The 121,896-nt window shown below is 38.2% G+C and overlaps 3 protein-coding genes across 3 annotated transcripts; 2 read left to right on the top strand and 1 right to left on the bottom strand.

Annotated features, from left to right (window-relative positions):
- Window positions 1-19,660: 19,660 nt before the first annotated feature.
- On the top strand, window positions 19,661-42,724 carry PLS1 (plastin 1; the record flags this gene model as incomplete). The annotated part of the gene is made up of 15 exons (XM_080623305.1): window positions 19,661-19,730; window positions 23,088-23,251; window positions 23,751-23,880; window positions 25,422-25,554; window positions 26,515-26,596; window positions 27,772-27,937; window positions 28,031-28,173; window positions 29,636-29,731; window positions 31,397-31,592; window positions 36,674-36,752; window positions 37,894-38,008; window positions 38,767-38,900; window positions 39,817-39,940; window positions 42,004-42,128; window positions 42,589-42,724. 15 exons carry the CDS (start codon window positions 19,661-19,663, stop codon window positions 42,722-42,724), a joined length of 1,893 nt encoding a protein of 630 aa, XP_080479431.1.
- A 1,922-nt stretch (window positions 42,725-44,646) lies between these two features.
- Window positions 44,647-70,786, top strand: TRPC1 (transient receptor potential cation channel subfamily C member 1; the record flags this gene model as incomplete). Its single annotated transcript, XM_080622973.1, has 13 exons — window positions 44,647-44,782; window positions 46,525-46,679; window positions 49,301-49,402; window positions 50,253-50,455; window positions 53,332-53,463; window positions 54,664-54,859; window positions 56,498-56,834; window positions 59,027-59,166; window positions 61,355-61,498; window positions 66,172-66,347; window positions 66,487-66,688; window positions 67,230-67,424; window positions 70,559-70,786. The coding sequence occupies 13 exons, from the start codon at window positions 44,647-44,649 to the stop codon at window positions 70,784-70,786; spliced, it is 2,346 nt and encodes a 781-aa protein (XP_080479099.1).
- A 4,955-nt stretch (window positions 70,787-75,741) lies between these two features.
- Window positions 75,742-102,245, bottom strand: PCOLCE2 (procollagen C-endopeptidase enhancer 2; the record flags this gene model as incomplete). Its single annotated transcript, XM_080623109.1, has 9 exons — window positions 75,742-75,872; window positions 77,403-77,570; window positions 79,558-79,641; window positions 83,337-83,491; window positions 87,969-88,105; window positions 91,399-91,523; window positions 93,056-93,311; window positions 101,109-101,217; window positions 102,157-102,245. 9 exons carry the CDS (start codon window positions 102,243-102,245, stop codon window positions 75,742-75,744), a joined length of 1,254 nt encoding a protein of 417 aa, XP_080479235.1.
- Between the last annotated feature and the right edge of the window lie 19,651 nt (window positions 102,246-121,896).

The following is a 121,896-nucleotide window of genomic DNA, read 5'->3' as shown; positions in this document are numbered from 1 at the left end:
GTGGTGGTAAGGAGGGCAAGCTGGAAACATAAAAGCAGATTCATGTACATCCACCTACTAATCCAAAACTATCAGGTAAAGGAGGAAAAAAAAGTGAGGGAAGAAAACATACAACAATACAGTCTGCTTTTCTCATGTCTTAGTTCTGTAGGTAATCCAGAAGTTCTGCAAGCATTTATCCACGATTTCTATATGCATAAATGTGCTTATATAATTAAAAGTATTGATGAAGTGGAATTAAAACAGTTCTATAATTTGAAGAGACACCTTGTTAAAATGTAATTTCTTTTGGAACCTGTTGTGACTATTCTTATCTGCAACTACTACTACTATTAAAAATAATTGCCTGTATGTTTTGTTTGTTTAATTGTTTCTTGCTTTCCAGTATTTTTTGTTTTCTAGTATTGACAGTGAGGCTAGTAGCTGTGCAGGAAATGTATTTGCCAGTGTTACAATGTCAAGTCTTTTTGAGTTGAGAACTTTTCAATTAAAGTTAGGATGCCTGAAATCCAATTCCCTAAGGCCAAATTTGCAGAATCTTCAATGCTGATTTTAAAAATTAAATAATAATAAAAAAACTCCTAAAGAATGTAACTGTCATAATGATTTAATGGGAAAAACTTTTCCATTGTTTAATTGATCCTGGAAATTACTTACTTTTTTAAAAAAAAAAAAAAACAAAACCAACCCACAACTTTTTAGCAACTGATGCTTAAAAATCCCTTACTAGCAGAACTGTATACTACTCATGTTAGGAGAAAATTGTGTAGTGTATGATTTGAAATGTTGTTTAAGTTACAGTTGAAAATTCTGGCTGTTGAAAAAAGGTTTGTCTTTGGTTAAAATATTTCTTCAATGAAAATCTAAATAACTGCACTAGCTACAGTTTTCATAGTGGTGAGTTGTTTTCTGAGAGAAATTTAATGTTAGGAGAAAAAATTTTCCACCTGTTTCTGTGTTCCATGCTGCTTAAGACTAGAAAGAAGTTTATGCAAGGGAATATTTATAAAAGTTCTGCTAAATGTCAACTTTCTCCATTGGCTGGTTTACTATAGAAACCAATGCAATGAGTAAAGAGAAAGGGGATTCATGGGGTTTGTCCTTTAACCCCTTCCCCCCCTTTTTTTTTTATCCTCAAATAATTTAAACGTCTATACGTTGGAACAGTGTTCATTGCACTTCGGAAGAGCATATGTTCCTTGGTGAATATTTTCCCAGTACTTGAAGCTTTCACAATTCTGTGAGGATTATGTCAATGAAATAGACATCAGCTTAACAGCATGTCATGAGAAAATAAATAAACTAGAAAGATTGTACCCTTACATTTAATGCTTCCCATAAAGTTTGTGGGTAATGGTTAGATGCCAGAAAATCTCTCAAAATCTCTGTGTCTGCGTAATAGGTTTAAACAGGAGCACCAGCAAGTAAAAGGATCTGATCCTAGCAAACAGAATTATTACTGGAGAAGGCTCCACTGTACTGTGTGAAACAGTAAGGAAACAATAAATTTAAAATGTAGTGCTGGGAAAACATTCCTAGCTAGGCAACTGCAAATGCTTTTCAGTCTAAATTTAGGGTTTAAGATCTGTGTTAGATGATGTCTCACTAGCTCATTTAAGCTCATTTGATGTTCACTATGCTAACAGTTGACTAGTGGTCATGTGATATGCAAAGGGCTATTAACAGTGAAAACTCTCTTTAGCCAGATCAATATGGATCCTGAGTTCCAGGGTACGGTAGAACCAGTTCTGTGTTACAGTCATACAATTCCACTTTAATAAGAGGTTTTTAAGCATCATATTTGCTACACCTTTAAAAAGGGGCTGCAAAATGAAACACTGACTTCTCTATTCTGCAGTGTATTATGTGAGAAAATTGCTAATTACATTATTTCAGTTAGTCACTTGCAAGGAAGTACTAAATATCAGTCATGGTTTAATTATATACATAGTTATTTGGTTTGGTACTTCTGAATTTAACTTACTTGGTGAATGTCTAGGTTTTTATGTGGAGGTGTGTACTTAGTTACTGCTATTACACACTGGCATCCAGAGAGAATAAAGGTAGTACGTCACAATAGCTCATCAGCAAGACTGGTATTGCTAAGCTTCTGAAATAAATTATGCATAAAGCAGTTGTGTGCTTCTGCGTGCGTGCTTTTGGTGGGAAAAGAATTATCAACCCACTTTCAGGGCTCTCTTGCAGATGGCTTCTTAACAATAATAGGCACTAGCAAAAAGAATGCTGGGTCTAGTATTACCCACTTTAATTCACTTAATGTATTCATCCTTTCATCTTGTTAATAATCATTGATAGAATGGACTGATTAAAAACATTGACATGTAGAAAAGCTGAAATATTAGGCTGATGTTATCAGCAAGATTCCATTTACTTGAATGCTAATTTGAAGGATTTGTCTTGGTGCGAGCTTCAAAGCTAGCTGTTTCTTCTCAAACCAGATGGTCCCTGAGAATTTTTTCTTTTCCAAAATCTGTATAGTTTGGAATGTTTTTGTCTTGCTGATTTACCAAGCTCTTCTTCCTGCTCCATGTCTTCCTTTCTCCCATTTTGTTTCCACAAGTCCTACGATTTCTCTTTGCACTAATTTATGCCCTTATGACAAAAGGAACCTAGGTTCTGTTCTTTCATATCCTAAAGGTAGGTCAGTATAAAGTAGTATGAAATTCTCCTTTTCCATTGAGCTGAGTATTTCATTTCTGCTGTGTTTCTAGTCCTCTAAGTTTGATTTATAGAATTAAGATATATTTAATTGAATCTAGTGTGGATTTCGCCAATGATATGGCTGGCATCAGGACTTGACTCTGATTCTGTTTCCCCCATACCCACCCTCCCTTAAGTAACATGATGTATTGAGTGAGAAAACAATTAATTACTAACTATAAAGTTCATTTTGCTTGATTTGTTATCACCTATATTAGCCCCTCAATTGTGTGGGGTAGAATATTTTTCACATCCTAAAGTAGTAAAATGTTATAGCACATAAATTCCACTCTTATTGATAATTCCATTGATTTAAAAGGGTTACCATGTGCTTAGAGTTGTATTCACAAATAACTACTTCTCTAGTTCAAGGCCTATTGGACAAATTCTTCTAAAAGCTGTTGTCTTGTTCATTATTGATATCTGTATAACTTTGATCTTTCATGATTCTGCTACTACTGTGTGTTTCCAGATATATATTGCTAAACATAGATGGAAAATATCTACCCTCGGTAGGATACAATTTTGAATAAAATATAATACAATTCTATCAGCATTAACTAAAATGTATATGTGGGTACACCATTGCAAAATGGAAGTTTCTGTTGTGTATATTGGAATTACTCCAACTTTTTTTTTTGTCATTCTAATGAAGTTAAGCTTAGCAAAATTTCAGTTGCATGTTGCAGTTTGGTAATGCTATATGTGTCAGAGTGATTGAGCTTTTGCATACGGATGGTATAAAAAAGGAGCACAACTTTTTTTTTTTTTAATAGATTTTTAAAGTTTAAAATATACACTCCTCAGAATTTCCAACATCCTTGAGACTATCCATTCTGCCTCAAACTCAACTTCCTGATTGGCTGCTTCAGTATGGGCAAGGTGATTTGGCCACACTCTACCAAAGCTGCGCCCCAGAGAGGCCTAATAGCAACACGAGACAAGTTGTTTGTCATGCCAGAGCAAATCCCTACTTCTGGCGTTCCATTATTTTGCTTTTCATCAGGTGGCTTGCACTCTAAAATGGCAGCCTCCTGTTGTGATGAAACACAGCTACTAGGTTGGCTATGCTGGGCATTTTAATAAATTTCTGTGATTGACTGACTGCCTTGGGGAAAGTAGACATGTATAGTAAATAGAAGCACATATTTCTGTTGCATTTCAAGATTTCTGCGTGTTTGCCCTCCTAAAATAATTTTTGTGGTCATCAATCTATGGAACAAACTCTTTTGCCATATAGTTTATTTCTTAAGCCACCATTCAGCTTTTTACTAAGCAAGTTAAGATCAAGGCATTTAAACTCAATAGGATTAATCCAAATCTGTCCTTCGCAACCAAAGAAGCGTATGCTGGGTGAGTAATTGGGTGCTACTATAGTCTCTGTGCTACCTAAGAAGTGCTTCATTTCAGTTGTATTGCTTTCAGCTAGAATCTGCAACCGGGGTGAGATAAACCAGTAACAGTGGGAAAGCTTGTCCCTCATATTTGAATCAAAGTATGGAAGGTAAGCATAATGTTGGATTGCTAATTGATAGTAGTAGCACAATAAATACTGCTGTGGTATGTTTAGATATTTAAAAATGGGTTTAAATATATAGTACTGTTTAATGCTCAAGAGCATTAATTTTTGAGAGTTGGAAATATGAGTTATTTTTCATGAATTGTCACTATGTAAAGTGACAGTAAACAACATGTTATTGCGAAGGTTAGTGGGAGAAGGGTGAACTTAATGGCACAGACTCATTCCTAACTTAATAGGCAAACATTTTGGTTTTTAAAATATTAGGTGAAATAAAGCGTGCATCTTGTAAGATCTTGTAACATCTTGTAAGATCTCCAGGGACATGTTTTGCCCTTGTAAAAGAACTGGTTTGTCAACAAGCTGATTTATCTGATACTTGATCACAGTTGACCATTTTGTCATTAAAGGAAGTTTATAGCTACATATTTCATTTGCTGAACATGTGGAAATTTGCTTTCAAACTCCTAACAAGTGTTATAACTTTAAAACAATATAAGAAATAGTAAGAATTTACTTCAAAAATGTCAGTTTGTAAGGAATTTGGACTGTTATCTGGCAATTTTGGAAGACTGTAGCCTTTACTGCATGCTATGAGAGCAAAAAAAAATTGGCACACTGTGGGACATTTTAAAATGGCTAATGCAAACCAAATGAAAATACATGCTGCTAAATTTAATAATACTAAGAATTCGTGTTTAACTAGGCAAAAAGACTCCTTACAATGGCAATCTGCATGATGAGCTAACAGGATTTTCTGTGTACTAAGTATTGTGCCCTGTAGTTACCAGACTGTAGGTAAATGTAAAGCATATCTTTTCCATTTATAGGACTGAAGTCCTATAAATGATACCAACAAGTATCTTTTTATATATAATATAAATGTATATTATATTTTTTTATAAATATATATATTATTTTTATATATAAAAGATACCAACAAGTATCTTTTTAAACTGTAATTTTTGGGTTTGTAAGACTTATTACTAGTGTAGCACTGTTTTGTAAGTTGAATGGTTTTACGTTATTGAAAAAAGGAAACAAAATGTTTAGTTCATAAAATCATGCACATCTTTACATATTGTTTTGCAGCAGAATAATAACTTATTAATTTAGTAGAAGCACCTGGCTAGATTTTAGACTACTTTTCAAAAGCTAATTATTTTTTTGCATAGTTGCAATTTATGATTTGAATGCTAAGGGATGTCTGCACATGTTGCCAGCTCAAACCATATATATATATATATATATATATATAAAAAAACCTAACCAAAAAAACCAAACCCAAACCAAACCAGAGAATTTGTCTAAATCCAGGATTTTTATGAAGTTCTGGGATTTTTCCTTTGTTTGTTTGGGGTTTTCTGATGGGGTTTTTTGGGGGCTTTGGGTTTTTTTGTTGTTGTTTTGGGGTTTTTTTAAATTTATTTTGATTTCTTATGTGTTTAAGAAAGATTGTGAAGTTTTCACCTAAGCATCAGAAACAACTGCCTATTCTTAAGTGAAAACTATCTGCTGAATGTATGAATGCTAAGGCTTGGATTTTGAGTAACTTGGTTACAAAACATTTGCTCAGTTGGGGTTTTTTTGATTTTGTTGTGTTTTTTTTTCCTTTTAACTCTTAAATATGATTAAAAGTGACAGTTGGCAACAGCTACTGTAGATGTTTTCTTCTGGCCTGATTATTAAGAACTACAGTACCAGCAAATGAACTTCATGTGTGCCCCAGATAGTCTTCTAGTTCAGAAGCTACAAACAGTACTCAGTTTTAGTTACTCAGATTTACTAATGTGTTCCTTTTATCCTGAGCAGTTTAGCACATATAGCTCTTCAAGGCTGTGAACTGGCAAATGGATAACACTTATGCATCTGTGGACTTAGCAGAGACTGGGTGGCTTGGAAATGCTGCCAGTTACTTTTGCCCTGTGTTGTAAAAGATGCTTCTTTTTCCTCTAGTTTGGCCAATGAATACAGAAAAACAAAAATAACCTATGAATTTTCCATGACACAAAATCCTGGCTTGCCTGTAGTGTAGTAGCTGATCAGTCTAATCTTCTAATAATCTTTTGAACCATGTAGAGTTGAATAAGGAATTAGCAGGTGACAGAAGGCTGAACTGCCATTTGGTAATTAATAAAAACTGAAAACTAGTCTGGCAACATGCATCTATTTGGTACTATTTAGCAATTGCAATTACCTGGAATATGAAGAATATGTGGATGTGAACTGAATTGCTGAGGGCAGGAGAATGAATGTGTATTTGTATTGTTACTCTTAATGATCTTCACATGATTAACTTCTGGGGTGACCTTAAAACTAAGTTCATTAGTAAGAGTTGGCTTGTGGCTCTGACTGCAGTTCTAGTATTTGTAGCAAGCTGAGGTTTCCTACTTCATACTACCGGAGAGCAGGTGCATGGAAAGGTCAAGACAGTAGTTTTCTGGAGTGTTGCAGTTGTGTGGTTTTAAGATTTGCCCTTCTGTCTTTTAGGCTGCTTGTTCACGAACAGCTTTGTTCATAGTTTTGCTTTTTAAGTTATGTGCTAACTATATGGCATTTTCATGCTTGGAGGAAAATGGTTCATAATTTTCCAGTTGGTTTAAGAAACAGTACTTTTCTGAAGTTATGAGTGCTGTAGAAAGGTAAATTTCTTAGCAAAGAACACACAGTACAGTATGTCCTGCCTCTCAAGCAGCACTGAATCTGGAAGTAATAGAAGCTTTGGACAAAACCTGAAAGCCTTGAAAAAAGTATTAGTGATATTGTAACAGTTGAAGGTGAGCACACTTTGATTGCAGTAGATGCAGTGCAAAATCCAGCAAACTTTGAGCAACTGTGAAGCTTGTCACATGTGAAATGGTAGTTTGCTAACTGCAGCAGCAGAATGTGGCTGTGAAATAGGTAACAACTGCTGTGCTAGAAGTTGGTAGATACTGAAAACCTGTGCCATTTGTTGTATTTTAACGTTTCTGATTACTTTTGTTTCATTGCTATAAATACTGAAGTGGAGATAATTTTGCAACTACTTGACTTTAATAGCACTATCACTTTTAGAAAAATACTAATTTAAATTGTCATTTAGAGATAGATCAGAAAATGCTGAGTCAGTAACTTTCACAATATCATCAGTTCTCATTATGTGACCAACCTTTCCATTAAAATTGAAGATGCTCTCAAATGTCAGTTTGTGGAGTTGAGAAATTATGTGTGGATCTCTTTAATTTTAAAATAAAGCTTCAGTCCTTAAAGTTATAGAGAAAGGCTCGAAAAGTTAATTTTTATAATAATGTGGAATATCTGAAAACAAGACAGATGTAATTCCATATGAGTAGTTTTTAAAACTGACGTTTTCTTTTGTTAGGTTTTGATTTGTGATTGTTTTTGAAAATTTGGGGTTACGACAATTGCTTCTGTTTAGCTTTTCTGTTTAGTAATTAACTACCAGTGCTATAGTTTAACAAAGAAGTACAAGAATAATTAAAGTATAACCTCCAATCTTATTTGTGAAGTACTGGGACACCCAGAAAGACCCTTTATCAAATGAGGATCATGTCAACACATCGTCAGCTCTGAGCATGATCTGTGCACAAAGTTCTTATTGATGTGGATATTTCAAATAAGAATTTCAGTATTTGTTTCCCAGTTCAGATATATATCAGAGAATATTTATATGGGACTTTACTATAAAAATAATGCAATTTTTGTCATTGTAGTTGCATGCTAACAAAAGCTGTGTGTGCGTAAACCTAAACAGAGGAAGAAAGAGATTAAGTATCGTTTGTTGTTGTGTCCTTTAACTCACTCCCTTTTGCTGTTGTAAACTTGATATGTAATGTCAGCCTAGGCACAAAAGAATGACTTGAGAATGGGGTGCCTGAATGAACTTGATTTTATTAGTGTAGCCTTTCCATTTATATTTTAGTGTGGTTTGCTTTGATGAGATGTCACAGAGAAACCAAGTTTGGACTTGGAAAAAAAAAAAAGTCTCTTCTTCAGAGCAGTGACTGGTAATCAGATGGGTTTTACAATAAACTGTTTCCCAGTTTCTCATCAAATTTTCTACATGTTAATGATTGACTCTTTCCATCTACCATGCATTTGCATGGTAAAACTGCTGTGATGCTTGGACCTTAGGCATTCGTCTTGCCGCAGTTTCTGGGGTTTTCATTCTGTGCTATGGTGGCTGGTGTGTTAGTTCAGCCTGTACTTTTTTCCTTGCTTTTGATGGCAGTATCTGAGGCGCCAGCTTCCAGTATTACTTGGAAGGCATGATCCGTGCCAACTCTGGCCTTCCAGAGACAGCGTCTTTGCCTCATCAGTGGGTAGTTGAATTCAGAAATAGTACATAAGCAAAGATACTCATGTGAGTAAAGATGATGGATATGGGGACAAGGTCATTGAGGCAAGAGGGAAGACTAGAAAAGGTGCTTGATGTGAACTTGCAGAAGTTCTCCAGGATTGAGGGTCTAGCACATTAGTGTGCTGGGAAGCCAAGTGATTAGTCAGCAGAGGACATAGGTTTCGGTATAATAAACTGATTTTTTTGATAGTATCAAGTAATCAGTCCAGAGGTCAAATGATATGGTTAGTGAGGGAGGATGAGAAAAGGTAATAGAAAATGAAACAGTGTATTGAGTTGATTGAACTTGGTGAAAGGCAGATACGGTTTCTGCTCAAGGCTTCCTGGACCAGTGTAAGGTTATGGTGTTTACACTTGTGAAGAAGTTTCTTCCACCAAGTCACCTTAATCTCTTATGAGCCCCATCATAACAGTTAATATTTTGTTAATTAATTTGAATGTAGCTCTGCAATCATGAATTTCTTGAATATAGACATTGTCATGTGTAAAATGGAAAAACAAGATTTTTGCTTCCAGAACAGTGCTTTTAAATGTTTAATGACATTCAAAAATCCAACTTGAGATTCTTGGATAAAAAGATGAGATAATGGGGCTTGCTTCCCTTCTGTTACCATTATTATTTTGAGTCACAGAGGACAGTCTTGCTTGTGTTCTTGAGCGAAGGAAAGCATGTTCTTGCTTAATGCGAATAATATTTTTCTTTGCAAAAGTATTACTTTAGTTGTGAATAGAAGTAGACCTGATCATAACTATGCTATGTATTTGAAGCACAGAAGTGAAAAAAAGTGTGTCAAGTGTCAGCCACACAGCTCTTGGAAATGGGCTGCAATTTCATGAGTTTTGTACCAGGACTTGTGAATTTCCTGTGTAAGCACTAGCTTTAACTGTATCGGTAAAAGATAAAAATTATTCTAGACTCTGGACAGGATGGTGGAAGCTAAAGCAATGCTAAAATGATTCACATTGGGAAGGTAAGTACCACACCCACTAAGATCACATGTATTACAATCCTGGTGATTTAAACGAATGTACATCCTCTGATAGGCTAGAGGAGACACTCTAGGGTTTGCTCAACAAAGGGAAGGTTTTCTGCATGATTTTGTTTCTCCTAAGGGAATTCCCTAGTTCCACTTCTCCTGGCACTGTTTTTACCTATTCTTTCCTGTCCTTGTGTGCCATGCCTTGTGTGGCATGCAGGTTTTATTGCTGAATGCAAGAGTTTCTTACTGTAAAATCAAAATGTTAGCAGGTACCTCTGTGACTTCCTGTGTGTGAACTATGGAACTGAGACCTTGAGGAGCCTTTCTGTTTACACTGACATTTGCATTTCTGTAGCAGCACTAAACAAGAACTGCTTTTATCTCTCTTGGGAGGAGTAGCATTGCAGTTGCATTGTACTTGAGTTATATGTTTTTCAGGTTTTTCATTATTTATATCATGATTATTAGAGATGCTGAAAATCTGCAAATTCAGCTGGCTTCAGTTGAAGTTGCTGGAATACAGCTGAAAAATTTGTCTTTAATAACTGTGGTACCTTTGCTGTGGTAATATCTGATAAAGTGCATTTTGAGCATCTGACAGACTGTATCTGAATGCAGAAATAACTCTTCTTTAGACAAACTGTAAGGCTTGCTTAGGGTGTATCAGAGCTGAATTGCTAAAAATCGGAAACACATATTTCTAGATTCTTGTGTTCTTTCTGTCTCCAAGCTGTTTGCCTGCAAGTAGTAGGTTCAAAAGTCTTTGGGCATAATAGGGCCATCCTTTTCTGCTGTAGATTTTAGCAACTCTATTCTTGTTTGTTCTATTTCTATGAGAACATAAGCTGCTTCTTCTCACAAGGAGCTTTGAAAACACTTCTAAGTGGAAACAGTCTCTTATTAGTGGATGCTTAGTGTATTTGTTAAACATTAAGTCCTTATGCCTTTTGTGTTCTTTTTCCTGGTTAAATATTTATTAAGGAATGATACACATACGTAAAATATTTGAAATCAATTATGGAAGATGTTAAGCTAGCATAAAAGGTGATTAAGATTTATGGTTTGAGTGTATTCAAATTCCTATTATGCTTTCATTTTCCTTATGAATCTGCACTTCTCTTGACATAGGTTGGATACCATGTGCGTGCTGTTACTGAACCTTCACCAAGGCAAAGGTTGTGGATAATAAAACTGAGAACAAATGCCACTTTAGTAGATTCACTGTATCCAACCTTTACGTTGGATCAGAGTTCTTTGAATTTAACTTTGTTAGAGATTCTGTTGGGAAACTTTTATTTTTGTGTCCCTTAATTTGTTGCTTATTGTGCAGCCCAGAGCGTTGGTGTAGCTAAACTGTAAACAGGTGAAGTTTGCCAGATGTTTCAGGAAAGATACTTCTATTAACTCTGCATGCAATAGCATTTTTTCAAAGTTATGTTCCTAGAAGTGGTCCTTCTGGCATACTTAAGGTTTCCATTGATGTTTTTTATTCGGAGTGCTGAATGCAACAGTACAAAGCACAGGCAGTCTGAGATCCTTCTGAATGATGCATGTGAAGGAAACTACATGAAATTGATACTGCTGATGAATTTACATGGCTATTCTGTGTACTCAGCAGCCGAAGAAAGCTGGAGGCATTTTGTTAGAATGAAAAGGTACCTTTCTAAAGTAAACATGTATCTGTGCTTCATCCTGATGTAAGCCCCATGAAATTATTCTGTACTTACACCATGGTAAGTGAAGTCAGATCAGGCCTATGACTAGTGTAACAGTTAGGTTCTCAGTTTAATGTTTTACTGTTTATTCTCGAGTCACCCGTGTTTATCTTAAAGGCATAGTGGAAAATGTTGATTTTGTTATTCACCAGAGTTACTGTACTGTGTTAATAAATTCCTATGGAGTAAATAATTTACTTCAATTTAAATCTTCTCGTCCTCCTTACATAAGGTATGTATTTCATGGGCACATAATTTATCACTCTGGCTGGTTTGATAAACTTTCTCTAGCAAAGATCAGTGCATACAGTTTTGGAAGAAGTTTACAAAAAATAAGGGCCATTTTTTCCTCTTAAGTTACACCTTGTTCACTGTATAATGCTGTACAATAGAAGACTGAGGAAAATTGCATGAGTTAGCAGTTCATATGATGAAGCATAACATTTTGTCGTTATTATCCTCTAACTTCTGGTAATTTTGGTGGTCATATATATATCCGTCCATACTTATAAGCCCAGGCTGAGAAACGTACTCTCTGACTCTTCCGAGTAGTGAAGCTTTAGACTGTGACTGTGTGATGTTTAAAGAACTTTAATAACTGTATCTGACATAACTATATCCTGTCACTTCTGTAAAAAGTTAGCAATGTGCTTCAGCAGTTGTAATATCTTTTTTTAGACATACAGATATATGTATTTATATAGCTAATTACTTTGACCTTTCAGTGCTCTCCTGTTTTAAAGGTTTGCAAGCATCCTCTTTGCTGCATTAGGAGTGAATCTGTTTTTGTATCTTTTTTCTTTATAAGACCCGGTGCTCATCATTCTACAGGTGTATTAGGCTCTTTCTGTATTTAGAGGACTGTCACACCTGGAATGCTGTGTTTGGTTTTGGTCCTCACTATACTAAAAAAAATGTTGGCGGACTGGAAAGGGTTGAGGGAAGGGCCACGAAGATAATTCAAGACTGGAAAGCCTGCCACATGAGGAAAGGCAGTGAAAACTGGGTTTATTCAGCCTTGGGAATAGAAGGCTCAGGGGGGACCTTATTGCCCTGTTCCAGTATTTAAAGGTAGTTGTGAAGGTGATGGGGACCGCCTTTTAACAAGGAGTCACATGGAAAAGAGGGGGTAATGGGTACAAGTTACTCCCGGGGATATTCCAGTTGGAGACGAGGGTAATTTGTCCTGGTGAGAACAATCAGGCATTGGAATAATCTCCCCAGGAAAGTGGTGGATTCCCCAGTGTTGGACACTTTTAAGATTCAGCTGGACTGGGACATCTTGTCTAGACTGTGCTTTTGCCAGGAAAGGTTGGACTAGATGATCTTTGAGGTTTCTTCCAGCCTGATATTTATTCTCTGATTCTATGACTGTATTCCATAATCGAGGCTTCTTTTGATTTAGATAACATAAAGTCTATTTCTCTTCTGTTAATGTCTCCTGCAGTTTTTTCACTGACACGGGAAAGATGAGCTATCTTTCTGTATCTTATACCAGTGTAAACTATAAAAAAAAATATTACGAAGTCAGTGAACCCTACTGATTATTCATTTTCTCATAAAGATTAAGCCTTATCTCACAGCAAGATAACCTCCACTGCTGTGTTATTACAGACCAGCAGTGGAACATCTAAAATAACTTGTCCTTTCACCTTATTAAAGGATTGATTTAGTTGGCCCCTAATTATTTTTATATTTGGGGGTCAGGAATAACATTGGCGTAAGTAAAAAGATACCAAAGATGCCACAGTATCAGGGGGAAGATGACAGGGTACACCAACCCAAACAACAAACGGAGCAAACAAAAAATGGGGCAGTTGTATCATCTGGAAAAGACATCAGAAACCTCTGCATGTGAATTCATGTAAAATTAACGTTCTGTGTATCAATGGCAGTTAGTTCCATTGCTCAAATTTTTATTATATGCAAGTCTTTTCACAAATGTTCAATTAGCATTTCATCAGTTAAAATAAAGCAGCATTTTCTCTTCTTTCTTTACTGACTGAAGACAACATCTGATGCATATCCTTGTTTTAAAGTTCCTTTTAATGACTTCTGCCTAATAATGCCTTCTTGTCACATTGAGACAGGATAGAACTTATAGTTTAACTTGGCAAGAGCTTAAAAGAGGCATGAAGGCTAACCTGTTCCCACATTGGCTTAAGGAATACAGATAAACTAACACAAGAATGAGACAGGTTAAATTTATGGTTATTTGGTTTTGGGATTGTTGGGGTTTTTTTGCATTAAAATCTATAGCCATCTGATTCAAAGGCCCATAAAGGAAGCAGAATTTTTGTGTTTTGTACATGTAGATAGTATATGCTAATAACCAGCTGGTTATTGACATAAAAGCACAACCTGCATTTGCAAATTGCGCTAGTTAGTCTGTTAATAAAACCAACAGATTTAAGGATGATGCAGCAATCGAGTGGTGTTTGCAGCAGGGACAGAGGAGGTGTGTCTCTAATGCCAGACAAAAAGAACAGTGACAAAAGAAAATAAGCTCTTGAGTCAGCATTTGTAATGTCCATTATTGTTGTGGAAGCAGCTGCATGTGAAAGCAAGGCAAATAGAATTTGGAATGAAGAGCTGGAAAAGGAATTGCCATTTGCCTGCAGGGATGGAGGAAACTATTGGGCCTGATGCCAGTTAACTGCTCTTTTCCTGACAGCTTTGGTAACAGGTCAAAAAAAGCGGCAGGAACTTCGTGGTTGCTCAGCCACAAATAATCCTCTGCATGCAAAGAAGTGTGATGATGGTATCAAAAGTAGTTTGTAGTTTGTATCTGTATTGATATTTTATTATATTATTGGATATGGATATCTGTATTGTATTGCTGGATATGGAACATTTCAAGAATACTCCACTGAATTGTCTTCAGATAGAAACAGCCTTCCAGGTACAGAAGGCAGGTTAGGGATAGTTCAATGTTGTTAGTTCATGTTAAGCATATTGGCAAGGACTGAAAAGAGGATCAAGAGCACTTTCTCAGCATAAAACCCATGTTTATACCTGCCTTGTCCTGGAGCAGCAGGAGATGGTTTGATGTAAGCATAGACTATAGAAAATCCAAGTGTCGTACGAACACTACCAGAGTAGAGAGAAATGTATTCTCTGTAAACAAATACATCTTTCAGCAGGTTAGTCATAGTCATATAACGGACATGTACCTTTGCAGACTTAATGTTAAATCTTGCCAGAATTACCTGTGAACTGAGCCATCTTGGGCAGTGATAAACCTGTGTATGGTATTTATTAGCTTAGATAGAAGGTCCTTGTTGGTATATTCAAGTAGTCTAAAATGTCTGACTAGTTTAGGTGTTGTCTCTGCTCAAACTAGATCTCTCCTGAATGTCAGAACCATGATTGCAGCACTTCTGCCATTTAATTGACCAGCTAATTTACCCTGTAATTATATAATAGGGTATTTAAGACTGTCTCTAGAGCAGAGATGTTAGCTTTTTTAATCTGCTTCATTCAAGAACAGGTATTTCTACTGTGTTACTGAAATAATCAGTGTCTTTGGAAATCGAAGACTGCTATTTTCTGAAAAAGAATATGATGGAAAATCAGAATTATGAATCATAAAAAGGGAGGAGTGAAACTAATTACATTGAAACTTTGTAGAAATGTGTTTTGATAAAATCTGACTCATGGTGTAATGGTAAATAGTTGAAAACATTAACAGTATGACAAGTGGTGTTGCCTTTTGCACCTGCATGTCTAAATATTTCACGCTTTGACATGCTGTGTTGTTTCTATATTTCAGAGGATTGTATTTTGGGGTTTATTGCAGCTTTAGAGTCCTTTAAATTTCCTTAGTAATTAAGATTTAAATGTTTATTTGCTTACCCCAATTTTTCCACAGTTCCTTATTTCTTTATTTTTAATTACCACATCTGGCTTCCTGCGAAGGTACTTGCACTTCCAGAAACATCTGTATAAAGTAATTTCTTTCTGTATATATATTTTTAATTTTTCTTTTGAGTATGAAGACTGATACATGCTGCTAGTAAGCTTAGCAAAATGGATAAGTAGGATTTTAGTACTTAAATGAGATCTAGTGACATGAAGGAAAAAGACTTAACTCACCACCCACACTGAAGGCCGTATCCTGTGTGACCCACAGGAACAGTCCCAGTGAACACACAGAAAATACCCTAATGAAGTAGACAAGACCTCATTAACCTGTGGTTGTTAAGAACTCTTTTTGTATATCATCATGGAAAACAAATAAATCACTATGGAAACTTTATGTAGCATCATGGAAGTAAAGTGAACTACTGCCTTAAAAGAAGCAGAAACATTTGCTGAGATGAGAAGCAGTTACATAGAGCCCGTTAGTTATTTTGTCTCTGTTACACAGCAGTGTAAGTCTAGATAAATAAATGCATATGCTGCAGATAGGGCCCAAATAAATATTTTTACTTTTGTACTTTGAGACAGTAGTCACATACTCTTGAGACAAAAATTTTCCTGTATTTCCTAGAATGGTCTGGCAGTACAGTTGCTATATTAGGAGGTTTCACCACATCTCATGTTATTTATTTTCTTAAAACCCTGACCCTCAGTTGAAGTTTGTTAAATGCGAAGCTTAACTTTAAAGTAATTTTCTTTCTGAAGGAGATGGCTAACTGGTTTCAGATAAGCACAAAGGTCAAAACAAACCCCAAAGATCAACCTCTCCACCCTAAAAAGAAAAAAAAAAAAGAAAAATAAAAGGTGTAAAAAATGTGCTTTAAAACCAACTCACTGTATTTTATAGTATTTTGAACAAGTATTTGCTTTTATTTTAAAATAGTATTTTGAAAAAAGTTGGGAGTCAATCATTGCTAGCTCATGAATGTTGTTTGTGTCATTATGCGTAAAGGTTTAGCTACATGTAGGATACCTTGTTCAGCTTTTTTTTTTTTCTTTTTTCTTTCCTTTTTTTTTTTTTGCTCCAGAGACTTTTCCACCATTTCCTGCAGAGTACTTTCTTCATTACAAACAGATCAAGAATTCTTAGTGAATATTTCACAGTGTATGATGGTTCATTACCTCCTGCTCAGAGTTCTCTTACCACAGTAAAAACAGTAGCAAAAAGGTTTTCCCATTGCCTCTTGTATTAGAAAATCTAAGGTAAAAAAACTTATTTTCATTTCTGAAAATGCTACTGAGGGAATCAACACCATCTTACTGAAAAGTGCCCAGCAATCTAAACATGTGCATAGTTACAGATAAGAAAGATCTCTAAAAAGCTGGGTTTGTTTTTTTTTTTTTCATTTACTATTATTTAACATTTATTTTCATATTCTATACAAGTGCATCATTCTGGGTTCAACAAAAAGCAGAATAGTATGAGGAGGAATGCCATAATACATAACTTTATATTGGTAGGTTTGAGTAAAATTATCAGTACCAATATCCTTGTCAAATTCTACCCGGATCTCTATCCAGCAACATACTTTCCAACGTAGCATCCAAATATGTTCAATAATTGTGTTTCTTAAAAATTTCACATTTGCAAGTAAATTTGTAATCCAGATGGGGCTTGTTTTTGTTTTTTGACAAGTTGTATCATCTCTCATTTTCTCCAGAGGGATAACTCTGTAAATATGAGGATATTAAAATATTTGACAGCCTTAGGCATTGAATACAGTGGGAATCCACACTCTTTGCGTAGCTGGAGGTAGGTACAGAACCAGAGAAGGGCTGACCCTGTGTTCTTTGCTCCCCAAGCAAAGGAGGGCAACCTGTGAACTGTGCAAACCAGGAGGTTGTTCTGTACTTGTTGTTTGGTTTCCTGTCATAGGCAGTCAAGGAGAGCCAATTTGTGATAGACAAACATTCTACCCATGTGCAGAATACATCGAGCTTTGACATTCGTAATGCAGAACTGTGATGTTTTTCTCAGTGAAATAATCTACAGCGGTCATGTTGCCACTTAAAATTCTGAAACTGGGAGACACTTCAGTGGTTAGTGTAGTGAGGCAATGATACACCTGCCTGTGGCTGACCACAGCTAATTGACTTTTGTCTTAAAAATGTTTTCACAATAAAGTAGGTGTAACTCCCATCAGTGATGCTGTATACCCTCCTTGGTAGACCTCCAGGAAATCTGTTTCACTTGTTGGCATGATCCACAAGCAAACTGCAGCTGATAAAGTGCTCTGCTGCCTCTTCTCTCATGTGCTGGTGACCCATGCAATTGCTTCATTGTCCTGGGTTATATTTTTCTTATTGTCAGATTGTCAAGGGTTGAAAGAAAATTGATGCAGCTAGAAAGGGAAAGAAATTATTTTCTAACAAATTCAGATTGCTAATGTTTAATCTCCTGTATTCTGAACTAGATTCTGGTTCTATCATTGCTGACCTTAGAGGGATCATGTTGTTGCAAGTGTGCAGCCTTCTAGTCTGCACAAAAAAGGGGCAGTCCCTGCACTGAGAAAGTTTGTAACCTGGTTAGTCAGGACATGCAAAGACAGGAAACACAGGTACAGCCTTGCGCATCCAGCAGGTCCATAGTAAAATCAGTTGTTGAATTCATGTTGAATTCCAGTGTATTGTCCAGTGGGTAGCAGTGTAGTTCTGTTGATAGGCACAGTTCTGGGGGAAGAAGCAGCTGCATATAGCAGATGTGAATATTATGAATAAATAATAATCTGACCATTACAGAAATATTTTTCTTGCTCTAAAGCGGAAACACTATACCAGAGCAACCAAAACAGAACAGAAAACAGACACAGGTATAGGACAACTTTGAAACTAGCTTATGTAAGGTGGATATTTTGCCACTTTTGGCTTATAAAGTTAAAGCCAAGACAAAATTTGTATTTCATGGTAGGCACAGCACCACTTGTAGCAGATTGTGCTCTCCACAGCCAAGCACTAATCGGAACTTACTATGTGCAGACGTGTGGTGCCGTATGCTGACTCTGTATGTGCCAATGGTATGTGCACAGTGGGAGATGTCAGATACAAGCTTGTGTATTGAGGCAGTTGTGTGTGACTTGTTTACAAACTTGCACTTACTAACAGGGGTCCTGCTCTAGTAAAGCTTCAATAGGACGAAATGGGCAAGGGTCCATTATGGGGGTTTTATCACCCTTGCAAAGGTGCCTCCAGTTTTGTTTTGCCTTTTTATGGAGTTGAGTAGATGTCGTGGTTTAAGCCCAGGCCGTAAATCAGAACCACGAAGTCCACTTCCCCCCCCCCCCTTTCTTCCCTCCGCTCCTGGAGGGACGGGGAGGAGAATCAAAAGAATGCAGCTCCCACGGGTTGAGATAAGAACAGTTTAATAACTAAGGTATAACACAAATCACTACTGCTACCACTAATAGTAATAATGATAAAGGAAATAACAAGCAAGAGAATACAACCGCTCACCAACCGGTACCTCACCCCCGCCCCGCAGTGATCTAGCCCTTCCGGGAACTCTCCGTTCTGCATCCTGGGCATGACGTGCTGTGGTATGGAATACCTCTTTGGCTAGTTTGGGTCAGGTGTCCTGTCCCTGCTTCCTCCCACCTTCTCCTCCTCCCTGGCAGAGCATGAGACTCACAAAGTCCTTGGTCAGGGTAAACATTGGTGTTATCAGCTCCGTTCCCAGGCCAAAAGTCAAAAACACAGCACTGCACCAGCTACTAAGAAGGAGAAAAATGACTGCTACTGCTAAACCAGGACAGTAGAGAAAGTAGATTCACATTGAGACTCCAGTATTTGTGCTCAGTAAAAGCTTTTGTTTGGTTCTTTGATGGTGTTATGAAACAACGAGCTTGTCAGAAGAGCAGAGTAAAGGTCAGGAGGTGGTAGCTTCAGCAGCTGTAGAAAGTCTCATCAGAGTTCACCCACAGACTATAAGCAGGTACTTGAAAGTGTCCCACTGAGGTTTACTACTGTGCTAACGCTGAAGTGCTCAGCGCTTTGCGTGCCTAGATCCTAGCATTAACCATTATGGCAATGATACTGCATTGCACTTGTAAATAAATTTTTCTTAAAATTACCTTTCATTTCAACAAGCAATTTTTATGTTGGAAAACCACTTAAGCAGTGGAGGTAGATTGCTGGTCAGTGCTTATACTATGTAAATGAAAGCATCAAGTATATGAAAACAGGTGCTGCTATTGTGAATTCTCAGTCACTATAGTGAAACAATTTGCTAGGTGTTTGATGTACTCTGAAGTGTTGTTTGTAATGTTTTAAGTATGCCAGGCCTGGAAATGTCATGCAGGTCTGGTACCTTGTATTGAAAAGGTCATTACTTACATTAATATGTGTCATTACATACATTAGTATGTGCTTGGAATTAAAGCTTTATATATTTCCTTTTTATTATTATTAGGTATAAGCAATTGAAGACAATACTTCTTGCTGTCTAGAGATGGAAAACAACATAACTACTATCTCTCGTGAAGAGCTTGAAGAACTAAGAGAAGCATTCAGTAAAATAGGTATGCTTTATAAAAAAATAAGGATGCAATTAACATTGCAAAACCATGTAGGGTTTGTGGAAGAAATCTTTATGGATCACTTTGTTTTGATAGGGCTGTGTTTTTCTTCTGTTGCCAGCAATAGCTAAGAAAACAAGAATGTTTACATAATCCCCCTAATTTTCACTGAAACTGTGTGTTTATTAATTTATTTCAACTTCAGCATCTAAAACACATATATTTTCTTGTTGGGCAGTTTCATTATTGTGCCATTGTATATGCAATATGATAGGTCTCAATAATTTTTTTTTAACTTAGCTTTTAAAAACAAAGTTTGATTAAACTTGTTTTCATGTTAAATTACTGATACTTTGGATTTGCTTTGCTTGCACACTTTGAACTAGTGATTTTTTTATTTGTTGAAGGAAGTGGATTTTACATTTGAAAGTAAAGGTAATCTTGGAGACTTTTTGATCTTGCTTTTGTAGCTAGCAGATGTTAATAAGTAACTGTACAATTTTGTATGCTTGACAGGATGATTGCAGATTAATTGGAGAGTAAACAAAAAGAGTGAGAAATGATATAGCAACTAACACTTATTTCCAGATTGCAATATTGTTGTGAATGCTAGAGTTCATGTCTGCTTTATTTCTTATTTGCTGCAGTTCTGAAGGGATGATGTGTAACTGCAGCTCAGCAAATATAACTAACATATTTATAATAATTCATAATGGGTTGATTTAGGCAAGAAGACTTAAATATTGGGATCCAGTTTGTTAAAGAGACTATTGGGAAGCTCTAGGTTAGAGATCTCTAAGACTGTATGTAGTATAGAAAAGGTGAAGAGGAGATTACTCAGTATCTGTCAGTACAGGTATCATGTGATGCCCAGTAGAGAGTCAGAAAGCTTAACATGAAAAGAAGCAACTTTTATTCATGACAAATAAGAAAACCATGAACCTATTGTATTGGGATGTTGTTCAGACCAAGAGCAGGTATGTTAAAGGAATAAGATGCAATCATGGAAGACAATTCATGAGTTGCTATTAAACAATCTTCTTGACAGTCTGTAGCTCAAGAAGTCTATAGCCTGTAGGAGCTGGAAAGACAGACCATGTTAAAGAGCACTGTATGCATGTATTAATCTACTTTGAGGTGTTAGGATTAGTAGTACTCACTGGTATTGTCTGACAACTTTTCTATTTGGTTTTCACCATCTGCATTTCTTCTTTTTCTCCCTTTAATTTCTGTGTTTTTAAGTTTCTGCTCTAAGAATTGTCTGTACTGCTCCTACTCATTGACAAACATTTTCTTATTGTATTATGCTTTCTGTAAAACAGAAAAATTCAGCATCATTAGTGTTTTTCTTTTTTCATTTTTACATTTCCAGTGTCTTTATGGATAGATTGCTTGCAACTATATTGGTAAACTGAGAGAAAAGGCATCTGTTTAACTCTCTGCTTGTCATCATGGAAACTTAGCTTCTGTGAAAGATGAACCAAGAGAAATAAAATAGCCAGTAACTTGAGTGAGCTCGTGAGCATGTCCCCTGCTTTTTAGATGACCCCTATTATTATGTGTATTGTGACATGTCTGCAAGTCATACAGCAGGTTAATACATTTGCAGACATGAAGCTTTTCTATGTAGTGTTTCATGAGTTGTTGGTAGCATTGAAAACGGAAAGAGGAATATTTTCTTTTTAACAGGTGTTGTTAGCCTTTTTGTCAGCAGTGAAATGTGGCTGCCTTATGAAGCTGTGCAGAAACTACTTAGTGTAGTATAGATTACAGGGAAATGACCGTATAGCAATCAGTTATGACTAGAGATGAAAGCATGTTTCTCTGCTTGCACTTCTCTAATGTGGTGCATACTCAACCACACTGATAGTGTTGGCTGAGTTGTGATACTACAGCCAACGTGGAGAGGTTTTTTTTTAACTAGTAAACCAAAGAAAGCAAAAATTGGAGCACCTTGGCAAGTCAGAAAAGTGGCCACATAGTCTTGCTCCTGTTTCTGACTCCTTGTGTTACTTGTGGAATTCTTTTAAATTACTTATCTTAGATGCATCATTTGTAGAACTGGGAAAATAATATTTGTATTTTTCAAGAGCTTTAGTATGATCATGAAAGAGACTCAAGGTTTTTGTCAAATTTGGATAATATTAGCATTAAATATATAAAATTATGGCATTATATCCAGTGCTATTTATGCTGGATATGATTTCTTGTATTTTATTAAGCTTCACCTGTACGGTGCTTGTCTGTTTTGAAAAGTACTTCTCTCCTTTGCATAGACATTGCACTACGGGTACAGGTAAGGCTTTTTTAATGAACATTCTCAAATTCTGCTTGCACAGATATGTGTGTACATATATACGGAAATATGCATAAATATAAAAAATAGGAACAGCTAATGAATCAAACACATGCTATTCGCCACATTGGATAAAAACATATTATAGGTTTTTAAAATGATGCTTTAGTATACTAAGACAAGAATTCAAGACAGCTTTCTGCATACGGATTGTTCCGTAGGGGAAGTATGAAGGGTATTTTCATGATTTCTTCTGTGCTGCTGTCTTATTAATTGTAACACAAATTATACTGAACCTTTTAAAATTTATTTTTTCACGTGATGCAGCCATTCAATTCTTTTGACAATTGCGGAGCTATACCATACCCCTTGTTGAAAAAGGCGTTCTGATTCTTTGCTGTATATGGACATTCCTGACTTGGTCTTGGGAGCCAAGTGTAAGTGAAGGTGGTGATACGAATTGCTCCCAACATACCTAGTTTAATAAATTAAGGAAAGTCACCTTTAATAAATAGGCACAGATCATCGCTGATTTATTCTTCACAAGTAAGCCTAACCACATCAGAAGTTCTGAGGAACAGAAGATGTCTATCAGACAGTAGGATAAGAAACAAAATGCAGAGTCAGGCAGACTTCTTGTGTAAGTACTTTTTCTTGTGTAAGTGTGCTCTTCTAATAACGATTTTCATCAGATTTGAGCTTACTGATTCCAAACAGTGTAATATCAAAGTAAGAATATAATAACTTATCTCCATTTTACTTGAAGGTTTATAGAGAGTTTTGGTGGGAGTCTTTAAAAAAAAAATGGCTTAAATTTTGCTCTTTAAAAATTTGCCATCTTGTTATAGCTTTGGTTTGGGATTATAAAGTAGTTCCTGAGAAAACACGTAACTTCTAGCCAGTTGTGCCTCTAATCCACAAGTATTCCTTCATGCTTACTTACCTGTGTCAGCAGAAGAAATACTTGTCTCCTAGAACTATATTTCTCGTGCTTTTATTCTTGACAGTTGCTATATTTGCTTCTTTACATAAGTATAAAAATAACTAGTGCTTTCATGTTACAGATATTGACAACAGTGGGTATGTCAGTGATTATGAGCTTCAAGACCTGTTTAAAGAAGCAAGTGTGCCCTTGCCTGGTTACAAAGTCCGTGAGATTGTAGAAAAAATCATTGCAGTAACAGATACCAACAAGGACGGGAGAATTGACTTTGAAGAATTTGTTTCTGTGAGACATTCCCTTTAGATGTTTCTCTACTGTCTGATATCTGTTGATAACTAGGCTAGAAAACTGAAATAAGTGGTACAACTAAGTAATATTTTGATACAAATAGCTAATATTTTGAGAATGGGGAAGAAATATGCTGTAGTCATTAAAATTTGTGTATCTTTAGTTGTTTTCTTCAGTTTACCAAAATATCTGTGGAAAAAATGTGTAGATTGTTGAATGTCTACTTTTTTTAGGTAGCATGGCTTAATAAAGGTAGCACTTGAGGTACTCACTGACAAATAATATTGGATATCCAGTATACAAGTTTCATGAAGGGATTTAAACTGGTTTTACCCATGCAGTAAACTTTTTTCCAGAACACAAGTAAATGTAAATGCAAAAGAAAGGCCGTCAGGTTAAGTACTGACTCTAGAGTACTTATATGAGTTATCATTTGGTTATTTGAAGGTGTGACCAATCATATAAAATGCTCTCTAATTTATTTTTTTTATTCCAGATAATTCAGGAATTGAAAAGTAAAGACGTTAGCAAATCTTTCCGAAAATCAATAAACAAAAAGCAAGGTATTACTGCAATTGGAGGAACATCAGCAATATCTAGTGAAGGGACACAGCACTCTTATTCAGGTAGGAAATAATTAAACATAAGCAACTTTTGCATGAAGAAAGACTCTACATTTGCACTATAGCTGAAGAAAATAAAACAAACCTGGAAAATGTTGCTGTTGAAAGCAAATTAACACAGAGAAGGTATGTGGAGATAGACAAATGTGGGTGGTAGCTTATTAAGATGTTGGCTGTTCAGTTGTTGCTGGTTTCATGCTGGACTCGGAAGTGAATTAGGCATCTTTTGCAAAAATGAAAAATAAAAGCAAGCACTGACAGCATGTGGCTGAGGGCAGGGGGCCCTTTGGCATACTTCTAGTAAAGCTAGTCAAGTCTTTGGCCAAAATGCACATATCCTTTCTGTATGGAAGGGGCCTCCTCAAGTCTCTATATCCTTACAGAGTTGTTCACTCCCAGATGGTTTTTTCATAGCCTACCTTGTACTTGAGAAGTTGCTTTTGATACTTATCTCTGTTTCTTTCTACTTCCCACTGCTGCATGTCATTTAAATTGGTAATTGTGCCTAATTGCATTACAGCTCCCAGTCACAATGTTAACACCTTCCAAGATCATATTGCAGTAAGCAATATTACAGCTTATTTGATTGACTTAAGTCTGGGATTTGCTGTGTTCCAGAAGTGGTTTAAGATTCTTTATATGAGGAAGATTCACTTCAGTTACCTAAAGGTGGCGATTCCTTCTGTCTCTGTATTGTTGTTATAGCACCACCTGCACTTGGTGTATGCCCAAAGCAGGGGATCTGTTCCATATCAAAGGATGTCTCTAGGGGGACACCATCAGAGCTAATCATTTAGACTCTTTCATTTTTAGTGGAAAGAAACTGACCTCGTTAGAGGTGTAATTCATCTGACCTGGTCTCATCAGCATCTAGACTAGCATGCACTAGAATTTCACATTTCTTCCCACTAGCAATGAAAGAAGTGTAAAGAATCAGGTGTAGGTACCTGTCCTGTATGTTTCATGAAGTAACTGAGGTGAATACCACCTGCACTGTCTGGGAATTTGAGCATGGGTACTTGATTGCTTGTTGTCCCAGTAAGCATTCTTAGTTACGTACTAATAAATTCTGCACTGAATATGAAAGAATTTCAAGCTGAGGTACTAAACTTTCAGTTTCTCACAGCTAAATACAGCACAGTAACCCCCATAGTCTCAAAAATACTGCCAGTCTCAGAAGTCCCAGTAGAAGGCAGAATGAAATGCTGAATAGATGTGCACTTCAGATCTCAAAGTTCCCTCTTGTCGTTGTAATTGCTGAGAAACTGAATTAAAAGTCAGTCATGATGATACCTTCTCCATTACATCACAATGATTTTATGTGGTCCTTCAGAAAATCATCACAGGTTCAGAGAGAAAGATTAGGAGAGATCTGTCTGTGTGTGCTGTTTTTTTGCTTTCTTTTCCACTGGTCGGATTCTTTCAATAACTGGCCCCTGTGAAACTAAGAGGGTTTGTTGCAGGGGGGCCTCTGAGCAAGCCTGATGTTTAGTATGTGTTAGTGGAAATGACAATAGATCTTTTAATGCTGCTTCTCTTTTCAGAGGAAGAAAAAGTTGCTTTTGTTAATTGGATAAATAAAGCTCTACAAGATGACCCAGACTGTAAGCACCTTCTACCTATGAACCCATCAGATGCCAGTCTTTTTAAATCCCTTGCAGATGGCATCCTGCTTTGGTGAGTCCAGGGAAGTGAGAAAGGATAGAAATTTATCTCAAAAGTTAAATGCTGGTCACAGTTATCTGAATTGGAAAACTTCTGGCAGGCTTTGATATCAAGACTTGAGTCTTAAATTATAGTCTTAAGTTTTTCAACCAATGTTGAAAAGGGGAAAATCTATTTGTGAATAGAAATGTTATTTTTAGCAAGTTTTTATGTGACTCTGTGAATGCATTATAGAAGTGGGTTTCTACTTAATACCCATAATTATGCATGTAAGATATATGCATGCTCTTTATAAAGGAGATAATTACACAGTTCATATATTCGTTAGCTGAAATAATTAGAAAACTTTGCATTTCAAATATTTTACGAAGTTTTTAAATGTAGTTACTAAATCATAAGATGGGAGGAACAAAAATCCAAGTTATATTTATGGCAAAACAGAGGTCATAGAGTAGGTCCCTTAAGGTTAGTCTGCTGCAACTTTCTAGTTACTTGAAGTAAACTAATAGTACTTATTCATACAGTGTGGTAGCATGGGATTAGCATATTACTATTGACATGATTTAGTCTGAGATCCTTGTAAGTGCAGGATATTATAGAAATGCAAGATACTATCAAAATGCAATTCAGCAATATATTGATTATATCACAGATTTTCACTAGAAATTATTTAACTGACTTTACTGTTTTAATCTCCTCAGGAAACTGTTTTGATGGCACAGGCATATTCTCTTGCCTGAGTATCAAACCCTCAATTGCTCAAGTTTCTTATAATTGCATATTATCTGAGGGTTTCTGGATGAATGTGCAATTATTTAATAGGAAAAGGAGATTTAGAGGATGAGGTTTTGGTATTTTTTTTCCTCTTGTCAGAAATATTTACAGCTAATTTAAAGTGTTAGGAGCGTATAATCAAATAATACATTTTCTGAGAAATCAAAGTTTGAATAAACTCTGACTTTTGTTCCTTAGCAAAATGATCAACTTTTCACAACCAGACACAATTGATGAAAGGGCTATTAACAAGAAGAAACTCACTCCTTTCACTATTTCTGTAAGTACTGCATAGATAGAAACTTGCTACAAATTAAAAATTAGAATGTTTTTCTACAGCTTTGTTTTAATGACAGTTTTAGTGGAGGAAAAAAAAGTCCTATGTGTTAAAAAATATCAAAGCATGAAATTTATTTTCTAATAACCTGATGTTAAAGAAACATCCTGTTTCTTAGATGATATACATGAGAACTTGTCTTTTTCATGCTTCCCTGTTCACTATTCTTGTTCTGCTTTACTAAGCATGTGAAGAAGGTAATTTTAGACTTTTGAGTGGATCCTCAGGTCATATTTTAGGGAACTACGTCCGTAAGTTACCAGCCTAATGAGGGAAAAAAGAAAGCAAACTCAAAAAGACCAACAAAAAAAATCCTTATTAAAAACTTTGGTTAATTCGCAGACTTTTCATTTCAGGCTTTGACATTTAAAATATGGCAAGTAAAAACACACCATGTTGTAAATCCTCCGAGTGAGTTTTGTAAGCTCTGCTTAATCAAAGAAAACATGTCAGGAAAGATGGTATGACTTGTGTTTATGTTGTCACTGTAGATAGTTAAACTATTACACAAGAAAATAATAATATTTACAAAAGCTGACAGGCTTTTTTTTCTTGGAATGTTTAATCTGTGGCAATCATTAGCTTTACTTTCAGTGTCAGGATGTTGAATTGCCATGATTTTCTTACACTGTTCAATAACAGTTTAACAGTTGCTTGAATAAATGTGTCAGCCTGTGTAAGATCAAGATGGGATGACAGTGATGTCAGCCTTGTGCACAGGGCAGAATTACATATGGGCACGTTTTTCCACAGAATCAAGCCCCTGGTATTTTGAGCAATGTTGTGTAATTTGTATTTGTAATACTTATGCATTACAAAAAATCTTTTAGTATTCCTCAGCAATCCAAGCTGCAGAAGATAGTCCACAATTTTTTGGTGGGTCTGTATTAAACACTGTCAATAATGTTTTCCATTAAATTTTTATTAGATACATGGTGGTTCATATAAAATCTCCAGAGTGCAGTTTTCCACTGGGAACTGTAAACTAATGCATTGTTTCTTATAACTTCTGAATCTAACAAAATATAATATGAATAAATTTACAAAGAATTACAACCTCATATGTTTTTTGTTTGTTTTGTTGTTGTTTTTAATTTTAATAATTATATTGCAAATAGGAAAACCTAAACCTGGCTCTGAACTCAGCATCTGCTATTGGCTGTACGGTTGTCAATATTGGATCACAAGATTTGCAAGAAGGAAAACCACACTTGGTATTAGGACTCCTGTGGCAGATCATTAAAGTTGGTCTTTTTGCTGATATTGAGATCTCTAGAAACGAAGGTAAGAGGAATGCCGGGTATAGCAATGTTGGCAATTTGAATTAACTGACACCACAATAGCAGTGATTTGGCTTTCTTTAAAACTTGCTTTTAGCTCTTATTGCCTTGTTAAATGAAGGGGAAGAACTAGATCAGTTAATGAAGCTTTCCCCAGAAGAGCTCTTGCTACGCTGGGTAAACTACCATCTGGCCAATGCAGGGTGGCAGAAAATAAATAACTTCAGCCAAGACATTAAGGTATGTAGTTATCCACTCTGAAAATATAATGTTACTTAAACATACTATGCATGGAAAAAAATTAAAAGTATTTAGAAAAGTAGTAGTCATCTGCTTTTTCTATCTATAGGTTCATCCTGCATTTTTCAACACTGAAAGAGCATTATTCTGATTACTTACATTCTATTCAGTTGCTCGTACAACATATTTACTACATCACAGTGAAAGCAAACATTTCTGAGGAGCTTATATTCAGGGAAGTTCTAATGCTGTAAGATTTATTTAGGGGAATTTGCACTATCTTATTATCTTTTTCCTGTCCATCCTTCCCTGCTCTTGGATCTACAGAAACCCATCTTTCCTCTTTTTTGTTGTTTTAAAGTGGTGTATAGCATTTAAATCTCATCCAAATGCATATTTGCTAATGATAATTTCCCTTTGCACCTTACATTCTGCAGAAGAGTAGGAAACCTCTTGAGGAATGAACTTTTACAGAGGTCTGTCTGGAGTAACTACTGATTCTTGATCCAAGGAGAGAGCATCTCCTCATAATCACTGTGCTTTGTTGGTCATGCCAGTTTAGTGACACAAGGGGACTGAAAGGCATGCTGGTTTCTTGGGGCAGGGGACAGATCTGCATCATTCTTCTCTCTTCTTTAACCATTCTGCATAAGGTGTGCAGAGTAATGTAGTTAGTCCACTTGAAGAGAGAAAACTCCAACTTCTTAAAACGAAAAGCAAAGGAGGAAGATTGCCTAAAGTGATAAGAGCTCTTCATTGAAGAAAACCATATCATTAATTACTAGTTTCAACTCTTCAAATGCCATCAAGAAGGCTATTATTAAAGCAAAACTGACTAGGGTTTTATATGAAAACTGTTACTATGGTAAAAATATTACATGCTATTTAAGAGAGGCATTAAATACTGCTAAAACTATCAGAGTTTTGTTTGATTTTCCTAGTTTTTTAGATGGGGTTGCTAATAGAAGCATACTGAAAACTGCATCAAATAAATTGCTTTTGTCAGTATAGATTCATCCTAAAGGAATCCACTTTGCTCTCCATTTTTAATTCCAATTACCTCATCAATTAAGAAAGAGAGTTTTTTATAAAACAGTCTATTTGAAAATGGTAGTGAGGGAATAAAATACCAACACTGAAAATAAGATCCATATTGGAGGGTTTTTTTTGTGGGTAACCTATACAAATTTGCCTTAAATATCTTAATTACAGCCACCTAGTTCATATCCAGCAAAATAAACTTAACTAAAATTGCACAGAATAATTAGTTACCTGGCTAAATAAGTTCAATGTGAAATAGTGTAGTAAAATGGCTGTATGATTTCATCCATGTTCACTGGAATTAGAGTGCCATATTTTTTACTTGTATAGCTGTTGAACTGGACTATAGAAGCAGTAAATGATTACTAAAGTCCTCATGCTCGCTGTTTTTAATTTTTATATATATTATTGCTCATTTTAGGATTCAAGAGCATACTACCATCTGTTAGATCAGATTGCACCCAAAGGAGGTGACCTTGATGAATTAACCATTAAAATTGACTTTTCAGGATTTCATGTAAGTATCCGGAAACATAAAAATAAACTGCAATTATCTGAGACCTTTATGTATGTATCCAACAACCTGATTACAAGGCTGTCCCAGAATCCTCTTTTGTTTTGTAAAGAATACAAAACCAGTCAGATTCCTCAATGTCACAGAAGTGCAAATGGGTGAAAACTAGAGTAAAGTTCTGGAGTGCTGCTTAAACAGGATAATGAATCCTGCAGTCTAAAATTTGGAGCAATGTGTTACTTGGAGTAGTGTATTTTATTTTCACTTTTATTTTCAGTTGAGTCTTTCAGTACAAATCTTACAGCATCCTGCACGGTTTTGCTCTTCTGGAATTCAGACCAAAAGAAAGAGAGTAGACTTCACAAACCTTGTGATCCTTCCTCAAACCAAACAGCATTCAGAAATAACATGGGAGGCCTTCCAATAATCACCAGGGAATTGTGGCATCCTTCAACCTTTAAGTTGTAGAGGTGTAAATGGTCTGAAACCAGCCTAGGTAGATATGAAACCACTTTTCTCGAAGCTGCTACATAATGCTCCTTTGGAGGATTATTCTGACAATGCATTTGATGTAAAATTGAACTCTCTGCCTTACATAGATATCTATATATAAATCAGAATCTTAAGTAGAATCTCATTATTCATTATAATAATGAAAACCAACATGCAAAATTTTATTTGCTTACAAGCTTCAGTTCTCTCAAACTCATTCATGAGGAGAGCTCTGTTTTGGTTTTTTGCTTTTGTTTCTTGGGTGGGTTTGGTTTGGGTTTTTGTGGTGGGTTTTTTGTTTGCTTTTTTGTTTTTTTGGGGTTTTTTTTGTTTTTTGAATGAGAAAGGATAGTAGTTAGTTTTTTCCATGTGATTTCCTACAGCTCATGTGATCATGTTCTGTAATGGGTTATAAATCAATTATCAATAACATGTACCAGCTTGTTTTAGAGGAAGTTCCTGGTTGAGTGTACCAATACTGAAGTACTGACTGTTACTCAATTCTAATAGTAATTCAATTACTAACTTACTTACCCATAAATAGTAACTCTTAGTGTTATGGAGATTAGAGGCAAAAAGTACATGTGTCATGGTTTAAGCCAGTCGGCAAGTCTGTTTTGAGGCAAAAGGTATAGCTAAACTGTTGTGGACACTGATTTATTCTATATAGATTAATAATAAAGACAAAATAACACATAAGTCACCAATTTATGATAATTTAGAAGCAAAAGTATTAAAAGTAAAGCAGGTGGATTATAACCAAGAATTCAAACTCTTACTGAGGGTTAGGGGCATGATCTGTAGTTACTGTGCTGCTACAGTATCAGTTTCAAGCAGTCATGATGAACCTTTAGCATATGTAGGAGAATATGCAGTGTGGGAATCAACTGAACGAAAATGGAAATATAACTAATACACTTCTAACTGCTGCTGCTGTTGCTGTGATTCCTGAGGAAAGCTGCAGAGGCAGGAACAGAAGCAAAGGACAGAAAGAAAGCTGAAGGAAGATGGGATGAGGGGAGTTATGGGCTGAGGGAGCTAGCTCAGGCATTGGGGAAATGACTGAGGAACTGACATGGGTCATTTAAAGATTTGCCAAGCTGAAGATTTAGGTGAAGAATGGAAACATGCTGGTATTCATTAAAAATTAATTTTTTTTTTTTTTTTTTTTTTTAGGATAAAAATGACTTGAGGAGGGCTGAATACATGCTCCAGCAGGCAGATAAATTGGGCTGCAGACAGTTTGTAACTCCAGCTGATGTGGTTGCAGGCAACCCTAAACTCAATTTGGCTTTTGTTGCAAATCTCTTTAACACATATCCAGCCCTACACAAGCCTGACAATTCATCTTACGATCTCAATTTATTAGAAGGTATTCAATTTACTAAGCATATGGGAGACAAGAATATGAGTGATCTCTATTTAAGTATTCCTTCTAGGTTGTGATATAGGATCCCTATGCAACAGTCCTTGTGTTAACACCAGCATATAGAGCTTTCTCACTAGTTGTCAGTATAAGCCTCAGTAGAAGTTCCCATTACTGTGACTATAGTTGCATTAACCTAACCAAAGGCTATTCCTGAATAACCTTCTATTATTCATTTGCAGGAGCAAAAACTGTCCTCTTAGTTTCTTTGCAGTTTCCTGCTTCTTTCCATACTGTTCATATTTTAGCTGATGCACAAATTCTAGCTTTCCCTAATTTGCAGTGTTAAGCAGCTGTAATAATCTTTTCAAGTACTTTTCACATACTGTTTTTGTGTGTGTATGTGTATTAGTTTGTTGCCTTTTAACATGGGCAACATTAAAAAGAGCTTCTGTATCAGCAACCTATATTAATCTATTGTGTCAGCAACCTATGTAAATCATAGCATGTGAATAAATTTGGACATTAACTGTACAGTTCAGATCCCTAATGCTGGAAATAAAGGGATAATTGGTAGCAGTCTTTGGCTATTACCCTTTCTGTGGACCAGGTAATCTAGGATAATGAAATGGCTCCTGCCAGTGTATTTCACAATTGTTCACTGATCTCAAAGGAATGGTGAGAATCAGGGGTGTCACACTCGGGAGAATGATCAGCAATGTTCACATATTCCTCTGCACTGCCTACTCCTGCCTTCCTCTTACTGTTCCTATCAGATTTCCTTTCCATCTAGGTGAGTCCATCTTCCTTTGCTCCTCATTTTTTCATGATTTATCTGCTCTGCTGCCTCCCTATGTCACAAATCCTGCATCCCTCAGACCACTCCTGTTTCAGGCTTCCGGCTCATCTAGTTTCAGCTGGATGTCAGCTGTGGTAGAAGTATCAGAGGTAGTTTTCCCATTTTAGCTGTGATATCCCTAGTCACTGCAGTCCCTGCTGTCTAGGACAACTGATTGCTCTTCCTCTGCTGCAGTCTTGTCAGAAATGTATGCTTTTGGAAGTGTATACAGAAGCTGTGTGGCAGTGGAATATGTTCCGTTCAGCTTATCTGTTCTGAACATAAAGTTGCAGGTATGATTCAAAATACTGAAAGCTTGGTCAAATTTAGAAGCATTCTCATTGGCATGGCAAAACCAGCTGAACTATTTTCTGAACTTTTCCTAAGAAAACATTAGATGAGATCAAAGCTTCAGTTAAAACAGCTTGTACAAAGTTACAGTCACCTGAATACTAGATTACAGTTTTGTAATGCAAATACCAGCCAAATTTAACTTAGTGTTTATAGGATGTATTTTAGAGATGGATCATGCCAATATTATCTGTACAAAGGCAAGTAGATGACTTTCCTTTGCCCCCCAAAAATAGCTCCTGTGGTGTCATGTAGATCTAAACCATTACAATAGCTACTTCAGCCAAAAGACAATGTTTTATATTTGATTTTCTGTTAATTTGTTAATTTTTTCCATAAAAGCCTGTGTTTTTATTGATATTTTCTCAAAGTAGTGATATAAGAGATTCATTCTTTTATAGTTTCATCATAGATTGTCTGTTGAGATTTGACTCATAATTTATAATGCTTTCCTATTTTGCTTCATGAAATGCAGATTTGACCCCTCCTAATGTAGGTACTGTATTTAGTACTTTTCTGTACTCCGTAAAAGTGTTTATTCTGAAATGTTTATTTTTCTCTTCCCCCCCTGTTTTATTCATCTCTGTCCCTTTCTGGTTGATTTTTGCATTGTTCTTGTATTTTTCTATTACTTTAATATGCCGTCATAAGTATAGGACAAGTAAAAAAAAAAGAAAAACCACAGTTCTAAAATTGGGGTAAGACTTGCAGTAAGTCAAATGCCATATAGTTAATTCTGTGAGTTTAGCCAGTAGGGGTTACGAACCTAGATGTAAAGCTCTGGACGTGTGTGGGTGAGTAGAGCTTTCTAAAAGTCTTCATTTTCCTGCATAAATTCCATCTTTTCAGTGTCTGCTCCACCCAGAGAGCGTGATGGGGCTGTTCTTTTTGGTTTTAGACAGTGAATACTGTGCATAAATTGACATCTGCTCTAATGATACTTAGGGGGTCTGGTGATGTGCACTTGTATACAGAGAGCATACCCCTCAGGTATACTGACAGCAAAACGAACATTTGATATTATGTCGGGATGGAGCGGGAAGTCCTGACCTTCAGGGAATGCACAAGTGTTGCTGTTGCTCTAAGGAACCTCTCATTTGGGGGAAACAGCAGAGCTGGGAGTCTAAGACTCACAGAAAGCTGAGTCCTTGGAAGAGGAGGGACTTCTGGCCACACCCATTTCCTCTAGTGTAGATGTCCTCTGCTGTTGGACTTCAAGGCTGTTACCACGAGAGGGTCAGCTGAACTTCCAGTACAAATTGCATCTTGAAATTTGAACTTCCAGTACAAATTGCATCTTGAGCTCTGTTTTCTCAGTTGTAGGTATTTGGAGCCCTTTGGATTCTTGACCCCATCCCTATGGCTTCTCCCCACTCAGTTCCATAGTATAATGGTCTCAAAGAAAGCGATAGCAATAAATACAAAGGATACTACCAAATTTGCTCCTCTCTCTTTTATGTAGCTCTGCCCCCTTTCTGCAGTTTTCCAATGATTTTGGCTATCTGCTGCACCACTCAGCAGAAGATATGCTCCTGATAGGATCACAAGGTATATTTTGAATAAAAGAATAGAGAGAAAAAATTGGTCAGTTTTCAGCCATCTGGAAAACTTAAGAACGCTTATATGTTGCATGATAAAGGGATTTATTTAGAGTGGCATATTAAATATAGTATGCTGGGTTTAGTTCTTGGATTTCTGCTATGGAAAAGGGTGCTGCCCAACTTGCATGCTTTTGCTCCTGCTTTGGATTCTTTCAGCAGTGTTATGCATGCATTTTAAAATTGTCAGTCTGAGTGCAGTTGCTGAGTATCTGTTTTTGTAGCTACTCTTTGTTTAACAAAAGCTCATTAAATAATCTTGTCACTGTCTTGCAATTAACAAGTGTTCCTAAAAACACTTTGCAGTCAGTATTTTAGGTGTTGCAAATCAACTCGAAGCTCAGCAAGCCTAAAAAACGGGGGGGGGGGGGGACGACAGGGGGAGGAAAGAAAAAGGGGCTTGTTCAAAGTACAATAACCTCCTAAGTTACTCTGTAGACTTAAATTATGTACCATGCTTGTATTTTGATTGTATCTATTTTATGGAAAACCTGGTATTTTTAATAGCTTTGTCATAAAATGTGATTCTTTTAAATTTTGTTGTGGGAAGAAATATATGAAACAAAGCTGACTGCTTGAAGACCTTGCAGAACAGTTGGTTTGGTTTTTTTATTTTTGCTTCAGCACGTATTCATCAGTGACTCTGGTGAATTTTACAAGTAAATCTTTGAAACAAATACTAGTTTGAATTGTATATAAAAGATCTCTTAATTTAGAAATTATATCGGTAGGGTGAATATGATTTATTTCATAACTGGAAAGTAACTGGTAAGCTGACTGAAACTTTATAAATAAAATTTATTCTGTTGGAAAATGTCAGTTACACCTGACATTACTGAATTTTTTTTTTTTTTTTGGTTTTTTTTGTAAATATATTTTGAAGTCCAGGGCTTTTGTATAATAGAGGAGAGACCTAGGTTAAAATTGTAACCCCTATCTAAAAGGTGATGTTATGACATAGGTCTAATTCATGGCAAAAATAATATTAAAAAGGTTTTTCTATTTTAATGATAAATACATGTTTATACAATAGCTTCATTTTGCTAAACCACTCATTGTTCTGTAGTCAATGTAGAACAGCAGTACTAAATGAGACAGTTTTCCTGCTACATAAACCTCATTAGACAAACTTGGTACCCTTGTCTGCTAAGGAACAAACAAAAGTAAACAAACAAAAAACACCTAAAAACCCAAGCACACACCAAAAAAAAGAAAAAAAGGATAATCTGATTTTTACATGTTTCAGTTGTGAGAAATCTGCTCCTTTGTTGTTAGGGGAAGTTTTCTCCATCTTCAGTTTTCTTTCTTAGAACAGTCCTGTTTTCTTAACTGTGTACTATCAGCCTAGGGGAACAAACCGATGAGGGTGTTCCAAGCTCGCATATTTAGGCTAAATATTTTCTTAAGTGCTCCTCTCTGATGCAAGAGAAAATAAGCTTATTCAGCATTGAGTCACACGCAGTTGGCCACAGATACGTTGTTAAAATTTAGATAATGTTGTATGTAGAAAATTAAAGTATTACTGCAAACTCTAACTTTATAGAGAAAGTACATTGGGTTAGGGCTCATGATCACAATAGATTAAAAACAATCTAAGTCAGGGAAGTGAAGGTTTAGGGGGGTTGTTTTGTTTTTTCCTACTCAATTTTCTGTATTTCTGATAAGCAGAGTTGCTAGTAAAAATTGCAAAGTAACTAGCCCACTTGACATTATAAATAGCTTCACAAATTTAACCAATACAGTGCTGCATATTTAAGTCTCCAGTGTTAAAAACTAAAAAAGTGAGGTCTTTTGCTTTGTGAAGGATCTTCACTAATTAATACTAGGTACTTCTGTGTGGAAAGATGTGGAGCTGTAGTTTCTGGAGTTTAATGCTCAGTGTGTTAGTACTAACTTTTGATCAGAATATGCCATTTCAAACAGATTTAAAGATACTGTTGAATGCAATTTCCACTGATTCTGTTTTTAAGAACTCTAAAATAAAAACAAAAACCACACCACTATTTTCTCCCCTATATATTTATTACATAAAATATAACCAACAAATTATTTCTGTATTTTATAAAATTATATTCACACAGAAAAATGTAGGCTAACAGTACTCCCTGTAAGTGCCAGAACTGAAGGACTCTGAAAAAGTGCCTTGACTTACTGGCCGGTAGAGACTAGTGTTAGGGAAAGGATGAAGTTATCTGGGGGGTAGGAGGGAGAGGTGAGAGAAGAGTAGGAGAGCCATTTAAACATTGCTTATTGAAGTGTGTTTTTCAATAATTTATATAGATTTATATTTGTCATCATAGGAGAAAGTAACGAAGAAAGGACTTTCAGAAACTGGATGAATTCACTGGGTGTAAGCCCGTATGTTAATCATTTATACAGGTAAGGCTTTTTTTAAAAACAAGAAATTGATTTCCTTTGGATGACAAGGGAAGAATGATGGGAAGAATGAAGAGAAGTTTTATTTCTGCTTGAACAGTGATTTCCAGGTTTTCACACTGCGTGATAGGAACTTCAAAACTGGTCTGTGGAACCACATTAGACAGTGTCTGACTAGGATATTCTGGTTGTGACCTAGAAATCCTAGAAAACCTAAGCACTTTGATGTGCTCCTCTCACTCACTTATACATTGAATTACATTTTTTTTTTTAAAAAGTTGAGATAATTGTGTTTTATAATGCCATGGTTTCTGTTTTCTCTCATGACATGACCTCAAACCTATTAAACCAGTAGTGTAATTCTGAACTGTAAGAGGGGATAAGTGTCTGCTGATCAGACTATAAGAATCAATGCAGCATTGTATTCCCTCAAAAAGAGCTTTTTAACATGCTTTTTACATGCTTTTGATTACTTTAAAATTGTGCCAGCATTCTTTCTGTCCTATCAATAGAAGATGGGATATAGGGAGCAACTGTGAACATACGTGTGCATGTCTACTTGATGTTAGGTTTCATTGTTACTGTTTTATGACCTCTGTAAAGTGAATACCGTCTGTAGATAGTTTAACATGAAGAATTTAATTCTGCAGTTAGCTGAAGGGAATTATCAGGAATGCAGTTTATAACGAGAAAATACTTTTTCTAATTTTTTTCTCATAAGATAAATATATTGGGTTTGATTATTCTTTAGCACAGTACATTTGTGGGGGCAGATTAAGCACTCAGGGCTTTTTTTGAAAGCCCTGAGAAAACTAAAACTAGATTGATCAATGAAAACTCGTTTTGCTAAATGTTTTGTCTGTGCCCACCCTATGAAAGTGATTATTTAAATAAACTTGGTAAAACCAGTACCTGTGTTTGCTTCACTAAGATTTGTGAAAATGATGAAATGAAATACACAATGTAAATAATCACAGGTTAGAATAATAGGGAATAGGCCAGTTTCTCCACAGAATGTTACGAAGTTTTATTTATGTGATTGGAAATTTTCAGCAACTTAATTACACTTGGAGAAGTCTCAATATTTACTTCCATTGTGAATACGAGCTTTTGTACTTAAAAACATTGTTTTACTCTGGTTTAGTGACCTCTCTGATGCTTTAATAATCTTCCAATTGTATGATATGACTCGTGTGCTGGTTGACTGGAACCGCGTCAACAAACCTCCTTATCCATTACTCGGTGGTAACATGAAAAAGGTGGGCAGATAACTCTGGCATACAGTTGGTTTCACTATCTGCTATTGTTATGTTTGTAAAGGTCTGGGTTATCTGTCTCTCTCAGATTTGCATGCTGCTGGGGGGAGAGTGGGAGGAGAGAAAGAGAGAGGGGAAAAAGGAAAAAGTATCTTTTGTATATTATCCCAATGAATAACTAGCAGTTATAGCATATATCACTTCAGTTTCTAAATGTGTATTACTTTTGGTAATATTTAATTTAGGGTCTAATTAGGGTGTATAAGTAAAAGTTTCAGGCCTGCCACAGCTATCATTACGTGATACTCTTGCATTGGGAGGCGTTTCATCACAAAGCAGTTTTATATGCTGCCAGGAGAACTGCAAGACTTGCAGAATCCAGAAGCTTTCAATTAGTTTTACGATCATTATGGGTCAAGAAAAAAGTAGAGGGGAAAAGAAATACTGTCTAAGAATTAACACATTTAAATATTTTTCCAAATTCAGATTTGGTGTAAGTATATATAAATTCATTGACTTTAGTGGAAGTGAACATGGTTTTCTCAAGTGTGGAAGAAAAATCATCCTTGGAATCTTGCACACTTGTATTTATAATAAAAGCTGTTATTTTAATCTCAGTATAGAAAGGCTAGAAATCTTTCTTGGCTCCAAATCTCATCAAAAGTAACAGTAAGCCAAATTCAAAATAAACATACATTATAGGTCTGTATTACAGAAATAATAAGGCATTTTCATTATTTGCATGCAATATTTATTTTTAGATTGAGAATTGCAATTATGCAGTAGAACTCGGGAAGACAAAAGCCAAATTCTCACTGGTTGGTATTGCTGGACATGATCTAAATGAGGGTAACCCAACTCTGACTTTGGCTTTGGTATGGCAGCTGATGAGAAGGTAAGTTAGGCACAGTATATGATAGATGTGTATATATATGTATCTGTGCATGTGCATATATGTGTGTGTCTGCATCAAGGCAAATTAAGCCCAATGTTAGTTCACCCAACAGGTATTTTAGAGAGCCATCTCTTTCTTTTTTTTTTTTTTTGTAGTTTTACATATTGTGTAGTGGTTGAAACCACAATAATATGCATGTGTATGCATCCATTTAAAGAAAATATTAAAACCTTATATACTATGAACTGTGGTTAAAACTATAAATCCTGCAGCACGTAAAAAGAGCAGAGATTATTTCATGTTGATTGCATGTACCTTTCTTTAAGTAATTTAAATATTTGTAAAATCAAAACAGTTAAATAGGAAGAGGTAATGCACTATAGAAGTTAAATGGGAAGAAATTTTTAGGCTATCACAGCTATACTAATGTAACTATTGTAAAATCAAAATCTAGCTAGTGCACTGAGCAGGAAAAAATATAAATCTATTTCAGTAAAAAGTATGTTATTGCAGGAATTTTCCAGAAGTGTAGTTTTCTTGCACCTACCCCTAAACACTCAGTGCTTTGTGTTTGTCAGGCTGTTCTGATTCACTTTTCAAGGTGACTTGGATGGTAGGGAGTCATTTAAGCTTATAAAGTAAAATTAGTTACAGTGTGCTTAGTAAAACAAATATAGACGGTGATGTGTTAGTGAATCTTATAAATTTTTATTCGAGAATAAGTATTACTTTATTCTTGCAACAACCAAAAAAGTGATTTAAAGTACTAAATAGTTTGTAAGATAAGGGTACATAATGAAGATGATCATTTGGCGTCATTACTGTGCGCAAGTAGTATTTTACTTGGAGCATTGTACTGTCAGCAGAGTGAACTTCTACCACTCGCTTCAACTCAGGCTTGTTTTCTTTATTAAAGGTATACTTTGAACGTGCTATCAGATCTTGGAGATGGGGAAAAAGTAAATGATGAAATTATTATTAAGTGGGTGAATCAGACACTTGCAAAAGCAAATAAGAAAACTTCAATTACGAGTTTCAAGGTAAATCAGATTGATATACTTTTTCTTTATATATATAATCAGATTGTGGATTTTTAATCTAACTTACTAACAATTTGGCTTTAACGGTGGCTCTCATCAGGTAGTGTAATTGTATAAGGAAATATTTCTGACAGTCTGTGAAACCTCAAAAGTATTTTACATGTTTATTAATAAGAAACAAAATTAAATTACAACTTGTTACTCTGACAAAACAAACCAATCCCAAAACAATTACATCAACAAAGGCTAAACTTTCAAAGGGTTTTTTTGGCCAAAATTACCAATGTTTGGGCATGGCATGTCATATCGATTGAATTTTTGGATATACGCACTTTCATGCTTGTACAAACATGAAGAATGATTTTCGAAATATGGGGCGGGAGGGGAGTAATCGCCATTTTTAAGAACAGCTGATCAAAAAGATGCACTCTTATGTGACAGAGCCAGGAGAGGGAGCCCAAGTTAAGCAGCGACATCTTTTGTCTTCATTGGCACTGCTGATGTGCAGCAGACTTACGAACCAGCTTTCCCATTCAGCAGATACAAACAAAAGGAAGCTTTCCTTTCACACTTGTCAAGCGTTAAACACTAAACAAGTCATATGTATGTCAGGTGTGCCATGCTGTGTAAATCTCATTCTTTAGAAATGGTAGATAAATAATTGCACTTGCATGCAAATATAACTTATACTCTGAAACAGTTATGTCTGTGGTTCGCAACAAGAACATAAGAACCTAGCAAGTTAAAAATTTGAGGTCTTGCTGTGTTATTAATTGAATTAGGTAAGCATTAGGCAAAAGATAATAGCAAATAATTTTATAGAACAAAGTATTTCCTTTTTAACTCTAGAGGTTACTTACGTCAGCATCTTAAAAAGGATTCTTACTTTCGTTATTTCTACATAAATTGTAATAATGGTGGTATAAATAAGCTGGAAGTATGAAGAGAATCTGTCCCACCATCTTGCTTTTGGCATGCCCATGTTTTTTAGGGGGCATTGGTTGGTTTTTTAAAGGTAATTCAGCTGATTGTATGTCAGTAAAGATAAGGAGCTACTGATGTAAAGTGACATTATTCATTATAAGTTTGGTTTTTTTCACTACTAATTTTTGACAACATCCACTTATGTGTTTTCCTTCACAATTTGATTTTTTTTGTCTGTATTTTGGGGTTACTGCAGCAGGAAGTGTAGCAGAGAAAGCAGAGGTCCCTGATATTTCTTGTGGGCTATGAAAGCGAAATTCTATTGAATTGCCATTAGTTCAGACAATAAAAATTACAAAGGTGTGGGCTCTGACTTACGGTCTTGGGGAGATACTGCATGCATTCAGTGTCTTCAAGTAGATATATATTACTATTTTTAAATGTATAATTAATGTGGTGGTTCTGTGGGACTTCACTGAATTTGAATTCGTAGTTCTGGCCTGGTGGTGAAAGCAGACATGTCGTGCACATGGCTTATGTGCAGCGCCTCACTGCACTGTCTGCTTTCTCTTGGTTTGACGTCATCAGCTGCTTGTCTGCCCTAACAGTTGCGAAGAAATAATTGCAGTAATAGCACTTGCTATTTTAAGAATAGAAGAAAACACGTCCGTGTATTAAATACAAAACACAGACTGCTTGTACTAGCTCAGAATACCTTCTGAGTTGAAAAGATTAAAAAAAGTGACGATAAACTACTGCAGATATGTCATTACAAGAAAAGGAGAAAAGTAAAAGTCGTTGTGGAATGTAGATACCTTTTTGTTGTCTTGAAAGTCTGGTCCTTAGACTTCAAAGTTACTTTCCTCCCTCAGGGAAGGGGAGGAGTTTATTTCATTAAATATTTTTAAACCATTTTTATAATAATAATATCAACACAGAGTATGGATCTTAACATTTTGATTGTGGAAGAGAACATTAGACCTTTTAAAGAGGGGGGAAGACATTCACACAGTGAAGTAACAGAACATGCTGCTGTCTTTCAGTAGGAATGTAAAATGTGCTGTAGGATTTTTTGCATTGTGAAGTCAGAATAATCAAAGCAAATTCCTTCTACTAATGTTTTGAGTATTTTCTTTTAGGACAAATCAATTAGCACTAGTTTACCTGTCCTAGATTTAATAGATGCAATTGCACCAAAAGCAGTTCGTCCAGAAATGGTCAAGAGAGAAGATCTTTCTAATGAAGACAAACTAAATAATGCTAAGTAAGTTTTAAATGAATACTTTGTATTTTTCTTAAGTGCAGGAAGTGCATGAATACATGGTGTAATGAAGGATTTACTGATGTATTAACAGATTACGCTATTAGTTGATTTGCTTCAAATACAGTGTATTTTAATTATAGTATTTTAGAGCTATTTTTCTAGCATATTTAAAATATGAAGTTAAATTCACAGCTGATATGACCTACCACCACGGCACTGCAACTGATTTATTAATAGCCTGCCATAATACACACAGTCTTTGAGAAAAACAAATGCTTTGATAACCAGTAGCAAAATATCTGCCATTGAAATTGCTAATACATGCTTTCTTGACAGTAATGTTAATTTTCTCACAGAGTGTAACTACTGAACAGGCATATCCTGCTATTAAAATATGTTGCAAATGTTAGCACATTAGTAGATGCAAGGAAAATAACGCTGTTTTCTCTTGTTTTCCAAGATACGCCATTTCAGTTGCTCGAAAAATCGATGCTCGTATCTATGCTCTCCCAGATGATCTGGTTGAAGTGAAGCCAAAAATGGTGATGACAGTGTTTGCATGTTTGATGGGAAGAGGACTCAACAGAATAAAATAATTAAGACATGTAATATAACTTTCTGCCATGTTGAGCACGAAGAATGCCTCGCAGTTCAGAGTTCTGAGGCTTAGCATAAAATCAGAAAATTTGTATGCACAAATATCCTAATTAATGAAATTTATTAATGTGTTTATATTAGTTAAAACTTTATTCCATTTCATAACACATTGATTATTTATGAGTACTACTGTTTTCAGAACATGTTCATTATCAAATTAACATCACAGATTTGTATTGCTTAAACACACACACACCATATTAATGAAGCTTCATTTGTATTATTTTCCATAGCATTATAAGAATCTGCATCATTTCACATATGTCATATTAGGACCCATTGTGAAACATTGTTTTCGTTATTTTTAGTGGGTGTTACATATATATATATTGATACAAGTCTCAAGGTGCATTCCAATCCTATTGTAATACTCCTGACTGCACAGAAGTTATCATTGCCTTATTTTTTGAGAGCTTAACTCCTCTTGAAGCCAATGAGAGTCTTGTTGTTGACTTCAGTGAGAGCAAGTGAAGGCCTCTGATAATGTCTGGAAACTAATGACTATTGGTAAAGCTGATGAAACTGTTGTGTGGGAATAATCTTTAAATGTATGTAGCAATTTATTTCTGTTACTGAGCAGGAAATTAACAGTCTGTAAATTACTAAGCAGGAATGTAATCATGTTATGATTAGGTCTGCAGATGTGTTAGCTTTTGCAATTGGACTAAATATTTGATTTTTTTTTCATTTTTCATAAAATACTGTACAAGAAAACAATAAACAGCTGGCTAGTCCAGTTTGGGGTTTCACATTAATGTACTGCATTTCCTTATGTGTGTCATCTTTGATTTCTCTAAAGCGTGTATTGTGTGCAGAGGTCTGTATGCTGTCAAGTCTATAATTATTTTCTTAGGTATTTGTACTCCTTTCTCCACAGTTGCAAATTTTCGCTAAACGTGCTGGAGTTGGAAATTTAATAAGGTTGTTACTAAAAGCCAAACACTAGAGAAGAAGCAAATATAAATAAAAATGAAGGTCGGGTTTTTGGGGGATTTTTTTCTCTTGCAATATGAAGCTGCTACTTTGTTTCAGCTCCGGAAAAGCAGTCCTAAGAATCATGGTGAGGGAACAGCTGGACTAAGCTTTATATCTTCAGTATCTTGCACAAAATATTATCAGAAAGAAGATGCATTCATTTGATTTCTATTATCGAAGATAATAGTGGGAGTTGAGAGAATTAAGTGCTCGGATTTAGTTCCATCTGTTTAATGGTTTGTAGTACTTGAAACTTTGATCAAACTGCAGGGCGTTTCAGGAGCAACCATTGCATATGCTAAGCACCGTCAGTTTGACATACAAGCTGAGCTACTTGTTGAAAGATAAATGACAGCTCCCACTCTGCACAGAATTGTCTTCTCAGACCATTGCTGGTTTCAAAGAGGGCGCTAATCAAACACGACTTGTCTAAAGGAGATTGAAAATGAGAGTTGGACTTTCAGCTTACATTAATCGTTGTCGTTTAGCTGAACCCTGGGGTGAGGCCACCCCTCTTTTTGCGGCTCCTGCCGAGCGCGGGCTCCGACCTTAGCCCCTGAGTGCTGTTGGGAGGGAAGGTAAACCGCCGAGCGGCGAGAGGAGGGGAAGACGGAGCCCTACTAAAGGTGGCTCATCGGCCGATCGGTCGCCGCAGGCCCGGGGGGCGCTCCTGCCCACCCTCCTCGCGCTGTCCCTCGCAGGGTGGGCGCCGCCATTGGAGCCTGCGCAGTGCGGTCCGGGAGCCCTGCTCTGCTCTGCCCTGCGCTCTCGCGGGGTGACAGTGCCGGAGGGTGCTGCCCTGCTCTCCGGTGCGACAGCGGGCGTCGGGCGTTGCACCGGGCCACCGTCCCGCTCGCGCTCTAATGGGCCTGGCGGAGCCGGCGCCATGGCCGCCTTGTACCAGAGCGCGGACCCCTCCGCCTCGGCCTCGCCGAACAAGCTGCTGGCGCTGAAGGATGTGCGACAGGTGAAGGAAGAGACCACCCTGGACGAGAAGCTCTTCCTGCTGGCCTGCGATAAAGGTACCGGCCCCGTTGCCCAGCCTGGCCACGCCTGCAGCACCGTCGGCGAGCGGAGGCCGCGGCCGGTCGCTCTGAGGGCCCGAGGCGGCGTCAGCCCCCCTGCGGGAGGCTGGGAGCAAATCCTGCAAGTGCCCCGTCGGGTACCGGGGGAAGGCGACGGGCCCTCGCCGTGCGCTGCACGGCTGCGCCTGGGGGCACCGGAGCGGCTGAGCCCGGCCGCGCCTCGCCTTAGCGCCCGGCTTAGCTCCGGCTCCTCCTGCTGAACCTGGAGCCATCGGCACAGGGAGAAAGGAGGCTTTGGGCCATGTACTCGTGTGTTCGTGAGGGACCTCGCTCTGTGTCGCAGGAGTTCATACTTGCTGCGCTCACTGTTAAAAGTGTGTCTGACTATATAGTTGTAATAAAACTTGCTTATCTAGACATCTTCACAATGCGTGAGACAATTTTACTGTGATTTGCACCCAAGGTAGTGGATGGGAAAATATTTTCTCTTCTTAAATGTTTTTAGTTAGTCTTGAATAAAGTCTTAAACCGATCTTAACGTGTCCAAAGTGCTGGACTTCTATGGATTCTGGAATTCTACGATTCTGTGATTCTGATGAAAGCTTTTAATAACGTGCTGGATTATTACGGGTGCTTTAGGACATATGCAGGGTTGTGGAAGCTGGTGTGTTTATACGCAGAGCTGCCTGCTACCCGTTTGTTTAGGTTAGTTGACAGTGGTAGGAGTATTTCTGCAGTGACGTTAGCCAGTGGGCTTTAGGAAGTTGTGGTGCTCTCTCTATGGCTCGGCTGCCTGCAAACATGCTCCTGATGCATGTCTGTTCTGAAGATCAGAACGAGGCTCAGCTTTCTCTCCAAGTAAAAATGGAGGCTCAGGGAGCTAAATGGATGCGCAACAAAAAATGTTAAGAATAAAAAATCATTTATATAACAGCTGGTTTAGTACTCTTGCAGACTCTGTACATGGAAGTAGTCTACGTATACTTCTGTAAGTATGCTACGCTACAGTCTTTGTCATGGTCTTCTATGTTGCAATATACTTTGTTACCGTAGAGACAAAAATAATTGAAAGCTTTTCTCTTTGGCAAGAAGTTTCAATTAAACAGAGTAACACTGAACAGGGCAGCCTGGTATATCTATGCTTCAGTCAAATAGGAAATTGCAGCTTACGTACTTCTTACTGTAGTTAGATTTAGTTGCTAATCAAACTTGCTAGCTTGAATTTTATAACATATCACACCTGCTTTGATAATAAAGACATGAGAATTAGAGTGATGGGTAAAGGACTGATGTGGCTTCTGCTCAGTGAAGATACAGACCTGTTTGTAGCATTGTAAAGGGGGTTTCTCTGAGCCTATGGTTCTTTTGAACAGAGAAGCCTTCTCTAGTGCACTTGATGTTTCCTGTGTCTCACAGGTTATGTGTGAGCTATTGCCCCAGTTTTGAAAGTACCTGAGCTTTTGTGTGTCTTTGCTTATAAGACTGGAACTAAAAGAGTGGATTAAAGTATATGACTTAGTGCTTTCCTGGAAGAGACCTTCTGAAATACCTTCAGTTTCCTCCCTGTTGAGAGAATGCTTATCTACCATGACCTCTTAGTTGTCTGTCATACTCGATGTCTGTTGTCAGCTATGGAATGTTGTCCATTGGTGGCTGGTTGGTAGCTGGTACTTACAGTGTTCACATGCTTTTATTACTTTGTAATAATATTAACTGACATTCATATGTTACTTGCACAGGTGACTATTACATGGTTAAGAAACTCTTAGAAGAAAACAGCTCAGGCGAAATGAACATAAATTGCGTGGATGTGCTTGGACGAAATGCTGTTACCATAACCATTGAAAATGAAAACTTGGACATACTGCAGCTTCTTTTGGATTATGGCTGCCAGGTATGCAACACATAAGTTACTGAAAGCTTTCAGTTTAGTTAGTGATCTGTGTATTCTATTCTTTGTTAACCTGTGAGAATTTGGAAAGAAATAGAGTCTATTTTTATAGGCAGTTCAGTTCTTTTTCCATGTCGTAACTGCGAAAGTGTTTTCTTCTCAGTAATTTATTTTTAGTGAGAATTTTATTAGCATCGCAAATATATAAGTAACATTTTCAATTATATTAACAAATCTGAATTTTATTTGAAGTGTTATTCCTGTGGCAGAGATAACATATGCATTATCTTAAAAATAAAGAGTTTTCAGTCAGTGCATCATATTAAAAAGTATGGAATACAGAGATCTCTTTGGCTGTGGAATACAGTAACTTAAAATGGTAGCAGTTAAAAATTTTTACATTATATTAGATGATTTTTAAGTTAAAGCAGACTTGCATTTTAGAGAATTACAGACCAGTCAGTCTCACCTCTGTGCCTGGCAAAATCTTGGAGCAAATTCTTCTGGAAGGCATGCTAAGGCACATGAGAAACAACAAGGTGCTTGGTGACAGCCAGCATGGCTTTACTAAGGGGAAATCCTGCCTGACCAATTTGGTGGCCTTCTAGGATGGGGCTATGAAACTGATGGACAGGGGCAGAGCAGTTGATGTCATCTACCTGGACTTGTGCAAAGCATTTGACACTGTCCCACACAACATCCTTGTCTCTAAATTGGAGAGACATCAATTTGATGGGTGGACCACTCAGTGGATAAAGAACTGGCTGGATGGCCGCACGCAAAGAGTTGTGGTCAGTGGCTCAATGTCCAGCTGGAGACCAGTAACGAGTGCTGTCCCTCAGGGATCGGTGTTGGGACCGGTCTTGTTCAACATCTTTGTCAGTGACATGGACAGTGGGATTGAGTGCGCCCTCAGCAAGTTTGCCAATGACACCAAGCTGTGTGGTTCGGTTGATACTCTGGAGGGAAGGGATGCCATCCAGAGGGACCTCGACATGCTTGTGAGGTGGGCTGATGCCAACCTTATGAAGTTTAACCATGCCAAGTGCAAGGTCCTACACCTGAGTTGGAGCAATCCCAGGCACAGCTACAGGTTGGGCAGAGAAGAGATTCAGAGCAGCCCTGTGCAGAAGGACTTGGGGGTGTTGGTCGATAAAAAAATGAACATGAGCCAGCAGTGTGTGCTCGCAGCCCAGAAAGCCAACCGTATCCTGGGCTGCATCAAAAGGAGCATGACCAGCAGGTCGAAGGAGGTGATCCTGCCCCTCTATTCTGCTCTCGTGAGACCTCACTTGGAGTATTGTGTGCAGTTCTGGTGTCGTCAACATAGAAAGGACATGGAACTGTTGGAACAAGTCCAGAGGAGGGCCACGAGGATGATCAGGGGACTGGAGCACCTCCTGTATGAAGATAGGCTGAGAAAGTTCCGGCTGTTCAGCCTGGAGAAGAGAAGGCTGCGTGGAGACCTCATAGCAGCCTTCCAGTATCTAAAGGGGGCTTATAAGGATGCTGGGGAGGGACTGTAGTGACAGGACAAGGGCTAACGAGTTAAAACTTAAACAGGGGAAGTTTAGATTGTATATAAGGAAGAAGTTCTTTACTGGTGGTAAAGTTCTTTAGGGTGGTTCTTTAGTGTGGTGAGGCACTGGAATGGGTTGCCCAGAGAAGCTGTGAATCCTCCATCCTTGGCGGTGTTCAAGGCCAGGTTGGATGAGGCCTTGGGTGACATGGTTTAGTGTGAAGTGTCCCTGCCCATGGCAGGGGGGTTGTAACTGGATGATCTTAAGGTCCTTTCCAACCCTAACTATTCTATGATTCTGTGCATTTCTGCAGTACTTTCTTGTTAAGCTTGACCTGTGCTTGATGGCAGAGGCAGTTCCGCAACAACAATACTTCCTTACTGTATGCAACATCGCTGCTGCTGCTAGAAGAGTTGTAGCTATGATGGTGTAAGTATGTAGGGCAGGGAAAGGTAGCGTCTTTTGTTAGATTGTTTGATATTGGACAAGGGAAAAAACAAGCTTTCCCCTGCCTAGACCTCCTTTTTAGTGGCAGTAATAAAAGCTGGGTCTTTTATGTATAGAGTAAAAATTTGAGTTTTGTAAAGTGAATTAAAAAGAATAATATCAACTGTAGGGAAAATAAAATGAAAAGCTGCTTAGCTCACCTTAAGAATTAAGTTTCAGAAGTAGTTTCTACCTTGGGAAAAAAAAAACAACTTGTGTTCTTAGCTTTACCACAGAACTTTGAATACAGGGCTGAAGTATCCCATACATCTGAGTTGTACACTTGCTTTTAATGTTTCAATAACCTGGTAAACTGTCCATTAGAACCGGATTTTTGCAAGTCTCTTATATCATCTTTGCTGTATAGTAATTTTTACAGTTGGTTCTTCTGCTGTTATTGCAATGAAACAAATTGTCAGCAATGCTATGCTAACTCCTGGAATGACAGCCTACATTTGTATTCTGATCATACGTATGGTGATAATACAGAACATTGGTTTAGTGCTTTAGAAATAAATTTAAAAAGATGTAAAAAAAATTTTAATTTGGCTTCATATTGACTCTTTATGGTGTTTAAGTTACTGCTAGTTTCATATGCGACTTGTTTTCTTTCCTTAGTCATCAGATGCACTTTTGGTGGCTATTGATTCGGAAGTCGTGGGAGCTGTTGACATTCTACTTAATCACCGACCAAAAAGATCTTCCAGACCAACCATTGTAGTTGAGTGCTGTTATCCCTTAATTTTTGGTTGGAGAGTGTGGGCTATTGTGTTCGGGGTAACTGTGTATTTAAAACAGTGTTGTTAATTTAAATTCTACATCTCCAAGGTGATACAGTCAGGACATTTATAGCATCTGTTGTCTTAAAGAACAGAATACATTAATTTGCTTTACTGCATAAGGAATCTAGTGAATTTGTATGTGCCAAATGCTAACAGATGCCTAGTTAGTCCAGAAGAGAAAAAAAAAAAAGTGGTTCTAAATCTTTTCTTGTAGGCTGTTTGCAAGGTAATTAGCAGCCTTGACCTATAAAGGATATGTATATGAATTCATGTGTTGAACCTTCATAGATTTTTTTTTTTAGCAATTCTATAAACACCATATTTTCACCTTGAAATTGATCAGTTGAAATTTGTCTTGGCAATGCTTAAGTATCAAAGAAAGTTTAAAAGCTCACAAGTAGAGATAGATGGCAGTATTTATGTAACAGCATAGTATAGTCAGGATAGTTTTCTGGGCTTAGTAAATATATTCTTTTTTTATTCTTCCAAACTAGAGCAAAGTAAACTTTTTAATATAATGCATGTATATTGGAGAAGGTAAGCACTGAATGTCAGGCTTTCTATGTAAATAAAGCAAAACCATTTCTGTATCCATTTTCCTTTTTTCAGCATTAATTTGAGAGATGTTTGAGTGTTGTTACAAATTCTTCCTTATTTTTATGTCATAAAGCATAGGAAAATATTCTGAAAGAGAGATTCATTGTTGAAAAGTCAAAAAAACCCCTGACATATAAACACTAGGTGATCTGTATGTAGTAAATTTAGATATTTCCTACGTTTTATTCCAGAAATTAATGGAACGCATTCAGAACCCAGAATACTCTACGACCATGGATGTGGCACCTGTCATTTTAGCAGCTCATCGTAACAACTATGAAATTCTCACCATGTTGTTGAAGCAAGATATATCATTACCCAAACCTCATGCTGTAGGCTGTGAATGCACATTGTGTACTGCAAAGAACAAAAAAGATAGTCTACGACATTCCAGGTAAGACTTACCAGTCATAGACAATAATAAAGAAAATCTTGTCTTAATTCTCTGGTATTGATTGGATCAGATTCAGTATATTTTCTTTATCTCTCTAGTGAGGTTTATGAGTGGGTTCATTTTATATATCGTAGCCTTTATTGTACGAGATAGTAGTTCTTGGGAATGGGTTGTGCTTGAAAAGGCTGGTGGGAGGCAGTGGCGTTTCACAAAATCACAGAATATTAGGAATTGGAAGGGACCTCAAAAGATCATCTAGTCCAATCCCCCTGCCAGAGCAGGAACACCTAGATGAGGTTACACAGGAAGGCGTCCAGGCGGGTTTTGAATGTCTCCAGAGAAGGAGACTCCACAACCTCCCTGGGCAGCCTGTTCCAGTGTTCCGTCACCCTCACTGAGAAGAAGTTTCTTCTCAAATTTAAGTGGAACCTCTTGTGTTCCAGTTTGAGCCCACTACCCCTTGTCTTACCATTGGTTGTCACCAAGAAGAGCCTGGCTCCATCCTCGTGACACTCACCCTTTATATATTTATAAACGTTAATGAGATCACCCCTCAGTCTCCTCTTTTCCAAACTATAGAGACCCAGCTCCCTCAGCCTTTCCTCATAAGGGAGATGCTCCACTCCCTTAATCATCTTAGTTGCCCTGTGCTGGACTCTCTCCAGCAGTTCCCTGTCCTTCTTGAACTGAGGGGCCCAGAACTGGACACAATATTCCAGATGTGGTCTCACCAGGGCAGAGTAGAGGGGAAGGAGAACCTCTCTTGACCTACTGACCACCCCCCTTCTAATACACCCCAGGATGCCATTGGCCTTCCTGGCCACAAGGGCACAGTGTTGGCTCATGGTCATCCTGCTGTCCACCAGGACCCCTAGGTGCCTTTCCCCTACAGGGCTCTCTAATAGGTTATTCCCCAACCTGTACTGGAACCTGGGGTTGTTCCTGCCCAGATGCAGGACTCTACACTTTCCCTTGTTATATTTCATCAAGTTTATTCCCTGCCCAACTCTCCAGCCTGTCCAGGTCTCGCTGGATGGCAGCACAGCCTTCTGGCATGTCAGCCACTCCTCCCAGCTTAGTGTCGTCAGCAAACTTGCTGATAGTACACTCAATTCCCTCATCTAAATCATTGATGAATATATTAAATAATACTGGTCCCAGTACTGACCCTTGAGGCACTCCACTAGATACAGGCCTCCAACTAGACTCCGCCCCATCGACCACAACTTTCTGGCTTCTGTCCTTCAGCCAGTTCACAGTCCACTTCACCACCCGACCATCCAGTCCACACTTCCTCAGTTTAGCTGTGAGGATGCTGTGGGAGACTGTGTCAAACGCTTTACTGAAGTCAAGGTAGACCACATCCACCGCTCTGCCATAATCCAACCACCTTGTTATGTCTTCATAAAAGGCTATGAGGTTGGTCAAGCATGACTTCCCCTTGGTGAAGCCATGTTGACTGCCCCTAATAACCCTCTTATCCTTGATATGACTTGAGATGGCACCAAGGATAAGGTGTTCCATCAGTTTCCCAGGGATGGAGGTGAGGCTGACCGGTCTATAGTTGGTGGGGTCCTCCGTCTTGCCCTTTTTGAAGATTGGAGTGACATTTGCTTTCCTCCAGTCCTCAGACACCTCTCCTGTTTCCCAAGACTTGGCAAAGATGATGGAGAGTTTCTTTCATTTTGATTTTATACTCTTAGTCACTGTGCATATTAAGCTAAGTGCCTTTGCCTTTCTACCAGTTATATCATAAACCTTCTAGCTATCTTTGGTTTGGGAGCATAGGATCTGTGCAAATAAATTTTTTCTTAAGTTAGTTAATGCTTGGGGTTTTTTGTGTCAGAATGAGGAGGTGGATAATTCTGTATCCTTTTTCTAAAAGTGTTCATATACTATGGATTGATGAATGCAAACTAAAGGCATTCTTTTTTTTTTTCTTCAGTATTTTTGAAAGTAGAAAGCTTTTTAATAAAGATTCAAATGAGGAGAGGGATTTGCCAGTCTTAACAATATTTTGTCTGGTTAACTTGGTAACAAGTTGAATACAATTTAATACGTGAGAGTTGGGGTGAAAAAATTAGAGCTCAAAAATCGTAAGTGTACTGCAATTACTATATACAGTTAATTATTACATGATTACTCCAATATGTATTCAAATTACTAAAAAAATAAGGAGAGTGAAAGGATAATTGTTACTGATAATCAGCTACTATAGACTGCGTTCTGGTATCCGTCTGATACTCCATGTCAGTAACTTCAGTATGAGAAAAGGTGTCAAGGTATCGCAGGCAAACAAACACTAGAAATGTATGAGATAACAGCTCTTATTTTAAACTAGAATGGATAACATACATCATTCCAATATTCATGATCCAGTAGTTTTGCAAGAGGAAAACATCCCTTCAGATGTTTTTGCTGATTTTTTTTTTATTGCACGTAAAACTCTCAACTGTTTTTAATTTAGTTTTTTAAAATAGAAGTTGGCCTTAAATGCTTCACTTCCCTCTTTTATTTCCACTTGAAGAACCATAAGAGCTACTGTATAACCTCAAAAAATGTCGAATTTTATCAGTACCTGTTGTCTTAACTGATGGCCTTCTGCTGATGTACTGATAACAGTTGAAGTAGTGAGGAAAAGAAGTGGGAACCAGTTTGGCTAATTGTTGATACTCTAGAGCAATAGGGATTCTAAGTCTGTGAAGGGCAGTGTCTTACATGATGTATCACATTCAATGTGTGTAGTGTTTGATTTTAAGAAATACAATTGTTTTGTCTTTCAGCTGGCTGTTATGCCAACTTTTGCAATGGGTTCTGTTTTAATACTACTAATCAAATGAAACATCTTCGTTTTGCTTGCTATTCTTTTCTCACAGGTTTCGCCTTGACATTTATCGGTGTTTGGCCAGTCCTGCTTTAATAATGTTGACAGAAGAGGACCCGATCCTGCGAGCTTTTGAACTCAGTGCAGACTTGAAAGAGTTAAGCCTTGTTGAGGTTGAATTCAGGTAGGAATTGAAAACACGAACCAACTAATACCTTTGTGGAATTACATATATAGAAATGTGTATGCATTAGAAAAGGTTTATTCTTTTTTCTTTGCAATTGGAGTGTTTAAACTGATGATTGACATAGTAAAAACTTATATAATTCATGCCTCAGTAGTAGTAGTCACTTTGACAGCTTATTTACTTTAAATCCTTTTAGTGTAGACAGTTCAGTGTGTGTAGTTGCACCAACAGTTCAAATTTCAGCTCTACTCTGGAAAAATATGTAGAAAACATGCTAAATGCTGACTTATTTCAAGATTACTTACCTGTTAATTATAATAATATCTCATTAGTACTCTGTACTTTTTTTCCCCTGCATCAGGGTAGAAGTATTGTTTATACTGACCTGACTCATGTTAAGAGTTGTTTCGGGTACTGTTTCTTAATTTTGCTCCTTATAAGACTTGGAACAGCACATGTGTGTGCATATGTGTATAAAGTGCATAGATGTATAGAAGACTTCATGTTCACAATGCCTTTCTATTGAATGAACATATGCTCAGTTTAGTTTTATATTTAAACTATACAGTTTTCTATCATTTTGAAACTTAGCAGCACAAAAGCTTTCAAGAATAGGAAAGCAAATGTTTGTAGGGGGTAAAATTCTATTTTCCTAAACGACATAGGAATTTTCTGGTTTTATAACCGATTGTCTTTCTGTGCTGAGTGAGACAAGTAAATCATGTGGTTTCTGTAGTTGTGTTTATTACATTAATAAATAGTATTCAGTGGATAGACTTTGATTTTCAGGTAACAGGAATAGCAAAACCAAACTGAAGTCTCTTCCAAGTAGAAATAATGACGACTTAGTGCCATATTTTGTGACTGCTACACTTTCACATCTCTTGGAAATAATTCCAAGTTTTAACTTTTTATATGAAATTCATAAGAATTTGCATACTCTAAGTCTGTTTCCCAATTTTTCTCTGCCAAATGGAGTTGCAGACTAAACTGAAGCATAATTGTCATGTTACATGGTGTCATGTTACAGAGTTGTCTTCAGAATGCTTAGTCTTTGACATACGGCTGTTGGGTTGTGGGTTTTTTTTAAATTTGTCTTTAGCATAATGTACAATCCCAACCAAAAACGAGTAGTTAATGGTTTAATGGAAAATATGTAAGCAGTGTAATAGTATGTACTGTTTCTGTGTCTTTCAGAAATGATTACGAGGAGCTAGCTCAACAGTGCAAAACCTTTGCTAAAGATTTGCTTGCACAAGCACGGAATTCACGGGAGCTGGAAGTTATTCTGAATCACACATCCAGCGATGAACACGTAGACAAGAGAGGATTGTTGGAAGAGAGGATGAACTTAAGCCGTTTAAAACTTGCAATCAAGTATAATCAAAAAGAGGTTTGTCTTTGCAGTAATTTGATAAGCCTTCCATCTCATATTTTGCTAGTAATTCCTTTCATTTGTTGTTCTGCCTCTAGGCATAGAAATGTAAATAAATTTGCAAGTTGTGAACGTCAAATGTGAAAAAGGGAAATGATATCACAAGATTCTGAGTATTTCTTTAGTATTTATGGTGAAGAAGAATGTATTTTCTGTATTGGAGTATGGACTACTGCTCTTTTATGAACAGTTCTGATAGTGGTAATGATTTGATCAGATCTTCAGTAAATACTTTCCAAGGGAAGCATGGATCCTAAGGTGCCATACGTGATTTATCACTTTTTCACTTGTCAGTAGCTGTTCAGCTTTGGCTCAGACCTTGTCTGTGCTGTTCATTGATTATGTAGTGCAGGTCTAACTTATGCTGGTGTAACTGGATAGTGCCTCTGTTCCAGAATAGTAGCACCTTTTTATGCCATCAGTATGGAACTTATTTTATGCAGTAGGTTATCATTGTCTTTATCCTTTGACAAATTATAACTCTAGTTTTGCTGTGCCAGAAGGCAATGGGTATTTGTGAGATTCTCATATAAGGACCAGGGACAGAGAGACATGCAAAATCCATTTTCAGTTACCATTTGCAGAAGGCATTGTAATTGTGCCTGTTCAACATATCTAGGCTTAAACTGTTTATGACACTTTCAAAGCATATAGTGTTTAAAAGTCATAAGCCATAGTTGTGGAATGTCCTAGAATTACACATTTCTGGTGTGCATTAAACAAGCATACTGAAGTATTTCAGATGTTCTTCTGGTTTTGAGCATAGCTTGTTTTTACCACAACAGTGGTTGGAGAATAATAACATTTTTTGTGTGGTATGAGGAAAATACCTTTACAGAATATGTTTTATTCCTGGCAGGTTTACAATAGAGACGGTTTTTTTTGTGAAGCTTACTAAAATGCGATGATACAATCAAGGTTCTTTTTGTTGATATTTTCAATTAAATGACAAACCGCCCTCTCTTGAAATAGATTCTTTTGTAACTCCATGCACATAAGCACCTGAAATTTGAAACTATATTTGCATAATCTGCATAACCTTCAGGCCAAAATGTCCTTCTTTGAGGGACTGATGCAGCATATCTTACTCTGATGTAAAATTAACCCTGCTGAATAGAGCCATATTGATTTTAAGAACTGACAGGTATAAAACTCCTCGGCCACTTTAGACCTCACTTTACTGCGTTTTACAATGTGGATAAAATTTTACAATAACCGTATCTTATTCTTCAGATAAGGTCAATGTATTTTATAATAACGAACAATTAAGCTGGGGTATGATGTTATTTATATGCTGGATTTGTAAATAATTAAAAAATAATTCTTAGGCTGAAAACCATTGGAAGTCTAGTATGTATAATTTACATTTAGTTGCTAGCTTTAGAAGGAAATTAAAATAATTAGTGTGTATAATCATAGTGGGTCCATAGCACTTTTGTTCTCTTATGAGATTACTACAGCTTAACATTCTTGACTTCTCCTGTTCACTGGTAACTACAGATAGTTTGAAAATTAATTTTAATAATGTAAATTAGTAATCTGTATTAAGAAACCTGAGACTGATTTCTTGTTTGTTTCTTTTCCTCCCTCCTCCAGTTTGTTGCTCAGTCTAACTGCCAGCAGTTTCTGAACACTGTATGGTTTGGACAGATGGCAGGATATCGACGCAAGCACACATGCAAGAAAATTTTGACTGTTTTGATGGTTGGCATTTTCTGGCCAGTTCTGTCCCTGTGTTACTTGTTAGCTCCTAGGTCTCGAGTAGGTCGCATAATTCACACTCCTTTTATGAAGTTTATTATTCATGGAGCTTCATATTTCACGTTTCTGCTATTACTTAATTTGTATTCTCTTGTCTACAATGAGAATAAGAAGAATACAATGGGTCCAGCTCTTGAGAGGATAGACTATCTTCTGATAATATGGCTAATTGGTAGGTATGATTTGAGGAGATTGGATAACAATTGCTTATGTTCATAGACTCGTAGAATGGTTTGGGTTGGAAGGGACCATAAAAATCATCTCTTTCCACACCTCCCACTAGACCAGGTTGCTCAATGCTCCATCCAAACTGGCCTTGATTGAACAATAATAATTTGTACTACCTTGTGAAATTGAGCATGTTACTCACTGCTTGACTGAAATTTGCTCTCACAAGGGTAGTGTTACAGGGGAAAAAAAGCCAAATACATTTTGAGGAAGAGATGACAAGTGTTACAACAATCTGTAGTTATCACATAAAATGAAGTATAAGAAACGGAATATTGTAGGATCTAACAGAGGAGGTATGTGAATTTTTCTTTAGGACTGGTAGCATTCAGAGTGATGTAAGTAAGATTCAGTTGTGCAATAGCAAATTAATGTAAAAGCTCTGTGTCTTTCTAGACATTTTAAAATTCTGATCTTGAGAAGGAGGGGGAAAAACCAAACAAAAACAAACAAACAAAAAACCTCAACAAAACACAAAACAAAACCCAACCAACCAAAAAAACCCCAAAACACCAATGAAAAATAACATGAAGGCAAAGCAAGTATGTGTTCTTCAGATGGATAGTTTTGTGAGAGCCTGTCATCAACTAGTTTTCGTCAGTGCTAAATAGAGGAATAAAATTGATTCAGACATCAGTTTTTTCCGACAACTTTTCATGAATAGGTAGTTGTATTTAGTATGTAGCTAGTTTAATCACTGTGAGTCAAATCGGTTTGTTTTTCCATCAGCCAACAATCCATGGAACTCTTAACTTCTTCCAGCTCTCTTTTACAAGAAGTGTTTGGACAGCGCTCTTAGAGATACGGTTTAATTTTAGGTTGCCCTGTGTGGAGTCAGTGGTTGGAGTTGATAATCTGTGTGGGTCCTTTCCAACTCAGGATATTCTATGAAGTCTATAAAAAAAGTAGCAGGAGCTTCTTAATTACTTGTGTCTCTGTATGATATTCTGAATATTACCAGTAAAATGGTTTCTTTAAAAACCTGAGATCTTTATGTAATTGTAAAGTAGAGGCACAGAGGTTCTGGCTTAGAAATATTTTCTTTATACCAGGAAGAAGAGAGATTTATGTAAGTCTTTGAACAAAGTGTACATAGCACACTTTATCTTATTATGCCTTCCTACATTGCTGTGAAGCTGACTCAACAAATACAGTCACACATAACTCTTTTTTTTTTTTTTTTCTTCATTCACTGGGTCTTGCTCTAACTATTCTATGATTCTGCTGGGCCAAAGTTTGAGACAAATTACAAAGTTCTAAAAGCTGAACCAAGTCTTAACAGTTTTGAACTACCATTTATACACATGCTCTTTTCTTGTCTTAAATACAGTAGCGTACAACTGAAGTACTCAGGCCCCCGCCAACATTAAAAAACTGATTACTCATAGAAATCAAAGGTACCATTATATTTAATCTAATGGTCCTTACAAGTTTTATAAAATGTCAAGTCCGTAACAGACATTCAGTTAGTAAAATTCTTAGCAACTGTATTTTTCCATGCAGCCAGACATGGTTAACAATGGCAAAATTGAGCTTTCTATAAAGATCTTGAATATTTAAATGTATGTTGCTCTTAGTTAAACTTCCAGTTTTTGTAGTCTTAAGTCATGGTCTCTGCTAATGTTGTTACCTAGGGTAAAAAAGTTTTCTACATTTTGGATCTTTTCAGTAGCAGTTACTGAGCTGATTACTGTTACTTTTTTTTTTTTTTTTGGAAGTGTGTAGGTATTATAAAGATATTTGGTGCTTTACAGAGCACTATAATGCTTTCTAAATTGCTTTTGGAAAAAGGTGAATACTTTTCAGTCAGAAGCAGCATTTATGTTCTAGCCCTCTACCTTTATTTGAATTTGACCATTTTTCATCCACTTTTCTCCTATTCATTTCCATTTTTTTTTTCTAGAGAATGTGTTTCTTCATTGGAAAGTAGTCTTTAAAAGGTTAACATCTTGTTGCCTTTTGATTAATGCTTGTAATCCAGTACAGAGCTTCTCATAAATTTACTAGGTTACTCCATTTCTTTCTCTTTGCTAAAATGTCATTTAGAAAAGCCAGTCAAAATGCTTTGGTTGTAAAAGAATATCCATTAAGTGCTGTGGCTTGACTTCTCTGGCTTTTTTTTTTTTTTTCCTGCAGGAATGGTGTGGTCAGATGTTAAAAGACTCTGGTATGATGGTTTAGAAGACTTTTTAGAAGAATCCCGTAATCAGCTTAGTTTTGTCATGAATTCCCTGTATTTGGCAACTTTTGCCCTCAAAGTCGTTGCCCATAACAAGGTGGGTACCCATCTTCATAGTTCCAGAGCTCCTCTGGGACTGCCTTGTCCTATCACTACAGTCCCTAATGAAGAGTCCCTCTCCAGCATCCTTGTAGGCCCCTTGTAGGACAGTGGCTTAGCAACCTCATTCGCCAGCTCCTTCAGGACCCACGGATGGATTTCATCAGGTCCCATGGACTTGTGCACATTCAGGTTCTTAACATGATCTTGAACCTGATCAGCTGAGCTGCGGGCTCCTAGCCAAGTCCTGTCAAGGACTTGAGGCTCCCTTGGTGGCTCTTGCCACTCAGAATTGAGGCTTCTGGATGCTGTGTTTCCCCTTGCTCCGGTATTAAAGGCCTTTTCTCTGGAGTTACTGAGGCAAATGGGAGTTGGAATATACATCAAGACATGTCTGACTACTTAAAACCCCAAACAGAGCTACAGTCTTCCTTGTAAGAACTGGCTTGTCTTCCAAATTGCTTGATGTTAATTTTGCGAAATCTCAATATACAGCTCATATGACTTGGCCTTTGGGCTTGCCTGGTTCCATGGATCAGTACTATGCAGAAAGCTAATGGTAATTGCTGTGTTTAGCTTGCTTTTTTGTTACAGAAAGTTTCATTCAGCTTTTGATTACATATACTCAAATTTCATAAGTGGTTGTGGGGTTTTTTGGTTTTGGAGTGGTTTTTTCTTTATTTTTTTTGCTTGGTGATGGGTTTTTTGCTTGGATTTTGGGCTTGTTGGGTTTGGGTTTGATGGGTTTTTTGTAGTAAGGAAAAAAGGCCCAAGACGATAGAAGAGCCCTGTCTTTTTTATGTGAAAAGCCATCCGGATTTGATCGAAGACACAAATTTTGAAAATGATCATTCCCATTCTGTTGTTAGCAGCACACGATATGACAAGCTGCCAGTCCAATTGAATATGAATATTTTAGCAAAATTCAAGGCACTGCAGTAGCACCATTATTTTGTATAGCAAACTGTGAGTTGACAGCTGTCTGGCAGTTGGGAGGGAAGTAAACTGGTTCAGTTCTTCCCAGCTTGGTGTTTGGCTCATTTCCCTATCCTTGCATTGATCCAGAGGCTGGTAATCATTTGGAAAGGAAAGATCAATTTCTTGGAGAGAGAATGCCATGTTGGGCTGCCTTCCCAGCCATTTTTGCAAGCAGCACATGTCTGTAGTAGTAGTTCCTTTGCTGAAGTAAGAGCACGTTGTGGCTAATTTAAGTTGTAATCTTTTTTAAGATGCAGGACTCCTGTCCTGTGTAGCAGGCACATAATGGCATTTTTTGGCTATTTTTATATGGAAAAATTATTTTTATGGTTTATTCATTATTTAGAAAACGAAATGAAAATGTTTTGTTTACATTTTAGCTCCATATTACAGGCACTGAAGCTGTCAGAAGTAAATGAAGAGTGTAGCAGAGAGATTTGTACACATAGAATTGCAATGTATAAACCGATGTTTATCCCTGTTTCTTGCCATCTTTGTGCACCACTCTTTTGGGAAAGTAATTTTCTAACAGCTTTGAGTTCCTTAGTTTTCAAATGTTCATCTTGAGACAGCAGAAGCTGTTAATATAATGCTGAATGTTTTCAGCCAAGCCAAGAGTTAGGGATCTGTGGATATTTGATGAATAGTTGAATGGTATCTAATGGATCTACTCTAAGGGTGTGTTTACTCCAACAGTTGTGACTGCCATTCTCTGTAGTAATTCATAAAATCCACTGATTGAACCTCAGGTCCTAAATTTTTCTAAATCTTTCTAAAACTGGTTAAGACCAGGTGTCACCACATAGCATGTGTACCTTACTTTTCTTTGCAGCATTTTGATGTTGGTTTTGACTGAGGCCTATTACACTAGACAATGTACATGTTTATGAAGTAATGTGCTTTTTCAACATGCAAAACAGAGTAGAAGGGAAAGCAAAACAGATAAATAAATGGTTTGTAAGCAAGTAAGTAGCAGAATTAAGTGCTGAAGTTAAATCATCAGATTTCTGGCTCCTTCTGGAATGGCTTTTTAAAATGCTTTTGTCTAAAAAGTGTGGTATCTGAAAGAGGTAAGTCATCTATGAATCGTATGTGTTTATTTCTTTTATGCTGTTTCCTGCTTTGAATGCAGAAATAGGGATTGGTGCCTGGATGCATTGCTTTATTTATAATGTCAGTGATCCCAGTTTGTCTTTTTTATATTACAGTTTCATGATTATGCTGAAAGGAAGGACTGGGATGCATTCCACCCTACCCTCGTGGCAGAAGGTCTTTTTGCCTTTGCTAATGTTCTTAGTTATCTGCGTCTCTTCTTCATGTACACAACCAGCTCTATTCTGGGACCGCTTCAGGTGAATACCATTACTGCTTGAGAAAATATAAAACTTATTTTTAATTTGCTATAAAATATCTTACTGAAAAGAGAAAAGGAGAATTGAAAGTAAGAAACTTGGAAAGTTAAAAATACAAGTGATACTGCATTGGAATTTGATTTTTTTAATCTCTCATGTAAAACATACTCGTTTAGATGGAAAAAGGTAAGGATAAGAATGGAAAACTTAGTGTAATTAACTTTCTTAGAGTAACTTTTCCGTGATAACTGTACCTGTATTGTCTTTTTGTTTTCATCTGTTGTTAGCTTCACATACTGCGTAAATGTCTGCAGTCTGAAAACTAAGGATCAGGTTCTTCCTATAAAGTTACATGCAAATGATTGTCCTAATTTCTTACCTCTAAAAAAGACAGATAAATGAGGTGTGTGTAGAAGAGTAATCAGAGACCTTTCTATGTCTGTGATCTAAGGGTGCACATTGAGTTGCATTGTGCAAATTGCTTTAGTTTGAAAAATACAAATCTCCAAGGATATTGAAATAGTCATCTATTTCTAACCAGTTATAAGAAGGGAGAACAGGTTTTTTCTTACTTGGAATTTTCTGGAGCCTTCCAGTGAGTAATAATGGCAGCAGAAAAACCCAACACATTTTAATTATGTAATACATTTAATTCAGTCATCTGAAGATGGTGGGTTAACAATCTTGTGCTGTGATACTGGAACAGTGGAGACCACAACAGTTTCTAAGCAAATTTTTCACTTGAACTTAGAATTTAGCTTGGTTTTGTGCAAAGAGTTTACTTTTTCTCTTCCTGATTTGAGAGCAGACATGGAGTTTTCTACTGACTTTATGCCATGTACTGGTTTTTTGTTAGTTGATTTCTTTTTTTTAAGCACAGACAGTCTCATCTTATTCTTGGTGCTGTTCATCCTGGTAAACTGCAGATAAAGTGTACAAACCCGAGGGTGCAGTATGATGCTATACAGGATGTATACCCTTGGGGATAGGGGAGGGAACATGGACTCTTATTAAGATATTGCATGGATAGGATGCAGTTACCTCCCTGAATCCTTTTTAGATTAAAATGAGGAAGAAAGCTTCCTTCTAAAAACCATTGTGAGTAGAAGTCGCTTCTTACTCCACTAGCAAATTTTTTTCTCTTCTGTGTTTTCTTTTGTTTAGCTTCAGTCGTCAGCAGTGAGTGATACCGTTTCTTTGCCAGTGAAAAGCCCTTACAGACTAAAGTACTTGTTATTAAAAGCATAGCTTACTGAAAAAAGCTTTGCATAGGTATACTGCCAGGTTCTCTGGCCTTACTTCCTGGAGACTTATGACAACAAGTCAGATCATAGAATCATTAAATGGTTAGGGTTGGAAAGGACCTTAAGATCATCTACTTCCAAGCCTTTTGCCATTTGCAGGGACACTTCATACTAGACCATGTCACCCAAGGCCCTGTCCAGCCTGGCCTTGAACACTGCCAGGGATGGAGTATTTGCTATTTCTTTGGGCAGCCTGTTCCAGTGCCTCACCACCCTCACAGTAAAGAATTTCTTCCTTATATCTAACCTGAACTTCCCCTGTTTTAGTTTGAACCCATTTTACCCCTTGTTCTATCACTGCATTCCCTGATGAAGAGTCCCTCTCCGGCATCCTTGTAGGCCCCCTTTGGATACTGGAGGACTGCAATGAGATCTCCGCGCAGCTTCTCTTCTCCATGCTGAACAGCCCCAACTTTCTCAGCCTATCTTCATGTGGGAGGTGGTCGAGCTCCCTGATCATCCTTATGGCCCTCTGAACTTGCTCCAACAGCTCCATGTCCTTCTTATGTTGAGGACACCAGAACTGTACAGAGTACTCCCAAGTGGGGTGTCATGAGAGTAGAATAGAGGGGCAGGATCACCTCCTTCGACCTTCTGGTCATGCTAGTAGACAAGTCACTGGGGTTTTTTGTACCAATGATTATTCCCCCCTTATTTATTTATTTATTTCAATTTTCCCTGTTAATGATAGGATTTAATTAATATAGCTGGTTGTCCGCATTGCACTGAGTTTGCAGGGTCTGTTAAATACAAAGGCACTTGGAATAAGCAGGGTAGTCATCCAGTGATTATACTCATGGAATTTGTCCTAATAGGTCAAATCATTGCTTCATCCTCTTTTCTAATGAGCAGGACTAGTTTTAAGAGCTTTGTGGCAAGGGATGGCTTGTAAGGATGCTACAAGAAACATTATCACTATTAAGTGTAAGTATTTGGGAGCAGCATTTTTATTTAACTCTTCTTGTGCAACTACAGCTACACCAAAGGAGGTTCTCAAGTAAATAATTTTGGCTCAGATCACCAGGTCTCGTATCAAGGCTTTAGGATCTAGGTGAAAATCTCCAGCTTGAAGGTTCAGCTCATTTTTATGAATTGGAGTACTAAATCTTGCTGCACAATTAATTATCTCTTAGAATATTTTTGATTCATTCAGAATAGTCCTTTGAAAAGAAAAAATAATTGGTCTTTCTAAATCATTGTAAAAAGTACTTGAAAAAGAATGTTCATACTTCTTGTAACCAGTTTAATGTTATTGGAAGATGCTTGATTCTCCTTTCAGGATTTTCTTTGCTTCACTACTTGTCCTTTTGTCTCTGGCTGTGACTATATTGCTGTTAATTATTTTTATGTTTCTTTTATAAAATTTTAAATTGAAATATACTTGCATACTTTGAAAAAATACTGAAGTTTTTATGTTGCAGCAAGCATTAGGCTTGTTATACAAATTGATTGAACACTGAAGTCTGTCCACATTTTAAAGAAATTCACTGTTTAATGTTCATATTTATTTATGTACTAGATCTTCCACAAGTTTTTTATTAGGAGCCTGTGTTATGAAATTTTCCAAGTAAATAAAAACAGTCAACAGTCTCCCCATTCAGTGGCACACTGCAGCTTATGTTATTACTGTTGGCCAGTACAGCTTGTGCAACAACTCCTAGAGTTTTTCTGAAAGTAGGTCACAAAGTTCAAATGGTAGTAATCAAATATGGCATGGAAACCCAATGGTAGGGGGGAAGAGGCAGGTACTGTGGTCTGTTGGCTATTAGAGTTATTTTTAAGCATTCAGTTACTTACTGATTAATAAAACCTGTTTAAATACAGATTTGTAAGTTGACTGTGTGGTGGTTTATTATTATTAACAAGAGGTAGCATATTATTTCCCTAGACTAGATAATTAGTTTTAAAATTCTTAGAAATTCTAAACACATAGAAAGGAATAGCACGAGTATATGAAGAAAGCAGTTGGTATTTGGTCTGTGTTATTACACTCTATTCCAAACAAAATAGTTTGGGGTGAGTTACACTTTTTGTGCATCTGTGTTTCATCTACTTGGTCTCTCTTTCTCTCTTGCCTTCAACCATGTATCAATTAAAAAGTAAACATGTTGTTGGGGTGGTTTTTTTCTTTAAAGGGTTGGATGTGGTGAAACAGTATGATGTAGAGAGTACAATCATCCTCTGACCAAATGGTACAAGTACTGCATAGCTCTGCCTGCAGTTGCATGTTTTCCATGGCGGTGGCAAACTGTGCAAAGAATCAGAGAGGCTCTGCTGTGCAGCAGGGGTGCTCGCTGAGATTGTAGCAGCATGGGAAGGCAGCCGGAGCTGGCACTGCATCTCCCAGTAAACTTGTGCTTGCAAAACCTAACCAGTGATACAGTTCTGAACTATGATTTGTACAGATTGTGTTTCATATAGAATCAGGCTTTCCACACACTAATTTCTTATACAGGATTAGATTTACCCAACCCCAATTTCTGTATTACATTCTTTATAGTAGTATATTGTTCTCTGAAGAAGCTTGTAGGAAGAGTAATTTAAATGGTGTAAACAGTTTATGCTGTGTCTGTAAAAAAATTTATGCTTATGACAAAAGCAAGTCACTGATTTCTCTGTGCTGGAAAAATGCAGAAGCATTTTTTTTTTTTTTTTTTTTAAGATGCTGGGTTTGGGGTTTTTTTTGTGGGTGGTGGTTGTGTTTGGGATTTTTTTGTACTGTTGCAAACTTCTGTATAGTATACTTTGAAATGGAGACTAATGATCTGAATTCAGCGTCCTGTCTTCTATATACCCTTCATTTTTTTATGTGCTTCAAAACCTACATATTGTATATAGTTAAAATCTTGCATAAAACATACAGTGAATTAATTCTGTATTCTGCAGTTGGGCTTTGGTATACTCCATTTTGATAAGTGATGAATTACAATTCCAAATGTTTTGATTAATTCAGTGAACTTATTAAGTGTTTTCTTAACTTTCTATATTGGTATTTATGTTCAAATGCATTTCATTTGCTGGTTTTATCTACTGACTTGTGAGTTCCTTATTATCGTTGGTATCACAAATAAATAATATTGTAGATATTGTTAGATATCTACATTGTAGATACTATGCTTATGGTTAATTCAAGGAGATGAACTTATTAGGTGATGTTAAAACTACTTAAATTTTCTTTCTGACATCTAGATTTTTTTCACTGAAAAATGGTATGAGGGTAGCTCCTGAGGTCTGTTTAGCATGTAAATTTTAAGTTAAACATTTAAAATGTAAGTAGATACTTTTTTATTGATTAGAGGATGAGGGAGAGATTGCAAACAAAAAATAATTACATGTTTTACTAAAACTGGAAATATATCTATTTCACAGATTTCAATGGGGCAGATGCTGCAAGATTTCGGAAAATTTCTGGGCATGTTTCTTCTTGTCTTGTTCTCATTCACAATTGGATTGACACAACTTTATGATAAAGGATTTACTGTAAATGAAGAGAAGGATTGTGCGGGTATTTTCTGTGAACAACAGAGCAATGACACATTCCATTCGTGAGTTCGATATCTATGAAATAGCTTTATTGTTCCTAGTAATGAAACAAAACTGGAATTTTTCACTGAAACTTACATTCAATAAACTCATTTTTGGTGTTTGCTTTACCTAATCAGATTTTTTTTCTTGTTTTTGTAGGTTTATTGGCACATGTTTTGCTCTGTTCTGGTATATATTCTCCCTGGCACATGTAGCAATCTTTGTCACACGTTTTAGCTATGGTGAAGAATTACAGTCTTTCGTGGGTGCTGTTATTGTTGGTACATACAACGTGGTGGTTGTGATAGTATTAACTAAACTCCTTGTGGCAATGCTTCATAAAAGTTTTCAGCTGATAGCAGTAAGTGATTTTTGATTAATTACCAGTAATTTTGCACAAACTTCTTCCTACAACGTGTAGACTAATCTACAGACCTCCATGGATGAGCTCTGTCTCTGAGTTCACAAGGGGCATCTTTCCTTCAACTTTTCTTTATTTTCTTGAACTTTTTCTTTACGTTGATCAAAATAAAATGAGTACTTTGCATGATGAACATGTGCAAGGCTTTGGCCTTCTGAGAATTGAAGGCTTTCTTGGTAGAATGGCTGTTCAAGATAATATTCTTGATAGGATAGTGTTGGGCATTTGATAGGACTTTTATACCTTTATAACTGAATTCTGTATTTAGAATATATAGTGAATTGAAGAGACCTGGTTTTATTTTAATTATTTAATATTTATATATTAAAACAAATTTATTAAAATACTGTATAATCTATATATTAAAATATTATATAATCAAAGTTAAATAACAGTTTTTCAGGCATGAGAAAATAAAACTTATGAAATAGCCTGGTAATATTTTTCTTCTGATCTCTGTCAATGTTTCTTGATACTCTAGAATCATGAAGATAAGGAATGGAAGTTTGCTCGTGCCAAGCTTTGGCTTAGCTACTTTGATGACAAATGCACGCTACCACCACCTTTCAATGTTATTCCCTCTCCCAAGACTATCTGTTATCTTTTCAACAGTCTTAGTAAGTGGATCTGCTCTCATACATCAAGTGGCAAAGTGAAACGTCAGAACAGTCTAAAGGTAAGAAATGATTGTGGGCTTTGAAGCAGGAAAGGTGCTGCTTGCTAAAATGAATCAGCAAACTGCTGCTTGAAGCTGCCTGTCACATGGTGAGTGCTACTAAGGTAGATAGGAGCTGTAGAATAATGTGTGTTGCATCCAAAATAGAAATAAGTAACTGTTACCTATTTCTGCTTAAATAAGATTCTATTAACTTTCAGTTCTGTGAATTTCAACCCCCTTAACTCCAACCCTTAAATTGCCCAGAAATGATCTGGAAAAAATGCTTTGATTGAAAACTCAGAAACCTCAAGGAAGTATGTGCTAATCTCAAAAATTGTGAGGTTATTCTGGTTATTATTTAGGCAAGGTAATTGTTTTAAACATACAGCAAAAGTGTCAAAACAAATAACCAAAAACGATGACTGAACCTCTCATTGTTGGGGAAGGGATTTTTTTTTTAATTTTTTTTTTTATTTAGGTTAAATAGATGTTTTTATTGTACCCTGTAATTTTGCATATTGATTTTGCGTAGAATCATAGAATAGTTAGGGTTGGAAAGGACCTTAAGATCATCCAGTTACAACCCCCCTGCCATGGGCAGGGACACCTCACACTAAACCAAGGCCTCATCCAACCTGGCCTTGAACACCGCCAAGGATGGAGCATTCACAACCTCTCTGGGCAACCCATTCCAGTGCCTCACCACCCTCTCAGTAAAGAATTTCTTCCTTAAATCCAATTTAAACTTCTTCTGCTTCCCCTGCTTCCCCTAAAGTTCCACAACGCTTTGCGTGCGGCCATCTAGCCAGTTCTTTATCCACCGAGTGGTCCACCCATCAAATTGATGTCTCTCCAATTTAGAGACAAGGATGTCATGTGAGACAGTGTCGAACGCTTTGCACAAGTCCAGGTAGATGACGTCAACTGCTCTGCCCCTGTCCATCAGTTTCGTAGCCCCATCATAGAAGGCCACCAAATTGGTCAGGCAGGATTTCCCCTTAGTGAAGCCATGCTGGCTGTCACCAACCACCTCCTTGTTTCTCATGTGCCTTAGCATGCCTTCCAGGAGAATCTGCTCCAAGATTTGCCAGGCACAGAGGTGAGACTGACTGGTCTGTAATGCCCTGGGTCATCCATTTTCCCCTTCTTGAAAATGGGGGTTATATTTCCCTTTTTCCAGTGGTCGGGAACTTCACCCGACTGCCATGATTTTTCAGATATGATGGCCAGTGGCTTAGCAACTTCAGGACCCGCGGATGGATTTCATCAGGTCCCATGGACTTGTGTACGTTTAGGTTTTTAAGATGGTATCGAACCAGATCCTCTGCTACAGTGGGCCTAGGGTCTTCATTCTCACAGTCCTTGCGTCCCCCTTCCAAGACTTGGGTGGTGCGGTCAGAGCCTTTGCCAGTGAAGACCGAGGCAAAGAAGTCATTAAGAATCTCAGCCTTCTCCAAATCCCAGGTAGCCAGTTCTCCCGATAGCTTCTGGAGGAGGCCTGCATTGTCCCTAGTCTGTCTTTTATTTGCTATGTACGTATAGAATCCCTTCCTGTTATCCTTAACATCCCTAGCCAAGTTTAATTCTAACTGGGCCCTAGCTTTCCTAACCTGGTCCCTAGCTTCCCAGACAACATCCCTGTATTCTTCCCAGGCCGCCTGTCCCTGCTTCCACCTTCTATAAGCCTCTTTTTTCCTTTGAATTTTCCTGAGCAGCTCCTTATCCATCCAAGGAGGTCTCCTGGCCCTCCTGCTGCACTTCCTTCTAGTTGGGATGCAACACTCCTGAGCTTGGAGCAGGTGATCCTTGAATAACAACCAACAGTCTTGGGCCCCCCTGCCCTCTAGGGCTATATCCCATGGAACCTTATTAAGTAGGTTCCTGAAGAGGCCAAAGTCTGCTCTCTTGAAGTCCAGGGCAGTGAGCTTGCTGCACGCTCTTCTCACTGTCCTGAGGATCTCAAATTCGACCATCTCGTGGTCACTGCAACCAAGGCTGCCCTGGAGCGTCACATTTCCAACCAGCCCTTCCCTGTTGGTGAGCACGAGGTCAAGCATGGCACCTCTCCTTGTCGGCTCCTCTATTACTTGCAGAAGGAAGTTGTCTTCCACACAATCGAGGAACCTCCTGGATTGCTTGTGCCGGGCCGTACCTTCACTCCAACAGATGTCAGGGTGGTTGAAGTCTCCCATCAGAACAAGGGCCTGTGAGTGTGAGGCTGTTCCTGTCTGTCTATAGAGCACTTCATCCACAGATTCCTCTTGATCAGGCGATCTGTAACAGATCCCCACCGTAATGTCCCCCCTTGCTGTTCTCATTTTAACCCTGACCCACAAACTCTCTGTCGACTGCTCACCTGTCCCCAGAGAGAGTTCCATACTCTCCAGCCTATCCCTAACATAAATAGCAACTCCTCCTCCCCACCTGCCAGGCCTGTCTTTTCTAAAGAGCCTGTAACCTTCCATTCCAACACTCCAGTCGTAGGAGCCATCCCACCATGTTTCTGTGATGCCTATTATATCATACCCTCGTAGATGTGCACACATCTCTAATTACTCTTGTTTGTTTCCCATGCTACGGGCGTTTTCATAGAGGCATCTGAGCCGAGCTCCAAATGAAGCCGGCTCATTGGCTGGAGCAGCTGGAATATGCCTGCATTGCTTCGAGCATTTATTGTAGGTGCTGGCAACTGACTGGGTGTGTTGGGATGGAGTGATGCCACCCTCCCCCAACACATCTAGTGTTCTTCTTGCATCTTCTTGTGCATCTTCTTGCCAACAAAAATAACATTTAAAAAAAAAAAAATAATTCAAAGACTTCATGAAATGTGCACTGAGAGACATGCAGGATTATGGACGTCTTAATTGCTCATAGTTCAATTACCAAGTCAGGTAGACTGCAGTTTTTCACATCTTACGTTCACATTTTACATTCATCTTATATTCACATCTTATTTTCACATCTTATATTCACATATAATAATCTAATTTATATTTTGCTGACAGTTTACATGCATTGTATATTTGTGAGTGTCAGGATGCATCTATAAAATAACTTTGTTATTTTGTTCATGTTTACCCTGTATAATTATGTACAGGCTTTAGATCTCAAAACTCACTTTTCAATAGTGAATGTGTGATGTTTGTTTAAAGGAATGGAGAAATCTGAAGCAAAAGAGAGATGAAAATTATCAAAAGGTGATGTGCTGCTTAGTCCACCGTTACTTGACTTCCATGAGACAGAAGATGCAAAGCACGGATCAGGCAACTGTGGAAAACCTAAATGAACTGCGGCAAGACTTGTCAAAATTTCGAAATGAAATGAGAGATCTGCTTGGCTTTCGAACTTCTAAATATGCTATGTTTTATCCGAGAAACTAAGGCCTGACTTTTAAATGACAAGTGTGTACTTTTAGATACCTATAGGTGAAAGTGTTGACCTAATTCTATTGACAGAACAAATAGAAGATTACTGTGCAAAAATACATCTGAAAATGTGCTTGCATGAGTTGCAGCTAAATGTGGAAGTGGTGGAAATAACTGCAAAACCAGATACAGTAATTTTCTTAAGCTCTTAATTTTAGCTTGCATATAAAATTTGTATATAGGAATTTTTTTAATGTTCCTCAGACTGTGGCTGTCAGGTGTCAGAGCTTCATAACTAGCACAGTGTGTTTATTTCTTCTATTTTTGCTGTTTCTTCCTTTTTGAGACTTGCTTTTGAAGTTGTGGGAGAAGATAGGCTTTTTAAAAAAAAATCCAGCCTATGTTTATTTTTAATAGAAAAGTCAGATACAGAATAATAGAAATTTCCAGCACAGCTGGAAATTATGTTTGACTGTAGGTTACAGTACATGTGAAGACTGTATGGCTCTGAAAGAGGCAGTTCTAATGCCAAGTTTTATATGTTAACGTTGACTGTATACTAATATTTGTAGAATACAGAAAATCAAATCATCAAGACTCTTCCCTATTGTGGGAACATTGAAATTTTGAACTCAAAATAGACCAACCATTTCTTGAATGTTTATGGCTATATGTAAGACAATCAGTCCCTGCTTGAATTTTTCAGCTGTGCCTCAGAAGTACATTTTACTATACATGTTAAGATTTGGAACAGAATTTTAAAACTCATAATGTTTAGTATCTCGGGGTTCTAAAATCAGGATGATTATTTGAATTATTAAAACCTGTGATTTAACAAAAATGAGGTGGAGCACACGAGTGCTGTTGTTAGCAATGCTGAACAATTCCTTTGAAACACTGTACATGTTTCTGTGAGAACATGCGTTGAATCTGGTCACTGGGCAGATGTAGTTCAGAAAGACCTGCCTTAGACAGGTTTTCCATATCCTAGTTTTAAACTTGTATTTCTTTTTTCCTTCATTTTTACCACAATTTTTGCCGAGCTAAACATTTTGCGTGTGTGTGTGTCAGGAATACTAAGTTTTGTGAAAACATGTGGTTTGACTTTGCTTACAATGGACAGTAAGGGCTTTGTGGGTTTTCTGTGCTGGAGGGTCCTATATGGCTTTATATGCTTATATATAATTCAAGTTGACAACTTGTAATTGAGAAATGTGAGATTCCTGTATTTTTAATTATGAAATGAGTATATTTATGACAGCTTAAGGATTGATTGCCAATTTTGCTGTTATGGTGGTGATCTTCTAAAATGGTCTTATGTCCGGAAGGCGCAGGTAGCCATAGTGGTCTTTGACTGCAGTTGATTTTGGGAGGTTACATAAGTGGAGGCTTACATGAATGTTTACTTTTTTGAAGGAATTCTTATAAAACTTTCTTGTAAAAGTAATATATTTTCTGTACTATGAAATTACGTATTTCTGAACTAGAGTTTAATACACTGCTTCTACAAGTCTTATAGAGGGATTCTGATAAGTGTTGGCTTTTCACGTGAATAAGAAGCTAACCTCTTGTGTTCAAAGCAAAGAGGATCACTGAATTTTCTATCTGAACTTAAATCTTATGTTTGAATAATACACCAACATAAAAACTGTGTGCTGTGTATGTTACATATATCCAAGAAAGGAAGCAGTCCAATAAAGCTCTTTGAAAAATATGATTGTATTAGTATGTCATATTTGAAACATGTTATATCAGGTACCGCATCAAAAGTTATTTCTTTGTCATGTTAAGATAATAAGTTTAAGGAATGTAGCTGCTGTTAATGTGTTATTACCTTTATTCCTTGTGGACCCATCCTGTTAAGTTTATTTAAACAGCTTCACACAGTGCCATGAAGTGATAGCTGAGCTAGTCCCAAACCAGCTAGATTGGATTCTAGATGCGCTATTAGCTGCTGGCTGTGTTTATCTGTGTGAAGCAGCATGCCAGTGTAGCTGTTTCTAATTGCTTTTGGTATGTTGAGCGAAGTCACTCTGAGCTAGCTCAGTCATTGTCAGGTGGGGATGTTTTCTACTGCAGTGAAGAATTGTCTGCTTCAAGGCACTTGGGGGTTTGGATAGGAACTGGGGCTTCCAGAGGTTTTATTTGCCCCTGAAATACATACCTGTAAAGTGACAGATGCTAGAGAGAGAGAAGTCTGTTGTCTGTACTACCTTAGTTGTATGACACTGTATTTCAGCCGCCTTTGAAAGCTGTTGCAGTCTTGGCTACTGATCAATATGGTGTGCTTTGTACAATTTGCTCAGTCTTGTCATTTAGAATTTCTTTGTTCACATGTATTAAACATACCATTGCTTTCTCATTTGGCAGTTTTTAATACTGGCTGTTCCAGAAGTAGTCTGCAGATGCTGATGCTCCAAGATCTCCCCCATACACACTCACAGAACAGTTGTGGACATGCACAGAGACAAAATCTTAGGTGTCTGTGATATTTTTTTAAACTGGGATGTAAAAAAAAAAAAAAAAAAAAAAAAAGGCAAAGGTTGGGTCAGCTGGGGTTTCCTTGGCTGGAGGATTCTAATATCTGTACAGATTTCAGTGCAAGTCATGAGAGGAGCAGGTGGGTTTTTTGAGACTACTGAAAAACATTGATCTTTCTTTCCTTTCATGTTAATGTCTGTTTTGGAGCTAACTTTGCCTTGATGAATGAAAAATGGAGATGGAAATTGTCATGCTACCTCCATTTGCAGGAGAAATGTCAAAACCATTCATTAAAGAAAGCTTACTTTATGCTTTTGCTGAACTGTGGTTTAGATTATAATTTCTGTTGATATCGTATCAGAAATTGCATTGTGGTTAGACAATTTTTATTTTGTTTGGTTGCAGGTTACATTTTAAGTGCCTGAAGTTTACAGTCACTACATCTGCTTTTAAAATCTTCTAATAGTTGTTACCTGTGTTTTGTAACCAGTTCTGGCCTGAGAAAACTGGCACTGTTTTAAGTCCTGGCTCCTGTTGTTGCAGGGCTACAGCTGTCGGTGCTTTGATTTGGGAAAGAAACTGTTCTAAAGGGAGTGCTGAGGCAGGAGTTTTCCTTACCTACCATTTGGGAGATGAGGAGCAGGCTGCCAGACTCTTCTTGCCTTGCTGAAAAAAGCCAGATGACAGATGGTCATGTCATTATAAATAAAAATAGATTATTGTAGTTCAAGACAGTTCTGAGCATGATTTCCACATTGCTTCTCTGCAGGCTGCTGCTGAGAAGTGCGGAGAGCACTGTGCATAAAACCCCTTCATCTGCATAGTAATCAATACTGGAAAATTAAAATTTCAAATTTTTTAAATTGCAAAACTACATCTGCTTTGTGAACAAAGCATTGCTGTCAGTTCCATAGAGAAATGCTGTTTGGTTTAGGCAGGCAGGCAGAAGCCTAGCAGTCTGTGAAGTGTGGCTACTGTAATGAGCTGTGTGATGTGAGCTGCTAGCACAGCCTGTTTGTATCTTTGTGCCTCCCTCTGATTCTTTTGTCTCCTGCCTAATTACCCATACATCCTCCAAACAGATGTTGCTGTGCTACTGACTTGCAGTGTGGCAATGCCTTGTGGCATTACACAGGAGAATAGATAATTGAAGAAAAGTGATAATCTGCATTCCACTACAAAAATAAGTGCTTCCAGTAGGGACTGTATTTCATTACAGTTTTCTGCCCATGGATAGAAATTACCAAAAAGAACTCTGGTATAGTATTTATATATGGGGAAAATAAGTACTTAAAGGGATCTTAGATTCTGTTCCATCCATGTAATTTTTTAAAAGTATTCAAGTTTTAGCCAGTTTGAAGCATGCTTTTCATACTTGCTTTTGAGCAGAATGTTCTTGAAATTCTTGGTATTAATGTTTACTTGTATCTGTTTCTATTCCTCTGTCTTTGGTTATAGCCTTTCAGCTTCAGAGTAACAAGTAACTGTATACAAGATGCTGACCTGACAAAGATCCCCTAATGTTATAACATTGTCTAACTGCTTCCAGTCTGTTCTTCCTTTCTCAAAATACCTGCTGGTTCAACCTTTTGCATATAGGAATGAAATAAATTAGACAGATACGCTATTATTTACACTCCTGGTGCCAGACTGAGCGTTGCTGTATTATCTGTTCTTTCACAGTAGAGCCAAAAGTTTAAACTATTTGCATGTGTACTTCACTGCCACTAAATTAATTCCTACCTTTCTCCTCCCTAATTACCTTATGGAACTTAATAGTGACATTTCCTAACTAAGTAACAGTCAATAGTAGAGAAAAGCAAGGTCGTGTTTTACAGGTGTCTTGATTCTTTGAAGAGTAAATCCTATTCAAATCAGCAACTTGATGGAAACCAACTGACTTCACTAGAAGGAAAACTAGGCCCTTAATGAGCAAGGAAGTGTAGTGTCAGTCATACTATGCAAGACTCAAACCATCAAAAGCATGTAAATGATCAAAAAAGGATTTCTATGTTTAGTCTGCCCCACTTTATACATAATGAATAACTAGCTGGTGTATGATTTAATCTTAAAATATTTTATTAAGCACAGATAATACTGCAGAAATCCATGTAATAAAACAACTTTAGAGAAAAAGCGAAGATAAAATGAGTTACTATAAATATTGCACTTAGAAATCTTATTTTACATACACAACTCCTTAAAAAATTGGACAATTATAAATTAACAACTTCCAAGTAATTGGAATTTGGTATGTTTCAGATCAGATGGCTGTGCTGCAAATCTTCAGCTTTTAAGACTCAGGAGGATCTGTTCTCGTCTTGTACATATATGGTTACCGCTTTGTGCCAGAGTGTGCTCAGGTGGATGGGAGGGAAGAAAGGGTAAGCATGGCCTTAGTATTGACAATCAGTTGTATCTTCATGACTTACACTAAGTGAAAATTGTTTTTCAAGAGAGATGATAAAATGCAGCTGCAGAGTTTAGTTTTAACATGTTTTGTTTTTCAAGGCATTTAGGATCTTTGAGTTCTTGGTCTTAAAACTCATGACAAAGCTGTTGGGAAAGACTTTGCCTCTACCATCTTCTTCTACCTGGCCCATGATGATGTAGTTTAAACCTACAAAGGAGAGAATGAGATTACAAAACAGAAATCCAGGACACAATTTGGTAACTATAGTTCTTTGTCTGTGGTCTCTATTCCTGTGCTCTCTGACCAATGCCTTCTCGTGTACAATTATGTAAAATCAAAGTAGGTATATAGCTAGGTATCTACTATATAATTAAATATACAGGAAATATTCATTAAATGTAGCCTGTCAAATGAGTCTGAAAGACATTAGAAATGCAGAATAAACACTAGATCACTTAGCTACTAACACCCCAAGTGGAATGTGTCTCATTCATTTTGAATATTTTCTCATTTGTTCAGCTTGTAGGAGAATGCACTTAAGTGTTTTTATTCTACTTTTCTCCCCCAGAGACATAAACATTTTCTATATATATGAAGAGGCAGTCAGGCAAGCAAGGTGAACTTAATGTGTGATAAGCCCTGGCTTTGGAGAAATTGGATGAATTTGCGTATTTTTATGGCTTAGAAGGGCTAGGAGTTTGCAAGGCCTTAGGTTGGAAGGAGTAGTAGGTATTATAGGGGGATAAGCAAAAAAGTTTAGATATTAAGTAATGACTATTAAATAATTAATGTTGATTTAGGAGAAACAGAAGTGTGTGATTTGGAGCCAGCAGTCTGCCTAAAAGGAAACAGTTTGTTCCACCAAGGCTGATATATCTCCCAGACAGATGTCTAGTTCCCAGAGAACTAAAGGAGCAAAAGCTAGTTTCTAACATGGATTTTTCTCTTTGGTACTGCCCACTTTGAATTGATATGCTTCAATACTAGTAGTATCCTCAGTGTTATCAGGGGGGTTGTGATGCTTATTATATTATTTTGATTGTTTCCTGTTATGGTTCCATTTATGATCTCGTACCTCAGGAAGCAGAGCTGAAAACTGGTCTATTTTCTTACTTCCTTCCATGAAAAATAATCTCTGTATTTCTTACAACAGCATATAGGTAGCCCTTGTTACATTTAACTGGAAATAATCTTGATTGACCTCTTTATAGTATTGCTTAAGATAGCTGTAGAAATACTGGCTGTTTGCAGATACAGAGTGGGCTTAATAGTGCTACCATTTCTACAGTAAAGATGTAAATATATACAAGAGCAAAGCAACAGGGAAATGTGTTGATTTTTGTCCTTTGCTGTGACATACTGCTCTTCTAGGTTTAGCATGGTGTTGTTTTCCCTTCTAAATAATTGTGTATAAAAACTAGCTCCAAAATCATACATGTAAAAATAAAAAATACATAATTGAGCTACATTTGAGAGAACCAAATCAGATTTTACTTTATCATGCGGGTTTAAAAAAAATATTCTTTTTTTTTAAAACTCCTTTGATCTAAGTGAGTCTAATCCTCATAAGTAAAACTGAAGAAAGCAATATAAAGCTGGATAACTATTTTTATACTAAATTGATTGTAATATTAGTTGCTGATTATAGGAACAGTTACTGTAATCTTACGGATTTTTGTGGTCATATTTCATGTTGTCTTTTATAAACACACAAGGAGGTTATTCTTGTGTACTTACCTCTTCTGATGAGAGGACACTGCTTACATACAACAATAATCTTGGCACTCATACTCTTGCCAGCTTGCTGAATTGCTAAATTTCCCTCCTTATATACATTAATGATGGATATTGTGGCATGCAGACTGCCAGCCCGTGTTATTGTTGTGATTACAGTTCCAGTTATCACTAGAAGAAAAAGCATTTGATGCATTTTTATTTAGACAAAAAATTTGAGGCATAAGAAAAACTAAGTACATTAGTTCATAACAAGGAGAGAGACAATACTGGAAACAGTTACTAAAATCACCTGTAATAGATAACTTATTACTGACAAATTTTAGTGGCACCAAAATAATAATATTTTGGAATGTATCAGTTTCTTGCAAGCCCAGTTCTGGGTTTTTATAATTTCAATTAAACAGTACAATTTGATAATACTTTCAATGACTAATTTTGAAACACTGGAGAAGTTAGATTGAAAACTTTCTAGCCGAAAGCTGAAATCCCAGCTCTCTGACACTCGCAGATGAGTAACAGGGAATAGTTAACGCCCTAGGAGCTAGATTTTGATCTGTCTGAGGCCTGATATTGATAGGAATTTGCCAATTTCAGCTAAATTTAGATAACACATTAGATTATCATATCTTCCAGAGATCTCTTGGATGAAAATAAAGATACCATTTTTATTCCTAGGATGACTAGATTAACTTGTAGCCCCTTTATTTAGCAAAAGGGACTAATAAGTGGTGTTAGCAACAGTTTGTTTTGTTTCTCAGATCACCTTTTGTAAATCAGCTATTGTATCCTGGGATGAATTTGATCTTCAGTTATCAGGTATGTGCAGCCAGATTTATTTTATAAATCTGCATACTCCACAGTTTGGGTTAGGCATTTGTAAATTTGCACGTTATCTTTCAGAGCTTTTAATTAAATAGGAATGTTCAAGTTCAATCAAAAGAGAATTGTGGATGTTAAAATGCTGGGTACTGCGGTTATATTTCTAGAAACAATAAAAATGTATAATGAAAGAGAAATGGCTCTTCTAAATTCATAAAGTCAGCAAATAAATTTAGAATAAATCATATACTACAAACAGTACAATTTCTGTTCTTCCCTTAAGATACATTTGCATTCACAGTAGCATGCAAAATATTTTTACTCTTATTCCTGCCATGGAAAAGATTAAAAAAATGAAAGTGTTTGACAAAAGGCGAGAGAGAATATGATTTATTACTCTGATGCTAGAGGAAAGAGAACAAGTTTTATATATAGTATCTTTTACCATTGACCACGAGAGCTGAGGTTTGGTCAGTAAAAATAGACCTAAGTTTTGGGCTTTTTTTCCCCTTTCTGCTTCTTTTGGCCTTGGGCCAGCCTATACTGGTTGCAAGTTAAAACAGGCTGGTGGTCAAGAGTGGTAAGGGGTCACACTGCAGTGACTCCATTCTGCTTTAGGGTACAGCCACAGCCCTCAACTGTTTATCTAGCAAAATTGTGCAACCCTGTGAAATTTTCTCAAAGCTCATGGGATTAGCTGTAAAGTTAGATTAAAACAAACAAACAACCCCAGTGTGTGTTTGGGAAAATTATTCCATCAAACTTAGGCTTGTTATAGCGGATTAAAAAATCTTCAAGTATTAATATCAGAAAATACTCAGACATAACTGAATAAATGAGCAGTGAAAATGCCATCTAAATATATAGCAGGCACCATTTTCCCGAGTGATGTCTGTCCACAGAAAGCAGTGCTTAAAAGCTTCGATGCCTTCTAGTTTCTTTTTAAAATATATTGGAAGTCTGTAAACTGAACTGTGGAATATTCAGCAGGTACAGCATAAATTGTGTATTGGCTGGTTACAGACAGATGGGATGACTGCACTAATTGAATCATGCCTCTCCTGTAGGTGGTTGTCTTACATTGTCATTTGCTTTTCAGACTGATACACACTGATGTGTGTTTGAAACACACATATATGCCGTGCCCATTTTGGAATATCTCTAAGAATGTCTTGAGTGATACATAGATACTAATGTCAGATACACACATAAGATGGTATAGACAATACAGCCTATATATTAATGGTAAGTCAGAACTACATCGGGTAAAATTCCTATGAGTCTAACAACACACTGCGAAGTGAATAATTAAAAAGGGAATAAATTGATTCCTTACCAAAGTTGCTTGAACAATAATTGCTTTCGAGAGTCCCGCTCCTCTTGCACTTTTGCTGGCACAGGGCAACTGTAGGTTTCACGACTTTTTGAGGAGCAAAAAGTAAACTGAAGTGAGGCATTTGATACAAATACAAAGGAGTATGGTTAAAAAAAAAAATATATATATACATATACTAAAAAAAAAATATATATATACATTAACTAGATCTGGTATTGCAAGGGACGAACACCACAATAGCGATATTCCTTTTCTCTGCCATCACCTCCAATCACTGCCTTTCCATGTGTGTCCCAGATCCATATCTGTTCTAATGACCTTATAGAATGGGATGTTACAGAAAATTCACATTTAATTGCAGTGCAATCTTAAATATGTAACACAGTGTTGTTGTCTGTTGCCATACAGCCCTAGTGGTACATGTAAGTGTCATAATACTACATAATATTACAATAGCACTTGAGAAGGGAGGGGGTGGCCTTTTATCTTAAATTACTGTACTGTGATGGGGAGATCAGACTTCAAATTCCTGACTTTTTTTTTCCTAAATTTCCCACATAGCTCCATGATACCTAGTACTGTATAGTTTTTATTGATGCTATTTTGAAATAAAACATAATGTTTGAAGTATCTCTTTAATATTTGAGACTGACATTTCCTTTCTGAAATTGAATGATTTGTTTATAAACTTGTGAATACACTTCGTACTTTTATTATTGTTAATAGTCTCTACTTTACACAGCTAACACCTTCTACGTACTGTGTCCAGTTACAGTATTTTTAAGGCTTTTATGTCCTTTTCAAATTTGTTCGGAATTGGTCAATGATATCATAATTATTGGAAACAGGGAGCTGAGATTGACAGATTAAAAAAGCCCAAACCCCTACAAAACCCTCATTTCCAAGAAAAACTTAATTAGTTTTGAATAATATATTTGCAGGTTTTTACTTTCTTTAGAATGGAGAATTTTGCAGAAGTTTTGTTAAGCTTAAACTTTCTGAAAAAAAACTTCTGACTAATTTTCCAATCAGTAATTTGTACTTTTTCTTTACTTGAACAAATTGATGCTTTTCAGTTTTCCAGGATTCTGAGATTCAGCTGAATGGCATTAAAATTACTTTGTCTTCAGTGTTATGCCCATGATTGTTAGAAGATCTGCATACTCTTTGATTAGCCTTTCGAATCCAAAGTTTAAAGATAGGACCCCATATTTTTCATTGTTTGTGTCGTTTGGGTTAGGTGGTTTTTTTTAATTAATCTTCACATGATTGGTATTCAATGCAACTGATTAGAAAGGTAACTGCCTCCTCCAGGGAGAAGTGTTGAAAAAGCAAGTTTCTATGTCTATGGAGGCATATCTCGTGATATTCTACGTGATGTAGCCTCAAGTCCTAGAGTCAGAGGTCTACATGGTCTCAGGAGTGAAACTCCCACCACCATCACTTCAGCTGCCTTGATGAGTCTGCAGAGTTCTTTCCTACCAGTGTGTATTTCTAAGAACATTTTTAATCATATGCTGAGTTTCTCTTTATGAAGTGATCTGTGTAGAATACAATGTATGGAATACAATGTATGGAATAAACTATGTTCAGCTCCTAGAATGGAACCTGTTAATTTTTCAAATTATTGTTTCATATTACAGTTAGTGGTTGGCAGGGTGACATGCCATTTAATTAGTTTTCTGGTCTCACAACATCAGGTGCTAGGTCGGGCATGCACCTCCTATCTCAATGATATGTGCAGCACCAAAACCTAAGATTTTAATCCTTAAATTCCTTAAGTCTCTCAATTCAGTGTCTGTAGCTGAGAGATAAGAAATGTAGCAGGTAGGTGAGTCACAGGTGCGTGCCAGTGTGGTAGCTGCCAAAATTTACTGAGGTGCTGTAATTTTTCTAAACTTAAAACTGGGGTTATGCATTATAAAATAATCTTGTTTGGTCCTCTCAGTTTTGGTTTGGTTGGTTTTGTGCTAACACTTCAAGTTTTATTTTTGAGTTTAGTGAATTTTGGTTGGTGACTAACTTTGCTATGATTTGTCTGCCTATTGTTTGTACAGAAAATTATGGTATTTTAGCAAAATATGTCTTGGACAAGGACCAAATTAGAAGTTTAATTGCCTACCATTTTACCTGTAACTATTGACAGACAAATTCATGACTTGATCCAATGAAACAGGAAAATGCATTACATAAACATATGGATTAATCTTCACTACTTTTATGAATGTATTGTATAGCATTCATTTATTTCTTCAAGTACTAATATTTTTATGTAAGACAGAGATTGAGGTAATTCTTGGAAGTGCCTACTAAATTTAAATATTAATGCTTGGAGTTCTCTGCAAGTTTGAACATGTCTGATTTGCAAGACAGTGAAAGTCTGCTTGAACTGGACACTTCTGAATGTAAATGATCAAAATTTAACTAAACTATAGAGTTTTCTTGTGCTTTGGTTTGTTTTTAAGATCAGAAATGCCCACACTCTGCATAACTGATCAGACATTGAAGGGACATCTTACTTCTGTCTGCCTAACAAGTTCTTTGAGCACCTTCCCTATGTGGTCCTCAGATGACTTTGCATTGTTTTTATTTTCTAACATTGATGTTGTCACAAAAACTTATTTGGAGTTAATTAGTAAAGTATACCTCTTTTGCATGTGCACACACAAAATGCTCACAGAGCAAAGCTTAATGGCAAAGCCCTGAATACAAAGACAGCATGAGATAGCTGACAGCCTGGATTACTTGAGACCAAGTGTTTGAACTAACAACTTGGTTAAGAAGTTCTTTATAGTGAAGAAGCGCTGAATTATTTATTGTTAGAGAAGCAGTTGCATCAGGATGATTTACAGGTCATTATAATTTCATTTTTATAATGTTTATTTTTATCTATTTTAAAACCCTTTATTAACAGTATTTAAGCACCACAGCTTCTAGGTTTCCTGCTGACAGACCATTGCTGTCCTGTCTTTTGATGCCTTTTAAGTACAAATCAGGTTATGTGCTGCAAAAACATCACAAATAATTTGGTTTTCTGCTACACCTGTTTCTTAAATCTCTCACATTGAGGCTACAGAAACTGTAAGAATTTATCCCTCAGTATCTCAATAATGAGGTAGTTCTGGCAATACCTTCAGAGAAACCCTCCTTTGATGTTTCATATATGCTGTCTAGTCTTAAATATAAAAGGATACTTATTTTTCGCATGACATAATTATTTATAAGTTCCAATCCCTTGGTTTCTTTGTTGTCATTGGGGATGGTTTGTTTGTTTTTAAAATAAAAATAAATCTAGGGTAACATCATATTGAACCTGAAGAAGGCTCAGGTGGATTCCATATCAATGTGTTTGATCTTAATAACTATATGAATGAAAATATAGTCAGATCTTTACTTGTGTAGAAGAAAGAGTTCCTTTAAATAAAAGCTATGTCCTGAAATATTTAGGTCGTCTTATACAAAAGAATTTTGATCATCCATTCTTCCATGGCATTTACTAGTAAACTGCCAAAAAATGAGACAGGAAAATTCTCTCAGCTGGAGTTACTCTTACACTGAAAACTCACCTGGGTAGATTTTGTTTTAGCAATGTTAAGTAGATTATCCTTTGAGTAGACTAAGATACTCCCTTGAGTATATTAATTCTAACTCATTCCCTCGATATTTGAAATACAATAAAATTTTAATTTTTAATATACTATTACATTTTTCTGTAACTCTCTCCCTGTCCTAAAATAATTTATATTTTTAAGAAATAAAATAAAGCCAGTAAAACTTACTTGAGGTAGCAGGGACTGTTGTGGTAGTAGGTGGAACTGTAGTTGTGGGTAATTTTTTTGGTCTGAATTTATAATGGCCAATAAAACCATCAGCTGTTAAGCTTAAATCAGACAGAAACTGAATGAGCAATTCATTCCTCTCAGACAGTATAGGCCTGAAACAGAAAAACAAAATATTTCCATTGTTCTGAATGCCAAAGTCAAAAAGTATTAACAGCATTCCTCTTACAAGAAAAAGAGGGAGCACTTCACTTTAATTATTGGTCTGGATGTGATATGTACCCCCCAGAATAATACTGAAATAGATGTTTGTTTGCTGGCTACCAGTCAGACACTGGTGTTTTGAGTGTGAAACCCATTCTGATGAATCATCTAAACCTCTGGTTACTGAAAGTTATGTCAGTATAGGTATCTTTAAATGCCTCTGTGTGACTTCATTGCAGACTTCACTTCCTTGGAACGGAAGGGACTAGATTAACACAGTGGGAAAATATACCAAAGAAATCCTCAGCCTGTAGCAGAGGTAAGTAAATGCTTTTGTTTGGTTGTTTTTGGGGTTTTTTTCTAATTTGTATTTGTTTAATGCAAAACATGACATATTTGTACAGCCTTAAGAAAATTAATTCAGTGTTGGATTCTGTAATTCTTTAACAAAAGCACTAAAAATACATGTTTTGAGTTATTACTTCTGTGGGCTCAGCTTTTGTCATTACCAAGCCCTTGAAGAGCTAATAGAGTTCCTTTCTTAGGATTTGTTTCCTTTCTTAGGAAATGTCATAAACTAGCACTGTTGAGTGTATCAGTTTTCAGCTCATAAACTGTGTAGTACCTTCTGTGACACTAACACTGTCTCTGGATGTGGATGCAGTGTGATGAGACTTCATTCAAGACTACCGTTAGAGAAAATCATATGGAAAGCAGGTTTAGCCAAAGCATCATTTCTCTCATTCTTCTAAGCTTTCCACAGACCTTGTCTCAATATTTATTAATAATCAGTAACACAGATTTTTCAAGCAAAACCACAGGTTTTGGAAAGGGGAAGAAAAATAAATATGGGGGCAAAAGAATCTTTGTAAGGACAAAGGAAAACAGAAGGTGGTTTTAAGATGCAGTTTAACTAATGTCTGTGTTGTTCCTTCCCAGGAAGTCCAACAGAGTTCATGAGCAGGATCTTTTCAAAATGCCTAGTCAGGCCTTTGAATTAGAAAGTGGTCATCGTCTCCCAGGTTTTTGGCAGGTGTTTCAGAAATCAGTTTACTCTGATGGCTGAGTCTGACATAGCCAAACATATGTGCTTGGTTATCTGGAATTCTGTAACTTACAGATGCTGCTGTAGTTGCACAGAATACGCGTTTCTTGCAGCAGTATTGGCACAAGCTATGAACGTAGAAGGGCACTGATATCAGCTGCCTGAGAGCTCTGTTCTGCTTCCTGAACACCAAATTGGAACTACAAATTGGAAAATCTGGCCTCGTCTGTGTATCCTGTCTTTTTTGAAAAGGCTTTTTGTCTGAGAGGCAGGGTTTTTTTGAATAATTACTGCTCCTAGTAAATTGTGATTATTATGTTTGCCAGTCATTTATATATCATAGTAATTGTATTTAGGAATCAGGTACGTGGTTACACTGTATGCTTGTTTGTCTGCAGTTGGATCTGAATTAATCTCTGCAACCACCAAATGAGTTCAAGGTATCCACTTATACTTCTGATGTGTACTGTTTCTGTTACAGAATACCATGTTACATTATCTGTGTGCTGGTTAATGAGTTCCACCTCGCATAATTACTGTGTCAGACATAATGAATGCTCTATAGAAGGCTTGGTTTGTAATTCAGTTTACACGGCATGATTTCTGGTTCTTTTACAACACTGGTCTTGTCCTTACTGTTTTTCTGAATCCAGCTGATAAATTGTCATGAGAATTCTTCAGAGCTAGTGGAAAAGCCCCCAGAGACATACTTTTCCCTCTTTCACTGGATACAGAAGCTGACTATATACAAATCTGCAAGAGAAAGTGACTATATTCAAGCTCTATATTGGATCTCTGCTTAGGAAGCAATGCTATCCTAAAATGGACTTTCAGGACACTTCCATCATTCTGTAACAGGAAATCTCATCTCTAAGCTGTGTGACCTGGGTCTGAGACGAGTATTAAGCCCTTGTTCTCCTGTTTCACAAGTCCATACTAAAATGCCTGTATTTTGAAGCCCGCTAGGGTTTGGCAGACCAATTTACAGCTTTGACATGCTGTGGAGAAGATGCTGAGCCACAGCTGAGAGGTGGTTTAGGAAGCTTCATGTGGTTACTTCTCAAGATGTAACTGGCATTTCTTCCTTTTGCACCCCCCTGTCAGCCAAGACCAGATTCTGACAGTGAAAAATGTACCCGCCCCGCTGGGCTAGGTTTTAGCTGAAAGAGGCAGCTCAGTCCCAGGGACTGAAAGCCACCAGCATCATCTGTAAAGGGTGATGTTCACTGCTGCCTTCTGAGAATGAAGGGGAGGACAAGATCTTGTGGAGTTTGGCTCTTAGCTCAGCTGGAAAAGATCTGAAATGTCGCAACTTGCATAGAGTCAAAACAGATTCTAATCATGCTTCTGGCTTCAATTCTTTTCAACTTGGAAGCAAGTCCATTTGCTCCAGTGCTTTGGATCTGACTTGTGCACAACAAAACACCAATGGCAGGAACTGAATGCATGCGTATGGAACATAACTAGTTAAGTGTTTCTAATCAGAGATTCTGTTAGGTTTGGGTTCTTTTTTTTTGCAATAGCTTAAAGGTAAATACCTTACTATTATGCAGTAAAAGTTGAGTTGTAAGGGATGGATCTATAAAGTCACTCATGCTATGCTCATCAACTGAATACCTAGTGATAAAGTGTTAAGTAATGTAACTAATGTCGCTCATTTGCTGATTGCTTTTTTAATCTTGTCTAAAGAAAGAGGAATGTTTGCAATAGAATTGCTTTTGAGAGGATATTTTTACTTCAGATGATGGTGATTTGCTATCTAACGTATACAGATATTTGCAACATTCGGGTGAAAGAAACACATCACTCATTGAGAGACCCATTCAGTCCATCTGCAGTCATTCCAAGTGCCACAGCACTGCAAGGCAGTAATTCATCTTGGTTTCCAGGTAAAGGTCTAAGCTATAAAGTATGAAGTCAGTTTCATATGAATAAATATGTGAGGCGAAAATGGAAAAATTCTTAATGTCATCTGGCTAAGAGGTGGAAGTGAATGACCAAGATTTTTAAGCCTCCTTCTTGGCTTGAGTACTGAATTCTAACTCTATCTTGCAGAATCTCCCTCCATCTCACAGCCTTTGGGTTGAAGGCAATATGGAAATATAGTTTACTTTTGCTAGTGAAGTTTTTCCTGAAAACAAAGAACTGATTATGCATGTAACTACAGCTAGAATTTAACCTCTTGCATCATCTTAGTGAATTACCTAGTGAATAAAGAATAATCTTACCCATAAGACTCTCTTCTGTCAATGCCTTTTTACAGAGCAACTTTTTTAACTTTACTACAAGAAGGGGGCCTGAAAATGTAGAAACTTTATGTAGAAAGTTTCAAGTTGAAGGAAAAAAAAAAAGAGAAGAAAGAAAAAGTGCAACTCGAGACCAAAAGCCTAAGTTGGCTGAAAGAAACTTATGTTACCGTATTTCAGGTGCAGCTCTAATCTTACATTCTTGCCAAATTTCTAATAAATTTCTGTAGGCCTAAGCTTACTCTATTTCTAGCATTGTCATGCTATTACATACCTACTGCATGGAGAAGAAAAGTCTTTAAAAGGGCTGTTTAAAAGTCCTCAGAATGTTTGCCTCTCCTCTCACCTCCTGAGGGTATACTACATAACCTTAAAAAGCCCAACCAAATAAAACCCACAAAAAACTTCATGGTATATCTCAGACTAGCAAGCTATGCTTAGAAACACTGAGGTATGCACCTCACCCCCTGTACCACAATTAGTTGCTCTTGGCAATCAAATTATCTGCCACTTCTGAGATACAAGTCTAGTCACACACCTCCATGTATCTTTTTTAATAGCTTGTATTTCTTGAAACAAAATGCATCCTCTTCATCTTCTAGAGGTACTCAGCTTTAAGAAGATTGCTGGAAGAGGAACAATGGGAAAGGAGAGCTAAAAATTATTAGCCTCACCCAAAAAAAACTACTCCTTTTGGGAGAATAATTATGATCTACTATGCTAGACCTGATTATAGTTACAGTGCCATTGGCTGGATTGGAAATAGGTTTTGGGGGTGGGAGGCTTGGAGGGATGAGTTGGTTTGGGGAGGAATAGGTGAGTTGTGGTTTGTGGGTTAATACTGGTATTATACCAATATCAATGGCATTACCATTAGTATTGATGTTATTAGATAGTGCCCTAACTATGGACAGGACAGAACACGTGTTGGAGACAGCACTAGTAGTGGAGGGAGAGAGAGAAGAGAAAATCCTAGGGGGAGGGAATATATGAAGCAACTCCTTGAAGTTCAGTTTGAGGTAGAAAATGTCATAATTAATAAAAAAAAATAAGAAAAATATTCCAGAAGCCTCATACAAAACTCTTGGTAAAAATGGCAAACAGTAGCAAAGTTCATAATTCAAGAAAGTTACTTACGCTGGTGGACTGTCTCCGCAGTACTTCCCAATTCTTTTAGCATCATTTATTTCCCCACCATTAAACACTGCAACATAGTCATATCTGCAGTAGTTGTCTCTCTCCACATCAAACTTCTCAAACTTTAACTCTATTAGCTGCAGGGAAAGTTAAATAACTCATTAAGGTTTTGATATACAGAGTTTTTTAGTGCTCTTATAGTGACCTCTTCATATGAAGAACTAATTGATTTTTCTTTCTGTAAAGGAAAAATCCTTAGTCCACTTAATTGTGGAGCTAAGTATTTTAATCCATGTGACTTCTCTCCAACGATTTTTTCAGCATATGACTAACATTCTGTAAGACAGTTTGTTCTTAAATATATGCAAGTAACTTGTGATAAAGTAATTTTTAGGAGTGAAGGAAAACAGGATAGTAGGTGTCCGGTGTTAGGCTGCTGTTAAAGTAACCATAACAAATCTAAACCACAAACAAGGGGCTTTTAGTGTCATTGTATCATTCAAGATACACTAAAGAAAAAGTAAGGGCAAAGTTGGTTAAGAGCCATTTCACTGACTTCATTACGAACAGGGCTTGAACCACTGTGGTTGCCAGTGCTGTGTTTACTTGATGCAGAAATAAAAAGTTCAGAAACAAAAATACTGATAGAAAGAAAATTAGTAAATAGTAAGACTAAAATCAAGAGAAAGTAACTAGTTAAAGGAATTGTGTTCCCATACATAATTTCCATAAATGTTGGGCTTTGGAAGTCATAAGTGAGAACTAGTATAACTCTAGTATTTGCAGTGCTGATGCCATAACCTCCAACATGACTTGCATTTATGGGCTTTTCTACTTAAGAAAGAAAAACTATGGACAAGAAAACAGATACGGAATTTAATGCTCTGAAATGGAAGTCCTGCAGTACAACTCTGTCAGTTATGTGAGGAAGAAGAACACAACATAACTGAACAATTGAAACTAGAGGTAATATATGCATTTAGGTTGTGTCTTTATATGAAGCACAACAGTTTTTAAATCACCTTCCCATAGCAGAAATAAGGCTTGAATGACAGCACTGAATTGTGCTGATTGTAGTTATGCAGGATTTCTCTTTAAAGTTCTGTCTCAAAGATGATATTAAATTTTTTAAGATTGTACAAAGAAAAAGGAGTCATTTGTGCATTGCATACACTTTATTTGATTTACTGACATAGTAAAAGTGGTCCTGTTCGACATTTACAGTGATGATAGCCTGCTATCACCTGATGTCTTAGTTTTGCCTGGATATGCTTTTGCACTGTTCGGATGCGTAAGGCATCATTTTGTTTCCCATGAAGTATGACTAGCCTAGGGGGACTTCACATCAGAAATGAGTAACAGGCTTGTTCCAAAATCCTTCTGGTTGTGAAGAAAAAATGCACTTTAAATGGATGTACCTATCTGAATAACATGCTTACGATCAAAAAAGATTGTATAAAAATAAGTAATGCAACTGGGAGTGGAAATGCTAAATTTTTCCATAGCAGGCAAAACAGCAAGCCGTAATAATCTACTTTACTATGGTTCCTAAGTGCACTTTGCACTAATAAAGAAGTATTTCATGATAGAATAGAAGCTCTTCACCATCATGAGAAGCTCCTACATCTTCTGTAATAAAAGAAGTAATAGATTTGTATTAGAAGCAAAAGTGTGCCTTGCTTTGTTGCTCACATGCTTGTGAAAGAGAAGTAGAGACAATGGCACCTAAACTTTGGCAAACGGAAGAGTGAACAGCTTTTCATGTGCACTTGAAGATGATTATTCACTTTCCTCAGAAAGGGCTTTCAACTGTCAAATTCTGCCTCATTTGCATGCAAACAACCACTACTGCAGTACATGAAAAATACATATTTTTCATCTATGGAACAGAATCCTCAAAATGTACAGGATATGATGTCCTTATTTTTATGCTTACATTGCCTTTCTACAAGCTTAGGAAAAGGTTTTAGGCTTATCTACAGATACTTGGAAAGAACCAAAGTAATCTGCAGTTTGCAGATAAGGTTTTAAAAATTACTGCCTATCTGTAGGATTGTTAAATGACCTGTATCTAGCAAGCAAGGAATGTGGATTAAAGAGTAGTACAGGAAAGACTAATAAACTAACTGCTTCAGTTCAAGGGATAAAATATCTTGGTAAATGGAAAAGTGTGAAAGATCTGAAGAATATATTTATATAGGGCAGCTTTTTTTTATTTGGAGGACTATGGTCATGAGCAGAAGAGGAAAGTTGTCTTTACATATAGAGGAATTTAAGAAGCTGTATGTGGTTAAGAAAAGCAACCTACCAAACATGCTCGGTGACAAAAACATTCAATTATGATAGGCCTCCTGCCAAGGTAGAGAGCATATGGCTCAGCAACAACCAGAAAATGTGAAGCTAGGATTGAGATGACCCCTACAGTACAGGGAACACACTTGTGTTTGCCATGTGTGGCAAATGGTGGCAAATGAGCCCTCTTGGTCTGCTGTCACATATCTTCAGGGCTTAATGAAATTGTAACATATGATCTGATGTTATCTGCCTAACTACGGAAGCATATTATGAGGTGGTGTCTTCAAAATATGAAATAAAACTTCATGAAATGTACATTGAAAATTCCTGCGCAGGACAAATCTGAATACATTCCGTGTTATAAGCAGAATAAAATTTCTGCTTTTAATAAATTCAATCAGCTCTGCCTGGGTACCTCAATAATAAAGTGCAGCAACACCAATAAATGCTACAAATGCTGTTAGACTTAAATGTAGCATTGATCATGATCGTGTTTGGTCTTGAGATGATCTGCCCTAACTCAATTTGCATGATGTTTCATTAATTAACAAGCTTTAAAAATGCCTGTTTTAAAAGCCTCACCAGTTACAGATACTTTAAAAAGCTTAATTTAGGAGGTTTTCAACTGAAGGGGTTTAGACAGGATATTAGGCAGAAGTTCTTCCCTGTGAGAGTGGTGAGACACTGGCACAGGGTGCCCAGAGAAGCTGTGGCTGCCCCATCCCTGGCAGTGTTCAAGGTCAGGCTGGCTGGGGCTTTGGGCAACCTGGTCTAGTGGAAGGTGTCCCTGCACATGGCCTGGGGTTGGAACTAGATGAGCTTTAAGGTCCCTTGCAACCCGAACCATTCCATGTATGACATGAATATGTCAGTGACAGAGGAGGACGTGCAATGTTGAGAAAACACAGGAGTTACTGGAGTGAGCCAGGCAATACCAGAGAGGAAGGCAGGTATTGCTGGAGCATAGGTGTGCCTGTACTCCTTGCACAAGTCCAGCTTCATGTCAGCCAAACAGCATTTTTATTGTTCCACTGCAACGCAGGCAGCATGTTGTGCAAGCAGGCTGTCATGAGGTGTTAGTCCTTGTAAGCAATGGAAGCTGGGCTGTGCTGGCAGGGTGATGGCAGCGCCTTACCTGGTTCTTTGGGGCGACAATGTGCCAGGAGCAGGTGACTCCCGCTGGGTAGTCTCGCTCTGGCCAGTTGGGTGTTTGGAAGGACCCTGATGGCTTCTCCAGTCGTCCCCCACAGTACTGATCCCCTGCAAGCACAGCACACCACACCACACTGACCCCAGTGCAACAGCATGCAGGTAGCCCCTGTAACGCACTTGTTTTGCTGCAGGGGCCTGGGTGAGGGGACATGGCCAGTCCCAGCCAGTCCTGCCACACAGCCCCACCACTGGACATAGCTGAGCCCTTCAGCTCAGCTGGTGGCACCTCTGGGAAAATGTATTTAATTAAGGGTAGAAAAGGCCAGATGTAGATGAAGAGGGGGGTTAAAAAGAAGAGTGAGAAACATTCCTGTGCACACCAGGGTTGGAGGAGGAGGAGTTGTAGGTGCTGGAGAACTTCCCCACAGCTCACAGGAGAAGCTGTGTCAGGGGGGCTGATGGGGGCAATCCAGGGATACAATTAGAAGGACTTGTAAATTACTCATCACCTGCACTGTGTCTGCCTAACAACCTGTCTATCTGCTATCATATATCTGCTATCTAACAACCTAACAATCTGCAGTCGTGCTAACAGCAAAAGCCTTGAAAAAGAGTTCCTCAGCAGGGCAATGCCACCTCCCTGTAACCTCCCAGCTTCTCACAGTTCTTGGTCTTCCCAAGCACAAGACAATGCCTTTATGTTTAATAATACCTAACAATTTTTTCTTTCATATGTTTTTCTAATTGTTTTTAAACCAGTGAAGAAATTAACAATCCACAATGTTCCCTGGCACAGCAATCCACCACTTAACAGCTCACTGGGAAAAATCACCACCTTTGCAGCCACTTGCTTATCTGGTTTTTGTATTAGAAGAGGCAGTGATCCCTGTTCAATTTCTCTGTACCATCCATGCCTTTAGAGCCTTCTCCTACACTCCCCTTGACCTTCTCTTTTCCAGCATGAAGGTGTTCCATGCTTTGCAGCTGGTCTTTGTGCAGAAGATGTTCCGTAACTCTTTTGTACTTGTTGACTCTGATTGCTTCTGATAGTTTTATTATATCCTGTTCTGAGATGGGAACATCCAAACGGCACACAGTATTAAAGATGTAAATGCATTATGGATTCATAGGGGCGTAATTTGTTGTTGTTGTTTGGTCTTTATTCCCTTTTCAAAAAATTGTTAAGCTTCTGTTTCTTTTTTGATACCTATTTGCACTGGATTGATGCTCAACTATTGTTTTCATAAGTTATCTGTTTTAAACCTGAGATCTCATTCCTAAGTGGTAATAGTAAATTCAGAGCCCACTGTAGTATACATGAAGTTAGGGGTTTCCCCCTTATTTGCAACTTTTATCTGTACTGAATTTCATCTACCATTTTATTGACTAGCCATTACCTTATTACTACTAGGTGCAGCTCTTTCATAAGTCTTATAATAGTTAGCCCTCCTCTTTACCACTTTGATTGACTATGATTAAACAGTTATACTTTGTGATATCCTCAGCAAGATAATTCATGAATATGTTGAACAGCACAATACCTAATACATCTGGCATCACATCTTTTTAAGCATTTATGTGGCTCTCCACAGAGTTGTACAGTTATATTTCTCTTTGGCACATACGTAATTGTTAATTACCTCTTTCATGTGGTTCTGCTGCAGAAAACTTTGCAATGAATCCACTTCCAGCAGTATTAGCATCTGAAGTCATCTGCACCAGCATTTTATTGCTGTTGGATACAAGAGCACCTGGTTTCACAGTACCACAGAACCTGCCTATGCGTTGTCCATTGGCATGGCCATTGTATATATCCACAAAATCGTATCGGCACAAGTTGTCACTTTCCAGGTCTAAATATCTAAAAGAAAGAACCACCACTTTTCCTTCTGGGACCTGCAGAGAGAGGGAAGGAGGGAAAGATATCTCTTGAAGTGTCAGTGATACCACGTATCTATTTGATCCCACTATTTGCATGAGTATTTTCATATCCTTCACTTCTCACCAGGTAAGCCCTTTTTGTCAAGTATACTTCAGGCAGAAAAGTTTTTAAAATCATATTGTACCAATCATAAAAACAAAGCTCTGGCCATCTCTGCTGCCATTATTTTCTTCCTAATCCACAGTATTGTCTAGCCAGGCTCATATAGTCAATTATATAGCATCACCACACAGTTCAGCTTGACATGTTTCTCTTGTTTTCTGCTCTAAGTACGCAATCAGCCATGCAGCTCCCTGTCATCAAGGAAAGTGAGGAGGATGAGAGCAATATGTTAAAAAAAAAAAAAAGAAAAAAGAAAAAAGAAGCAATCTACAATTTTGAACAGATGAAATGGCCTTATTTATGTCATAAAATTTCATAGTTTAAAGAATTCATTTATTTACTAACACATCACTTATATTTTTAAGTAAAAATTGGAAACTTTATGGCCAATGCTTTACAACCCTAATATTTAATTATTGAAGTGGGTACATTTAGCTTGAAGGCTGCAGTGGAAGAGCTGTATTCAGAAAGAATATGTAAAATTATGAACAGAGAATTCAAAAGAACCATTGGTGGTTGCCCTCATTACAGAAGAGTTTTGTTTTCTGAAACAAGAGAGCAAATCTTCTTACATGCCTGCATCTGTGGACATTGTGAAAGAGGCAAGAGTATGAAGAAGGATGTAAACTGAGAAAGCATAACAGTTTACAAGGAGGAGAATATTTCCTGGGATAGAGTTGCAAGCTTGTAAGAGAATAAGCAGCATACTGAGAAGTGAAAACTATTCTAACAAAGCACTCAATGCTATGCAACAGGACAGGAAGAAGGGAAACAGTATTTTGCAATATAGAGGGATGCTATACAGGCAGAGTGTAATTATCTACATTTAATTCACAGCCCAGAATAGTGGTTACCTATTAAAATAATTGCATCTGTTCTCTTTTACTGAGACACTGCTATTTTCTACTTTTAAATATATAACACAATATATCTGCAGGAGGTCCATATTTAAGCCACCTTATTTAAGAGTTCGTGAATTTTCTTCCTTCCTTAAGAGTGACTCATTTTAAAACACCAGTTTAAGATAAACTGTTCCTATATGAAACTGTCAAACAGCATTTTTAGCTATTGAAACTCACAGCATTAAAATGCCTTGTCAGGTATAGATGGAGGTGCTACAGATGGAAGAGACCACTTAACCTGCAGAAGATACTCATACAGGCAGCAGCTCTAGATGTGCGAAGAAGTGTGCTGTAGATATGGTAAGATTACTCATTCATGCAGCTGCTTTTATGTCCAGTGCTAACAGTGATCTTGCAGCAGGACAGACTTATGCATGAGCTGTTTTCAACTGCCTGAGCCCCATGTACTGACAAGCCCCACTACAGTTCCTGTTGCTGGTTTCAGAGTATGTTCCCTTAAGTTCCAAGTTCTCTCAAAAATGCATTCAAATGTCCCCCTGTGCTGACGTACATCACTACTACTACTGCTACTGCATCAAAACCACAAAACTCATCTGATCTTACACAGAAATTCCAAACCACAATGACTGTGTTTTAGAAAAAAACTGTGAAGCCAGATACTAGGTTTAAAACTCAGGCTACTGAATTGAGCAAGCCCTATAGCTGGTAACAGAAATTATTCCACATGTATATTTATTCTGTGAAAGCAATATGACTCCTTGAATCGCTGCTCTCATAACTAATTCTCTTTACTATTGCATTCGCCTGTCTGCTGGTCTGAATCACTAAGAAGCATTAAGACACAGCCATTTAAATTGAAAAAGAGCTAAGAGGAATTTGGTATTCCTGTCAGAAGACCCAAATGTTATTTATGGTTATATACTACAAACTCTGTGTGACTGGACAAATCAGTTAAAAAATGCTGGCTGGAAAGTTAGTCAGATAAAGCCAGATTTAGGCAGTTAAAGTAAAGCAGCCTTTTTTTCCGAAAGTATGTATGTAAAATAACATACGGTCATTTGGGCTGGAACACTCGTTATTCACAAGTTTGTACAACTGGTAAAACAGGATCCAAGTGAGGTGACCTTTAAAGGTCATCATGTTTTAAAACAGACTGAGCTGTTATACCTGCAGTTAAGATTGTCCATCATTTTCCACTGTCTTGCAGTTCTGCTACAAGTTGCCCACTTTTCCTTCCACTTTTCCTTCCACTGTTTCTGAAAGTTGAGCAGAAGTTGCTGTATCACATTAAATAGTTCTGTCATTACCTCTGATATTTTTTCCCTACTTCCTCAGCTTGAATTTGTCTTTGAAGACACCTACTCCCTCCCAGAGTTTGAAGAAGGAAGTACAAATGTGAGAGGTGGCTTCTGGCACAGGAAAAAGTCTTTTTGCTGTCCTTTTAGAAATGCGTTCAGATTCAGTCAAGTGGTTATCCCTTGATGATGCTGATGGGTGCTCAGTGGCGGCTTTGTTTCGTGAGCACACTGAACCAGCACTGCTCTACTCACACCAGCCTCAAGGCACTCGCTCCTACCCCCAGTTATTCCACTCTGTCCTGCTGCCCCAAGTGGGGCACAGGGAACCAGGATGAGGGACTGGCCCATGCTTAAGAGGGAGAGGATGCTGGCAAAGCAGCCAAACTCTGAACTGCCAGCCAACCATTCACTCAAGTCTTGGGTTTTCTGTTTCATGGTATAAGTAATTCTGTGCAGTGTTGTATCCTTCCTTCTCTCCACCGCTGTGTTATACTAAACTACATTACATTATCCAATTATACTTCATGATAGCTTTTAATCTCTCTAGCTTCTCCTAGTTCAGTCTGCTTGATCTTGGTCAAGAATGTTCCCTATCATGTACTGAGTTTCTAAGTTTTGTTTTGCAACTGTTTGTAAAAAATGTGGAGGAGAAACTCAGCCACTTGGTCATGAACGTTTAACAAGGAGCCTGCTCCAGATTTTAGTTGTCAGAATAATCCTTGCTCACATTTAGCTGAATGTGGGGAGAGAAGTCATTTACAGAAATGTGTCAACTGAGGCCCTTAATCCCAGTTGCTACTTAATGCCATTACTTTATAAAATAATGTCACTGCTTATTAAAATAATATTTTTCATTATTCATAAAACCATCAAATTCGTTCCAGTACGTTAAATCAATTAAAAGTTTGTGGTCTGACCAGATGACATTCAAGAGTGCAGAGGATGGTGGTTCCACATTTTGGCAGCAGCTGCATCAGTCTGCAGCTACTCCCAAGGAATCCCACCCTAAACACAGTCGTTCTTGCAAAACAATGCTTTTCTTTCATTTCTACCATTTCCCTTTTTTAAATGTTGAAAGTGAATGTGCTAAAATCTGCCAATGTTTATCCTAGGACTTTTAAAACATTGTTCCATGAGAAACACAGGGGAGAAAGCAAAGGCCAGCATGACTCAGTGTTGTTTACTTTGAGCCATGTCTGAGTCTGATGCAGTAAGATAATGGGATACCTCAGAGGAAGAATTGGAAGGAATTGCAGCTTTTAATTGAAAAAAAAAAAAAAAAAAGAAAAAAGAAGAGGAGGAGGAGTCAAAGGAAGAATGTGTGATGCTTCCTCTGCAGGGTGTGCCTCACTTTCTGATTTATCCATCCAGCTGGTATCTTACAATGACAGAGGCACTTTAGCTTCTGCTTCTCCTTGTACACTGAGGGTGACTGACCCATACTTGCCCTTTGCGTCCCTTCTTATTTTAAGTCTATGGACTTCTTTAGGATCAGAAATTATGACACTAAACTCATGAAGGATGCCTTACATCTACTGAAGGCTAAAGGAAAATAGCACTTCCTGAATTTTTAGGAAGTTTTTCTATACCTTAATTCCCTAAAATCATCTGTGTAGACTGTTAACCTCTTCAAAAGGGCACAATTATTTTATATAGACAACTCACCACAAAATAAGGTCCCTAGGGTTGGTTGGTTGTTTTTTATTTTGCTTTGGGGGTTTTTGTTTGTTTGTTTGTTTTTTAAAATTCATTGCTGCCATTTCATATAACATTAATCAAAGTTCACTTACATTTAAAGTAGTTATGTTGGTTTTACGTTATTCTGACTGAACGCAAAGCCCTCTTCATCATTGTGCCTCTGTTTCTGGGGAGGATTCCCAGACTGTTATACTTTCCAAAATCACTTGGTTTAGATTATTTGCTTTCAAAATAATCTTTTGCTAAGAAAACCCCCTTAAATGCCAACTTTCTGAGAAAATATTTTGCCCAGGGTTTTAAACCTATATTGTTGATGGGTTTAATATATTTTGGTGTGTATTTAATACCAAAATGCTGATTGTAGGTTTTGCCATAGCAGTCCTAGGTAGACTTGAAAAACACATCAGCTACCTGCAAGCCAAACATATTCTTTCTCTCTACTGAGAACGAACGTGAAAGTTATTTGGAGTTACGTGTGGGAAGAACCGCAGTTCCTGCCCAGTCGCTTGTTGCCCAGCTCACCAGCCACTGAGGAGCAGTTCTGTAAAAAAATCCTATTAGCTGCTCTTCCTGACAAAAAGGTGCTAGATTTTGTTCAGCTCTTTCTTTTCTGGCAATACAACCATGCGTGAAGATCTGTTCTCTGCTGGAAGGGGCAGTTTCACAGTGATATGGGAAAATGAATACTTAAAACATAGAGAAAATGATTCAAAATATTTCACTCCCCCAGGGCAGATTCCCAGTTCCCCTAATAAGCAGCTTTTCCAAACCTTGCTTATTGTCAGCAAACCTGCTGGAACACAGCTTCTGAACCTATAAAAATATAACCTTATATAACTCTGACAGTTTTCAGTATTATTGTTGGACATAAAGTTGTTAGAGTTTTATGGGAACTACACAGCCTGCCAGGAAAACACAGGACAGCAGTCGAGATTCTTGGACTATGTGACACATTTATGCAAGGTGATGGTCAAGAAGGATTACAGAGTATTAAAAGTAAATGTATATGACATATTTTAGATAAAGCTACATACATTACTATAGGAAAGGAAATAGCTGTACAGATGACTTCTTAGCAAAGCCAGCTAAAAGCTGCTGGGTAGTCTGCCAAGGTTGTAATATAACCACAGGCATGTGCTGAACACTTTTTAGAGCTCTCTAGAATAGAGAAGCTGTTTTCTTTAGCCAGCTCAAAAAGTCCCAGTCTCTTGAAATAACAGAACCATAAATGAGTTAGAGAGACTCTTTTAGGTTTAGCAGACCAGTTGGAAAGATTTCAGCTGATACCTGAATGCTACATTGCTTTATCTGTATTACACATAACATTTTCTAGGCATACTTTCTTCTAAAGAATGAAATAGCTGTCACTCTGCCTCTCTGTGGATTTCGTCCATAGACAGTGAGATCCTGTAGCTGAGAAAACAACAGCTTCATGCTCCTTGTGACTCAGGCGCAAAGTGAATCAATGTCTCTTCCAGTCTTGCAGACTTGTCAGATCCTGCATTAAGCTGAGTGTTTTCAGGAAGGTGTTCACAGCCCTTGGATAAAATGGACAGGCAAAAAGCCTTAGTCACCTTCTAAGATCAGATGCTAAATGAGGAAGCCTAACAGTAACTACAGCATACTTCATTATGGCTGTGTAAGCGGCTTTCTTACTTGGGTGCTATTGCAAGCTATTCTGAGCCTCACCAGTATCAGTGAAAGGATTTTATTGCTTAAATTCAGGTTAACCAGACCTTTGAGTGTACCACTTTCCCTCAGTTTGGTTAATCATCCTCTTTTTAAAAAGAATGCAGGTTTAGTCTTGGTAGTTTCGTACTCCTTGTTTTCCCTACCTCCATCCTGTGCATCCAAAGGACAGGGCAGGAGGAAAAAAATCAACCTTAGTGAGCAATATTTCCTAATAGGGGTTAAATGAGATGGGGACAAAAGAAAGCCTGGACTACTGGAGTTGTGCAGCCTTTTGCAGGCTTTGGGCGAGGTATGGAGAATAGGTATGCAGCAGTCAAAGAGCAAGAGGAAATGGCAGCACAGCAGAAAACCGGGAGTGAGGATGGTCATAAAATCCCAGAAGCCATCGAGTTCCTCCCACTGTCAGTAAAACCTGAGAACAAGACATACAGCTTTGTGGTAACTCTTCTCACAATGTCCAGGCTAACCTGGACACTCACATCTTGATGGCAACAGCCACATGAAGTCCACTCTCTGTGGACTTTTAAAACAGAATCAATTGTTCTTTTCTCCTTCTATCCCCAATATGTGATAAAGGGCAGATCCATGGGATGCTTCAGTAAATGCTTCCCCAGTGCTGCCTCCATTTATAATCTGAATTATTTAATGGTAAAAATTTAGCTGTTACAATCAAAATTATTATTTCCTCCAGATTAAATTCTGAACTTTTGAAGAGCTAATACTGAATTACATTGGTAAACTTAAGTTGGGAGGTTTTTCCCCTTATATTTAAGGCATGTGTGCATGAATCCAAATGCAATTTGCATCTGCTCTTCAGACTCTAAGGAGGGCTATGCTAATTGCTGTAATCTCAGCCTCTCAATAGCAGGAAGCAAGTTTGTTTATGAGCATACACTGTATTTCACATGATTCTCTTCTGGATAAAGTCAGTCACAGATGAAAGGTAACCTCTAACTTGGCCTTAATAATAATGCTGCATAAAGGTACAGAAAGCAACTGTTGCAGCCTCACTGCTATCCTTCAGATAAAATTATTAAAATGACGTCACTCATTTGGTACGAGAGGCATTTTAACTGAACACTGTAAACAGATCAATGTCTCCTGCTTTGCATCAGCATCTCTATAGTAGCAGGAGACAATTGCACTGTGACATACTATTCTACTGCAAGCACCTAGCTTGTAATGCACTCTGAACTTAAGTTGTCTTTAGTGATTGTGTCAACATGCAGATTAATTTGGGGGGGGGGGAGTGTTATGCTTTCTTATACTTCTATTCTCTAAAGCCCATATTCTAGGCCTGAATGTCATGAAGTTCTTAGTGAACTGTGCCTATGGAATGGAGAGGAAATTCGGTGGACAATTTTGGAGGGCTTAATCTGTGCACATGTGAAGAGAAGTAATCATTCATTCAAATCCCTTTCTCAGAGTCTGTGGATAAAGACACATCCAACACTGGAGTGTTTAGTCCTTGTTGTTTAATGGCATTTGTTGTCCACAGATATGATGTCTCTGTCCTACAGTATCATTTCAGCATCAAAATATCAATCTTTCCACATGGTTTTGTATGGTCATTTATAAATGTAACAACACTTCCCTATTGTTTTGGCAGCTTGCTGTATGCCATACTCCAGACGTCCTGCCTGGCAGAACACAGTCATTAGCACAGGACAAGCAAACCTGCCTGAATCCTGAATTTTTTGGTTTTGCTTGAAATTTTTCCTAGGTCTTCCTCTCAAAAATTTTGCTTTTCATTACCTACACCTCACGGCTTTACTTTAGTCCATTCAATCTAACCAACTATTGCTTTCTGCTGTGACTGGAAATGTAGATGTTTGCTTTCCAATGGGTTAATTTAAAACAATTAGAGGTATATCTATGGCAGTCAATGAAAATTTGCCTCTGACATTAAGCAAGGTCAGTTCTATTTCAGCCACTATTATCGTATTACAGCAACCCTAAAAAGTTCCAGATAGCTGAGCTGCTCTGAATTACTGAGTTCATTACGACACATATGTTATCCCATGTAAAACACTGGCATTAACAACAAATAGCTCTTCATTATCTTCAGCACTGATTTTGTGATATTAAAAATTCTTACTGTGATTTTCCAAGTACATTTGCTGTTTGGAGGGTAGACTCCAGGAAATCCTTCACTCCCAATAAACCCTGACTCTCCAGATACAACTCCTCCACATGCAAATGTAGGCCTAAGAATAACAGGAAAAAGTAGTGCTTAATTTTTAAATATATTTCATTTATTCTGTGAATAGTAGTAAAAAGATGTGAACTGTCTTAAAAACACAGCTTAAATACTTAGAAACATTGCTAACTTTAAACATATGCTTCATTACTTACATAATTTCACTGCTAACATAGATGTGCAATTTAATACACAAACTGATGTGTAGAGAAAACTACTTGGACTAATTATGGGTTTACATGGGCTGTTATCCTTCCTCCTTTTTTAGTTCATAAGATGGAAGGTGTGGTGCGAATCACTGCAAATTGCTATTATAATGAAAACATAATTATTAAAAGTGATGGTAATTACTTTTTTAGGATATATAGCAGTAATTAAAATAGCAAAGCAATAAAAACAATTTTTGATTCCTGTTTCACTCTGAAAAGCTTTGAACTTGGATATTTTCATCACGCAGGTCGCTTTGGAAGTTTTCTCCACCACAGGAACACAACCCACCACGTGCTCCAGTCCTGCTGCTCCAGCCTGGCGATGAACCCTGCGCCTCTATTTTGACAGGGTGAGGGCGTTCAGGGGTCCAGTGTCCGCTCCCTGCTCCGGGGACAGACGGGAGCCCCCCAAAACCCCTGCGCAGAACCACAGTCTTACTGCTGCGGACACGAGGGTGAGAGAGTGCCCCGCTGAGCTTTAAGTACTGCGATATTATGTCACACTGGTATGTTACGTTACGCGGTGTGTTACAAGCGGCTGCTCTCGCAGTGGCCTGTTCCCGTGGGAAAAGCCCCTCTCCGTGCCCTCCCCTGATGCGATAACGGGCAATGAAACACCCGCGGGTGCTGTCCGAGGGCAGCGGAGGCGCAGACTCGCGGCGGGCACCGCTGCTGCGGAGGGAGGGAGGCGGGGGAGGGTGCGCAGCGCTGCGCGGGCGCCGGGGGACGCGCGGTACCTGTGCGGCGGGGCCGCCGGGCGCGCCGCCGCCGCCACCACCAGCAGTAGCGGCAGCAGCAGCAGCGGCCGCGGGGCGGCGGGCGGCATCTCCGGGCGACGGCGGCGGCGGCTGGGGCAGGGCTGAGGCCGCGGAGCCGCTCCTCCGGCTGCCGCCTGCTCCTCCCGTGTGCGCCAGGGCCGGGGGAGGAGGCAAAGGCTCCAGCGGTCCCCCGCCCCCGGGGCAGGGCAGGGCAGGGCCCGGTCGCACCGCCCGTCCCCCGTGGGGCGCGGCGCTGCGGAGCCGCGGGGGCTGCCGGCTTCACCGTGCCCCTGGCGACCCTGCCCCGGCTGTGCCCGGCCGCGCCCTGGCGGCGGTGCTGCAACCTGGGCCCCGGGGCACCGCCGGGCCGCGCATTTCGCGCACGCAGGGGCTGAAGGAGGGCTCAGTCGGCGGGACCGCTCGAAGCCCCGCAGGCCCCTGCAACGCCCCGCTCCCTGTCCTCAGGTGGCACAGGGAGGGTATTTGTCCCGGCCGTGAATGAACTCAGTGTCACCGTTTGTGCAGTCGTGGACAGCTTCGCCAATGCTTGAGAAATAGTAATGCTACTTCAAAATTTCTTCTTTATTTAAATTCTAAAGTAAACTTAAAATGCTTCGTTTTGTTTACCCATTGGTAGTCTTGACCCATTTAGTAGCCTTTTCACTCTGGCTGTGAAAGATGCTCTTTAAAGGGCTGTGGCAAAGCTAACAGTAACAAACTCAATAGTTGTGTGTTTGTAGGATTTGGGCCAAGGTTGTTTGACTGAGAAAAGAAATAAAAAAATAAGTCAGTATTCTCACTGAATACAAGAAAAACTGTCATTTTTTAAAATGTTTACTGAAGCCACATGGTTGGTGCTGTGAAATGATGACATACGGGTTATCGTGTCAGTAAATAGCATTTTATCTTGTGGCGATTGTTTCAAGACGAGCCTGCCCCTCTTCTTGTATTAAATGCTCCTTCCCATATGCATCTCTTGCAGTCTCTAGTAAAAAGTGTTTGGGCACAGCCAACCAAAGCAAGGACTGCAGGAACTAAACAGAAATTCTGCTGCATACAAGGCAGAATATAAACCTATTATCTTATTTTTAGCTTATTTATCAAGCACTTAACATTCCTATTCTTGCAAAATACAAAGAAGGGCATTTCCACTTCCAAAGCTTTAAAGAAGTGTGTATTAGAGAGGATGATCTGAGGATTAAACAGAAAGTGATGCTGCAATACCTGTGTTCTTCACAGTGCTGGATGAAGGATGCAGCAGAATAACCTAGATCCGCACCTGCTAAATTTCTCAGAGGATTTGTGTGGTAGAGGTGCAGCCGCTGTTGGGACATACCAGATCTGTGGAGGCAGCCTGCAAGATGGCTGGTAAGTAAGACGTGTGCGAGAGGCAATGGAAGACGTAAAGAGCAGAGGCTGAGGTGTGCAAGGGTTTCGCAGAGGCCCAGGTTTTGTACGAGTGCAGGTGTGTAGGCAGCCAGGTGGAAGTGTCTGTTCTGCAGCCCAGAGGAGGGGCAGCCCCACACCCCCCAGTGGGGCTGGAGGAAAGAGCAGGGCACGTCTGTGCAAGGCTTGGTGAAGGATTGGGACAAGGAGCTCAAGTCAACAAAAAGGGGGCTGTGGAAGCAGAGAAGATTGTAACATGGTCAGAACAGAAATACTGTTTGCAGTTGTGCTTGGAACTGATTTGAAGTGGCATAAATGGGAAATAAAAAATCTGAAAAGGAGACATTTACTCAGTCGGTGACCAACAGGATGCTGGTTAGTAGCCAAAAGCTTAGCCAGTACCACTAGGTATACTGGGTTTAGTCATGAAGGTCATTCTAGACATGGAAGTCAATGTATACGACAGTTGTGTAATGCAGCACAGACGCATGTGTTCCCTGCTGCTCTTCTCTGTCAGCATTTCTGAAGTCTATTTTTAAGAACAAGGAAGTATTTCAGGCCTTATATCCACTGAAGAACTGTCCTCCATGTAAAACCTCCAACAGAGGCTGTTAGTTCCCATGGATTATGTGTGGTTGCTGTTGACTTTTAACCTCTTCAGAAGGTAGCCTTAAACTTCTGAACAGTTAATGTGATAACAGGTTTTGCATTACACCCAAGAATACCTACAGATCTGTGCGGCAAAAGGACAACTCAGGCCCTGATGAGCAAATCAAGGCAGAGAACAGGTTGCTGGGAAAACCCCACACATCTGCACACTCGTGCAGCCAGGCTTCTGCATCTCTGCCACATAGGGAACAACAGCAGCATCACTCCCTGGTTTTGGCTATCCAGGAACACACCCTAAATTACAGACTACAAAACAGGCACTCAGTCTAAATTAAACTATATTTACCAAATGTAAATAATGCTGCTAGGGCAAATTCACCCATGAACCACAGACGTCTGGCTGGTTTATATTGATGGCTGCAGGAAGAAGAGAAAAGTAAAAGGCCAGTAAGCAGTTACACAAAAATAAATGTGTTAGCATTGACATTAATCTTGAGGTAATATTTGTTAGGAACACAGAAATGAGAGTGACTTTTCTCCTTCACCAACTCCTCTACTCTTGCAGGGAACCAAGTCAAAACCTTTCTGACTTAATTTTTGAAGTCCGGAAGCTGCTTGATCAATGTGTGTTAGAGTCCCTGTCTTTGTGGGATAAACCCGTGAAATGCACAGTAAGGAACTGTATGTAGAAAGTGGATATAAATTAAACTATAAAGGTTTTGAGCTCATAACCAAAAGATGGCAGATTTACAGTGTCTCATGAAATCTTAATTATGCTGCCTTGTGTATGTATTCTTTGCATAAATGATGCATAGGTTATGTGACAAAAATAATATGGAGCTGCATTAGCAAAGAGCCTGTATTAATGTGCACAAAACCCATCTAACTTTTGACAGTGGACTTTGCAACACAAGTAACTTTCTTTTCTAACAGTTTCTTTTTGAAGGTGGAACAAAACCTGTTTTCTGTTGCATGGGTTGCTGAGGCATGGCATCTACAGGGTTGGAACGATGAATCTTTAGTGATAAACTATTTAACATTTGAGCTACAGAGCTAGAGGTACAGTGATTATAAAATGTGCCTGCTGTCCTAGGGTCACACTCTGTCTACTGCAGTGGTCTGGCAGAAATGCACAGCCTGGGTGACCCCTCTTCTCCCATTGGTTGCTGCAAGCACTCCTGGACTAAGCTAGTGATGCTGGTGATCTGGGGTGAGTGGTCCTTTCTATCAGTCGTTGAAGAAAGCTGTTTTGTACATGAAGCTAACAAGAGACAGATTTCCTAGTGAACCTCTGGCAAATTTGACCTTGTCTGCCTGAAAACGAGACAATTGCTGAAGTGGAAAGAGGAAACCTCTACCTGAAATGTAACCTTCTGTAGCTGAGATGTTCTTTGAAAAGACTATAAATGATGATGCAAATCAAGTGGAGGCGGTCCTGCTCTTCTACATGTCCTTCCATGCATCCCTGCCATCTTTCCTGTGACAAATTTAATAATGAGGTTGCTGTGCATTAGCCAGAATGGTTTGCTGATCTGACTGAAAATGAACCTGCTCCCTAAAAGCTTAGTTTCTGGGTCTTTATGCTCCAGCTTTCAGGCTTCTCGCCAAATCATCTTTTCCTCTGTGGAAAATCATCTGTACAAAATCCCTTGTACCGTGACAAAAAGATGTAAGACCTCCTAGTACTCTTAGTGTTTCTGTATAAGTCCTGTTCCGCTAACACTGTGAAGTTATTTAAATTTATGTAAATGCTATCAACAACAGCTCTTTATTTCATTTGAATCATAGAATCATAGAATGGTTGGGTTGGAAGGGACCTTTAAAGGTCATCTAGTCCAACCTCCCTGCAATGAGCAGGGACATCTTCAACTAGATCAGGTTGCGCTTAGCCCTGTCCAAACTGACCTTGAATGTTTCCAAGGATGAGGCATCTACCACCTCTCTGGGCAACTTCTTCCAGTGTGTCACCACCCTTGTTGTAAAACAAAACCTCTTCTTTACATCTAGTCTGAACTTACACTCTTCTAGTTTAGAACCACCACCCCTTGTCCTATTGCTACAAGCCCTATTAAAAAGTCTGTCCCTATCTTTCTTAGAAGTCCCCTTTAAGTATTGAAAGGCTGCAACAAGCTCCCCCTGGCACCTTCTCCTCTTCAGGCTGAACAACCCCAACTTTCTCAATGTGATCTTAAGTGCCCGAACATTGATATTTTCACTTCTGAAAGAACTTTGGGATTTCCTGGAATTGCAAGGCATCTTTTTTCAAAGTAGCACTGGGCAACATGCAATTGAGAGGACATATCTGTATTTTCTTGATAATCCTAGCACCTAAAATGACTCTTACAAACTGATGTACCCACCCAGTTCCTAGGATTCCCAAATTTGCTTTGGTCTGTAAGCCAAGGATTTGTCCATGTTATCCCTTTGATTGAATCTGCTACTTTATAGAAATAAGAAAACACACAAGAGGTTTTCACTGGAAAACTTGCAGAGCCTCCACCCTTCCCCAGGCAGGAATTTGTACTCTTTTTGTGTCTGTCAAGCTTTGCTTGTGGTTCATTTGTCAAATAACAATGTGGTTTCTGGCTTTGTATAAAAAATGGCCATGATGAGTCATAGACCTCCCCCTCTCTTTTGATATAGAGATACCAAGTGCAAATGCAGTATTAACAGCATTCCCACCCCTTCTTAGGGATTTGGGAATTTAGGAACTGAGCTTACATTCCTTAACTAACTTTTTTATTGTCTATTTGCTGGCTTTACCTCAAGTAATAACATATTTAATACAGTTGCAAAACTTCATAGCTTTTATTGTCATTTAGCAGAGAGACCAGATGTGATGCATTAATCATAAAAGTGGTACAGTTTTTCAGTGGCTTTTCTAAATTACCTCTGGTCCTTCCATTTGTCAGTCTGGGAAATTCTGACATCAGTTTCTATTTGCCTCTTTTTTTATAGGAATACAAGCTGGTATCCAGTTATTGTTTTGGTTTTTTAAACATTTTATGCATATTGTTCAATGTCAATTGCTTATTTGCCAGCATAAGAAAATATAAAGGAGAATTTGGAGAACAGTTGAATTGTTTTTCATCATACTGTAAAAATGATAAACTTGACAACTACTGCTAAATTGCAAATATTCTTTCCACCAAACAGATCTAATAATTATTAACCAGAGTGTCTGCTGTCAAATAGGATGGTTCAGACATTCATAATGTTGTGAACAGATACTCCATCATAGTCCAAGCCTCCTAAATCATTGTTTCAACATTTCCAGTGAAGCATCCCCGAGTCCATTTACCAAGAGCATGCACTTACAAGGGCCATATCATGCAGCAGGTGGAGAAATTGCTAAAGTACTGATCAGAGAAATGGGTTCTAAAAGAATATTTTTAAGCAAGAGCTCTCTCCCCAGTAGTGCATTTTGAACACATTGGTCCAAGGCAAATTTCAGTATATAAAAGGAACAGGAACATAAACCAAGGAGTAGAAGGCCATAAAATTAAAAAGGCAGAACCCCTGAATAGCCTGCAGGTGCATGTAACTCAGGCAGTCCCATGATAGAATCTTGCAGCAGCAGCAAAGCACTTCAGTCTCTACAGGACACCTTCCAAGCCCTGGCACAGGGCAGTGCATCATCAAGTGACAGCTATTCTTATTTAGAGAGCTGTAAAAACAAAGGCAGATCAGCTCCCCACTCAGTCATTATCCCAGGCTCAATGTAACCTAAAGCATCAAGTATTCAAGTAGATAATATTATGAAACAAAATTCCAAAGCAGGTTCCCTTTGCTTTGGTGAATGCGGGAAAGAAACATGATATAGTTAATTATGCTCGTGCTTGGCAGGAAATATGAAAGGAGTTAGAAAATTATGCCAATAAACCAGAAAAAAATAGACTTTCTCTTTTGGGATACGAAATAGAATTTCTTTTATGATATATATATATATAAAAAAATCATCCTTGGATCAATTGTCCACATATAAGGACAAAACTAGCATGTTTGTATAGGAATAAATTTCTTGGAGGATTAGAGCAGAGTCTGGTTTATAGATTGAGAAATGAAAAGATCTGGTGTTTTAAAAACTATATAGCACAATAGCATCCTCTCCCCTCCAAGAGCACCACCACCGCCAGAGACTTTTAAGCTCAGCTCTGACCTGAATGAAGAGAGTGAGTGTGGAGTCACTGCTGTGTTACATGACACACTGGGTGGTGCTAACAAACTGGTGATGATCACAGTCATCTTTCCTTCAAGCTGGCTGCAAAGAGATGTAAAGGCACATGTGAATCCACTCAGAAATTATGACTGTGGAGTGAGACACTTTGTCAGGTACTGTATGTGCAGAAGCAGAGAAAGAAAAGTGGGAAAAGGCATCCAGGGTACTCCAGAAAAGTCTCTTTCAGCCATAGTGTGCTTGTCGGATGAACACTGTCAGAAGGAAAACTGGAACCATGAGCAAAGAAGCTGCCTATTTTTCTGTATGTGCTTTAGTTATCTTTAGTGTTCAAAGAAGAGAAAGTTTTGCATCCTCTATAAATAAGTAGGTTTGTATTAAGGGCGCCCAGCTTCAGTTTCTTTTTTTTCCCTGCTATTTCTGAATGTTGTATTTGAAAAATATCTATATTTTTCAAGAGAATCTGGTGTTTTATGCTGTCATATGGCTATTGCACAGGTGATACCTGGACCTGAGCCTCATGACACAGTTTCACATATTATAATTAGTTTGCTGTTACTGGCAACACAGATTGGAAATCAGAACTAAGCCTCGTGAGAAACTACTTCATGCCAATACTCTCATTACTTTTCCTGAATTTACCTCTGCTACCCTTATTTGTAAGTCTATACAGAAAAAGGAGAACAGTTTGATCCAATTTGTTTACCGCAAGTGTTCTTAGGAAGAAAAGTGTTGTGAGCAATTTTAGCTCAGCCAACTAAAATACAATTTTCCTGCTTTTACTGATAAGAAAATTCACTATCTGCTTTCAAAATACCATAAACTGATGGGAAAGAGGCACTGAGGAATGAACTCTTTACAAAATGTGCAAAATATATGATAGTCTGTGCAACAAGAGATGGGAGAATACAAGAAAATTGCCATCAGAAGTAATCATTCCTGCACTTGTTTTCTTGACTTGAATAGGAGGTCCTAATGTAATTGAGCAGCTCAATGACTACATCTGAATGACAAAATGGGGAAGTCTACGTTTGAAAGACTTTCTTCCTCAAAGACGAAAATCCAGAACAGGGAAAATACCCTTTCCTTGACAGGCAGATTAGATCAAGTCAAGAGAGCTGAGGTATTTGGGAGGGAACATCTTGATACAGCCGTTCTCTTCCAGGTACAATATCATATTGATGATGCAAAAAGACTTACTGGATTTCTCTTTTTGTTTGTGCTATGCCCTGTGTTGTCCTTATTTAGTCCTTGGAGCATAGAGTCCTTGGCAAGGAGGAGAGTGTTGCACCACTGATGTGAATTAGGACTGTTCCTGTGCAAAACAATAAATTGTACCAGGGCTGGGCAGTTCTGACTTGGGGAATTACAGTCCGTCCCTATGGCCTCTTTCTTATCAGAGCACAGGGGTCATGGAATGCAAAATTGGGGCCAGATTATTTCACTGGTGGCTGGAACTCAGCTATCTGCTATGTGCATTACAATGGTATGTTTACTTTTTCTAAATGCTGAATTACTGCCCTGGGAGATACACACATGCATTCTGGGCCAGAATTTGGAGTTTAGCCGAATACTATGTTTTTTAAACACATCTGGGATCTATTATGTTGCTGGGTAATGATTTTTTCAGAATCATCATTACTTAATATTAAAAGAAGTGTCATTGTCAGTATCATTCTCAGCATGGTATTGCAGAGCAACACGTCTGAACACTAGAAAACTGTTTGCTGCTATGGGCAAAATACTATAGGCCATTAAAACACTACAGTATTAAAGCCAAAATTCATAAAAAAGTGGTGGAACCCATATGGAAATTTGAGCAGCCAGATCTAGAGACTTCCAGAAGTGGCAATTTTGTTTACAAAATGTGTCACAGAACTAACCTACACACTGGAAAATGCATTAAAAAAAATGCATTAGAGGTTGAAATTAGATATATACTTGGTATAAAAATGCTTCAATGCTTTTAGTGTTATATGGAAATAATTGCATGAAACTTCTGTGCAGTTCAAACCCAGCAACAGTCCTTTACTACTTTAGGCATCAGAAGTGCAGGGCCAGAATCAAGCAGCAGTTTATCCTTTTCGCAGTCCAAGAGTTAACTTCTTTTAATCTTTCAAAAAGCTTCAGACTATTTTTTGTTTTAACAGTCTCTGAGGAATTTCCCATACCCACCAAACCAAATAAAGGCCAGACCAAGTCAGTAATATTGTCATTTGATTTCAGTGCTCCTAAACTATACTTGGCTTCAGTTTGGAGATGGACAGTTGAACACAGGCGAGTGTTTCAAAATTCTTTATGTTTAAATGCTTCAACTTACTGAAAGGGTACTTTGAGAGAAGGGAAAAGTCATTCCTGATTCTAAGCCTTGTCTTTGGACTCACTTTTGAGATTACAGTCAAGTTTGTTTTAATTCTTGCAGAAAAAGAACCAAGAATGCCTGCTTCCACCACATAATGCTTTCTGGAGGATGTGTAGTGTCTTTGAATAAAGAATCAGAATTTGCAAGGATTGGTAAGTATTTATATAAATTTCTGTTGTTACCCGTTCTACTGTTGATCTGCACTGCTGTAATTCCTTCTAGAAAAAAAAATACCTGGTTTTCAGTTTGTATGAAAGAATAATCAGGCTCTTGTGCTCCTGTTTTATGTATGCTATCATTCTTTAAGAGGTGCAGTACTTTGCCTGAGGTACGCTAAGCCAGCATTCCTTCATATTTCCAGATGTACTGCAGTGCACTGATAATAATTATTCTGCACAATGTCAAGCAGTAATGAATTCTTTGCTGTAAACAGGTACAGATGCAGATATGTGATGCTAGGAATATAGATTCTTGAAAGGGAATGAGAGGAACAGGTTTTTTATGAGGCCTGAGTTATAAGTGCAGGAAATAAATCATGATTATGATACTGTTTATTCAGCACAATATCTCTGTCTTCAGCTTTCTGGCAAAGTTTTCAAAGCTGTTGGTTCTTAGAATCTTAAATTCTGCTGACATTTCTCTCTGCCTTGACACCACCCTAAATACGCTCCAAATGTTTGCTTGCCTGTCCCTTGATTGGCCCTTTGCTGGCCTGTCTCATGACTGCAGCTTTTAGCCAGGTGAAGATGTGCTTCTATGGATTCCTTAAGAATTTTCTGGTATTATTAGCACCAGAGTCTCTTCTTACATACCATTATTCAATTACCTGCTTTAAATGCAAGTGAAATGCAAATACATAGAATCATAGAATCATAGAATAGTTAGGGTTGGAAAGGACCTTAAGATCATCTAGTTCCAACCCCCCTGCCATGGGCACGGACACCTCGCACTAAACCATGTCACCCAAGGCCTCATCCAACCTGGCCTTGAACACCGCCAAGGATGGAGCATTCACAACTTCCTTGGGCAACCCATTCCAGTGCCTCACCACCCTCTCAGTAAAGAATTTCTTTCTTAGATCCAATCTAAACTTCTCCTGTTTAAGTTTGAACCCGTTACCCCTTGTCCTGTCACTACAGTCCCTGATGAAGAGTCCCTCCCCAGCATCCTTGTAGCCCCCCTTCAGATACTGGAAGGCTGCTATGAGGTCTCCACGCAGCCTTCTCTTCTCCAGGCTGAACAGCCCCAACTTTCTCAGCCTGTCTCCATACAGGAGGTGCTCCAGTCCCCTGATCATCCTCGTGGCCCTCCTCTGGACTTGTTCCAACAGTTCCATGTCCTTTTTATGTTGAGGACACCAGAACTGCACACAATACTCCAAGTGAGGTCTCACGAGAGCAGAGTAGAGGGGCAGGATCACCTCCTTCGACCTGCTGGTCATGCTCCTTTTGATGCAGCCCAGGATACGGTTGGCTTTCTGGGCTGCGAGCGCACACTGCTGGCTCATGTTCATTTTTTCATCGACCAACACCCCCAAGTCCTTCTCCGCAGGGCTGCTCTGAATCTCTTCTCTGCCCAACCTGTAGCTGTGCCTGGGATTGCTCTGACCCAGGTGTAGGACCTTGCACTTGGCATGGTTAAACTTCATAAGGTTGGCATCAGCCCACCTCACAAGCGTGTCGAGGTCCCTCTGGATGGCATCCCTTCCCTCCAGAGTATCAACCGAACCACACAGCTTGGTGTCATTGGCAAACTTGCTGAGGGTGCACTCAATCCCACTGTCCATGTCACCGACAAAGATGTTGAACAAGACCGGTCCCAACACCGATCCCTGAGGGGCACCACTCGTTACCGGTCTCCAGCTGGACATTGAGCCATTGACCGCAACTCTTAGCATGCGGCCATCCATCCAGTTCTTTATCCACTGAGTGGTCCACCCATCAAATTGATGTCTCTCCAATTTAGAGACAAGGATGTCATGTGGGACAGTGTCAAATGCTTTGCAAAAGTCCAGGTAGATGACGTCAACTGCTCTGCCCCTGTCCATCAGTTTCGTAGCCCCATCATAGAAGGCCACCAAATTGGTCAGGCAGGATTTCCCCTTAGTGAAGCCATGCTGGCTGTCACCAAGCACCTCCTTGTTTTTCGAGGAGGTTACATCTAATTAAACTAAATGGATTCTAACTTCAGTGTATTTTCTGAAGCATTATGATGTTTCTGACTTGCCCTGGATTGTTAATTTATGAGTTTATAGCTGCAGTATCACTTCTGCATTTTCTGTAATGTAGAAGATGACTCCAGCATACATTCCCAGCCAAGCTCTAATGCAAGATTTATACCCAAAAGGTTATAGCTATAAAAAAAGATCAGAGATCTGATACAAAGTTTTTTGATCAGGACTTTTTATAATACTGCATCCTTGTTGTGTTCAAAGTTTATTATGACAATTTGACTCAATTTCATAATTGTTCAGATACTTTATGTTAATATGAGAATCAGGGGTTTAATCTGCCATTCAGATTTGGATAGTTTAGCAGTCCGTTCCACTCCTAATCCCAGTTCGTTTGTTTTGCTTTAGTTTGGTGTTTTAATTACCCTCAAAATATTAATCTATTTCTTAAATCATGGACCATATTAAAGTCACACGTATCCCTACTGAATGGACTTAAATACACATATCCCTAGAAGGGATGAAGGCAGTCTGAACACCATCAAAAGGTGAATACAAGCTCAATAGTTATTAGAAACATAGGTGTACAAAACACAACTGAAAATAGAAAACCCATATTGATTGTTAAAAACTAACTGTTAATTTTGCTAAAAAAAACCCAAACAACAAACCAAACAGAAACAACCAAAAACTCAAACACGTGATTCTGGGGTAAAACAGTCTCTTTTTGGACTTTTCATATCCGGAAAAGAGAAACACCGAGCTGTCAAACCGAACAGACCTTTAGTACGTGTCCAGTGTTAGGTTGGCTGTCTGTTAGATAACATCTTACTGAATTGTTTTGGGAAAGAGTTACTGTTAAAAGTAGTTCCTATAAACCCCTCAGTATCCATAGGAATAGATGGAAGTAGGTATTATGATTGCTACCTTAAAGTAGATATTATGATCATTACTTTAAACAGCAGGAGGGCACCAAAGTAACCTTGTTTTTGTATATTTCTTTAGTAGATGAATTGAATGTTTCCATTAATTTGATGGAAATAAAGCTTTTCCAGACTGTGAATTCCCAAGTTACCCTGTCTTTCACAGAAGTCCTTCACTCTATGACAACAGGTACAATTCACAGTTTTTAAAGCTGAAAGCAAAGATTAGTTACCTGAACTCTGATTAGACTAAGATAGAAGGGATAGAATTTGTGAAGCCCATACTGGTAAACAAGATATTATTTGGAAAGACTTTCCAAAGTTAGTTTGGGCTAATAATTGACTAAATATTTGGTCAGGAAAGAAAATCTCAGTGCCCAGGAGCTGAATATGTTTTTTTCATGTTTCTAAATGAGATTAACTCCCAAAGCTAATTTTAATTTGGTACAAACTTTTCCATTTAGTGCTAAAATTGTATTTTTATGCAAGTGCTTGTCAAAATAATGGCTCAAATTAATGTGTAAATCCCACAGAGAAAGAAAAGATCATGTAATGTTCCTGAAAAAGTCAGCTCATGCCTCACAAAATCCAAGTCTAATTCTTACCTTTGTCCGAGAGTGTTTGAGAGGAACTCCTCTCCCTATCCCCCCCCCCGCCCAAATTCAGGTTAGGTTTCTGCCTCACAGCAGTGACCTGACCACCAGCCCCTTTGACTGCAACAGTCCCACTTTGTAAAATGTACTTAAATATTCATGGAGCCAGCTGGTGAGAGAAAAAACAATTCTCTAGTCTGCTGGTTCGGTAACTCTCCTGGGGAGGGTGGGGGTGTTAGTCCCAGTCCCAGCGAATGTGTAATTATTTATACAAAATAGAACAGTGTCAACAGGAGAAGTGACAAACCCTGTCCCCTCAAAAAGTTTCTTGCAGGAATGAAGAAAGCCAAAGAAACAATGATGCATTCGCCAGAAATCTGCCAGGTACAGTCAACAACAGTTTAACCAAACTCTTAAAATAATTTACAGATTATTCCTGAAATAGCTAAGGTTTTGGATGAATAGATGTTCTTCCACATCTCTGAGACAGGCCTTGTTCCTCATATTAAGTGAACAGTCCTTTCATCCTCCAAAGCAAACTTCCCTTAAAATAGAAATCATCCAGAACGTATTTTAAGATCTTAGCATCTCATAACATCATACCTCTATTCTTGCTCCTATTGACATCAATGGAAGGAAAAACAGCATTTATGTGTCTCACAAGCAGATCTGTCTCCTGGAGAATGCTGCTCTATAATGGTTTGTGTCTGACAGGAATAAAGAACTCTTGAGGCCTGCCTGCAAGTTGAATAGTCATGGCTGTATGGAGCTCTGGCAGTAATGTTTTTGCAGTGTGATTTCTGAAGACACCAAGCAAGGCAAGGTTCTTGGGCACAGATGAGTTTTCATTGGACCAACTGAAAAGACAGACAATGTTTCAGGCAACAAATTCTTTTTCAGAGCCAAGACAGCAGGAGCAAGCTTTAAGGTGTGCGCAGGCTGAGGAGAACTGCTCTCATTTAATCTCAGTTTCTGAACTGGACACTGTGACACATTCTAACGTTTTCTCACTGTTCATATGAGTTACCATTAGAGAACTCATAAAAAGCAAGGATGGTTCCAGTGCATTGCTGTGATTTTTTTCAACATGCACATTTTGCTAAAGTATGAACCTTAGGGAGACATTTTGCAGGCAGACGTTTAACTATTACTGACACAAAGACACTATCTTACTGATGACTTACCTGTGTGTAAGGTGGCCCTTAAGCCAAAATTCTCCTGATGGCCAACATACAACAGAAGTAGGTATATGATGGGACAAAAGATGGGAAAACGATGAAATCTGAACCAAAAGATTAATATGCTGTGCAACACTTAGCAGGAAGTTGTTAAACTGATAAGATTTGCACTTTAAGGGGTAGTGACACCTGCGACACTTCTTCCGCCACTGCATATGTGAAACCTGGTCCTGAGTAACTGCTCTACATGTGAAACTCCCATGACTACAGCTTGGGTTTTCTAGCAATGAGTCTCTGCTGGCATCAGGCATCAGATCCATCAGCCTGACCTTTATGGCAGTGGTGCTACAGCTATTAGCAGATACATGAAGAGGGCACACATACAGCTTCTCCTTTTGATCCCAGGCAACACCCCATGCAGAGGTTTTAGAGAAGCAGTAGCAAGACAAGATGGGAAGTGTGCTGAGACCTCCTTGCCACTCACTCACAACAAAGAGGAGTGTTGTGTCCAGAGCTGGGGGGATGGACACCTCTCAGTGTCCCACCCCAAAGTCCAGAGACCTTGGTGCTGGCACCTTGTTCATCACCCTGCCTATAATTTCCCCCATGTCTCTGCTTGCTTCCAGTTGGGCTGACAGGCTCCATACGCTGGTTCTGTGCAGCTGGACACTGGATGCAGGCAGTGGAGGGTATAACACAAACACCTTGCCTGGTTCCCCTCTGTCCACCCTCTCCCAATTGCATGAGCGGATCATTGCCAAAAATGTTTTGGAGGCCTGTTGTGGGTGACTTATTGTTGTGTGGTAAATTTAGCCTGGGCAAAGAGAGCTGCTGTTACTGCAGTGAGCTCTTCAAGTCTGACTGAAGCTACTTACTTAAGACATCAAAACAAAGAACTTGAAATAGGAGTTTTTCTCAGGGCTTCTGAGCAATGTGTTTCACTTTGTATGTCTGACCTGCAGATCCCTGTGCCTAGCCTGATGAAAAATGGCTTCAGGAATTAGAAATTCACCACCTCTGGCTTCAAGGGAGTAAAAGATCTAAGAGGTTGAAAGACACGGTCACCAAAACCAGAGCTGTTTTTACAGCTCAGCTGCAAACAGTGTAATAATTAGTGTTACAGTAACCATAGAGTCATACTCCTTTTGTCAGTCATATGTTTTGCCAATAAAATGACTTTCATAAAACAAAAAAAAACCTTCATAGAGAGGAAGGTCTTTCAGGGGACTGTACAATTAAAGCACAGGGTTGTCTGACATCTGGAAAGAAATTCTTGACTGCAGAACAATACATGACCTTTAACCTTTACAAATACTTTTTTCAGATAAACTATTTTCAAGGAAAAATTTGAAGGAAAGCAGAGAAGTCTCCATCTTGAAACTTGGAGATGGAAGGGACACAGCAGATTTCTGTATCTATGTCTTATGTAAAATCCACAGAAGAACAAGCAGCTGTTAGCAAGATGTAAGAATCCACCAAGTGATAGTTTGATGAATTCTCAAAAGATAAGGAGTTAGATATTACATAGGCTCTGGCAGATGGAAGGAGAATGGAGCACCAAGATCTGCATTGAACCTGGTATATGTAGCTGATATAACAGGTGGGCAAGTAAAAATCTGTACAGAGTCTGTATTAAGATTTAGACTAAAGGAGATGTGTGGTGGAAATATAGCAAGCAGAAAAAACAGCTTGGAGAATATAGCAATATGTCTATCTGGATCCTGAGCGAAAGATGAACAAAACTTAGATATTACAACACATTTAAAAGTGTTAATACTTCTAAAGCCATAGCAAGGAAATGCAGAATTACTGAATCTGCTGGCATCTTTTTTTGTGTGGGGCCGGTCAGCATCTCAGGCTCTTTTCATTAGGAATTGTACATATTTTATCAGACATCGCTCTGCTAAATCCTCTAAAAGAGTGCTGTAGATGAGAAAACTGCCCCAAATGTGAAACGTTTCTATTCTTACCATGTCACTAGAAAAAGCCATTGTTTACTGCCTTAGCTATAATCTAATGAGGTGCTTCCTGTGGCAGATAAAGGGCTGGAATAGGTGGACAGATTGTGTGAAACTCTTATGTTTGACATTGAGCATAAAAGATAGGGCTCATGCTGCAGAACATTTCTCATAGTCTTAGTTGAGAGTAAGAGCCTGCAGTTATTATTAGAGAATACGGCCAGGCCTCTGGATTCTCATTGTTCAGATTTAAAAGTGAATCATGCTGAAATATGCAAAATCTGTTGACAAATGATATCCTAGGAACAAAATCTGATGGGGAAAACAATAAATCTTGCTATTATCAAAGCAAATTCTTAAAAAGTCTAGAATTTCACCCTTGAGGATATTTTGTATGTATATAGGTTGTGTGTAGACTTAGTTTATGCAATGTGACTGAAATAACCAGAAAAGCATTACCTATAGATGGACTGTGTGAGGAAATAAGTACATTTAGTTTTCAGTGGTATGCCATGATAAATCGATCACTGTCTTATTATTGAATTCAATTGAATGAATGGGCATGATTGCATGTTTCCCACGTATTGGCCGTACCTCAGGTGGGATGTGGAGTTATTTGCTTTAGTGCTAATACAACAAATAGTATAAGACAGGAAGAGAAGACTTACAAAAAGAAGACTTCCTAACTCCTTCCCACAGGTAGTTAGGAAGTCAGTTGTATGTCTGATCTGCATGACAGCAATGTGTGCAGCTACACAATGTTAACAAGGCTCAGGCAAGGCATTGTGGCACTGACACAGTGACAAGAGTCCCGTATGCAGCACGGACAGTCTTACTATCTCCTCTGCCTTGTTTTTTCTTGGAGAACTTCCATGCATATTCAAGGCAGTTGTCAGGGCTCAGCTTGCCATGAAGGAGTCAGAACTAAAAAAATATGGCTTCAGGCTTCAAGCTTCTAAAGAGGTGATGAGATAGTGAAGTTGGGTTAGAAAGTGTGAAAAAATAAATGGGGGAAGACATTTTTGAAAGGAAGAAAATAACACAATGAAGAAATTTGGAAACACTTTGATGGGATGTTCGTTCTGCATCAATGGAGTGATGCTGCTGACTTGCACAGCTTGTGCCAGTACAAGATGTAGGGGTTATTGGGCAGCTTGCACAGGAGCTCATACAGTAGAACACTTTCGTGTGTGTTGGTGTTAAATAAGAAAGGAGTCGGCGAGGCTCAGTCACATCCCAGATTTGACAAGGGCTGTGGAAAGCATCTGACAGCCTGAGGGCAGCTCTGGCTTGTGCCTGTGCCCAGAACAAGCTTATTTGAACGATGAATAGTGGACAGGAAAGCACGGCTGTGTCAAGAGGTGCTATGTGTTCTTTGGCTGCAGGTTGGGTGTGAAGTGTCACTGGCCAAAAGGAACTGGAGCTCTCAAAGAGAGCTTGGAGGTCATGGCAAGCCAAGAGCCAGTATTTCTGGCTGTCACTGACCAGGAGAGATGAGTATCAGCACTGCGTTACAAACAGCATAGCTAGTCCAACAGCTTCTGTTCAAGTGCGAAACTATGAGCAGGGGACAGTATGTATACTCTGCAGTTGGAGGAGGGGGAAAAGGCTAGTTAACTAGTAAGCAGAGATGGAATCATAGCATTGTTACAATACTTTAATTGACATTTCAACTTTAGAGCCAGAAAGAGGACTGCAATATTTCAGAAAGTACTTTTTAAGGCTTCAGGTGTTGAAAGCTGTAGCATGAAATATATGTGCGTTGTTTGACATTAGCTGGGTGTATGGCAGGTAGGCTGTACTAAAATGGACCAGCCTGAAGAATGAGTGGCAGTGTAAAAAAGCCATTCACATCCAGTAGGTGACAGGTTGGCTGTGGCAGGGTGGACATGGCGTTGTGCCAGCTAGGTGTGTTCCTCATGGCTAACTCAGGCTTTACCTGGGCCAGTCCTGCTCACTCACCCTGAATCCGTCCTGAGAAATCCTTATAGAATGTTCCGGATCAGGAAAGAGCTGTTCCTGAACTAAAGAGTTTCAAATGCTTGACTTTGCAGCCTTCCAGGTATTGGAGGATGAAATCCTGCATAAGGGGATGCTTTCAGAAATTTTTTGACCACATGCCTGTTTTGTTTCTTTGCTTGTTTAGCGCACATTAGTTTTAAACTGATATGTAAGTCTAATAGGTATGTTAATGTGTGTCTGCTGTGGTATGTATGTGGTAAAGGAAACAGAACAAATGAATTTATTTTAGTAAATATGTTTAAATAAAAAGTCTACATGGCAAGATGCATACTCTCACTCTTACTGACTCACACTGGGTTTAAGTTCCAGGAATACCTAAGAGGGCAGCGTCATCCCCTCCAAAACAGTTTTTCTTTTCATATGGGATTATATCAGCAAGCAGCTGCCTCTAAGACATTGTTTTGCCAGACTGTCAGGCTCTCTGTGCCAGCTTCTCCCTTAGAGCATTATTATATGGATAGTGCATCCCTTCCAAATAAGCCCAGTGGAGGGGAGCCGCAAAGCACAGCACTTTCACTGGCTGTGCAGCATCCAGGGGAAACAGAGCGGTGGCCAGAGGCGCCTGGTGAGGACTCCTCTGCTCCCGTCTGTGCGCTGCAAACGAGAAACACAGAGGCTAGCTGCCGTGGAAAAAATGTGTCCTTGCTGGAGCCACGCAGCGCTTCGCTGGCCTCGCTGGAGGGACAGCCCGGCACCCCGGAGCGGTCTGCGCGCTCCTCCTGGTGGCTCTGCTGCCGAGCCTCCGGCCGCGCTGCCGGACCCGCCACCGTGCCGGCCGGCTTGCAAAAATCACTGCAGCCGGTTTGCTCTAAAGTAGACACTACACTTCATTTGAGCTTCACACACAGTACTCTTCTGCTGTTCAGGTCTGTGCATTGACTCGGGCAGATAGAAAAAAATCTGAATTAGCCGACATTTTTCAGTGTATGTGAATAATTTCTGGGTTTGGGTTTTTGGGTTTTATTTGGGTTTAGGGTTTTTTTTTTGAGGTGGGTTTTTTGTTTGGTTTTTTGTTTGTTTGTTTGTTTTGTTTTGTTTTGGGTTTTGTTTTTTTTTTTTTTTCAGGCTGTTGAAATAGGAGGATTCAGTCAAACTCTGGTATTTCAGACGGCCAATGGATGAGTTTGAAAACTGAGGTTTGTTGTCTTAAAACTCAGTAAGACCAAACCTTGTCTGAGAAACTCCTGCTGGTTGATCTCAGTGTCCTCCACAGGTCTGCTGGGCACAGCCTAATATTGCAGAGCTTTCTTCTGAACAGCAGGCCTGAATCTCTTTATTCTGAGGTTCACTTGGCACAGCAGGCAGGCACAGCTGTAATTGCCTGGTTCTCAGGCTGCTTTGACTCACGTGTGTAGGGGCAACCCTGGGGGATCGTCGTGGTCTATGTGCCACATATGGACTATTGCAGCATGGAGATGTGCAGTGCAACTCTGCATTCCTGTTTCATCCTCTCTGCCAGTCCTGGGGAGATGATTAAGGAATAGTAGGGTCAGAGGGCTTTTTACCAGTCATAATTATTCTCCAGCCTGTTTTGTGCCTTCCAGGCAAAATGCAAAGGGAAGAGAATTGGGTCTGGTGCTTGTTTGTGAATTTAGCTCGTGAATCACTTGTGAAGGGAACCTCACTACTGCTAATCTATTACAGTATACATGGGAAGTTTTCGTGTTAGGGACTTCATTTACTAGCCTGTTTGTTGCAGATTATTTCATTCATGAGATATTGGGTGAATGAAATAGCTTTTAAAACAAAGAGTGCTTAATTTTGAATAGTAAGCTGGAAGTCATTCATGTCTGGGACATACCTGGCAGTTCTGTCCTGACACTGAAGCTAGAAATCATGACACTTCCAGAGCCTGAAAGTCATAAATATTTGTTATGTATATGTGCATATTCAGCTAATGAATAACATTCCTTGGGATTGCTTAAAAGCATCAATAAATTGTGTTTGATATTGCTAGGTGAACATCCAGTATTTTCCACAGAGGACTGGCACTCCAAGCCACAACTGCTGTAAAGGTAAGACAGAGGGATTCACTATGGATCTTCAGTAATTCTGCTTGGAGAAAGTCACCGTGACTTTCAGAAGAGAATACAGCGATTGCTTCACTGGGTAATATTTGTAAGTCCACCAGTTTATTTGCTTTGTGCAAATCTGTGTAACAAGTGTGCCAACAAAGTCAAAATCAACAAATCTTTTCAACCCTCTGAGATTAATTTTTCCCTTTTTCTTTCTTTAATAAGGAAGACTTCTAAAATGTCTTGTTGGTAACAGCTGGAGACCTCAACCAAAGTATTTAGGGAGCTAACAACTTTTTTTTAGATGTTGCTTTCTGAATGCGTTT

This window comes from Psittacula echo, assembly GCF_963264785.1.
Source record: "Psittacula echo genome assembly, chromosome: 7".
Classification (NCBI taxonomy): Eukaryota; Metazoa; Chordata; class Aves; order Psittaciformes; family Psittacidae; genus Psittacula; species Psittacula echo.
Note: the sequence above shows the minus strand (reverse complement) of the source record. Positions and strands in the feature narration are given on the sequence as shown.